The sequence below is a fragment of the Botryllus schlosseri genome, chromosome 16, assembly GCF_051294905.1.
Source record: "Botryllus schlosseri isolate E-star chromosome 16, Bs_hap1, whole genome shotgun sequence".
Classification (NCBI taxonomy): domain Eukaryota; kingdom Metazoa; phylum Chordata; class Ascidiacea; order Stolidobranchia; family Styelidae; genus Botryllus; species Botryllus schlosseri.
In genome coordinates, this window is record NC_137251.1 from 5,840,031 (window position 1) to 5,947,706 (window position 107,676).

A 107,676-nucleotide genomic window follows, 5' to 3' on the forward strand; every position below is an offset into this window, starting at 1 on the left:
GGCTGATAAACAATCTTATCGGTAGGACATGAACATAACTTAACGATGTGCAATTACGCTCCTTGTATTTTCGAACGCATCCTCCGCCAACTCTACCGCTAGCTCTGATCATGTGAGCGGAGAGTAGTATCTTCACAGTAATATGTGATACGACCAATATTATTGACAGAATTCATTCAAATAATATAACGACCAGATGCATATAGAAACCAGATTCATATATCAAGCACCCCCCCCCCAGAAGTTGCATCGATTACCCTATAGTGTGGGCTCAAAATCATTGTTTATTTGGACGGGAGGGGGCTGAATCCATGTGCTTTCGGTCCCGGTTACACAACACACAGCCACATACCCCTGAACCGGATCGTGACCACCTCTGGTCTATGAGCAAAGCTTTCCTAGTGTGACGTCAGAACTCATTTTGAAAGCCACTAGTGGGCGCTAAAGAGTGCCCGGAATTTGGGTTGCTGAAATATGGTAACCCTACCATATATGGCTCGCGAGCCATAGGTTCCCGACCATTGATCTAGAGCAGGGGTGGGCAAACTACGGCCCGCAACACCGTTCTGTGCGGCCCGCAAGAGTCTAAAGAAACTTATTAAAAATATTGATAAAATGCGTACTAAAAATCGAATTATTGCAGGAACTTGATGAAACTTTTTCTTCGTATATTTCTCCATGACAATTCTAAGGCAGTGGTCCTCAAACGGGGGGCTTTAGGGCGTGAAAGCATCTGAAGGGGGCGCGAAGCTGAGCTCAACTAAATTTTTTTTGCGCTTCGCGCGATTCACCTCAAATTCATACCTACTATCCGTTAGGTTTGCTAGCATCCTGGTTCCGTTTTGTGGTATGGCGATAAGGAGTGCGCGAAATCTTTCCCCATCATAGGGGGGGGGCGTGTCTTAAAAAGTTTAAGAACCCCTGTTCTAAGGTAAAAACTTCCTACATTATTCTTTATGTTTAATTTCTGGCGCGATATCCCGATCTCGAGGCCCACGAAGCTTGAAAGGTTTCATCTGCTGAACATCGCAGTAATCCTATACGAAATTGACTTAATTCGGATCACGAGCGTGATTTCAGATTGGCCACTCCAGTTTTAATTATTTTAGTGATGTGCTTATAAAAAACGATTCGCGCGTGTCTTAGATAGAATCGTTCTCTGTAGAATATGCGTAGAATCTGGGCAGTGGTTCTCTAACTGGGGGTCGCGCCCCTTGGAGGCGTTATAGCATCTGACGGGGGGGGGGGGGAGCTGCGGTCAACTTGAATTTTTTTTTGTTTACGCGCGATTAACCTCAAAGTCATGGTTATTGCTCTGTGTATAGTCCGAATATCATACTTCTGAATTATCTCATCAACAGTCATAACCCTCCAAGTCATCAAACTGTCCGTTGGGATTGCTAGCATTCTGGTTGCATTTTGCGACATGATGAAACGGGGCGCGAAATTTTTCACGATCTCCGGGCGTGTCTGAAAAAGTTTGAGAACCACTGAATTAGGGTATTTATATTTTATCTACACATAGTAAAATCGTGTTTGAAGCTAACATGGTTATGATGTTGTCATTATTGCGTGTCCTGGAACTGAACCAAAAGTGGAATTAGTAAATCTATGAACAGGTCGCTGCTCACAGATTTAAATTTCAATCCTGTTCTAAGAATCGGGACAACCGACTTTCATCTCTATAGTTTTGACAAATTGGTTATTGAGGTCGACCAGCCTATAAAATCTCGCCACTATTTCTGACGCGTGTACGATATCATCAAAGCAATATTCGGTTTGTTTTAAGTAAGCATATATATTATCTCCATGTCCTCACTATTTAATCAAATACCGATACTGCGTTTTCGTTTATAATCCCAAATTTATATAATGCGGCCCGCGAATGGATTCAGATGTTGAATGCGGCCCGCGAGCTCAAAAGTTTGCCCACCCCTGATCTAGAGTGACGCCCATACTTCAAATTATGCAAATATCATTATTAACATCATTTATTAGAATGCATCAAATGGTCGTGCATAGATTAGATATAGTGTGGGTATTTATCACCTGTTACATCACCTAAACATTGAAAATGAGAATGAAAATGTCAAGGATGTATGTATAAGCATGACGATAATCGTCAGCCGTACGATTTTTTATTTCAAATAACATCATTGCGTTGTACGTGACAGATATTTGTAGGCTAATAATACTTAAAATAAAATGCTATCCTGATTCCAATTAAGCATATCGGGCGAAAACCCAAATCTTTATCCTAAGGCGTTCGTTAAAAATTCCTGCATAATCCCGCAGGATTCTTGTGCTGTCTGCCAATGTTCCCCCTGAGCTGCGCGTGTGCGCGGGCACGCGTTGCTGACAAAGTCTACGAGAACGGAAAAATGTGTGCCGCGCACAAAAAAATTCGGGATAATCGGGAGTCGAGTCAAATTGATGAATTTTTTTTTATTCAACACCACACATTACCGGAAAAAATGTGGGTAAATCGGGAGTCCAGCCGTGGTAACCCTATGTTACGCACTCTTGAAAGAAACAGCGCTGTCTGCTGTAATCCCTCTGACTAGACTTACCATATTTTGGAAATCTAAAAAGAGGACACTTTTTTCACACTTTGTGATCGGTTGACTAAAAAAAAGGTCATCTTTTCCGCTCAGAGCTCAAAATACCGCTTTTCTTCCCGCATTGCATAGGTGGATGACTAAAAAAAGGTCATATTTCCGCCCAGAGCTAAAATAACCGTTTTTCACTCCGAAATACCCGCCGGAGCGTCAGTTCTGTGCTAATTTACGGCATATCACTCGCAATTTGGTCTAAGTCTGACCTAAATTCTCAAAAAAGAGGACAAAATCTCAAAAAAGAGGACAAAAGGGCGTCCTCCGAGGACACTTTCAAAAAAGTCAAAAAAGAGGACAAATCCTCTTAACCGATTGGCGCCGGCTGCAATTTTCAAAAAATTTTACTTCAATTTTCAAAATCGAAAAACTGTTCCTTAATGGGATTCGAACACCTTAAACAAGGCGTCGTTGGATTCAGAATTTCAACGCGGATCCGATTGCGCCACTCAAATCATTTCGAGCACTGTGTCTGGCCACTGGAATCAAGAGCAAGCCGAGAATTCGTTGATGAGAAACGTATTAGATTTACTGTACTGTTTATAAACCTTGACTTGGATATCTGGTGACATAGGCTTCTTGTGAATCATATCGGCGAGGAAATCATGATCATGGAGATGGCTCAGTCGATCTAATACGCCCCAATATCGCCATAATCCAATAGATACAGTTCTGGCGGTTTGCACAATAAACACGCGCCAGACCGCAGAGTGAATGAGTCATCGGCGAGTGAGCGAGTGACGCGCGTGTATTTATTAGGTCTCAGCGTAGCCTTCCAGGGCATTTACAAAGCTTATAGTGCACGTAAATGGGTCACTTTAGTATTGATAAACGGAGATTGTCAAGACCTAACCATAAGGACAAACCACAAACGCATATCTTACTACTACGTAAGGTTTATGACGTTAGTTGGTAGCACTTCATACAAACATGATACACACGTTTGCGGGGAATACACAGCGTGTAGAATTGGTCTTGTTGCGATATATACATCACTATTAGCTGTTAGTCTGATGTAGATATAATCTTATGGGCATGTACTATCCACAGAAACAATCTAAGAATGTGTACTACCGATAAAATTCAGGATATAACACATTTGTTACGGATATTCGTCCCTGCGTTTGACACTAGTGTGGTAGTCTGCAGGAATTCTCTTCACGATTTTTAGAAGTGGCCTTGGGGTGACATAGGCATAACTAATGTTGTTTATTTTAGCCTTGAAGGTGGAGATTGGCTAGTTCTATTGAAAGAGACAATCCGTAAATGCCTTTCATTACTACAACGAAAGATATATATCGTTACACGACAGCTCTTTGTATATCCAGATGAACACTTTTGCGTAGGTATATGCGCTGAGTAATATTGTATTTAGCCCGAATTATACTTGACTATAAGACATTATTTAGAATCGTATAGGCAACAACTATTCACAGACACAATCTATGAAGGTATATCACTATTAGAACTCGATACATATCCCGTTATGTGACCAGTATTCATCCATCTGCTTGAAGCTGGTACGGTAGGCTGCGAGAATTCTCTTCCCGGTTTTCAAATGCAACCTTGAGCGATGCAGACATAACTAGTATCGTTGTTTTAGCAAGAAAATCAGAAGCTGACAAGCACTATTCATAGAAACAAACTACAACAACTGGCTATGACGAATAAAACCAAATATACGACAGGATATATGACGGGTATCGGGAACGCACGTTTCCGCGAAATGATGCGGTCGGCGGATATCTTTGTCACGCGCCAATCACATAGATTTTGAACACCTTATATGTAACTAATATCAGATACGAAGATATGTGTGAACTTGTATGTACACTAGCTTTTCACAGAAAGAAACAACTATGCTCTAAGACGGCTAGAACAAAACATACAGTACGTTATGTGAGAGTGGTCAATGACGCGCGCGTTGCCGAAAGAGTGTATTTTGCAACATATTTATCTACGGTATTTGATATCCGATTTCGACGTCTTAGATATAATATATATCAAATATTATGGTATCAATGAACTTGCACAAACAATATCTATCCGTAGAAATAAACAGCAACGACCTAGCACGATTAGAACGGGATATATAGTTGTTCTGATACAGTACGCTTCCCTCTAACGGCAATGGGTAAAAATACCCACGCCGGCGCCAAACGGTTAAAAGAGGACGTATGGTAACCCTACCTCTGACCCCTGTATAGCACAATTGCAATACAGTCCATCCTCAAGATTACCGGACTACGACTGACCTATCGATCTCACTTCCCATGACATGCCGCCCTATTTCTTGTCGCTTTCTTTTTCTATACTATCTTCTTTACTTTCATTCAGTGTGCATGCCGCCTCTTTACATCGCCTAGGCCAAGGTGGGTGTCCGATTCCATAGACAACTCCTAGTCGCTTCGACATCTTCCTTTCTCTTCATTGTATCGCATTTTTTGTGGTGTATTGAACTGATAAAATTGCTAATAAACCAATGATGATGATGATGATGATGATGGGACGTCTCTGGTCTGCAAGATTTTATATTTGTAGCGAACCGTGACAGTTCCGCCTCGCTGCTGATTGTTTTTGTTGGCGATTGCTTCACCTGTCTGCTGCTTGGTTTGATTCGGAGTCCTAAGCGAGTACCTTGCATCGAATGCCAAATGAAATCGTACGTATAAAAGTACGACAAAGTGCAGAGTGTGGAACGGGTTTAGAGCGGCAAGAAAATGTCTACATCTAATGACTTTTATGACACTGATAGCGACGATGAGCTTCCGCATGGTTGGGAGGAAAGAGCAACCGAAGACGGATGGGTGTACTATGCTAGGTAATGATTTAGTGTCCAAATCTCTAGCATGTTAGCGTATGAAATATCGATCAGCTATCATAAAACAACATACGGTATCGTATGAAAGTATACGGTATCACTAACTCTGAAGCCTATTCTGAAAATTACCGCGTCATTCGCTGATTCGCTTACACTCGCAGATCAGATGCAGAGAGACTGGTCATCCTATGAATGCCGACCGGCCCTGTACTTGATAGCAGTGTTGTAAAATTTGAAGGATGGTTGCCTACTCAACTCCAGTAGCTTAGTTGATTGGAGTCCTCATCTAGTCTAATCATTATTCTTGATATCATTACCCACTACTATGTTGTTTGAGAATCAAAACAACCTTCTTAATCTTCTGTGCAGTGTGCATGTGCACTGCACGTAAAGCTATCCAAGTATCCATAATTGTAATATTTCTGATTATCCTCACCATGGACGGCTATGACTGTTGCGCATCCATGGATTTGCAGCACTAGAGCGGTACAGCAGTTACTTTATTAGTATATAAGTTATGATAAATACTGTTGCCAGGAATAGTGTTGTTTTATAGAATTGGTTGCAGGTGCAAGTGAATGTCTATTTTTTCTGTGGCAGTAATGTACGAGTGGTTTGAAAGATTGCGCCCACTTCTTTAGGCTACTGACTTTGTCACAAGTACCCCGTCACTCACCATCCTCATGCTGCACCACTAGCATGCATTACAACTCTAGTGAACTGATCTTATAATACATGCTTAGTTTCCTGTTCTTGTTGCTTCTGTAAGAGATTTGGATGACTCATCATACTCCTTCTTTCTACCTGTTCAGTCATATTCTGAAGAGAACACAGTGGGAGAATCCGAAAACTGGAAAACGCCGAAGAGTAGCAGGAGGTAGAGTATCCAGAACATTAACGATGCATGCTTGTCTGTCGGTTTAAAAGGATAGCTTTGGTTGAGATATTTCAAACTACAGATTTCATCAATTTTAGTTTGCTTTTAGAATTGCCTTACGGATGGGAACGTAAAGTTGATGAGGAGCAGCGGATATTCTATGTTGAGTAAGTTCTATATGTAATCTTGGCATTGATAAAAATATATTCTATCCACTTCATGATTGTGATGAATGGTGCCATCATAAATAAGGTACCTGTACGTAACATGGCATGTTGGTAGATACAACTTGGTGGTTTCCTTTTCTGTTGTCATGAGATGAAGATAACTTGTTATTGCTAAACTTTTTATCCGGGATATTTTATAATACGCATTCATGCTAAATTAGTATGCAGTCAATGTCATCAGATACAGTAGCTACCCAACCCATGTACAGTAAGTTGAAGACCGAAGCTCTGCATTGAAGTTCAATATAGTGTTGGTCACAGATGCAGTTTAATTTTTTGTGGGGCATGGGGAAGTCAAATTAATCACATATTATTTGTCGCTCAGATGAACACTCGATGGCACATATCGGAGCAAAGTCAAAAATATCATTTCTTGAACAGACCATGTAAACTGAAGTGCATAAGTATGGTTCGGCAATTCCATTCAAAATATCAAAAGTGTTCTAATATGTTACTGAACATTATACAACATACTCAATGAATCGAGTTTGGATGAAAAATAATGTAAATGCAAAGAATTATCATTTCCAGTCAGTCTATCCACCAATGCCATACCTGAGAGTTTGATTTCTTGACGTAAACATGTATTGCATAATATAAAATACATAAATATAATTATATACCGCATAACATGCAGTATAGGCTACCATAATACTGCATTTTGGGCTGCATCGATACTGTTTTTGCGATCGCCTTTACAAAACATCCATTTTTTCCCCAGTCATATCAACAAAAGAACCACCTACACTGATCCGCGACTAGCTTTTTCCTACGATGTTGGCGAAAAAGACAGATACAACTTCCGCCAAAGGTTTGATAGCAGCAGCACGACAGATCAAGTTCTGGAAGGACGAGACTTGTCCGGAAAAGTGGCCATTGTCACAGGGGGAAATTCTGGCCTTGGTGAGTTTGGAAACATAATATGTGTCGTATGTATATTGTACATCTACATATTATGATTTATTAAATGATGCTAATGAGTCATATCAAACGCGTGAGTGGTGATAGGATCAATGCTTGCAATAGGTTGTTGATGCCATAAACACTGGCTCATGGCCTTGATATTTCATATCAGATTACTCTTAAAGGGTAGGGTATTTAGACCAGTGGCATAAGATGTAAATAACGCGGCAAAACCGCGGCCCACACATAGGCTTCCTAGTAGTTGCAAATCCAATCATCTCATGAATCCACATGATTGTAACAGCCGCACCCCACACTTCACAATTGAAGGGGCCCAAGCCTTGAAGTAGCCACCAGCAATGTTTCCTCTAAGCTGCGCAAATGTGCAGTGATGACACGGTCCGAAGTGATTGACCTTTTTTTAGTTACGCACTGTTGTCCAAGGGACCACTCAGTGAGTTGATGAGTGCGCGCAGACTCGTCAAAAATCAGAGGGAACATTGGCCACAAGAGTATTTCACAAATATGCATAAAGTCGAATGTGTTTTTGTGTATATGTCACGTTATTGCGGTGAGGTATTGATGAAATGATAACTAGAAGGTAGTGTGATCTGGGGTAGGGGGCAAAGCCCCCATAAATTTGGTAGAATACTTTGTGGGGGGCCAGGACGAGTATTTAATTCGACACAGCTCAATATCGGACTACGCTACAGAATAAATATTAAAAAAATGCAAAGGAAAATTTGTATCTGCATATTTTTGTTTCTCTTAGTAGCCCAGTTGAGATCAGATCAACACTTATCACACTACAAGCTAAATTAGAAACCCATTTCGCTAGCCGCATATCATAAACAATTAACATCTTGCGGTTTACACAACTATTCCAGGTAGCGACGTTTGGCCCGTGGCTGCAGGTTGCGCACCTCTGATTTAAACCATCATTCACTGCAAATAATCATTGCAGGCCCTAACTGTATACACTTCACAGTAGAAGTCCACCGATGAAGCTCATCCAAGTGCATATCATAGGAGCTGTGCTTCAATAAGTTATGGATTTGGCGAGTCCGGAAATTTTTCAGTAACTAACCTCAGAGTCATCTTTCGTGAATATAGTGTACCCGAATCAGAATCAGTGGCATATCTGCTCGCGGATTGCTTTACTCTGATCAAGGGGTGACATTTCTCCTCTACAACTATTTACCTCTCAAGACTCAGCATGGAGCTGTTACGGTCATGATTATACTTCTAGCGAGAAGTTATGACAGGATGCAAGTTGGTCGTTTGTAGTTCTACTTGTAACCTGTACCTGAGAGACGAGCTGATTTAATATGTTCGAGTATGAATAGAGTTTGAATCCAAAATTAATTTCGTGTAATGTCCGAACCGAGTCCAAATCCAGTAATGACTGAAATTTGTTTGCAAGTCGCATGAAAATTGAAAATAAGAAATGCATTGTCAAATCCAGCTTTAGAATCGTGAATCCATTTCCGGTATAAATCTTCAATCCCGTTTTTTTTCATATCAAAATCCATGCTCATGCTCATATCTGCTTACCTTCCACCCTGGTAGCTATGTGTATTTAATTGACCACATCTGTCACTAAAGAGCTAAAATCGATGTTGTCAGCTGGTGTATCACTCCGAATTTGCCAAGGCAGTTTTAATCCTGTTCTAATGCATATATTGATTTTGAGTAGAGGGGGTCAGTGACCAAGTACTTCTACTTTTTCGGAACACTCAAGTACGTTTTGTCTACTTGTACTACTTACTCAAGTGATTGTGTTTTTTCACTTTGTGGTATTTATCCATCCACCCTTCGTGATGGAAATTGTCCAGAACTAGGTCACAGTAACTAAATGTATTTGAAAATTGCACCTATTTGTTGATGCATTTGTCATTTTGAGTTTTTGTCGCTACTATGCATTTTGCTATACCATATATAGCCAACTTACTTACTTACTGCTGAAAGTATATGAATCTGCGACCAATTCTGCTTTCGGAGAATACTTCTTGAGGACTTTTTATGCCTTCATTTTCAACTACCATTTGAAGTAGATTTGGTATGTTTTGAAAATAGCTCCTGTTTATACTTGAGTAGAAATTGACGGCGTCACTACTAGTACTGGCATTTACGCTGGCTTTTTAACCACGTCTGTAGGAGTCGTATGTTGGTAGACGAATTCATCGACGCCGAGTGGTATATATCTAACTATCTATGCAATATTTCAAGGACTGGAAACAGCTAGGTCTATGGCTCACCACGGCACAAGAGTCATCATTGCATGCCGGGATATGAAGAAAGGCAATGCAGCCGTAAAGTTTATCCGAAATAACCGGGCAAGTCATTCATTTTTATGCGCTTGTGCCTGAGTATGTCTGATTTTTATCAAAACCTCAGTATTCGTCAATATTATGGATGGTTTCATTGATCATAAATGTTAAATCCTCTGTATACTACCTTAGACAGTGTTCGTATTCTTCTGTGGAGTGTTTCTAAGGGCTGATTCTAGTTTATTACACTATTGGCTATTTCGACCTGCAAGGCATCAACAATGCAGTTTTGCGAATTTTCAAAATACCATATGGAACATGCGATTCTATAGGCACGGTTTGGTGGTGATAGTGTAGAAACCGTAGATTATGTCACGTTTCTGCAGGAAGATGCCAAAGTGGAGGTCCTACCGATTGATTTGGCGTCCCTACGAAGTATAGAGAAATTCGCCGAGGAGTTCCTGGCACTAGAATTGTAAGTGATATATTAGCTAACTTGCCGACTTCAATACATTTTTATCACCACAAGTTTCGTAGGTAACTGTGTTGCTATGGAAGAATATCGAAATAGTCATGCTCATCGAAAAGGGAACGTAGGGCTATGGAGATCACACAGAGAACAAAATTGTCGAAGGCGCGTTCAACGTCAAAATGCATTTATAAATGGCAGAAATTGTCTTGTAGCAGTTTCGAAAACAGAGATTGCTCTTGCTGTGTCGATAAAATGTCTGATCTTGTGCATAGACAACGTCCGGACAGTGACTTGATAGCCGCTTTTGGCCTGTGATGTAATGACAAAATATTTCTTTACCAAGCCAAGTTAGATTTCGGCTCTTCATGACTTCTGATCTTTTTCTGCGGACTAAATCTTTCTCCCAGCAACGATGTCAGCGTTATGTATCTCGAATCTTCCATCCAGTTCTTTTCCGACGGCGGCAATCTTTGCCCTCTACCCCGAAGCGGCGCGAGATCGCTTCTACCAGGCGGCCTGGAGTCATTTGTTTTTGGCGATGGGTAAGCCCCTCGCTGGGCGTACTGAGGTCGGTTGCGCAAAGGTGGCAGGTTATCTGCGTTCCTCGTGGATGCTGCTTTGTCGCGCTTTTTCTAGGAACATCAGATGTTGAAGTTACAGGAAGTGTGTAGGTAGATAGAAGGTTTATTTAGCACTGATATCGTATAAAATCTTAATAAAATACATGGACAATCGCATTAGTAGTCTCTCGGAGTTCAGTGCCTATAACCGACGCAACGAAGATGCCGTTTATGACGCCGGAGCTTGAGGAAAACAGCGACATTGAAGTCCCTGATGTCACTGATTACTATAGAAAGGAATGTGACACTGAAGGACTAATAAAACGTCTGCTATTAATTAAGGTTACCATATTTTGGAATTCTAAAAAGAGGATACTTTTTCAGACTTGCAAAACCGGAGGAGAATTCTCAAAAAACGGTAAATTTTTCCCACTTTGTGGTCGGTTGACTAAAAACTAAAAGGTCAACTTTTCCCCCAGCTCCCGAAATACCCGCCGGATCTTCACTCCGGTGCTGATTTACGGCATATCAGTCCAATTTTGAAGTAAATATGACCTAAATTCTCAAAAAAGAGGACAAAAGGGCGTCCTCCGAGGACACTTTCAAAAAAGAGGACAAATCCTTTTAAAAGAGGACGTATGGTTACCCTACTATTAGGACGATTGGCATTTGGCAAATTTCCAAGCGTCACTGGTATGGTATGATCAGGGGTTTCTGTCCATCACTCTGTGATACACCATCGAGCTGTGTGTTAAATATATTTACCTTAGATAGTCTTGTAATGAAGATATTGGAAGACCCGCTGTCACTGTCGCTACTCTCGGATTTCGACGCCTTCCGAAACGTTACTTGCGGGAGAATTTGGATCTTTCGCGATGGCCCAGGTCTGTCGTTTGATGAAAATAACGAGAAGTGAGATCTTCGCATGGTCTACCGGACTTTAAAATGCCGATAAGACCCAAGCCATCATGCTGTGTGGTAGTTACAGAGATATTACGAAATGACGCCCTTCAAGCACGAGTGTAAGCTGTCAGCAATACAGGGTTTATATGTCAGACTGTGTGAATGACATTATTTGTATCAAGCTTCAATGGCGCCAACGCATGCCTACCTTGAAGGCTGAATGCCTTTGAGTGTGTTGATGGCAGCTTGATAGGGATAGTCGGCGCTGTGATAGAGCTGACCAAATTTGAATGTTAAATCCGGCATCTTGTCAGGGTCGAACTGAAACCGATCGATTGATGAACTGAATGGGATGGACGGGGAGGTGGATTGTATTCGTTGTTCACCTTTTTTGTGACTCTTTCGTCTAGCCTTGTCCATTCCGATTGCTTGGATTCAAGCTGCTGGATGAAGGTTTCCTTCTTTCTCTTGATATTCCTCTCGATAAGTTTATGTCTGTTATGCAGGATATGTAGCTTCTTCTCCAGTAGTCTTTGATGGCTCACATTGTCGTATAATATCACCTGTACGGGAATTGGTACACAACTGATTTCTTGGTCAGGGATCAGGGATCATTTTTTATGTCAATGGGCCACCGCCACACCCGTAATGGAATATAATGTCCAGTCTACTCTTGCAAAATGTTTCTTTATCATGACTGTAGTGTTCTTTGGTGAAGGTAGGATATACATGACTAGCATCTGTGTTCAACTATTGTAATGGATATCCTTATAAGCAAGTTATGGGAAGCAATGCTTTCCAGCACAGGTGGTCAAAGTAGTCCAGAAAGCTACACAAGTAGAAGTAGAAGTAGCGACGAAAAAAATTTACTCGAGTACGAGTTGAAGTACTTCTTCCATAAGCCACCTGAACAACTTGAAGTAGAAGTATAATTGACTGATTTCAAATCTACCCAAGTAAGTAGTTTTGAAAAAAGTCTCAATTCGTTCGCACGGACTGTTAAAAGTAGGGTTCTGGTTTAAATCAGGCTGATTTTAATCAGTGTGATTTAAATCAGGTTTTTTTTCGTTGATTTTTGATTTTAATTTTACAATTTTGATTTTATTGATTTTTTTGTTTTTTTTTTTCAAATTTTCGGACGAGATGCGTGAATGTGGGTATTATTATCGGACAATCATGTTCATTTTATATAAACCGGAGATAAAATCTCGTCACCGGCAGCGGTATAGTTCAGCTATTTGACAGACAGATGGGAAAAGAACAAAGAGCGATAGTCAAACAATATGTTAGCGTTTTGCTATTGAATACTGGTTAGTTGTCTGGAACATGCTGCTGCTATTTCCGAGGCACTGCTGGGATACAGCAAGCGAAGCGCAATCGGGAGTCTCTATCGAATTTGAAAAAATCCCTTATCTCTGATCCAGTTTTCTGGCAGAAACCACTCCATCGATCAAGATGAATACAACTATTATTGATGGTCCCGATTTGACGCAACATGTTTCCTCGCTAACTAAGAGATTTATCGACTACTCGGGACCTATCATTTGGAATGCATTACCACCACATATCCGTGAATTGCCTTATAATAGATTCAAAAAAGCCCTACTTGATTACCTCTTGTCGTTACACTAACACTGTTGCCCTACCTCGCCCAGACATTGCTTCATTGATCATTTGCTACCATCGTTTCATTTTTCTTCTATTTTCCTTTCTTAACTAAACATTTTTTACAGCCAGACTGTTCAGAGTCAAGTGTACCTGTTTGAGGCTGGTGTGATCAGACTAGATGACCTTCACGGTCTTATCGATCATTCCTATCTAATGCCGAATACTGTGCAGTGTGCACGCATATTTTCTGTACCGCCATCACTGCCGTTTGTTGTGTATTTCGGTTGGATGAAAATAAAGACTCTCTCTCTCTCTCTCTCTCTCTCTCTCGCGCGCTACTAGAACCGATCAGTAATGATTCGCGCGACCCATCATTATCACATAGGTTTTCAGCTATCATTACCACATGGGTTGAACGTTTTCAGATATCTGGATGATAATTCACTGCCCCACATTATTAAAGTGTAAGCGTTATTCTTCATCTACATTCTACATGATTGATATTGTTGTCATTCATCCCATTTTCCTTTGTTGGCGTTGCTGTTATTATGAGTAAAAAAACCAAAAAATCAAAAAAATCATGATTTGGATTATTTAATTGATTAAAATCGATTTTAATCAAGGGCAAAATGATTTAAACCAGAACCCTAGTTAAAAGCTGCAAATTGAGCTATGCGGAAGGTGCAAGGAAAGGAAAGGACGTAGTTTGTTTTGTCCTTGATGTTTTGCGGCATGTACACCGACTCATGATACACATACACACGATCTGCGCATATGCATACCATGAGTGCATGATGTTCATATGCCGCTGGACAAGGAAGTGCAGATATAGCCTTTCCGGCTTTCTAAGTCATGCTCCATGCTAACCCAGTAATGCATGAGCGTCAAGCAGGGAAGCCATGGATACCAGTGTTACTAATCAGGTCTTTGGTCTGACCCGGCCGGGAATCGAACCCACGACCTACCGATCAAGAAGCCGGACGCTTAACCATTACGCTATCTTGCAGATAGCTTGATTTGCAGCGATGCATCCCAGGAGGTATCAATTTTGGACAGAATGATCATTCTTTCGCATCATGGGTTGCAAATTATAGTATTGATATGAAAATGCGATACTCACCATTTGTTTACTACAAGACCACGTTTTAGAGAATATCATGGCATGGCGCCCGACTCCATATTATAAGGCCCCAAGTTTAGGTGAAGAGCAATACGGAGAAGTTCTATCGGATACGGTTTCAACACTTTGCGCGATTAGTATACGTTTATAACAAATATTGTGAATCGTAAAAGTTATATTGTGTGAGCTTTATTTTCATTACCACGCTTGTTTTCGTGGTTCAACATGTATGTTCTGCAGACAAACGAACTGGAAGTAATTAGAATTTAAAGTATGATACTCGGAATTGAACCTGAAATACGAATACCACTTGTAAAAAGCGGAAAATATATTTCATACCTTTTGTACATAAAGATTAAAAGGTGATCTGCTAAAACAGGTGTAACGTTCAAAAAAACCAGATTTTCCAGATTAGCAGGACACGTCATGGGCTGCTAGATTACGAAATGATAGGTAATTGCTAAATTGCGAAGCCGTAGTTTCAAACGTTATGCTGGGCCATATTTACTGTGCTGAAATATTTGATATGGACGACAATTCGGGGTGAGCGGAACCAAGCAATCCGGTACCTAAAATATATTCACAGATACTTTCGTGAAAACATAATGTCACTCCATGACTACTGTGCGCGAAGCGCAAGAAAATTTCTGGGCTTTACTTGACTTCATGAATATTAAAAGTAGGCCTATTAGGTACTTCGTGAAAACAGCCCCGAAATTCCTCAGGCTACCTTTCGCATTGGGGAAGTAGATCATACAATATTACGAAGTAGAACGTACAATATTACGAAGTAGAAGTAGAAAAAACCAGATCTACTTGAGTAAGTAACAGAAGTAGAGGAAAACTACTTGAGTACTTCGTTGCTGACCACCGCTGGTTTCCAGCACAGATAAAAGACATGCGACCAAGACAATGAAATGGTAATATTTCCCCGGGAGCGGTTTGATTCCTGAACTCCTTGACCACAGATCCAGCTACCGTGGCGGAAGCTAATTTCTGTCACTTGAGCAATATGAAGATATCTTTGTTACTCAGACCAAGTGAAACAACGGTATGAGGCGCAAACTGAGATTGCGAAAATGTTCTAAGGTGTTGAGATGGGCATTATGATATCGAACAGTGAAGATTTGAAGTCAAATTCAATCCAAAACCCATTAGTCGGAAGCAAGTTGTACTTGATTACCGCACACAATTCACCCCATCGCCGTTATGGGGTCTGATCTGATTACACACCTGTGTTAAATATGTCTTTGGTTTGGCTCGTTTTGTTCGTAGGACCTCTTCCATTTTCGAATTCTTCCTATCGATGTCTAGCGCTTCCTCCAGCGTCTCCGGGTGGATTGAGGAATGCATGCCCTCGTAATCTGTAATGCAGGGGGTATGATGCAGTCTGTACGGAATGAACATAACCGTTGGGTGCGCTGCCGCATCGACGCTAACGAGCTGGCAGGAGGCCTGCAATGAATGTCTGAAGAGCGCTCGTGGTCAGTCACAACTAAAATAGAAAATACGTAATCCGGTGCGAACATATAAATCATTGGTCATACGGCAACTTTTGCTGAGCGATCTTTTCAATGCCTACACAACAACATGACAAAACTAATGCTAGATTCCCCACGTCTCTCCCGATTTTGAATATATGTTTCCAATTTTCGCACAGGCATAAAATGCGCTTTGGTAGCCAGAAAAATGTTGTTATCGAATCACTAGTGTGGTTCGTGACCCTAAAAACGGCCAAAGTCCATACTTGTCGCACCTCGTACAGCAGTGGGCTGAAGGGCCTACAAATTCTCACGACAGGGGATGTTCGATGATTACATCTATCAATTGATATATAATCTTTGGAGATGAACAAACCGTTTCGATGTAGGGTGAGATCTGGCGCATTTTGTATTTACGCCCATATTTGGAAAGGTTAGCTTGCTTGCGTGTGTACGATTACGCCGGCTTCATTTGGAGAATAGGTCGGTCCTCCGACAAAAACCGCGGAGTTACGCATCCGGTTAGCAGAACGTGATACACCGGCGTAAAGAGGCGAGATAGGTAGAATGTAGCATTAAGGTATGTAGTCGAATGCGCCGTTCTTTGTTAACTCTCTGATTCGATTTACGCATCAGCTGAGGGATAGGAGATTGACGTTGTCGAATTACCTCACCATACAGCACCATGCACATTAGGGGTATTCAAAAATGACTTTTTTTCTCAAATTGTACTGGCTACTTGATAAAAATATTAGGTTACCTAATGTAAGCCTACACACCAAATTTGGTTTAATTCCAGCGAGTAGCCGCATTGCTACAGGAGAAGAAAGTTTCAATTTATTATATAAAAATTATGTGAAAAAATTTCAAAATTTTCTGTTCACCCCATGAATGTGTTAGGTTGTCTATAGAAACGATGTTCGCCAAATTTGGTTCAATTCTAACCAGTGGAAGCGGAGTTATTGCCGTCGAAAAATTTGGATTATGAGTAGAATAGTATATACGGTGAACAACTCTTCAATGAATTATTATAAGTGTGCCGCATGGGACGAACAGAATATTTTGAATTTTTTATTTTATTTTTATATAATAAATAGAAACTTTCTTCTCCTGTAGCAATGCGGCTACTTGCTGGAATTGAACAGAATTTGGTGTGTAGGCTTGAATTAAGAAACCTAACAATCTTATTAAGTAGCCAGTACAATTTGAAAAAAAGTCATTTTTGAACACTCCCATTTGCACATAAGCGACGTTGGCTAGCTACGTAACAAAGATCATTACCGACAAAGAGACCATTGCGAAAATACTATATTTTAGATTTTATCTTAACATCGGGTTTACTCTGAACTAATTAAGCCTGGTCACTAATAATAGCCTACATGGCAATGCTTCATTATGTACAGAAAATTGCGAATCTAGTATTAGATCTCCGCTAGGCTGGATTTTATGCTACACCGTGATAGTGTGTTCTGATAATTGAAAACATAAATCCTTACAATTGGCAGATCTTTAGCGAAGATTACGACCATAGGCTATGGTCAATCGGGATGAAGTGGTGGTGGTGGGGATTAACGGCGCGTCTCGGGTGCTTGGTTTCATTGCGGATCGTACCATTATACAATGATGTTTCCGATACGGGGTTACCTGAAGCCGGGACCTCGCGCTTCCTGATATCTTGCTTCATTGCTCAAAACTAGGGGTTTAAAATTTGAGTTATCCATGTGCTAGCTTCCAGTTGTACTTGAATTAATCCTCCGATATTTTACTTCGATCATATTGATATCCTGTTCAATGTTATTACCTCTTGTGATAATACATTATTAATATTATGCGAAGGAAAAACCTTCCGGTTACTGCTACAGGCAGGCCCGACGTGTGGCCGACGTGTGGTGTCACCCAATGTTCCCTCTTAGCTGCGCAATTGCGCAGTGCTGACAGGTCTCTGCGCACAGAAAATCGAAGCTGCGCACAAAAACTCCGAAGTGATGACCTTTTTTTAGTCGTTATTCACTGTTGTCCGAGCGATGGCGTAGTGAGTTGGTGAGTGCGCGCACACTCGTGAAGAATTAGAGGGAGGATTTTGTCGCCCGAAATTTTGGCGCAGGTTGTGAGTTGACATGAACTTGAGCTTGTCAATGTTTCGCAACATTCTCGTTACTTGTGATGTAATCACCACAACGTCAGACGTCAACGTCAATTATAATATCATCGTCACAATGTCACACTCAGTTTAGTATCCGATGGTGATACTATACCAGTGCCTTGCTTCAGATGTATATCAAATCGATAAAGCAGAAGAATGATGCTTGGGATATATGTCGTGGATTCTCCAACGCTATTGTATATACTATTTTTAATCTCCGTTGTCAACTTCGTGGGCATGGTTGCATTTAAAACAAAATCAATTTAAAACAAACATGTTTCAAACATGACCCTTGTTTAAAACCTGTTTTTTATTTTTTGTTTGGTCGTGAGGTCACGAGTTTTAATTGACATTGGCAATTGAAAATATAGGGTAAATAACACTCCTTGGACGAAAAAGTCATCCGACCACTGCCATAAGCAGACCAAAATATATTTACCAGGACAGTCATGAAGCATTTTTACGTTCGGCGGTCATCAGCATCAGAACACCCATTCCGTACCAATGATCTATACAGACGTGCTATAACTGTTGAACCTACGACGATTAAGCGTTCCAACCGTCCCACGTCGTATACGTCGACCATATTGGGTGCAAATTGCCCGTAGGGTTGCGCTACGTGTTTTTTCGAAACTATTTATACAATTGTGCATAATTACACGTTTGAAAAAGAAACACAATTTGTTTTCAAAAAGGCATTTAAAAGACACCATTTGTTTTTAAATGCAACCCTAATCGTGGAAAATGATACCTGTGAACACCTCGATATTATTTCAAAGTCCCGGAATAACTCATCCTATAATCTGTAACTCGCTGGAATTTTCTTCGCTGCAACTATACCGCCTGATAGATCGTGTATTTTGTATGATATACTGTACAACTGTGTTTCGAAAACCTGTAAGGAAGATTTTGGGACCAGGATATCGACATAGTAGGCCGGTATATAATTCACTTTATATAGATTTCTTACGAAAGATCTGACCCTTATTTGTAGCATTTTTTTTAAAATTAGCCATGCCGTCACGAATCTTCAATTGTGGCGACAAAGTGGACTGACATTGACAATTGAAAGTTAGGGTAAATATGGCCCCTTGGTCGAAAAAGGCTTTCGATCCCTTTCTTAAATGAACCAAAAATTATCTTCGACCAGGTCTACATTGTAATGAAACATTTTTAGGGTCGCTGGTCATCGTCGTCAGCACGTCGATTCCGTACCAATGGTCTATTAACTACATGCTATAACTGTTGAACCGACGACTATTTCGAGGGTTCCAACCATTCCATATCGTGTACGTCGGCTATATCAGATGCAAATTGTCCTTATTGGCTCATGCTACATGTTTTCTCGAAAGCATTTACACAACTATGGCATCATTATACAACTTTTGAAAAAACACGATTTTTTGTAAACGGCAATCAAATAAAACACTGCTTAAAAACATTTGGTAATTGTTTTTAATGCAACCTTATTATTAATTGTCTAATGAAATTGACAGGATGTCACAGATATTCACTTATACATCTTTCTATTTTGGCTTCTGATCGTACATTGACGCATTTTCAACTAAATAATTCTACCGGATTCACGAATGTTTAATAACATTACCGCTGGAAATTGACCAATTATCCCTTTCAGCTGTTGTACTTTAATGCTCATGTAAATAATGCAGCTAACACATCGTAGATTTTAGACGGCTTACAAACGCTCAGGTGTGATTGGACCTGGGCACCGGTTTTGCCTCTTGTAGGTGTAGCATTGCTGCTTAACGCTGCCAAGCCAACAACATTTCGATTTAGAATTACCTTACCTGTTGTCGGCGTCATATCGGTAGAAACGCTGTTCAGTTCTTGCCTTCTCCGAGTCTTTCTGTTGTATGCCGACACCTTGTTCATTTTAGCCCATATTTTCTCGATGTCGGCTTCCGTTATCACGTCCGGATCGAATACGCTTCTTTCGCTCTGCGAAGTGTACTGTTTTGTAAATTTTTCCTCTTTTGTGTCCACGTCATTCTTTTCACTCTGACAAGTTCCAGGGGACATTGTTTAATGTAAACTAAGCAATCTGTAGATCTGTGATGGATCGTATCGCGAGGAATCGTGCTTGTGGTAAATACAAAAGATCCGGTAATGTGTCATAATAATGTTTAACGTCGAGCCTTTGTATGTTCTGGACAAGCACCGGGCAGGTGACAGAATGTATCTTTCCCGGCAGGCTTTTTGAAGGCTGCTTTCAGAGTATGTTTTTGGAGCAAATTATACATTGAATCCATACGTCAACGAGAACCCCCTCTTTGACCAATAAGTCAATTTAGTGTCAAGGCTTAATACGACAAACTTTGCCATGGGTGATGTATTGTCTGAGATTTACGAAATGACGGTCGTGGGATGGAGTTGTCTTGTGTCGGAGAATGCAGAATCTGAACATGCCGGTGTCTGAAAAACCGTTAAGTATGCTGAGTGCGCACGCAGCACCCTACACGCTGTCTCAAATTCCCGATGTATGCAACAAACAGCTGAGTCATTTTCTGAATATATGTATTACAGATGATCTCGCGGTAAATTAGAATATAGACATAGACACTTTAAATGACTGTGGCACTAGTGGTCTTACTGCGTCGAACATGAATCAAAGCGTACCATTTCGTCGCGAAAGAAATTCCATGACTTTAACAACACAAATGAATCAAAGTTGCATCCGCCTCCCTTGAAACTATTGAATTTTGCGCAGATGCCATTAATAAAACTATTGCAGAAAATGTGAATGTGACACCACTCATCGTGTCCAGTTTCTAATTTACGTCATTGCCGTATTTTGTGAGGTCAATTGTTGACGTAACACTGGGGAATATCTGTTTTTGTGGATTCGTTGCGATTCTTGGCTTCGATTGAAGGGAAGAAGGCGCCCTGTAACTCGTTGCACGAGTTGTCCGTGATAAGCAAAAATTTCTACTAATATTTTTCACTTCAGTCACTTCTCTCAGTTTCTATGGATTTCAAGGTTGGCGCTTGGCCCGCATTACTAGTATATTAATTTGGGTTCGTTTTGTTAGGCGAACCCAACTCATGAATATTCCAATTATGTTTGAATGTTTGCTTAGTCGGCCGTAATGCAGTGGGTAAAGTATTGACTGAAATACGCGTACACGTAATCGGAGTTTGGAGCGTATATGAACTTACGAAATCATGTGCTGCACAATTTAAAATAGGCTAAAACATTCTGTACTAAAATGACATCGAAACAGAGATCTTGTGTAGTACAAACGGCTTTGAAAATAGCTAAAGTTAAGAGTTGAAGGGTTCCAGCTCCGCTTGGCTATAGGCTACGCTAAATCATTGATCTCATCGGGGTAAACTCTTGTAACATTTTCTGTACTTGATTATGATCACTATAATAATACATTTCTACCGTGTCCTGTTGTAGCTTGACAGACTCGTTTATTTTAAAAACGGCTTCATCATTGTCACTTGTAATAAAAGTTGACCTAACTGGTATAATTTTTTATTGTAATTCGTATGTATTTGCAAACATTTTTTCTATACAACTCTGTCCCGTTAAAATTCTCCACCCTGTCCTGCAAGCTGGAAACCGAACACCTGGTACCCGCCTCCTGGCAATTGAAACCTGTTTGCTGTATCCCCTCCCCTACATATCCATTTCTTTGTGTAATTCCTGCCGGGATGGAATATCCAGTATCTTTTGTTTCGTGATTTAATTCCGAGGTATCTTTTATTCAGAAATATTCCATTGTATCCGCCTCTGTTGTGTTGTATGTCTTGTTTAACTATTGTAAGTTGATTGTGCGATGTTGTCAGGTGAAATTAAGTCATGAATATCGGAAATATTGGCGAACATTGGGGCCTATCGATTTTGACAACAATTCAAACTTTTGTTCCTATAATAACTGCGGTTTCGATAACCTAGGACTACCTGACGAAATGATTGCGTGCTCTATTCTGCTACTGCTGTCATTTCCCGTGTTCATCACATTCGACTTATACAACAACATTATTGATACTTGCAATCCCCTGACATGACAGCGATGTATCTGACACTGAGTATTGGAGCAACAAGCAGTTTTATACATTGCAAGACACACTATTATTGATGGTATAGACATATATTTTATTGTCATAGAACGTCTTTATTGTCGATAAGCTAAACACAAATATGAAGGGGGCAACGAAAATACGGCAACTCACTATTATCGTAAAGGATTGATGTGATCTACGATTTCAAAAGAAATTCGTTATGGAAATTAATTTATCACGGGAACACAGCAACGGAGGTAATCCTCCCGTGGTCGGGTTGAAGGGCGATAAATGATTGGTGTAATTAATCTTGAGCGTACACACACACACAATACTTAAGTCTGTAGTGGGTGATTTAATTAGGATACATTTAATTGTGTCCGGTGAATGTGAGAGGTAGGTATATGTATCTTGATTAGCGCGGACTAGTCTTATGTATGGGCCTTATACTAAATCATGGATTTTTGTCAAGGCCGTTCGTGTGGGCGTATTTTCAATGTTATAAACAGGAAAATAGATTTCTTTGCCGCGTTAGTGGCCAGATACAAGGTTTGCAACCTCATCCAAATTTAAAATATCGCTGTTGAAATCTTGAAAGATGATTCAACTTTCCTCATTTTCCAGGCCTTTGCATTACCTCATCCTCAATGCCGGCGTGTTTGGTTTGCCGTGGAAGTTAACCGAAGACAACATCGAGAGCACGTTTGCGGTGAATCATGTCGGGCACTTCTACCTCACCAAGTTGCTCACGAAGAAATTAATTAACAGCGCTCCGGCCAGAGTCGTTGTGGTATCTGCGGAGTCGCACAGGTCAGCGTTCCCCGTTTGATGCAGCGGTTCACAACTAATCACTGAAATATTTCCAAAGAAACCATCGTGTTTGTGCGTCCCTGAATTTCCAATACTCATTCCGACCGGTAATTTTGCCAAGTTATGCGTTTGCGACAATACCGGGAGGGACGAATGATGCTATACCAAATCCCAATCATTTTTTTCACTTCGTGACTTGAATCTGACAGATTTATCTATATTCAACTTGTAGCGCGGTACACTCACACTCGCGTGCGAAGAAGATTTTTGTGAAACAGGCGTTTGGTATGGGTATTGCGATTTGCTGAACAATTGCTGTTGCAAACGCGTGGGTATCATTTCGCGGATGCAGCTGTTTCTCGGCGGTCGTGTTTCATGTGATTGTAAGACGGCGTGGCTATGATTACCTGCAATATCTCTTATTACAGTCGCGACTGCTCCGTAAAGGGACACGGTTCGAAACCCCCAAATTTGTACTCTGGCGTTTCCGTGGACCTTTCGCTTATTAATTTTCGATATTGGTAGAACTCTGTCGCGTGACATAATCAGAAAGCTGCTGCCATTGACCGATGAACGGCTCTGCCTCTCACATTTTCAAATGAAAACCCAGTCTTAGTCCGGAATAGGCTATCTGCAGGCATTCGGTCACGAGATTTATGCGCATGACAACGACCGACTGGTTGACAAGTTACACTCTTCTACGTCTGCTTATGGCAAAGTTACATTTATAATCTTTGTGAATATCACAATTTTGTGGCGAAAGTCTATGATAGGTGTAGAGGTGTACCTGCTCCATAAGTGGCTGCTACTCTTGGCTAAATCAAACAGGAGTATGTTGAGGAACTTGACCATTACACCAAGATACGAAATTCGTCTAGGACGGGTCCTGGCTCGCACCAAAAGCGTAGAGATGGAGAGTGATTTGCTAACCAGTCGATCGTTGCTATGCGCCACCGATCTCCTGCATGAAGTCATGCAAATAGTCTAATGATGGTGTTGCGAAGGTGTCCATAACCGGTATAGCTCCAATAATGCGTCGGTAATTGTCTTGTAAGTCAAAATCGCAATTGTTAGTCCCCCGGTCAATACCGAGAATGCTATTACCGAGAATGCTATTACGGAGAAGGACAATACCGAGAATGGACATTACCGAGAATGGAAATTACCGAGAATGGACACCACCGAGAATGGACATTACCAAGAATGCAATATATGCAATGCAGGCATGTTATGCATATGAATTATGAACAGGTCGTGTGTGTGCATCACGGCGTTGCCACATTCGGTATCCATTCTCAGGTATATATTTCTCGACAACGTCCGTTACATTATGCTAGATTCTTGGCATTGGCCATTCTCGGTAATGTCCATTCTCGGTAATGTCAGTTCTCGGTAATGTCCATTCTCGGTAATGTCCATTCTCGGTAATGTCCGTTCTCAGTAATGTCCATTCTCGGTAATAGCATTCTTGGTAATAGTATGGAACCATCCAATTCGGTAGGAATCCTTCTAATCCAATAATTGGAAGTCCAGATAGGTATATACCGGTAGTTATATATATCGTTATACCTGACTGAAATACGCTGCAAAAGTGCGCAATTAACTGGCTCTACCAAAGTCTCTTTTCACAAGTGATTTCGATTTCGTCCCTTTACAAAAATATATGTGCTTATGGATGCTTATGGATTGGTGTCGGCGGATCCAATACAATTTCTCACTTTGCATTTCGGAAGAAAGTTGTTTATTTCAAATTTACACCCGAGACCCGAGGAATATGTCGATATAGGACATTAGCATACTTCTGAGTGTGAAACGAAGTAATAGAGATCTCTATTGCGTTTTAGATTTGTCGACATCGACGATTGTATCCGCTTGGAACACTTGTCGCCCAACAGACAAAACTTCTGGCCGCAGATACAACACAATAGAACGAAACTGTGTAACATATTATTCAGGTATAACTGACCTTTAACAATTTCATTTTGACGAAGGTACAGTTAGTTTCAAACCGAACAGTTCCGTGGAGCAAGTCGATATAATTATATTGGGCGTTGATAAATAGTATTCTTCAGCATCATGCTGGGCAATAGCACCCTGAGGGGGTTACTGCCAATCCCCGGGTGGTAAATTCTACCGTGGAGTATTTTTCGTGAGCACGGGATACAAATCGAGTCAACATCTGTTTTCCGTTGAGCCAAATGCACCCATGCGTGCGATGCCATAAGCCTTTTTTATGTTGGTGGTTTGTTTTGCTCTACACCACCTTATGGGGCAGTAAAACTCACTGTTTTCGCGAGTATAGTGCCTCTATATTTTTGGATTTTGGAGACTCGATACTCGATTCGAGTTAATCCTTTTAAATAAATTCTACTATTACAGTCAGAGGTGATCACTGATCAGTTTGGAAATACTTCTACTGAGTTGCCTTCTTGCAGTACTACTCCATTGGTTACGTTTTCTACTTCAACACCTTTCAAGACAAAACTACTTATATTTACAGTTTGGATTTTGAAAAGTAGTAAGTCATTTCAGGACAAGTTAATAAGTTAATATAATTTTTGAAACATTTTACTTGAGTACTTTTTTGACCTTTCATGTTCTACTCCTACTTGAAATAGTTTTGACAGGTTTTGACTCTACTAATTAAGTAAGAATGTACGGCATAACTTCTACGTGAGTAGAAACGCTAACCACTTTGATCACCTGGGAACATAGTTAGAGCGTTAGGCCCTTATCGTTGTTCAATCACTTCCTATGTTTACTTAAGTTCACGGATTTTCCCTTTGATTCTCACCTGAATTGTCCTGCTTGTCTCCGTGAATACCTTTCAGTCTTCACATTGCAGACCGGACGCGTGTCGTCATTGCCACTGCTATATGTATCATGTATTCCAGCAACGAATTGAACCGGAGACTGCGTCTGAAAGGCGTGACTTGCAACGCGCTACATCCTGGAAACATGATATACACATCGCTCCCCAACTCGTGGTGGCTGTACAAGATCCTATTCTTTCTCGTAAGACCATTCACCAAAAGCCTGGTAGGAATCGTTTTTTTCTGTGCAATTGAAGGGTCGCGTTGGTCAGGGACGTACAACAGGAAGGAAAGGAATCTGAAATTATATTGTCCCATAGAAGGAAGTATGCGGATTCCTAAAACCAGTTTATCTTGAATCCAAATACAATTGATATCAGCTACAGGCTTCAATGCGTGTGCGCAATGCGCATCTTTCAATCAATATGAAGCAGCTTTAAGGGGGTTCCTTTTCGGATTTGTCTGTTCGAATTCGAAACCGTGTATGAAACACTGGGGTGGTCAAAACACCTGATTATTGACGAGGACAGTATCATAATATCCGACATGTACTGTGCAAATACAACTCTCTTCCACGCTCTGTCAATTTTCACTTATCATGAAATCTAAATCACAGTTATAATATGTGGAGGGAAGGATCAGTGATGCCCGCTAACATATTAAATCGCTCTAGTTTCGAAGACTGGGGATTCGTATTAAAAATCCAGGTCTGCAAACACACGGGCATAAAATTCAATGAACAAGTTCACCATGCAAGTGACGTCATGTCGGAATCCAAGAAGCATATATTCGCTTAAATTTAGCGTTGAAATGTCAGATGCTGACTCGCAAAACTGACCAATTCCGATCAAAATCTCCAATTTTGACTTCTACAATTTTGAAACCTCGAAAGGTAACGTAGATTTTTACATCGTGGAATTAGAACACGGGAAGTGGATTGATTGTGTAATGGGCATTACTTTACTATAAATCACCCTTCAAGATCATTACACGAAAACAGAATTGTTAGCCTTTTGCAAACGTCGTCAAAGACTTTCAAAGAAGACCTGGCATCATGACGACACGACTCGATAAGTTTTAGTCCGTCATCAATGCTTCGCGGATTGTCAAACTGCACAAATATACGCCCACCCACAGTGGCGACAAAAATATTCGTGTCAGAGTATTCTGATCCGCCGATCTAAGTTGAGAAGCGGCGCAGTCGCCAGTTTTGATAGATTCCTGATTATTCACGGCCCAGGAACTAGTATTGCATGCAGCTGGGTGTTTGAGTGTTCGGCGATGAACCATAACACTGGTCAACACACATTTTGGTGCCAAGAAAGTTTCAACTGTTTATGGTATTTTTAGGTCGCTGAATCCAAAAATGACATTGGTTTTTCTTAATTGGCTAGATTATTTTTTTAAATATTCCATATTTTTGGTTCGAAAAGTGCTAACAATACGCAATTGTGACATAGGTAAAATGCTCTTTGTATACTACGAATCTTTGAATGCTAGGGTTTTAGGTCATTTTTATGTCCCTGAATCCGAAAATGACATTAGTTATTTTCCGAATATTCCACATTTTTGTTAGGAAAAGTGCTCAAAATACTCAAATTTCGGCATAGGTAAATTTCACTTTATATACTACAACTTCGATGAGTTCACATCTGTCTCTTCAATTGTGTGCATACAGTATTGTTCTATTTCTGAAGCGATATCGTTAATGCAGAGAGCCTTCTATACGCGAGTCCTGTTTCATGTCTTTGCAGTAAAAAAGTTCATTTTGTTGGCTAAAATACGGAAGTAATTCTTTCTTTCTTGTACTGTAAAATGTAATTCAAGCTCTAATTCGAGGGCAGTTTTTGTCTTTGGGTCGGGTACTTCCTCAGCGTGAGATACAGATTGCCGATAACATTCCAAATCTGCGTAATTCCAAATATTCTACTGACTAAGTAAAATAAATAATAAATGAAAAAATAAAACAATATCTTTGTCTCAAAAAGTAAAGCCAATTCAGAGAAACGGATGTCATTTTCGGACTCAGCAGCCCAAACATACCCAGAAACCATTAAAATATCTTTGGCACTAAAAAAAGTTTTTTTTTTGTTTGCCTGTGATAATAATCAGTGGTTCTATTATTTTATCATTTCGTGACATACAATGCACAATGAGACACGCACATTATATTGAACAGATAGCAAGATGTCGAAACGACCATGTTCGGATTCTCAATCCAACATCCACCTCGACCATCAGCCCGATGTTCGATATATTGATCTTTCGGTTCAGATTCTATTCCTTGCCCTTTTCATTCGATTCATTCTGCACCGGGCATTTCTCTGGGCTCTTTTTTTTTTGTAAAATCGCCGCAACCACAGCGACATGGGGGAGGGGGAGCCCAGATAAACCTCCGGCACTTCGAAGCGCGTAAATACCGAGACTGCGACCGAGGTCTCACGCCCCGATGGCGGTGGATTAACCAACTACAACCGACTCGTATACAAAACCAATCGAGTTAGTCGACGGTAAAATAACTATACTGGTTTTTGCGTTGTTCTAGTTCTAGTTCTGGTTGCGGATTTGGAAAAGTGGGTACTTCTAGTTGTGTCTTTAGAAAACTAGTGACCGCACAACAGGAGAACACGTGCCGTCGTTTGGCGCTGATCGTAATACCTGTGTTCTCTTGCGTATTGTTCTTGCAACCATTGCATGCTCAGAGTCATCATTACTAACAGTGGCATTGCCAGGGCTGGGTTGGTTTGGGAGTCAAAACCCCTCCTATTTCGACCTCGAAACCATGTGCTCATGAAATGTCCTTTCCATCTCCGATATTTCTTATATTATTTGCAATTCAGTATCATTCATCTTATCAGTGTTGAGTTGCTTCGGGCTTGAATTTAGTTAGTTTTGGTTTAGTTAGTTCTAGTTGTACTAGTGGGTTTTGAAAAATTGGTAGCTCCAGTGCTAGTTGCGGAGTTTGTACAAGTCTGACTACGCCACCTCCCCCTCGTCCAAACCGCACTGCCATATTTGTAAGGAAAGAGTATTTCGATTGGGATTGGCCAATGGTCATGTAAAGCCGATGTTCCGATGTAACCCGAGCCTTGGAGTGTTTTCCTGGGTATCTGCTCCCAAAGTCGATCTCGACCGATTAGCTTGCTGTGAAAACGAAATCGCGCGCGTGCGTAGTTGCGTCGATGCATTACATCGAAAGCAGCAGTCGCTTCAACGCGATAACATCTGCTAACGACCGGCTTGTTCGAGACGGTGAATGCGACTGAAAGATCAAAAGTGTAGTCGCTTTTACAACCGGCGGACAAGTATCGAGACGCGGTAGACAAAATACACTACAATGGCCCGCGACACAATTGCGGCGTGTGTACGTCGAAAACAATTCGCGATCAGTCTTTGTTTGTGTGCTTTCGCCACGCAAACACGGCTGTGACAATGGCGCATGAGCGAGATTGATTAGTACACTTCGTCATGTCTGACCCCGCCGACGTATATTGTTTTGGCGCGGTATGCTTTATACGGGTTCCGTTTGATTTTCAGCGCCTAAAGATGTCTACCGTTTATTTTTTAGAACGAACTGCATGGGTCGTGAACTAGTATTTAATTAAACAATACAATTCTAATCACAGCTATTGGCACCCCCCAATTAATATTATAATAATATTATTTTACCACATCAGCACAATGCTGTCTTTATCGTGAATGGTGCCTGTACTGGTAATTTCCTTTGCGTTGTAGAAGTATTCCATTAAAATAATTATTATCAATGATCAACAGTGTAATGAAATTGTTATCTCATATTACTGAAAACGTAGTTTTTCCATCAGTGTGTTACTAATAGATGTGTGGGCCCTATTCGGATTTGACAGGGAAAATTCAAGGTATAACTTATCCAAGAAAGCTGTAATTGTACTTGTAGAGGTTCCCAACCTATATGGGTCGTTTGTCTATCCTCTTGGGGTCGCGGAGACGAAAATTAAATACCAATGATTATTATTACGAGAATGCCACTTAACCGGATGCTATCGGCGGCTAATTTCTGAATCTTTTAGTTCAGCGTGTTTCAAAATAGAACCCGGCAGACAAACAAGGTATCTGATCAGTTACAGCCTCCTACTATATCGAAAGAATGGTGTCGTGCAATCACCCTGAATATTGAAGGGTCGTGTGCATAGAAGCCAATAGGACGGGAATTTCTTCTGTCAGGAAAACTACGAATAAGCCGGTAGTGGAAATAGTATACACGGTCCAAGGGTCCATGCACGATCGGCACGACCGAACAACTTATATGACATCGATCGTATTCTGTGTTTCGCGTGACGCAGGATTTCATGTAACACTACTTGACTACATCAATTGGACGGAGATGGAAACCGTTCAAAGATACATATTCAGTATACACGTGGCTATAGTGTTCATTGGCGTTGACGATTTCATAATTGCTATTACTGCTCACACAGTCGCCACTCACATCATTTTTTATAACCAGCACCCCAAATTCGGAAGTCGGTCACGGAACAAGTTCAAGTCAAAAATTGGGATCGCGGCTACAAAGGTTAAGAACCCATGTTATAAACGAATCCTATGTGCATTTTTGACACCAACAACATTTGTAAATCACGTTTCCCGCATACGAATTCTCTTGGACTCGGTTTTGCGATTTTCTTTGTTGTTGTACGTTATCGGCAATGACCGTCCAGTTATTATGTTTTCATAAATGTATTCGGCCACCGTCGTTCTTCAGGATTGGAGTGCTGTATTTCTCTGGGCTCAAGGCTCAATAAGCTTTGATGAATGATGCTCAGTGCTCACGGATCATTTGCTGGTATACTGATTTCCATTGATACGGTAACTATCCGCTAGGCGGGGGTATTGATCAACCGCAAAATTGTGCACATTCTCAAAAGTGCTCGCTACTTGCGATGTCAACATTCTAAACGTGCTACTGCATTGCCGGGTACGTTGAGACGCAGCTGCTAATGTGCAGTTACTTGAGGTGGTACCCGGTATCCGACGAAACATATCTAAAGCTTAATGTGAGTGTGTGTGAAATGTGAATGCACTCGCGATAGCTTTACAACACACGTTCAACATGCTTCCGTAATTCTAAACGTCACGACGTTGTCAGTCGTACTGTTTGAAAACTATCTCGAGCTTTTGGCAGAAATATGTCTTAGATTTCGCTGATAAGTTTATTTAATGTCACTTGACGTAGTGTATTTCGTTTACGTTCAAGTAATACACGGGGTGCTCCGATACATAAAATACTTCCCATACGCGGCGTGTTGGAAGACCAACTGCTCCGTACCACCGATATCCGATATTATTGGGTATAGTCTCGGGCGTTCCCTGGAGGTCAACACACGCACTATACTGACACAATGATTTGTGATGATACGCGCGTCTTGGCCGTAATTGGTTACAGCAGGGCTGGCCAACCTTTTCAGCCAACGGGCCACATTCGATCGACGAATGATTGCGCGGGCCACTAGCCGCGCGAAGCGCGAAAATTTTGTGAAGTTCATAGGTCAATAATATTGTCATTTGACTATATTGCGGGCCTGTTGTATATCGCTGGGCTAATTTTGCGATGACTGGGCTATTCGGCGTTTGGACATACCGATATCCAAAGATGCGACCAACATGCGTCAATCATTTCGTGCCTAGGTTTCATAGTCGACGGTCTTACTGCTAGCGCAAACGCAATGTCGCATATGTTGAACGACACTTTGTCTCGTAATCGCGAATATAGTTAGACTCAATCTGATACATTAGGTGTTCTTCCATTTTCACAAAAGGGCAACAATATTAAAAACAAGAAATCGAGTGACAAAATGTTGCGCCTAGCTTGTAGAGAATTTTTACCTTCCACAAATCTACCGAAAATTATTCTGCTTTATTGTAGTGTACGAAGATTTACCAATATGCGAAAGGCTGATGGATCTGTCAATGCGTCGGAACTGATATTTTAGTCATCACATCTCAAGTGTTGCGGCCAGACTAATCAAATTTTTGGTTGGCCTTGCAAGTTCACCATCTGTGCAATCCATTTTGGATGATATTAGAAATTTCGGAAATGACCTCGCGGGCCACTCAAAACCTTCTCGCGGGCCACATGTGGCCCGCGGGCCACGGGTTGGCCGGCCCTGGGTTACAGGCAATTACGCCCGATTAGTAGTCGAATGGTGACTGTTGAGGTGGTAAGTCGTGTGCAGTGGCGTGCCTAGGGGAGGCCGGGGCTCGATACCGAATCCCGTCCCGTCCCAATTCTATCTCGAATAGATGTAAGCTCATTCGTAATTAAGCAATTGTCGTCACGCTGTTGCGTTTCGACCGAGCAAGACGATGGCACTGCCCAAGGTGAAGCCTCGTGTTTCTGAACTGGTGTCTGTAAGGGACCAACAGAAGTCACACTTTTGCAATTGATATTCATTAAATTTTTTCCTTTAGTGTGGATATTACATTTTATGGATTTTGTTCTGTTAACACTCTGTTGTTGCACAGTTCATTTGTGCACCCGTAATCTACAGTAATGTCTTCGGTGCGTATTTGGGTAGATTTGTGTGTTTATGACTCAGGAACAATTTGAGATTCCGCCGGGGCTTGCAGATTAGCGTATATGTCCCCCAGTAATGGTTAACTTACGACCCACTACTCTTATCTCATCCTGATTTCATTCTGTGTACCCCGCACGAAAGAAAGAAGTTCAAACACTTTTCCATAGGGACTTAGAGGAGTCCTAATTGATTAATGCGCATCTTTCCACGGCAGAACGGGAGTTTTCATAATCATGACGTGTTGACTTCGATTTATCGTTACAGCGAGAATATAACCACAAGCGACTTTTGACGAGCCATCGACAAGTTTCAATTCGCGCGGATTAACAGACGCAGCTTTCGCGATCGCTATCGGTGTTTGTTTGTTGGTATTTTGTACGTTTAACGACTATAGATGCGGAGATATCCGCCGATAACCTACCGCATAATTTCGCAAAGTATCCGAAACTGCGCTCTGCAGGAAAGTATGCGGCGAAAGGTTACCTCGTGAAGTTGATGTTTGATCTCGATGCGGGATAGTGCTTGATGGATTCAAGAATCGAGACGTTCTATTTTTGCGTTTCGAAAATATGCATTGCGGCGGGAGATAACGCGTCCATACGGGTGTAATGCTGAGCTGCAATTTCTGATGGAAAACCGCAAGATCGCGGCGGGTTGTGACGAAACGATGCTGAAATGAACTGATTGTCTATTGTCTGAGTCTGGGTTGAAGTTGTTTTTTCCATTCAATTTCCTTCGAACTGTTATCTGTGTGTTTGAGTGTCTGTTGGACTTGAATTCAGTCACGCTGTTGTCAACAAAATGTCCAGTTTGACAATTGTCATGGCAGCTAGACCAACGAGACTTATGCCTTTTAAATTGCGACTTTTACTTATGCGTAAGAGGCTCTGTGTAACCTCTGTATATATATCCCTGCGCAATTGCTGATTGCTCATAATTCACGAGATATCATATAATCATAATTCATTTGTGAAGTAATTCATGCCGATAATAACATCTTGCACAGCACACGTTTTATGATCCATTCAGTCGTTAACCCGTGTTAAATTAAAACCGGACGCGATTGCGTTTGACGTGATTCAGCCTGCATCCCGCATTTTGTCTCTTGCTCTTGAATTTTTAACGTACTTTGAGTGTTTTACCATGAAAGTACACGTTTTTCGATTCTTCTTGCTATTCCCAACTGCGATGCGTGACACACTGATACAGGTACGTTGATTCCGTCACGTCTCCATCAACGTTGCGCTTACGGCCGACGTCACTGGGTGGTTTGTGCCTTGGGGCTGTGACGTTTGCAGCGGTTATATTTGCTTTAGATTGCAGATACGTAAACGTCGCGAGGAAATCACCTTTCGTAAGTCTGCCGATATGACTTTCTCTTGTAATTTTGTCGTTTGCGGCACTGATTACCCGTTATTCCGGCATATCAAGTGTTCATGGACTTTTTATATATCGAATATCAACACGGAACATATCATAAATATATTATTTGCCCCCAAAATTTTTCAAGGCCAATGGCTACAGTCGATTTATTATAGATATGAGCACCGCCCTATCCAACGCAAACTTACTTTGAATGAATCCCGTTCGACTTCGTGAACACGCATCAGTTTTACATATTAATGAACTTACACCATATAAACTCGTTCTATCGGCATGGCAAGTCATTTAATTACAAATATTAGCTGTGCCCTTTTGGATTCATTCGGATCTGTCGGCAATAATTAATTATTCAATCTCCGTAGTAGCTGCAGACACAAGGTATATGTTACTGCAACTATAATAACTCCAACAGACGGTTAAGGTATGCAAACCTTGTACTTCAACTCTGCAATATCCCTTGAATCAGTGGATACTGAATACCCATTATGCCGCGCTTAAATGAAGCAATGTATGTTCCGCTATTGTGACATCTCGGAAATATTCTTCTTAAATCCATATTTAATTATTGACTATTTAATTCTGGCTTCACCATACCAGCCGCATCAGAACCGAGAGTCTATAATAAACGGTTGGGGTGATAATTAGTGTGCTTGCGTGGTATTAATTATGGCAAACGTGAAGGGAAATGCGATTTAGTCATGATTCAGTAATGCACCCAGGCGCGTAGCCAGAGGGGGGGTTTCGGGGGTCGGTACCCCCTCCTTTAGAAGCGTGAAACCCCCTTCTTAAACGCGAAACCCCTTTCTTTTGAAATGATCGTTCTGACGCTAATGGTCGGTTGCAATTCAATAAGTCGTAAGTCGTATTATCATTGTTGAGTGCGGCCAATTAGCGAAAGGCGTGTAGCAAATTAGCGTCCGTGCGCGATGCACTGCACAATGTAACGCGACACGATCATCCGCTGAGATGATTGCGAAATTAGGTCATTCATTGCCGCGTGCTCGGCAATAGTTGCTAGCCTGATTTGTCGCGTCTCCAACAAGCCTAGTTCCGCTGGCTTGAATAATCTCATCTGCTGTAAGCCCGGTGTGCACGATATCATCGCTGACCTACACAACCGCATCTGCAAGCGGCCTAGTATACGAGAGATATCGCTAGCCTAACTACCGCGTCTCGGGCCTACCATGCTTTGGCTCATATTTCCCGATGGCTCGGATAAAATGGTCGTTAGGTATCTGCTGATTAGCGATTGTGATGAAAGAGTGACATCTCGAAACTGAATTACATCGAATGTGCGCAAACATATGCGACGCGTGCTGCGTACGTACATGCGTAATTGATTTCCGTTAATACTTGAACATAACCATCAAGAGCTGTGTGTCAAGGCTAAAAAGAGGTAAGGTTTGAACCACCTGAAATCGGCGTCATTAGAGCCCGTATTCCATAAAAACTCGTACATTTTGAATTGCGCAAATCGTCGCAGAGTCTATGTAAGACGTAAGACGCATTGCTAAGCGCGTGTATTTAGTTGTTCGACGCATTGATAAGCGCACGATATCATTGGTTGGCCTACACAATCGCATCTGCAATAGGCCTAATACGAAAGATATATCAATAGATCATCGCTAGCCTAACTCCATCGCTAGCCTAACTATCGCGTCTCGGGCCTAGCATGGTTTGGCTCCTATCTCTCGATGGCTTGGAGACCATGCCGCTGATTGTATGCTGATTAGCGATTGTGATTAAAGAGTGACATCGCGAAACTGAAAGACGTCGAATGTCCGTAAACATGTGCGACGCGTGCGTAATATATCTCCGCTAATACTTAAACATAACCATCAGAATATGTGTATCGACTTGAGTTATAAAATAGGACAGGTTTGAAGCACCTGAAATCGGCGTCATTATGGCACATGTTCCCAAAATTCTCGGACATTTCGACTTGCGCAAATAGTCGACAAGGCTGCGTTGATGAGCGCGCGTATTTAATTGTTCGACGCTTTGATAAGTGCAGGTATTTAATTGTTGACGACAGATCAGGGAGTCGCTAATTAACAGTACTTCCGGACTCGTCGACAAGCTTATCAAACGCGTATAATCGCGAACACGAGGAGATTGTATAATGTATAATCGTCATTTACGCATGTACTTAACCCTAATGAATTGACGCTATATTAAGTAAATTCGCAAAACATCGAAACCCCGCCCTTCTATTTTAAAACCCCTTCCTTATTTTTCGGCTGACTACGCGCCTGAATGCACCATAAATTACTTGTTTGCATTATTATTTTGTGATATAGGAATGCCAATTCCTTCCTCTTTCCACCCTCGAATATATTTTAGAAAAATGAAAGAAAGCTTCATTCCTCTAGTTCCCAGTCTTTTCAATTTGTAGTGTGCTGCAGTTATTTCACATTTGAATGGGTAACTCTGGGCTGAATAGATGTCTCACCGGATCCAGAAATTTGTCTTGCTACTCCCGATTACCATGTATATTGTGGTGAAGCATAGACGTAAGCGTGAACTGCAGTGAACGTCAAGGAGAGTGCAATAAATGAATGGCCTGGCAACAATAGCGTTGGTGCGAATTGTGTGAAATGACAAGTTGCGATTCAAGTCCAATATTTCCACATTTGTAGGAAATCCGACGGATTGCCAATCTCCAATATTATATCCGTTTCCTATAGAGTGATTTCGCCTCTCTCAATTACGGAGTAAGGCCGGGAACGGCTGTTTTTCTATCTTGGCCTTATTGTTTCGTGCATCTTTAACAAAAACCGTTGCTTGGAACAAGCTCTGGGTCGTAGTGCTGTCGAACGAATTGATACGTGCCAGTTTTCATTAGCATCGCGTCAGCACCTAGCTTCACTGTTTACTTGGCCATTTTTTCCGCACGAAAGTTCAAGACCGCTTCCACTGCGTCTTGCTTCAAGTTCTAATGTTGGTGCCATTAAATGATACTACCAACTTCCCATTTTCAATGGCCTCTTCTTTTCGACCTGAATCACCGCTCACATTAACGTCGGCTACCCGTTGTTGGCCAAATCTCCGTTACTCGGTAATATCTAACGCTGGTTATTGAATAAAGCATCATTTACTGGGTTGATCCTCCGGACTCAGTAGTTATTCAGGCTGCCACATTCCCTCATGGTACATCGCAAAACTCCAACAACTGCTTGTAACGGATTAGGTTTTGCCACTACGCGATCTCACCATTACAAAGTACAAAATATAGGTCTTGCATTGGTATAGTTCACAGGTTTTATCCTGGACCATGAATTTCCGACATACTCAGGATACCACTGAATAATCTATTGCTATATTGCTGATTGGGTCGACAACAAGGGGGTGCTTCGCAATATTCCCATTACATGTTCAAGCGATTCTGATTTTAATTTTATATCACACTTTTCAAAGTTCAATTACTATATTCAGTTTTACAATATTTTGATTCGTGGTTTCCTCACGACCAAGGAGATAGTTTGAAGTTTCGCGTATTTAAACTCCAATGCAGCTTCTATCACAAAGGGGGAAACGGAATTTAACCGAGGCAGATCGGTATGCTTGTCGATACCTCTTTACTTGTAATTTTGCACTATAGGATATTATGGACTATGTTTACCACATGCGCACTGTGCAGTGCTGGTCTTGCAGGCAGTCATCAGTAAATGGATTAAAATGATCGACTGATTGCCTGTCTGAAATGGGTGAACTCACGGACTTGACCGTGTGTTTGTAGATACGTTGAATGTCGCATGTGTGGCTATAAATTTATGTCAAATCATGATGACATCAAACTTGATTATCCATGATCAATGTTTCTGATTCGTTACGGTTGAATCGGTAAGCGATATACGGCTGCTGTCGTGATGCAATGAAGGTTCCGGAAATAGTGCAATTATCTGCTGTGTTTGCATGTAGTCATTTGCATATTTTTAGATAAATCTACGTTATCGGTAGAAATCGTAGATAAATTTCGGAATTACACACAAGCCGGCTGTCATATACGTCGCATTAGATAATAATCTGGGATACGTGTAAGCTTCCCTAGATTATCATAAGAATCCATGCAGTTGACACGACGATTAAGTCAAATTTGGTAAATAAAACACCAAGATACTCATCTCGGATGCCCTTCGTCGCTCGGTGATTAGGAATTTACTTTCAAGTCGTCTAATATCTTTAATTTTTACCGGGAAATGTTTGATGTATCTCTGTATTGGTTATGGATCAAATCCGGACTTGCAAACGTACACTGTTAGCTTATTTTGGTGAGGTAACGATACATCGAAATGACTCAGAGTGACGTTTAGTAATCTGTTTCGTAAAGTGTTTACGATAGCGGTAACATTATCACGCGAAGGGAATCAATTACTTATTATGGACATAGATTGCCTTGATTAAATGCAGTATAAACTTGGTCATTACGAGTTTTTTTTATTAATATCCATATGCGCGATTGACATTTTGCATGTCAATATAGAGACCCTGTTTTACGCACCTGTAAAGTCGAGAAGAATTGTTTTTGAATTATCATTTCGACCTAAACCAGGGGCGGCCAACCCGTGTCCCACGAGAATGTTGAGTGGCCCGCGAGGTAATTCTCGAAATTAGTTAAATTATCAAAAAATAAATAACCCATGCAATTTTTGTGAAGTTGCAAGGCCAACCAAAAATGTGATTAACCTGACCGCGAAGTTTGGGATGTTGATGACTAAAATATTAGTTCCGACGCATTCGCGTAACTATAGGGGCCAGCCACATTTTCGTAGATCTTCTTATATGGCCGTGAAGTAGAATTTCGTAGAATATTTATTTGACTTGAAATTCTTCTTAGCACTTCACGCGATTTATTGTCACTCGATTTCTGGCTTTTAGTATTGGTACCCATCATGGAAATTAAGAATTACAAATAGGCCTACGCCCAATTTCCAGGATTGCGTCTAATATTTTCGACATTATAAGAGAACGGTCGTATAACATACGACTTCGCGTCTGCACTCGCAGAAAGACTGTCGGTAATGAAACCCTTGCACAAAATGATAGACGCATGTTCGCCGGAATCTTCGATATTGGTATGTCTAAGCGCCAAATAATCCTGTCCTTGCCAAATGAGCCCAGCGGTATACAGAGGTGATCCGCAATATATGCAAGTAACTATATTTTTGACCGAATTCATTCATTACCTTGGAAACATTTTCGCGCAGCTAGATCATGATTGCATACTGAGTTTTCGTGATCGCTACCGATTTTGATGCGTAATATGATAAGTCTTGTTCGCTCCTATCAAACGACTAAAAAAGTTCATGAAGATTCAAATGGCCCGCGCAATGATTCGTAAATCCCATGAGGCCCTTTGGCCGAAAAGGTTGGCCACCCCAGACCTAGAATATAGGTCACATCGAATCAACGGAATATCGGGGCTCCATTAGTATGTTATGAGCTGTAATGTAACCTAAGCTCGTGAACTGTGGATTACTCCCCACATAACCTATTGTTTTGCTGGCTTCATCAGTGTACCTATAGTTCTAGTTCACCATAAATATTGGGTTGATTTGTATTAGGACTTGATTTTTGGAGAATTTGGAAGCGTTTCAGATTTGGCGACAGCAAATATAGATTTAAACGTGGAATTCCGACTGGCTTTGAGTTTTCGCGGCAATTTTAAACGAATGCGAATCGGTACCGGATATGCACTTTGATTTGTAGCTCAGCTATAGTTATGTAATTTGGACTTCAATGTTCCCTCATTCTGGTTCACCCTTTTTGGACGTAACATGATCACGTGACCTAAGAATTCTTGCCCGTTCCGCGACCAATCATTTCACAAACATGATTGCGAAGTAAAGATGGTGTAGCAGCATAGCATAGTGCATATTTTCATGGAAATCGTACTCTCGGGGATATCTTATCTCATGAATTGTAATCTTCAGTCGGTTGGATTTAGATTACGACATTTCGCTATTTTTAGCCTGTAAGTGGAAGTTGTGGTGAAATGATAAAACGGCTGAAGCATTATGACTGAAAATAGCCACCACGACGCGACCGGGTGTCCGTTCCAACGTACACCCACTGATGCCTTCTACTATTTCAAAGTTATTTCCGTTTAATTAACGGCTGTCAGTGTCAAATTGTGACAATGTTAGATAAAAGCCGTACACACGTTACGCATGGGCAATGGGCATTCGGCAACCTGTCAACTGTATTGGTTCCATAGCAAATACAAGAATATATCTTCAATCTTCATGAAGATGTGGTACTATCGCATTACATTGTGCGCGCGATGCTGCGCAGTTTGCGTCATTATTTGGCTTTGTTTGTTGTCCGAACTATGCTATATTTCACAAAATTAGCGTTTCATTTTGATGTATGCTAAATTCTTTCATTTCCGTAGAGCGGAGTGATATTCGACTGTTAAGGCAGAAACTATTTCTTTGACATGCCTAGTTAACTATGCCGCACAACGCACATACGCTAATGCGAAGTTGTAAGCCATGTTAACCTGCCTCTTGTAGGCATATGTGGCACTGATATGTCAATCCCTTCGAATGTTATCGAATTTTCAGTTTTATCTTATATCATCGTAAATCTGGTTATTTTTCAAGTGGCATTATGGCGTGATACCTTTAGGTTTGTGATTGCATATGCGGACTGTGTTGTTTATGAGATTATTGTTTGTTGGTTACGTACGGAAATGATACCGTGATCACGTGTGACGAAGTCAGCAGAATCAACAGATCTACCATTTGACGCCACTTCCCTTGCAGCCGGCGTGTAATTCTCTTTACAGCACGAGCACCGCACTATGCAAGCGTTGTGTACTACGATATATATCCAGAGTCCGCAAGGACAGCACTTTTTCCTGCCAATTCTGCAGTTAAGCTCCCTCGCATGCGAAACTGCTTACCGGTACCGGAAACGCGCACTATCTTTGACTCGCCTGCGAAGTTTGGACAGAATCGAAACGCCACGTACCTAATGCGAACGTAGGAGCCCCACCCTACCACCGTCCTGATCCTAGCGATGAAACGAGTGTTAATATGCTGATGGGAAACCATGAACTGAACATCCTATTACAATATTTTAATCCGAAATTCTGTTGGGTCGGTATTAAAATACAAAGAGCGATTTCCAAGTATGTCATAAAGTAGGCATTCTAGGTAAAGTGTTGACAAGAATCTGTTCACAACTGTTTACTTCAAAGGCAATTGAGTAAAGACAATGACTTGAGTATGTACTCCAAGTAGCCAAAATATACTTGAGTACTCCGACAAAGTAGAAGTACCGAGTTACTGACCACCACTGAATATCACGCTTCGTCATTCATTCTCATTGTTATCGCCATTGCGTATCAATCCAGCACCCACATCGGATTATGGCTAGTAGTAAACGATGAACATATTACATAATGAGACACTGGTAATATATGCAGAAAGAGAACACAAAAATAGACAAGCAAGTGAAATGAAAAGTCATGTGCCAGCCAGTACGAGGTGTATAGGCGGAATCCATACGTCAACTCGTCATCCGATAATATCAAAAGCCGGTTGGTAAACTCTCAGTAGAAACTGTTTGAATTTTGGCCTTGAAATTGGGACCGAGCATACTCTCGCGATCTCACCTGTATGTCTATGTTCTGTGCTGACCTGACACCAATAAGCCGACTAATATCGTGAATTAAGTTTGCGCATACCCACTATAGTATGTTCCAGCAAAATGTTTTACTTCATCCAAGTTCAGATTCTTGGCATGAAATTACCTCACCCAATCGATATCGCTGTGAAATCTGTCAATGCGATTGTGAGATTTGTGTGATTATTACATACGCTAGCTAGCGTAAGCGAGCAACGCGCCACCACCAGGCTCGTACAATCCGCCGCATCGAGGCGACAGCGAGCCGTAGTCATACAATTAGAAATCTTGAGGTTTCAGTCAGTCACCATATTGGCGTACTTCGCCACTGGCGGCATATAATATTTATTCGCAAGCGTATTTACATGTACTAACTCCATGACCTTTTTGATTCTCTTCGCTTGTGCTGAACACCGAGTTAGCGAAATGGTTGACCGAGGACCTTTTCCGCGCGCTATCAATCATAGACTGTAGAGCTCATGATATCTTTATGTCATAAGGTTGCATATCGTGATATATGTTGGTTGTTGACGAGAGCAATGAGAACAGTCGAGGGGACTGAATGTGCAATCCCCTCCCCCAAATAAACACACACTAGTGCGGAGCGGGTCGAAAAATTATCTGGCCCGACTCCGATCAGACTACTAGGTCGTATTCTTGTACGGACCCAGATCCGATCCGAAAAATTCCGATTATAATCTGCTACGAGTAGACCTGCCTATTTCTATTATACTACAAAAACAGTAGATCATACGGTATGTGTTCAGGTTATATATTGAATACTGCAACAAAGGAAATATGGCAATAAAACTCGCACACTAGTATTGGGAGGTACTGGTGTGTGGTTGGTAGTTACAACAGCCCTGACAGCGAATCTGACCATATCAAAAACATCCGAATCGGGCTTCGATCCGGCTCCGGCCAAAAGTGAAAAAAAATCCGGCCGGATATCCAGCCCGGCTCAGGTTCATGCCCCGCTCTAATACACTCACATACATACATACAAACAAACATCTCGTCGGACTGGAAAAAATCGAGGATATTGGTCGAGTCGAATTATCAAGCTTTGAGTGCCGTCGAGTATCCAAGTATCACGAGTTACGGTGCCATGACAGAACTAATGACTTTAAGGTTTAAATATTTGTCATATTTGTGGCCACAAGGAGGGGGTTACCAGTTACGCGTCACCCAAAATAATTTCGTATTTATGAACCATGATTATTTCGTAACGCGTTGCGGCCATCGTGAGGGCCGTTCATTACTTGTCAGAAATTAGCCGTTCCATGAACATTCGTAGCCTTGTGTAGCATGTTTTTCGGCGAAGAGATGCCGCTAATCGAGGTTTCGAGACTCTAAAGGCGGAAACAACGCATTGAAACTATATTTTTGTGAACTATTTCATGTTGTGACGTCAAGATTGTGGCGAAACAATGGATTAATGACGTCTATAATGGTTATGGCATTTGCTCGCTGAAAGCGAACTTTTCGAGTGTAATGGTTTTGGGGTTATGCAGGCGCAAGATGCAATGCCACGTTGCCATCCTGACACGCACGACAAATTGTGCATAACGTGAAGCCATTGTCCTGTCCGCGGTATTTGCTGGTCTTATTCTGAAATCCCCGATATAAGCGATATTGCTTATTGATTCTTCACTATAATTAAACCAGGGTCAATGCGGTTTTGCTGTAACAGACGAATATTATGGTGAGCACTGAGTCACGCCGTCTTATTTTTCACCGGCGTTGATAGACCTCATCTAAGGAAATCATTGAAATAGTCCAATTGCGATCTGTTGAGCTCGCTGTCCCTGCAAGAGACGCCGCACTGAAATACCGATACCCGGGCGTTCGCAAATCGCCGGCAAAACATCACGTGGGCTATTGTCGGAGCTATTTGCTTTGTCAATAGATCAGCTCATCCCGTATGAGGCCGGCGCGCGAAATTGACCGTATAAGGCGCGGGTATTACGAAATGCGCTCGGCGCTGTGTGGTGAACAGTCTGACTCGTAGTGTAAGGCTCTTTCTCGTTGAGCAATACGTCACTCAAGCCGAAATGTATTCTATATTGAGCTGAGTCCGTCATGTGATCATGACTGCATTCCGATTGCTCCGCTTTGAATGCTGCGGTACTCCCGGATGGAATTCCCACGGCAGGATTATGCAACTTGGGACGGAACCCACTTGTATTGAGCGTGCGCGCATCAATTTCTACAACATGTTGACACTATGGCGATTAAACTTATGGTACAAGCCGTATATGTGCTAAACCGCCTGTGATATTTTGGGTGAAATTTTACCTACTTTAGAATGCGCTTGCAGAGCGATTGCAATCTACAACATCTTTTATTGTTACGCTTCTTTCGTCTTTAGCTTTCCCATTTTTCTATTCATATTTATTGATTTCATGTAGTAGTTAGATCCTGCTCCAAAGGTTTGACATTCAAGAAGGATTTTTCAGTATCGGGCTGGAGTGGACTGGACATGGTTAGTCATCGGATCAAATCGGTGTCCAACTGCAAGCTATTTTTCTCCGGGTTGCAATCAAATACATCCGACCAACATATCTATAAATGTATGTGTAGGGCGATTTGCGTATTCGTTATATACAATCTAGACGGCAATACGCATATATAAACCAGAGGTTTGAAGATATCCAGCGTTATCGCCGATGAATCATGCGTCGCAACAGGGCTTGGCATAAATCGTACAAGTTAAAACACGAGCTTTATCTGGCGTCCACTGTTCCAAATCTCTTTGGTCTTTATGGTGGTGATGATGTAACCGGTTTCGTATTGGAGTGAATAGCGCCGGCAGCGCGAGTTTTGGCTCAACCCAATATGACATAATAGTTTGTTCTGTTGATGTCTTTGCGTACAGCAACAATGAAGCGTTGCAGCCCAATCGCAGACAAATGTGCGAGGCAGCGTTTTTTAATGGCACGAATAATAAGCCTATACGGAGTTACTGGTGGTCAAATGCATTGATGTTCCGAAAGCAAAGCGACAAAATAATACCGGTCGATATGTCTGTCACGAGGATGGGTAGTTGTTACATGTTACATCTTGACAAGATTTTCAGTTCGGATGATCTGCGCCGATGACGGAATGTCTCTTCCTTGCATTATAACCAATTGCGGGGCTTATTGAAATCTCTTTTGTAGACGGGATTGTAATTATCTATCCAGCGTAAACCGGAAAGGCGTTGATTAGTTGGTTGTGTCCGGTTGAACTTTTGTGTGTTTAGCGTGCCGCACGATTATCCCATGCCACCAGTAGCGAGTGCGCGGAATATCCCGGTGTTTTTGCGGTTTGTATTGTGCTTTTTCGGAGCAGTGATTACTAAGTCAATGTTCCGTTGCGTTTAATTGCCTCATTTTGATGGTGTTGGGAGATATTGTAGTTGACAATCTGTGTGCGTTTGGTCAACAGGCGCGATTCACGAAACCGTTGTATTGATCAAAACAATAGTATATGCTTCCTGTAATTTGAAGCATTTGACAACAGAATGACTTGTATCGGCGATTGTTGAGCTTTTGGGCCTGTGAACTTGGGATTTATAGCAGCACAGTGCTTGAACTCACACATAGGAATTCTTGACTGTTACGACTTGCGGGTAACTTTTCCGTTGTGGAATTTGGATCAAGCGCGACCTCATGAACTAGCTAGATCCTATCTAATATCAGTTGTACTCAAAATATTCGCAATTGCTACTCAAGGAGGAGGAGAAGTAATGCATAAACGTATGCAAAATTACAAGTAGTAGTGATTTTCAAGACATTCCAAAACTAGTCGAATATAAGTAGAACATGGAAAGGAATCAATTCAATCGGAATTACTTTGGAAAGTTTCAAACTTACAAGACCCACATACGAGACGAATGCAAAATGACTAACGATGAGTAATAACTTAAGAGATTTATTTTGACCTAAAAAAACTTAATTTTGACCAAATCTTGATCTCACGTATGCAAATTAGCAGTTTTCGCACATACTGTTAAAATTCTACTACTTATCTTCATTTCTGGTTGGAACTGTCTGTCCTTACTAAGTAGTTTGGCCTGAAAAAACGTTTTTGACTTGAAAACTGACAAATTTTTGCATGAAAAAACTTGTATTTTAACGAAATCTGGCCCTATGAAGAATTCCAGCAGTTACGTGATGTATTTTGGCAGAAATAATTAAAATTTGTTGTAGTACAACGAAAGATACTTTCCTACATTCTCGGGTAGTGTCTGTCCTTACTAGGTAGCTTGCCAAAAATGGACAAATAATGTTCAACAGCAGCAGTTGTTGGCTGACAACACTGAAGTTGTTCGTACACTGCTGGTGACGACACACCGTGTTGCTTCATTCTGACAATGTTGTCTACATCACAATTTTTCATCATGCGCTTCTTGATGATATCAGAACCATGCAATGCCCAAGCAGTCTTGCTTCAGTTAGGATATTGCGGTACGTTGACCATAACACCAAGTCAACGTATTTGTTTCGTTTGACGGTTTATGATTCACAATGAGCAGGCAATGGGCCGTCTGCGATGGCAGGCCTATAAAGCAGACTACAAGCTGTAAAATATCAAATGATATGTGCGCCGACAGTGCTCAATTTACGATAGGGGTCAAAAAATTTTTGACTTTGTTTACAATTTTGACAATATGTTGACTTATTTTGACATGCAAAAAATCGCCCTAGTAATAGCACTGCAACATATAAATCTAATTACCCTGATACACGGGCTATTTCGCCCGGTTGTTGTGACAACTTCCATCACGCTACTTTTTACTTCACGTTATCCAAAGTGAAAAATATTTCATATCATTTTCATAACCAAGCATAACTAGCCCGACGCAACAGTCGTTGATTCATACACTTGCGCATACTTTTCGCGACCTGTACCGTCAGTTGTTCGCGGGGAATTCGCGACCAAAATATCATGGAAATTTTGATATTGATGCGAATATCAAAAGCGAGAGAGATTGCGAGAGAGAGAGCGCTTTTGCATCAATGACAGAAGAGACATCATGAGTAATTCACGCTATGACACGACACGGTTTAAAAGTTGAATCGCGTGCTGAAAACCAACACATCAACGTCAGATGATGCAGATATGTTTTGTTCGAAATCTTGTCACAATCGCCGGAAACCTGTGTCCGCGGTCAGTCCCAGCCTATCCCCCGTGTTGTGGAAGCAACTGATAACCTCGCAGCCCCGTCAGTGTTTTATATTGAAGCAAGCACCTTGAACTTTGAAGCAATCACCTGCGACCTTGACACGGGAATAGTTGAAAGCCACAATCGGCAACATCGGCTCGCGATATGAACTCTTGCACTGGACGCACGGAGCCTGTTATTTCTGGGCAACCGCGCCCGGCGGTTCACGACAAAAGGTTACATTTTTGCCTCATTCTAATCGGCGTTGATACACCAAACACTCCCGTGCTTTTCATGCGTGTTTGGGACGCGTATGCGGTGGTCCAGACCACCGCGGTTTAATTGTGCGTTCCGACTTTCGCGATTGCGAATCTGCGATCTTCTCGATAAGATTGAAACAATGCGTTCCGCGATTGCGTTTGATTGTGCGCTTATATTGTCCCGCGTGTTTTACTCGACAACTCCATTTGTGTCGGTGTCAAAGTCTTTTGTTGGAAAGTTCATGAATTATTTTGCCTAAATACAACGAAAGCAAATTCGTCACCTTTGCGACTCGCCTGCTGTCTTCGCCAGTGCCAAAAGTGCAGTACTGTTTACGAGACATCTGTTGTATTATTCTTGGAACGGCTCTTGTGCGGTGAAAGGCGATTTTTCGCTAGCAGTAAGTAGCACGTGCTGTTTGAACCGTTTCCACAAGGCAATATACACGGCTGCGACGCGCAGTCACGTTGAATATGCTTTCTGCTGTTGCAAATGCGAAATTCTTATCGACGGAAAAGAATGTGACCTTTGCGTTGAACAATGCGGGACTTAACTCGGGTTATCGTTGCTTTTACCGCCGCGCGGTGTTGACCAGAGCCGTTTCCGCGAAAGTGCCCGCGCAAAACATCGAATTTCCATTTACGCGTCGTAAATATTGACTCGAGGTGCGCTTGTGGTTTCATAGCCTCTAGATTCCAGATTGCTGTAAGCATAAGTAATTATAATCGGGAGTTGAAATCCAATGCAGGAATGGTCTGTTCTAAAGACCCGTTGAACGCATCTACCTTTCATTACAATGGAATTGCAGGGGTTCAAAATATAAGCGGACATCGTGTTAAGATGTCTGCTTGTAAATTGCTGGTATGTCTCTTGTGTCGCGCTTACCTGGAATCGGCCTATTTTTGGAAACGTGACGTCATATCGTAAACATTGAAAATGGCTGGTGTTCGTGGTGATTTCGCGAGGCTCGCAAACTTCATGCTCTAGTTTTCGCTCAAAGTGGTGGAAGTTTAAAAAATTTATTGCTTTACGCGTCTAAATGGCTTTTCACAACAACAGTGACTGATTTTTCAACTTCAATGTATTCACGTCTTCAATTTTTGCTTGTGAGTAACACGTCTGTGCAAGCTTGGACTATATTATCACGGGCTGTATTTTGCTTTAATGTAATCGTTTAATTCACCAATTACCCCGATAACGACATAAAGACAATCTCGATTCGGGTCCTATTCCAGTTTCCAAAATAGATACCGATTCTTGTCGACAACCATGAACATATTTTCCTGATGCTCCACCAAAAACTCTTTCGAATGTGATATTTGTTAATGGGATCGTATTTACTGCCTTATCACAGGAACAGCTCAATATATAAGTGGGCTAGTATTAAACACACTTCACCATTCAGTTTTCAGAATTTAACTTTTAGGGTATGTTGCCCGTCTCTGTTCTACGCAGTATACAGTGGCGTATTTTATGGTGGCAAAGTTTACAAAGAAGCAAAAATGTGCAAATAGATCGATCAAATTATCATCACATAAGGAGATGGTCTCTTTAGACTTGGGCGAGCAAGGCAGCAAGATGACATAGCTCGAGTGCCGGTCATGTGTTACCTAGCAGCATAGCTTTACGCGTGGATTATGGTTGCGTTTGGGGTGTAAGTAGCGTTGCGACCCCGGGAAATCCCGATCCCGGGATTTGAAGCAATCCCGATCCCGGGATTTATCGCAATGAAAGCCAAATGCAACTTGTGTCAAGACGTTTTGAAAGCTTCAGGGTCTAGCACAGCTGTTCCCAACGTGGGCGAAATCTCCCCACAGTGGGCGATTTTGAGAAACAAGGGGGCAATTAGAGGGCGAAAATGTTCAGTGAGATATATATAATCATCACGGCCAGAAAATGCACGTGAAGAATGAAGATGGCTTATTCTGCATACGACTAAAATGGTCAACTTAACGGCGGAAACCGGTTTTTCGAGCACCTACTCGGAAAAAATACATTTTTATCTACTCAATTCTTTGGCGATCAAAGTTAGGTGAATAAATTTCCCGTTTATATGTCCTTTTCTTCAGATCCGTAAATATGGGGCGATAGGGGATGGAGGGTGAAAATTTGTGTCGAGCTTGATAAGGGGACGATTAGTCGAAAAGGGTTAGGAACCACTGGTATAGCACAAATGGACTGGTAACGCATTTGAGGTCCGTACACATGATAGTAATTAAATCACCCATAACTCAATCGGGCACGTCAAAGAAAGATCAGTCAAAAATGAAGACGAGGAAGATCGATTCCTTTTATAAATCGCATAATCCTCGGTCCGGTGAACTTCCTAGTCAGCTAACTGCTGGGGACGGGCTAGGATTTAAACAAATTTTTCCAAAGTGAGGGAATTTGTCGGGCCTTCAAGGCTGACGGCTATAACTTGCCAAGATGTCACAAACGGGTTCGGGACTTCGTGATCGAGCACAGCAAAAAAATCCGCAAGTGTGTGGAAGAAGAGCTTATGGTAATGTGACGGAATGATGGACGTTTTTCGATCACGTTGGACAAATCAACTCCTACACGAAACAGGCGGTATATGAATTTAAACGGGTGTCTTTCGATCGCTGGATTTCATTCGTATTCACGGGAGCATGTTTTTACGTCAATATTATGAGGAATATATGTCGTTTGTGTAGCTTGTATGTCCATTTTGATACTTTGCTAATCCCGGGATTGAGGAGCGAAAATCCCGGAAAATCCCGATCCCGGGATTTGAAATTTGATCCCGAAGTCTCAACCCTAGGTGTAAGCACCGCACAAAATCTTTCGAAAACACCCGACGTCTAGTCGTCTACGCGCCTCAATGACACTGGTATTACCATACTAATGAATATGTCCGAACAAAACACAGGCTCAAACAACTGAAGTAGCATCGAATCGTCACACAAATGAAATTCTGGCCGCGATAGTTTGCTGGTCCCCGATTTGGCCGTCGCGCAACGTTAGTGGTGACATTTTTTCGCTTCGAGAACTTGCGCTATTGCCCGTGTAACAAGGCCATCGACAATATCCGGGGCTTTCTTATCCTAGCTCCAGTACTGAAATAAATTGCCAAGGATGATGGTCCTGCCGCAAATGCAGCCATGTAAATGTGTCGATGGCGGGTGAGCATTTGTATTCCACAATGGAACGATTCCTCTCGAAGTAAAATTCATCTCACATAAGCGGCATATGAAATTATAATATTGATCAGACACTAATTTAGTTTGTATTGAATCAAAAGGCGCCAACTGTACATCCTTATCTTGAAACGAACATCGTTCTGGTTTGAAATCGGTAAAATTTGACACTCCTTCGCTTCTGATTTAATCCAACAATTACTATAGAATTTAGAATGTTTGTATTTACCATATTTGGTATTGACGTAGTACGCAGTGACGGAAGATTTTCTTCAGTACTCCCTCTGTTCGGCTGGTGTTATCAATATGATGTGTTTGTTCTGCGCGAAGCTTCTCCGATGATGTCATATGCCCGTATAATTCGTCTTGTTATCTGTTTCACTCGAGGTCCTGATAACATTTCATAACAAATGATTTGGTTAACGATGGGTTGTTCTAGGGATAAGATATTTGTTACTTTGTGGCATTTGTAATTTATGCGAGACCTTCATTTTTGGTTGCGTAAATTGACGACCAGTGCTGCAACTACTTGTGCGAACATAAATCGCTACATCGGTATTTCGACATTACCTTATTTAAGGAATCGTCTTCTCCATTCATAGTTCGTTACTGGTCCAATGGGCATGTTTTTTTCGCGTGCTCATATGTACGCAATTGTACCCGAAAACAGTTTATTCGCTGTAAGATTCTTTTGTCGTAGTTTGGTCGTTATTACGATGTTGAGTGCATGGACTGTTGACTGTTGGATTTGCAGTGTCTGCATGATAACTACTTACAGAACGGAACGCTTTTGTAAGGTTTTCGTAAACTGAACATCTGCTTAGTGGATGTTTTGGGGCGTTCCTACAGTATTTGCAGGTCACTGCATTATCATATTCGGCTCAAATATCACGCAGTCGCGTTCATTAATAAGCAATTCCTTGCCACAATTCCTCGTAATACAATCGCGAGTGGACTAATCACCCTAATCACATTCCGATTATTCTGTATATACTCGTGTCGAAACCTGACCAGTAGTCCGTAGTCGAAATCTGATACCATCACGTTTGTAGCACCTTAAATGCGCTGACCGATGCGTACTGGGTGCAAAGATGACACGGGAAGTTGCAACTGGTGAAATATTAGCTATGTTCTGGACGCTATCACAAGTCAGATCTTTATGTGGCTTGGAGTGTGCGGACCAGCTGTTGACGATACTCAGTCTCCAGTGGACGGCAATCAATTATCCTTATTTTTCGCAGTTACGAAGCTATTTTGTCGACTTAAGTTGCTCTACCCGTACACCCGATTGTCGGTATGTCTTCCATTGTCTGATTCGGGGCCTACCATTTCGAGTAATCGTAATCTGACTCGTAAATCCTATCCCTTGCTTTTTCAATCACAACCTATACTGCATGGGCTCAGCAGGTGAATTGGCCTGTACGGGTGGAACGTGGATAATGGCGTATAGAACAGAGATGGGTGAGCTGCCGCCCGTGACAGAAATACTGTAGGGCCGCAAAAGCCTCACGCAACAATGTAAAAACGTCGATTTATTGGCGTGAAAAATTCTAATTGTTACAATGTCAATCCAGTGTGACGCCACAATTAAAGATTCGATGGCGTCATGGCTAAAAAACAGCAAAAAACAACAACAATAAACACATGTCTTAAAAAAGGGGCATGTTTTAAACATGCTTGTTTTAAATGGATTCTTGGTTTAACTGCATCCCTCGATGAAGCGTATTTTGCCACCATTATACTACGATGGAGCGTTTTTAATCATTAAAGGAGGAGACCCCCTTTTCGGCATAAGTACAGATTTTCCCTGCTCATAGCGTCCGAAAGAATATTCTCATACCTTTCTATTTCCCGCTCTACATCAGACTATTACATCAGACTCCATTTTTGCTTCTATTACACAAGTATTGCATCAGTGACAACGTTACGAAGACTTACTTTTTCCAACCTCCAACATCGAAATACTGATTATAGAGGATGCTCGATTATATAGGATAAATCAATGGTTTCAGCATGTGTTAGTGAGAGTTACTCATTATTTTCATCGCATGTCCATCTATTTTCCATGCAGATTTGAAAACGTTTGAGTATAGAGTTTATCTGGTTTCAACCGCAGCTGTGTGCGGAGTATAGTGTGTTTACTGGTATCTGGAGGAAGCTGAGGCGGAGATGTGTGTCTCCATTAGATTCAATTATAGATTTGAGTTTAATTTTCGATTTCACTTTCATATAGTAGCCGTTACGTTGGCGGGTTCACAAGAGTCGCAAGTTCAGTATCCGTCTGCATAAAATAGATATCACTCAGCACAAGGGACTTTTGTTGCCTCGGCAAGGCTACGACGAGAGACACGAGATTGCCCGAACCAAAGAGAAGATACTCAGAGTCAGCGATCCTGCAACAATTGCCATCAGCACATAAGAGAAACCAGGACGAATTTTGACAAGGTGTCGTGATCGTATCTCGACACGTCCGCATTGTTTCTGCCATTGTTTTAGGGACGTTTCTCAGATTTGAAACTGTTTGAAATACAAAAGGGTTCGAAAAATGCTCTGCGTTATCAGATGATTTGTTACAACCTTCTTCTTTCTACCGTTTTCTCCTTACACAGATAGGGTTGTGTCTTGTTTTGAACTCCGATTGTGCCTGAATCATATCAATGTGTTGCTCGTTCTAACCTCTTGGGTGTTGAGAACAATCAAACCTATGTAGATGAATGCAATTCTATCGGCAGTTAAATATTATTGTAGTTCAGAATAATTTCTAGGGCTGGGCCCCAAAGTGGGTCCAAACACCCGAGCTATACTTTAGGGGTTCGCGCTAAAATTCGCTGGAGAACTCTTGGTTTCTCACAAAGTGGAAACAGGTACGATTCCTCCGAGATAACATTGACTAAAGTATAATCATCTCGCAGAATTGAATAAGGTTGCTCATCGCATGGCCAAATAAAAAATCTCTCACGCCCTGAAACCTAGCAAACTGAAGATAATGAAGAAACAAATAACGATGGCTATTTCTTGCATTTGATTATCAAACATTTTTATAGCAAATCATTCTAATTCTATCGCGTAACGTCCAATTAATGCAGTTAGGACTAGGTCGCAAATGGCGTCCAAGAACACCCATAATACATTTTAGGGGTCTTCGGTAAAATAGTTTGATAATGCCTGCTCCGGAGGAACAAAATGTAACAGTAACTTCGTAGCACTCCGTGCCGTGCTAGTCACGTGCCCATTTATTTTTGAATATACGCGGATAATAATCCGCCCTGCGCCTTCCTTATTAGGAATTGCATCTCGGCGGCATTGGTAGTGACGCGAATTTTTTAAAAATCACTGCCGCGATAGCATCTATAATCGTGATGAGACTAGTTGCACTTGGTGGTTCGCGTCCGTACTTGCATTCGCCGGGAGCAGAAAAGCAGTGTTGCTCTCCTACGTCACAGCGCGCTGGTTTAAGTTGCCACAACACGGGATACATGGGCAGAACAATGCCATCGTAAACACACAACACTTTATCGCCTTAAATCTAAGCACGTTAATGTCAGAATAACACGATGCGGGTCGCGCGATTTAGTCGCTGCTTTCCTCCGCCGTCTAGTTTCGAAATGCGTTTATCACCGTTGCATAACAGGCTTTTTGTAAATTAGGCAGCGCGCCGGGGTAGACTGGTACCATGTGATACCGTCTATTTCGCGATATTTACGGGTTTTAAGCGATTTATATCCCCCGCACGCATGGCTGCTCACTTCGCAGTCGTGTTGAGGGCGCTACTCTAATAGGAAAAGCGAAACTCTCGGCGGTTTGCCAACGAAACCAGGGCCTGAAAAATTGTTGCGACTGTTCCCGTGTCCCTGGTGCTAAAACCTAATACTGGGCCCGTATCGGAGTTTTTGCATTGTGAAAAAAGCTACTAATGCTTCTTTTTTGTTTCGCTGTCACGGGGAACTGTTTTGTATGTTGCAAGTTTCGCCTCGTGTTTTGGGATCGCGCCGCTCGACATGGAAAATACTGGTTTCCGCCTGATATCCGTGTAATGCACCTTCAGTTGGAGATTCGCAGCGGACATTGCGCTTTTGCAACTATGTCTATAATAAAACCTGTACAAATGTCAGCGTGCCATTATATTACAACAAAAATAGATGCATGCCCAATAGTTTCCGTTATGCTTAGTACTCGAGGCGTAATTTACTGGTGCCTTTTGACTAACGCGTGAGTAACTCGTGCATCCAGTATATTTTCGATAAGGTGTTATTCAATGAATACTTCGATTGTTGGTCCACAATCGGTTGGTAACGACAAATCGCGATCCACGATAAGTCAGGTTTGTTCTGTACTGTAATTAGAGTTTATATATAAATTCTTATGTAAAAATCGCTGTAAATAGGCGCCCGCATTCTAAAATAACGCATTGAATAACACTGAACATTTTTTTAGATTTTGTTGGTTATTCTTTGTGCCTTGTGCGGCTTTCCTAAATATCGTGCGTCACAATGATACAGGTAATAATTAATTATCGAGATCACGAAACCGCTACCGTTCTCCATGATATATTTATCTGAATAGGCAATGAAAAAGTCAGACATTTGGACATGATGATATTTGAATCTCTTGAATTTTAAACTTACGCGGAACTTTACCTTGGAATACAGTACGGGTCCATACATGTACGCTCAACTACCCTGGGCCCGCCACCAACGCAATGCCTCCCATCTTCAATCAAGAAGGGATAGATGTAGAGCCAGAAGACAGCGAATTCATTATTTCACCAAGGAATGCAGCAGTCATTCATATATTTTTAATGGAATTTTGTAGTCTAAGGTAGCAACGGTTTTCGGCCACAGACGGATAAAGCCCCACCTGACAACCTGGCACCGGCCAACTCCAACTATTTTATATACCCAATATTTTTTTTGCGTAGAATAAATAAAAATGTAGCTTCGAAATGGCCATGTCTATGCCCAAGTGCAGTTACGCGAAAGCCAAACATCGAAATACAATCCAAATGCGATCAGGATCTTCAAATGTTATGCTTTTACATTAAAATACCGCGACCTTCCGATTCTGTAACTCGTGTGTGGTGTTTTCTTTGTGATGTAAGTTTCATGCAAATGATGAAAAGTGTCGAGCATTGAAAGACCGAGGTGTGTAGAAGTATTTTTGTACAAACCGATCTTCGACGAACTTGTAACGTCTCGCGGTCGATTGCACGGATTGCATTTTCAAGTTTTAATTTTTTCATGCTTTTTGATGGTTACCCTTACCCATCAGTTTGTAGATTTAATCTTCAGCAATTCCGGGAGAAAAAGTGATATTGTTATTAATGTGTTTTAATCGCAAGTCACGTTAGTATAGTATTGAACAATGTCATTAATATTGACCTAGGATTTGGTCGGTTTGCGGCAGTGATGTCGGTGACTGCATGGTTGCTTGCAACAATATTTCAGAGGTTTCCATGTATAATACCTAGATCAAAGGTGGTCCATTTAGTCATTGATGACGCCCAAGTATATGGAGAAGTAATGATATTTATTTATACCTAATTACAAATGGTAGTAACGATTGTCAAGATAATCCATAAATTATTTAAATCGCAAAAAGTGATATCAGAAAATTACCCCAGATGGTTGATGTCAACCGGTAGTTTGGGTATGGGTATGTCATGCTTTTGGTAGTGAATTGTGTGTTCCAACTTTCAACATTGCAGTGTACATCTTCTCGACTAGCGGAGAATGACCAGTGACCACCATTGCAGAAGAAGTTGAAGTAGTCTTACTGCATAGCTATTTCAGTAAGTAGGTAGTAGATAAAACTGCCTGTGCTATTTACTTCGCAGTACTTCGTTACTGGCCACTTTTGAATTTGTGAATATGTCAATGTGAGTCTGCAACGAAAAGTTTGCGCAACCCCGATGTAGGATATACTTGCTTGGAAGGTTCATGCGTGTAAGCTGGTAAACGAGCTGTTGATAACCACTGGTTAAAATATGCTATACGCCAGTGCTGAATCGGCGGACACCCGGGCATCTTATATTGTATTTTATTTGAAAATATTGCTACCCGACCGTGACATCGTTAGTGACTGCAAAATCACTGCGCGCAACTTCCGATCGTCAAGATAAGCTGGTTCCGAATTCGCATGGAGATTTCAATTATTGTATCTACAAAAGATTATGTGTTATATCTATAAATCCTTGTTTTTCTAATCAGGCGTGGTACCTAAATCGGTTTTTCGAAAACTAATGGACAGCGATCATTGTTGTTAAGACAAGTATATGACCGAGTTCACGTGTACTCTTTTGTTAAATGCTCTGTTCTTATCGACAACGAAATCACAAGAACCGATGAGGAAGCGCCCGCTAATACATGAATTATACGGGAATCCTTTCCGCTTTGGGTTACCCGCCGATGGATTTAACAACCCTTTGCGCTAATATTGTTTATTTTGAAATATTTAATTCTCTGACAACCTCCATCATAAGAAGTGTATGTTTTGGGAAATTCAATGATGCCGGTGTAAGCTCATTGGTAGAAGTGTATTCTTTGCTGTTTCTAGAATATGGTCTGAATACACAATGCATTACCACTTCTACCGATAAACTGCTAATTCGGAAATACACAACAATAGTGTGATTTCCGTTTGGTTTCCATGGCGGTCGCTTGTCAGAATTGAATAACTGTGTAGTTTTAAGGGTAATGCCGTGCCCCAGTGACTGATACACTATATTTAACACTGCAGTGCTGCACTATATTGAACAGTTCATTCTACAATCAATTTGAAACTGTTTATGCTATTTTCAGTCAGTAGGGCCCATGTCATTCCTATAATTAACATTCCTATATAGTTATCTCACAGTGTCGGTAGATCATGCGGTTTGTACTCATGTAGCCATAAGGCCAAAATTGACGCCGCCTTGCACTTGAAGTTCCAAATATAATTGGAGACAGATATAGATTTTTATATAGCCTATTGTTCGCTGATTCGGGCAGTGGTTTGCAATCTGTAATTTATCAATATAAATATACTCATTCGAATGCTGCAAACTCCATCATCATGTCTTCTTCCTAACGTACTGCTATACATAATTTCCGTTATACTCAACTCGCAACATGCACATAATCTCAGTATCATTGCCGTCAGTGCCACATCTCTGCTCTGTGGAATGGAGCATTGACGTATCATTTTAAGTGCATTTGTTTTTATGGACATAACTACACTTACCCGATATTCGTTGCTGACCAATGGTACTTCTATTCTCACTGTAAATTAATAGCTCCCATCCCAATATGTCAGACTAGAATGGAACACTTACAGTTCTATGTTCAAGTATATATAGTTTCCATAAACGACTAAAGGTATCGCGTAAGCCATAAACTAGCATGGCTCAGCAAAACTGCCGCAATTGTACGGAGAGGGGGTTAATGAAGTCACTTAAAATTTGGGACTATGCTTCGCAGAATTAGTCTTGGCGAACAACCTATAAAACACATTGAAGTCAACTATTAAGTGAGCTGTATTGTCAATAAACGTGGAATTGTTGCTTAGTCTAGTTAAAAATTATCTCTACTTGTTCAAAACTGGATATGAAAGACAATATTCAGGTAAAAGACGGGAGTAAAAGTGTATCAAACAGTCTTACTTAGAATTGGTAGAAGTAATTGGTTACTGGTCGCCTAATCTCTGTTCGACTATTCACCGAGCACCTAAACTCTCCACTGGATAGAGCACCAATGCACCTCTAGAATGCCAAAAAATGTATTTGAACATTAACTGATTAGTCCAGATTTTTGACTAGCATACATAACAAACTGCGCAGTACTCGCGTATACAAGCACTCGAGCTGCCGACTTTGGATTATTTCGTCAGGTAGTTATATCCCACATGTTGAATATATGTAGTTTTTTTGGCAAAAACCCTCCGAAGTGTAGGTTGATTCCATACAATTCCACGTGTTTCTTCGATTTTACACTGTCCAGCTGGTGGCAGCGTTATATAGATACACATAGTACATATCTATATATAAGTTCAGTGGTGCCAGAGAACAGTACGTCTGGCCAACACAGGTGAGTCATACTTGTCACTAAGTTGTCTCTGTTTATGTTTTGCCTGAATGACCATTGACTAATGACCATGGCATTTGGAGTAATGTGAACTGAACATCTGAGAAACATTATTGGTAGTATTAAATATTATTGTACGTACATGTATACATATATAATAAGTCATGTATCCTCGTAGGAATAGTGGGAATGACGTAGGCAAAATATCGCAATATTTATTCTATTTTACCTAAACATAGAATTCATTTGTTTTCGACCCCCAGGGTGTAGTGACTGTGTGTGATTATTCCTGATGTATCTTATATTTTGAGATATCATAATTCATAACGTTGGACCGCAAAGCGCAAGGTGTGGTATCATGATTAGACTTATTGCGATCACTGTTACGGATATGGCACTTGGCATTCAATGCAACAAGCGACTTCATCTTTCTGTGCTAGCAGAAAAGTATGTGAAAATGAGATTCATGGGAGCTTTCGCATTATTACAAGTAAAGATCGATGGATACAAATAGGACGAAATAGACCAGTGGTTCTCAACCTTTTTCACCTCGCGGACCGGTAAAATTTCAAAAAATGTCTGGCGGACCGGTAAACTTTCAAAATTGAAATGAAGTCAAAGTGTAAAGTATGCAACCGTTTTTTGGAATCATATGATTTTAGAGAGTGACATTTGGAGGGTTTTTATCGTAATCATTATCTTCATGATGGCATCCATGTGATTTTGTGGTAGTCAGTCTGCTGGGTCGAGGTAAAATTGCCTTGTCCAGATAAACGTGCTACCGCCCAAAGTCGTTTACAGTCTTTCGCGCAGAAGGGCGTGGATTTAACCGAATATACGCCAACTCGAATAATATTCTTCTCTTCGACAATATCGAGAGAAGAAGCATTTCGGAGTCGAACCAGGCACCTTGCTCATTGCCCGCTGCCACCGGACGCATAGGCTACTATGGTGGGGTTACCATACGTCCTCTTCTAAGAGGATTTGTCCTGTTTTTTGACTTTTTTGAAAGTGTCCTCGGAGGACGCCCTTTTGTCCTCTTTTTTGAGATTTTGTCCTCTTATTTGAAAATTTCGGTCACATTTAGAGCAAAATGCGAGTGATATGCCGTAAATTAGCACAGAAGTGACGCTCCGGCGGGTATTTCGGATTGAAAAACGGTGATCTGAGCTCTGAGCGAAAAGTTGGCCTTTTTTTTTAGTCAACCGATCACAAAGTGGGAAAAATTCACCGATTTTTGAGAATTATTATCCGGTTTTGCAAGTCTCAAATTTCTGAAAAAGTGTCCTCTTTTTAGATTTCCAAAATATGGTAAGCCTATATACTATGGCAACTACGAATACATTGCGTGCCGCAATATAACACCTGCCCAGTTACGGTCCTGCACAAAATGAATGAATCGAAAACGAATGATCGCGCCAACTGCGGTGTTTAGCGATGATTCAGGTCGTATCTGTTCTGTACTTGTCGCTCGCATGTCGTCATATGTCACATCTTTAACTTTAAGTCAAATCGAGCATGTTTCCAGCCCTAATGTTACCTCGCGTAGTTCTGAATCAGTTTAAAATTTAATGTTTAATATATTTTATCGATGGAAAAGCCTTCAACTTTTCATCTGGAATTTAAGTTATAAAATTGTAAGATACCTCTCGGACCGGCAGGAAAGTCGTCGCGGACCGGCACCGGTCCGCGGACCAGCGGTTGAGAACCACTGAAATAGACCACGAAGATGTCGTTACTTTCCTAGCGGCGAGCTTTTTCGGCTTCGTATGCTTTTCCCGGGATTCTTTATTGTGCGCGGTGTTCATGTGCTGGATTCTGCACTTCCCGCCAGACCGTTATAAATTGTGAAAAACAGCTACATTTTGTAGGGATAGACTGGTCTAATCCCGTAAGTCCCTTGCCATATTTTCACAAACGGTGTGACACGGTCACATACATGCAGTCTTTGCGGAAAGCCTTAAGTTGAAATTGGTGCGGAGCGGCTCTCTGGTCTGACTCCGAGTCCGGATTTTAGAAATGACCGTGATCCGGTCCGAAAAAATCCGATAATAATCATCCACTCACAGGAGGGTATTGAATATTGATTGAAACAATGCAAACAGGACAGTAAAAACCCAAAGATCAAACCCAACCCTTATCTGAATTTATTATGCCAACTTGGTCTTATCATGTGGTTTATTTCCATGAACGTTTCTCTTTAATAATTGATTCGAGGGTGGAAGAGGGTAAGGATGTCACGCTATTAGTAAAAAGTACTGATCCGGCTCCGCTCCGACTCCGGCCATATCAGAAAAAATACTGACCCGGCTCCGGCCAAAATGAGAAAATCCGGCCGAATATCCAATCCGTCTCCGGTCCATGCTCCGCCCTAAGTTGCATCGTAAATATAAGTGAGATGATAAACCTCGTAAGAAAAAGGGACAAACATATATTCGATATTCGTGGTGTTATTCTATTAGTACGAATCGCATCCAATAAAGGAATTGACCGTTGACAATTGCACATTTCTTGGCCTTGGCACATGTCTTTCATGATATTATACAATGTTGTGTTCCAACCTTTGGCAATCTGTGGACTACCTTGAGATGGGAATTCACGTCTTGTTCCCCAGGTGCTATTGGGGCTAATAAAATAGACAACAAAACTTAGTTATGCCAGTGTGAGTGTATGTTCCACTTGCGCCTGGCAAGTGCGTTTTGAATGTCTCACCATAGATAATTCTGATATCTACAAGGTGTTAACTTGCACCGCAAACCGCTAGTGTCCGTAACTGACGATGTCATTTAAACGACTATACACTTGTACAGAGTAATGCAAGAGTTTCACTTTCCCTCACAACACCAAAAGACCTACTGATAACTATAAAGATGACGCAAAAACACCCTCTCAGCTAAATCGCATAAACTTTAGCGTAGAGCTATCATTTGATACCATAATGATAGGTCCGTCCGATTTTACTACTTGACTTACGCCGTCAAATACGGTCGGTAGTTTTTGCGATTGGTTTATATTTACTACGATTCTATATTTAGAAACCAGTGACTTGATCACCAATCCCGACGGTTTATTGCGGCTTAACGCGGTGCTTAGACTGCGTAGTTTTTATCGGGTTACCGAAACCTATCAATTTTCACATATATCTTTAGAAATTATATTTATGAAATGAAGGTGTACGAATTTCTCCTCTGCTATAGTTTGAAACTTTGTTTCTGACCCGACGGGAATTTGCTCGCGTTGATTATCCCCGAAGGTAATTTTATTTCCAAAGTTCCCCAAGTGGTTGTCGTGTCGAGATAGGTGCGATACTGAAATAATGTTAGTATGGTTTACATTGATGTCTCGGCGGGATGCGTTTATGCGCTAATTTTTCCAATTGCTTTTCGGTGGTAAACTCCTATGAAACCGTGATCGAGATGAAGTTATCGCTGTCCCAATAGGATTCAATTTTAGTTTCTTTCGGTCACGACAAACGCTCGATTTGTGCTCGTTCTGGTAATGGCCATTAAATCAGACATTGACTGTGGTGGTACAGAAGGCTTATTGACCTGAACTCTCAATAATCTTCTAGGTGTAGGGGATCTTTCGTTTGTCTTCAAAACTGTTTTACCTCAGTGAGCACGTCCTACCTATTTGAGTATAGTTATCGGAACTGATGTAAGCTGTGATAACTGAATAAGTCGATGATGCATCTTTCTATAGATATGTCTATTCCATAAGCATCGTTTCAAGGCGAGATCTGCCCGAGGTGAAGACAATGTCATTGCTATCCTGATTATAGGAGGGTGAAATCGAATCAAAAATTTTATATTATGAAATATTAATCTATGTCACTGAATTGAAGTTCCAGTAGTATTTCGAAATAAAGGTATCTTGAATGAAAGTGGGGAGCAGTATTCACGCTCATTATTGTAGCGACATCAATTTGACTTTTAAGGGATCTTTGAGAGCGTGACCGTGTTGCCCAAATCATTTAAGATGATTACTGGAAGTTTACAACCAAAACTGCTTTGCCCAATAAGAAGGTACAAAGGCCCCTGAATGTGATTACTCCCGTATATGCGCTCAAATCAATTGATTCTATATTCGAACTGTTGACACGATAATTCCAGTCTCCCTGATTCCGGTGTGCTTGTTTCATTATCCGGAGAATTAACGGAGACCGCAGAGAATTATGCTAAAACAAATATGAGAACAATTTAGTGATTACCGTGTGTGTATCATGTGCATGTGCATAATCCTTTTTCATAACTACGAACGGAGAACTATACCTCAACTAAATGGAATATGAATGCACTGTTTGATCACGAGAATATGCCGACTCTTATATCGCGAAACGCATCGTACTTATCCGTGTCTGGTGGAACCGTTGATTGCTTGAGACACGCCTTATTTCGTTTTACGGATATAATCCTAATTGTCCGCACACGCAGATCAACAAGTTCCTAATATGGTGCTTCGCCGGTTATCGTACACACACAGTTGCGAGCAGTTGTTTGTTTGGTCGATGTGGCTCGGAACCTAAACACTCGATGCGGATCCGTGTTGTACCGTTCCTATCTGAAGTACAATTGTTTGTTTATGTTTCCGACTGCGTCGAGGCTATTTTTGTGACGATGTTGTTTCACGATTTTTCTGTGTTGAAAAGTTAAAATCGAGCATATGTGGTGTTTCGCGCTATTTTTGTCTCTGTGGTCAAAGTTAATACAGTGGACAGTGCGGATTAATCATTTTCGTAACTGGAAATGGTCTGTCTTAGCTCCTACCGTGAATAACATCTCAAACTATAACGGCTCTTCCATCTTGCATTGTTCAGAACCTGATTTTCATTTTCCCATATTATAAGGTTCTGCACAGTACACATTCGCTTCAACTTTAATTTTTTGCATCTGCAATCGAAACCGGAATGTGTGTGTGTGTGTGTGTGTGTGTGTACGATTACAGCCTTTGATATCGCACTACAAATGCTCATAAATTCTTTCCGGACCGCAGCCGTTATCTCCAACTATGAAGTTTCAAAAGTAAACCACCGGGAGTTCAAAATCCATCCGCACATTTGAATATAGTTGTTGCACGATGAAATGCATCACGTGGCGCCACATTAATACACCCCATTGACTAAGGTGAGACACGAGTCATATCTGCTGGGTGCGTGGCTCAAACCCTTGTTATTGTGATGTAACATCAAAGGAGACTGTGACATCGGGCACTCGGTCGAGGTGGACATCAACTGGTTGGTCGTTCGGCATCCCCCTATCTGTTCATTACATCGCATTGTGTGTCTTGTATATCGCATTGTACATTGTGTGTGTGTCTTGGGCAGATGAAAATATAATCTGACGATTGATTGATTGATCCATGGTTGCACCAGCATATATGTATTAAGTATTAGGTATGTATGTATACTAGTATACTATTAACCGGTCGAAAGAGAGAAAAAAATCGTAATGGTATCAAAGAACGATACATGTACATTGTACAAATGCAATTATAGATATGGAACAGAAGAAAACATTACTACCAGCCGAATATTACTATACTAAACCCTGAAAAGCTTACACAGATTTACCTCCAATAGTTTATTTGTTTTCATGTGAAAGAGTCTTCGAATTAAATGAATTATGCTGCAATAAACGTATGGCCTTGTAAACAATATTCAAGTTTTGTACCGCCAGTCAACTATTCAGGTTTTCATTACTGTAAATTCCCATTATTATACGCCGCATGTTTAGATTGCTCGGTTGTGGTGTTCGCCACGTGTAAGGAGTGATTCACGGCATTCAGAAATTTGAATGCAAAGTTTGCAGCTTTCACCTAGGCTAGATTGATATCACCGGCCTTTCTCAATACCGCACCATACTGCAACGCTGATTACCCATAATACATTACCTGTCACCTTAATGACAGTAATTTGACTTAGCCATCGAAATCATTAGAATCGCATGATCATATGTGATGTCAATTGTCTTTGGTGCTATATCGCCAGTAGAACATTGTGTATACAACAACTGCCATTTGGTATCAATAATATTGAGGTGAATATCACGTTGCCCTCCACATGATATGCGTGAGCTAAAATCCGACGGGCGTCGATTTGATTTTTGTTACGCGTTATTTGTCACTTGATATTTTAAAGAGCTTGATTTGTCAAGGGCTAACAAATATTGTTATGACAAAACTATTCTGTCATCTGTAGACATCACAGCTTTAATCGTTTGATTGCGCCAATTACTGCATTATACGATAATCGTGACAGATTACACTTCGAATGCAATCGATTATGACCCATAAAACCACAATTACTATACTTCTGAGTCACTTTGACCAGATATTTGTCAAGTTCATCGAGTAATAAATATACGAGTTCGAATTAGTTTTGCCGAATTGAAAGCATTCTAATCCAAGATGGGGTGGGCCCAAACCTGACAATATTGACTGACAATATCTTAGCTCGAAAACTACTAAAAAATTTTAAATCGTTGAATGGTCGTGTGGACATTGGTCCCTACACTGAAGACTGAAATATTTTCCAATGACCCGACCCCGAAATGCGGACTTACACCTCTGATTGGAAGCATACCCGGCCAGTTGTTGATTGTCAGAAAAATCATTTGGAATGTTTGTGATTATGGAACCGATTATTTGACGATTTTTGCGTAATCGCAAATCAGTGTTCAAATAATATCTCCGCCCCTGTATATATGTAGCGCAAGCGTGTACTCACCAGCTACATACGAAGTTTACCGTGTCGTCACGACGCAGATAAAATCTACAAGATACCATCCGCGTTTATTATTCGCGGCTTGGTGTTCCCGGGCACATGCTTTTGATGTATTTTAAATTGTCGTGATCGCGCGGTCTGGGCTGAAAAACAGAATTATCTGAGAAACAAAACCAAATTGATTTGCTGACTGGATTTAACATGCTCCGCACAATAGATTGTTTATTGTTTCTATTTTTGAGTGAGATTGTGTCAACAAAAGAAATCCTCAATCCGCGGAACGAGGCGAGAAGTTTTTCGCGCTCGGGTGTCGATTGACAACGGCGATTGTGACGGAATCGTGTTTTTCTTCGAAATAGCTCTCTTTCTCTCAGATATTTTTTCCGCGTCCATTTTTTTCGCTCCTCGAATCTCGCCGCTGTCACCGCCACGAAAAGTATCGGCACTTGTCAGCCAGTAATCTCCTCCAGTATATCCGCTGGCTTATTGTCTCAATTACCTGGATTATGGTATTTGTTCTCGGCATCGTTTACGAACCTGGTGCCTTAATCGGTTCAGAGCGCAAGTCTCCATATATTTTCGTGATAGAGTCGTCCTGAACTAGCGGAAGTTGAGCGTCTGGGCGGAAATACGACATTCGGACATAGGCATTCCCTTTTTACCTTGTTTAGGAGGCCCTTCTTTCTTAAAAGATCTTGTCTGTTCTGTCGGTTCGCGCAAAAGAAGGAACGCGTCTCAAATCTGACACATCACATACATTTATGGGAGTATTTTCAGAACATGGCATTGAAAATATCCACGGATCCATCCATTTTGTGGTGTTATACCTTGTTACGTTTCCGTGTACTTTTCCACCATAAAGAAGAGAAAACCGCGGTGCGGGCGCGCTGATGTTATTTGTCGACTTACTTATAAAATTCCTTTCTTACGCAATAAATGTCTTCTTTTTGTCAGTCATATCGCTTATCGTTCTTACAACCTGAGTGCAACGGGATGTGTAGTAATCGCATTTGCGTTAGCTATAAGCACATCCACTACTATCTTACAGAGAGCTTCCGATAAAGAGAAATGAAATATACGCAAATATAAGTGTTAATTGGTCACGTCATCAACCCGAATACGTGATGCCGTTTGAAGTCCTATTGTCTTTGCTGAACAATTTGGCGATGCACTGAATGGTATCTGATGATATTAAGACCGGATATTATAATAAGATTTATATAATAAATACATTTTATGGCTACCATATATGACGTTTTCTATCACTCAAACGACTTTATACTCAATTTGAGTCATGAATAGCCATTAGAAGGATAAGTAGTTGGATATGCAGACTCGCCGCGCAGTCGTCTTCGCGCAAGCCAATTTCCACTTACCAAAATGCCTTCGATAATTCGATTCTAAAATTTTCGTAATCGCCCGTGCATACTTCAGTGAAATCGTTTCCCGGCACAATTTCCAATCTGAATGTACAACACCTGTCAATCATCGGCGCGGAGCGATATGATTCCCACATCAAAGATGTTTAGTAATCTTCACCACTCATGACAAGTCAGTCTGACTATCTTGTTACTGAATTATTTGCCTTACTCACCTATGACTTCTACTCCCCATTGTTTTGCTCTTCAGCCTCTGGGTGCTACTGTGATATACTTAAGCTCCGTGTTATGTTCGGCGTGACGCGATGGGGACGCAGCCAGATTTCGCACCTGATGTAAGCCAGTAATGCATCAATATTCTTTATGTATGACGTGGTAATTTATGGTGGGTTACGGGCTATTAACATTGTGAGTCGTTGACATACGCCATATTTTCATACCCCAGAAGAATCCACATTTTTTCGTCCCTCGACGAATCAGTTGCGATTTCAAAATTTACCAATATGATTGGTGTCATCACGAGTTAGTGGTATCAAAAGATGTTGATTTGCCGAAAAGGAACACAGCCACTCTCACGTTTGCATTCCCATGCGTTGCCCATTAACATTTAGTCACTGCATAAGTTTTAAAGCTGTAGCAACACTATAGTAAGCTATGTATCGGTACGACATGTATATGAGCTGAAACATTGACAAATGTCGTAACAAACTTCTAGGTGATCAGCATACAAAATTAACGTGCACTACGGGATACATGCGCGGACATGATTGAAGTAAACATTGAGAGGATTATCGGTTGCAATTTGCTGTATATCGGACGTGAAAGTATCGTCCGAAGTGATTGAAGTAGGATCGAGTTCTAAGGTGATCGCAGTTTGATTGGAAATAGTTAAAATGTCATTTCAAAGATTTTAAAGTCATGTTCTGACGATATTCAAGCACACTGCGATCAAACTAAGCCCATCGATCCTACTTAAATGATTTCGGAAAATAGATTCTTGTCCGATGTCCGGCCCAACCAATTTCTTATCATTCGGCAGATATACAGTTATTTCACACCAATAGAAGTAAACTTGCATGATGCCAGCGACTATTTATCTCGTATGGGTCCTTGATATGGTGATCATTCCGTAAAATATGATACAGCTGATGTAATGTTGTCATATCCCTGTAAATCTTGCGAATCCATGCAATTCTTGCTCCTAATTTCTCTGAATATGCAGGTCTCATCCACAACATCAGCGCGAACGCGTGAGAATGGTCGTAGCGTATACTCAATTTTGGCTTCCTAATAGAGAAATTACGTATTTGGCAGCGGTTCAACGTCAATCAATCATCCTATTTTATCAATCTGTCACATTCTATAGTTGTTTTCGAGGGGTGTCGTATACCGACGGGATCTTGGATTTTCCACCTCAGACCCTATCCCATTGGCAAAATATGACAAAGAATCCATTGTTGTTACGTAAAGCAAATTTGCTACCTATGCAAATTGGTTTGATGTAAAACAACCCTTGGTACACCTTCAATCCAATTGTCGTATGTAGTTTTCCAAAGCTTATCCTATGCGTTGTGTATGATATATTTCATGTATTATATCGTTGATGCATCATCTCAGTACATAGTTCACCCATCTTAGTACCTTCTGTGTTTTCCTCGTCGAAAACGACCCATATGTCTGGTCTGTGATTGTTTGTTCCCGGATGACTTGAACACGTAAGGGAGTTGTTGCTCGTTTTGGCCGATTTGTTTTCACCGAACCAATGTTGACACCGGGCTACCATACGGTCCCTCGCACAATAATTTGCAGGGATGATTGGTGTTATCATATCGCGAGTACTAAATCCTCCGTATGAAATACATTGCTTGTGAAAATAGTCTCAGCAGTAGTCGAGGGTCTGCTTTTCGATTTATTATGACCGGTTTTCGAGCTTTGTCTCGTAACGCGAACTGATATGCCGCACTGTATCTGTCACCTTGAGTGATTGATGTTCTTATCGTCATATGCTTAGATTGCGTATATACATTATGTCATGATCATTGGACGTTCAGTAACCTACTCATTAGACTGATTTTTATGGACATCCCAGCAACAAATCTTGAAACTTGAATCTAAAAATGCCCCAAAAGAACTGTTGGGGAGCAGTTCACTTTCTTCATTATAATGACATGAATAAACCGTGTTTTTAAAAATACGGTGTAGGAGAAATAGATGGCTTGTTTGAAGTATATAGACGGAGGTTGCATTGCAAGCCGTCCATATTACTAGTCTTGTCATATTGCTTCGGAATAATATTGTTGATCCAATCAATGATAGTGGGTACTTCTCCTCTCGTGCAAAAAGAGAAAATATCCCAATAAATGTAGGTAACTTCGTTAGCTTGTTAGTTTTACTGGGAATCACGGTCACTTAATGATCATGTGAGATTCTCATATTCTAAGTGTTAAGTGTTGTAGTCACTAATCGTGAATTACTTGATTTTATTCCCGAAAGAAGGAATGATGAAACTAACTGTTATTGCTTTGTTACCATACTATATCTTCTGTACATCTGCTTATTGGATTAATATTCTACCCCTTCCGCAGTTTCCTTACTAAACGCGTTTGGAATGTGAAATAAAAATAATATTGGCGACCTAGTTTTTTGGCGGGTTTCTGATTGGTATGATTTTGAATTCTATCTGGGTACCTTTGTTACGAGTCATGCGATAGATATTACGACCGTTTCCCTAATTAATGTAGGAAGGTATGTTTTTCGGTTGTCTTGTCATGGGCATTGCGCATTAATGTGATTGGAATTTGTTCACGATGTCTTCAAGGAGTTGAAATGATTGAACTGCTAAAATATTGTATATTTATCATCGATTGTCGCGGCGATGTGAGCGGATGAAAGATTGACGCAAAGTAACCCAAACAACCGGATCCTAACCAGATATTCCATGTCAGATGCGGTCTTAATTGTGGTAACTATATGCAGATTTTATAACGTTTTCTAAAGCACTACTTTGTTTTTCGCACTTCGCTATCTCAATGTTCACTCCTTTAGCCATTGCCTCAAAATATTTTTATATTGACGGACAGTCCATTTAAAATTTTAGAATGTAATGTTGTAGGCTTTGCGTTACCTGGTAAACGCTGGATGAGCCCATCATTTCGACAAGATGTTTTGTTGCCGAAATAAGGTCTGTATATGTTCTCAGCCCTCCTACGATGCAAATGTACAAACGAATTGTTCACCAATGTAAAAGGGTGTGGTTTCACGTTACCATGGATTACCACAAAGCAAACTTGAAATAATATATCTACATATAAAGATACGATTCGCCCGTTGACACTGGAAAGTGATCCACTGACGTAAAACCTATATTACTTTCGATTACAGTTCATTAGAATGAAAAATGTTGCTTATTTATTTTGTATTAGAAGCCGTGCTAGTGAGTGGTACATTCTATTCGAATGAAGTACTTTCTGAAATTGGCCTCTGACCTTATTTTTACGCGTTGATTGGATTTATGAGTCATCCGACCTAGATTCGAGTGGATATAATTTGCGAATCTTGCGGAAAATGGCGGAAGACAGCGACATGAATTTGAACCCTCTCCAACAAATCATTTTTAAAGCGGTAATTATTCGTTGTTTATAGTATAGGAAGATGCGGAACGGAGTTCACGTATATCTCGTCGACAATATCCGTAGCTTGCCCATTACATAATTACTAATATCGTCGGCTCGCTTGTGGTATCCCAGTCGTCGAGGTCCTTGAATTCACGTGATTTTACAATCTCCAAAAATGGGCTGGCTGGTGTTGATTGCACAATGCACATAATCGCGCCATACTGTTGAAACGTTTCAGAAGCCCAAACGCGATACCAGGCGCTCGGCCACGCGCAAGGGAGGAAATATTCTCGCTTGATATCTCAGCGGAGACCGCGCGAATTCTCGCAGTAATTACTGCCACCAATCGTCGACATTTGACATGACAATTGCGTTATCCAACGCAAGAGTGCTTGTAAAGATATCCCGTGGCCGCGTACTCACGGCCTGGTATTTTTCAATGATTTGAATATCGGCTCCGAACTGTCTGTGATGTTGATAACTGCGCTAATATCAGGGAGGCGATTGTAACTCACTCGCTATCGGCGGAATTATCCGGGTTGGACCGCATTCAATAGTTTTTGCTCCAGCTGTCGCATAAGAATCTGCATCCAGATATAATAGTGTCGCGGCCTAGGTAGTATCGGGGCCTATGATACTGTAAGAAAGGCCACATGAAATTCCATCACGAATTCTTCACCGACATTGGTGTGCGTGCATAATACGCACACCAAGAATTATTTAACCACTGCATAACGGTGTCCTACCCCATACTATAAGCAGGTCGAACCGACAGCTGAACAGATTTTCACTACAATAAAAAGATCGTCCCTGTAGCTTCAGCTAACTACGGAATCATTCTATAACATTTCCAACGCGGCGACTAGCTCAAAAACTTCACCTCAAACGTGAGAGGTCTGGTAAAGAGTAGTTCAATCACGTTACTGTAGCTTGCCTAATACTATAAGATGGTAAAAACGGCAGCTCAAAACATCGCAGCCTACCTTCAACTCGAACACTCGCTTGCATAACGCCAATACCCCTGGTATAAGAAGCGAAAGCAAAACAATCGCCGATTGTCACGTCAAGAGGAATCGTCGAATCAAAAGGATCGCCTCTACAGTGTCAGGCGTAATAGCGAATTTCTGTTTGTGAGCGTCGGCCTGTTAGCTCTTGCAAGTGTAATATGCCATTTATAGGGCCGTGAATATCGTAGGCCCCGGTAGTATTTATCTTCATATCGATCGACGTTAACACTTGTATATTGTATCGTATAGGGTGGATATTCTTCTCCACCATCTCGATATACATGAATGGCAACTTGTGTCTTCAATCTGAGGGGGATTTGTCATATCGCAGTCAAATTTGGGATTGGCTGTTCAACTGCGGCACTTTTCGTTGATAATGAACTCTTACTTTTAAGAAGTAGGAAAGTACTGTTCCATTCGCGCTGTTCTTATAATCTACTTATTTTCCCAAGGATTGTTAGTACAAATTGTGAATTCTCGTGGCTTTTACCATTATTCCTTCGATAGATTTTGGAAGGAATCTATTGCGTGACCATTCTGTTTTACGAATCTTTCCCCGAAATCACATAAGCATTTGCATACATCAAAGGATTGGTATTCTGGAAGAGACTCTGTCCTTTTTTGAGTAATTAGTCTCAACATTGTTTTTCAACGATTTTATCAGCTCTCACACGTAGGCGCTCGGAGGATTAGTGCTGCGGCGAGATACATTACCGTACGCTTTCGCTGTAAATGCCTGCATAAAAGAGTAACCAAGCAGTCATAATAAAGCGATTCAAATGATGTGCGACGACGCTTATCTTCTAACTGATCGTGACCTTTTGACCGTCGCTGTTGTGCTACAATATAAGGAAAGCAAACTTCGCGTCATAATACACCTCGATGGAAACTGCGCTTTATTATTAGATCTAGCAAGCAAACTTACAAACAACTTTGCTGCTATAATTGTGGAATTTGTTGTTGAGCAACTTCTGTTGCAAATAGAAACACAAATAAAACTTACAACCATCCATTTAGAGAAGCAGCCTTACATCCAGTTTACAAAATCATTGCCAAGCGGGCGTTACCTGCATCAATACAGCCCCCAAATCTCAAGACCAAGAAGCCGTGTGATTGAGATAGCGATCGCTATCATTAATGTCACGCTATAGATCAGTATCTGCAGTTAACTGATCTGTAGTCACGCGAAGGGCAATTGGGCCAGTAGCATTGACCTACGCCCTTCGTGGTTTTTGCGTCGCACGACACTTTTGACATGTGTCTACTGGGTGAGATTGGCACTTGGCGAGATAACGTCACGTCCGCCGGCTTGATGACGCAAATGCGTGCGAGATTATCTTGAGGTCACAATGTGACTGGGGCTGATCAAAAGAAGTAATTCGATTGTGGTGTATCAAGAAGCATAATGCAGTTTGGATTGTTGGTATGAATGTTACTTACTTACGCTGTGAAGTCTATTCCTTGTTCATCGCGCGAAGCATTATTCGATACTAAATGCTCAGGAGCGATGCTACTGTTCAAACATTATGCCACAGTATCATTGACGTAACTCCGTTTGCAATTTGAAAATTGACAACTCAAATTCTACTCGCAACAAGCGACAAGATATACCTGCAGGAAAATGACACTGCATTAAAGTATTTCGTGATATCGTGCGCATTTTGGTGAAGGTCTCGTTACTCCTGTTAGAACTGCCAATGTGTGTCTCAATTTTGAAGAAAATTCGTAAAGTGACAAGCGCTTCGGCACCGGTATCGTCGTTGTTGTCGAGAGCTGCAAATTCTTCAGATACCGCGAAAAGCTACACTTGAAGGGGTCTCGCCGCTCGGATTTTCGCCTGGAAATCGTACGGTCTGCACGCTAAATATCTCGGCCGAGACTTGCTCGACATAACAGGAAGCCCGCTAGGCTGATGATACTGGAATGGGGGAATATCCGCCAAATGAGTTTCGGTAATGGCTCTGCGGAAGAACCGCGCTCTGCCTTCCCGGATTTACTAACAACACCACTGTTACACTCAAGTCAACAAATTAGCAGTTACAATACTGTAGTTGATCGTTACGTTTACAGTTGGGCATGCTACTCCCGTATTCTTTGATTGTCTTCGATTCTACGATCTGATGTTATGTATGCATTCTTCGGATGCCTGCAGACCGATGTTGTCTTTCAACAACAACGAAATGTGATACGGAATTTGATTTTATCAAACAACCCATACGGTCGCCAAACGATATAACGATATCCCCAAATTAAAATGTTGGAACCCGAGAACCATTCGTATCCAATGTGCGAGGGTGCATATTTCGTCGAAAAGTATACTTTGAGTTATGACTTATGGGCCTATTGCCGGTATCTAAACGTATCTATCAAGTATATCTCTCGACGTACGCTGTAGTTGTCCGTTTAGTTTTGAACAGACTTCTCAAAATTGGATTGCGTATATTTTTTATTCACATATCAATCGTGTCCGAGAGCTGATTTTCAAAATAATATCTTTACTTCGCCGCTTGCTGTGTCTGAAGTATCCGATACTCTTACTTAATGGTATAGCTCTGCTGATATGACCCAGAAATCGCTAACCAAGTCTTACAGGCTACCATACCATGCGAACCTGAATTGTCCATACCTACGAAAATGTGCGTCTTTTATATTAATTCGTAATTCCCAAAACATGGGATGATGTCATACTTCCCCCGTATATGTATATTTGGAAAAATTATCTATTGGTAGGTCGTATGTTTGAGCTCCGTCCGAAACAGACCGAAAAAACTTATGATATGTGAAGGTGGTATCCAATCCACGGCTTCCCTGCTAGGCGGTCAATGAGGCGAGGGAATGTGGTGATGCTGACACGATAACATCGCAGTTCCTTCACATCTCTCAGGTCCGAGCACCACGGTGGTGCAGTTCCTTTACTTCACACTATTATAATCCATCTAATACTATCGCTGGTTAGGATGTATGAAAGGAGATACATTCCGAGGAACAGCCGAACATTGTTCATAACAAATACACGTCATTATTACAAAGTGGTATTGCTGTCTCGAGATCTATAGGCGCCGTGCCTTATCTAACGCCTACTTCTGAATTGACTTTCTGAATTGACGAATTTAGAACTGAAGAAACCACACCGCAGAGTCTATGGATTTCCACGTGAAGAAATTGTTTGTGAGCAATACAATATATGGTGTGAGAGTTACCTAATGGAAAACATGTTTTCCGTCGCTATTTAATCCCATGTCTCGGTTTCTTTGTTCCGCGACGCACCAATTTAAACAATCTTCTGACAAAACTCCTGCATACAGACACGCGAACAATTGATGTTATTTCCCGATCGGCCGCATCATGATTCTCGCGCGAAGCTGATCCACGTGCTTCGCGTACGCTGCTTTGAAACGTCATGGACCGGCATCCTGTATAGCAGGGTTTCCCCAATTGCACGTTGCCGATATCAATTTATCACAAAGTATATAGGCTACTACACATTACACTTTGAAACTATTGAACGCTCCGTATGTATAATTTACATACTCTCTGATCAGTACTAATAATATGTAATGCCCCGAATTTTGTTCTGTTGAAAATGATTATTGCAGTTTGATTGACAGATAACCGGTGACATTTTGTTAACTGGATCGTCGCATATTCAATGCAGTGAAGTAGCTTGTGATAATACTGGTAACAACCATAAAATATGGTATGGGGATATAAAATTGTGCACTGGGTATATCGTAAAATTTAAACAAACAACGTTAGGTTTTTTTGCTCTTCGCTCAATCATTGCAAGAAACAGATTGCGATGTGGGCCATCCTGGTAGAATGCGATTGATGAGCCTGCCTCTACTGATGAATGAAATATATTGACCAAATTATTATTATTTCCCAATTCATTTTATCCGTCTGAAGTTGAATTTATTTTTATTCCGCCCTGTGTTTTTATATTATTCGAAAACCACCTTAAAATAACTGGGAGAATGAAAGAGCTCGCTAGCAAAAAAAGTGTGGGCAACGCTAATGGGACCGACATATCGTAAATCCTGAGTCATGTTTGCGTTGGGCAGTGCTGATCGCATTGACTGACGTCAGTGGATTTGAGTCACCCCCGTTCACACATTTTCAGAGGATGGTTTGCGATCATGGGAAAGATACTGCGATTTCACGAGATACAATGGTAATTTCACCATATTTGCGTATACAGCTCCATCATATAATCTGGAACTAAGCGTATTACGCAGATATGTTTTTACAACAACTACAAACATTTTAAAGACCGTGTTTCCGCGACCAGTGCAATATATATACCACGTACCACTATACACACCAGTGAGGTTGTGCAAAGTTTCTTTGCCGCACGCCTGATCTACGACGTACTCAGCCCGGCCCCTCTGAAGGCATTTACCCCATGGCGCGGATTGTGTAGCGATAAAACTTTTAATTTACCATTCGTGTAATTCTTTGCATTTTCCTTCACGATGTTCTAAATGCCACCGTAATCGCGTCGAGAGATGTAAATCAGATTGTATCATATGTTATGTATGTCACATTGTCACATGCATGTTTTGAGATTGGAAATTTTATCTGTGTCGCGTTCGGTTGCTGTATCTTATATACCGTACTTGGTTTGATGCCCGGCTTGACGCAATCTCTTTTTATTGGTCGCTGCGAAGGAGCGAAGAATTTCTTGTTTCTATTTTCAAGGCGACCTTGAATAAATTTAACCATCTTAACTCAACCCTAATATAATCTCGATACAGGCCCACCGTTTCTTTCGTATTTCTGATTTCCTGTGTGAAACAGAGATCGGTTTTTCGACGGCTGTTGCATTAGGGATGATCCCTTATCTAATTCGCAGCGCCTTCTAACCATAGGGCGTCTTAAATTTCCTTCGGTTACCGCTTTACCTGGTATTCTTCCATTAAGCGACGGGAAAATGCAGCTCGTTAAATAACTGCCACCCGAACCTGACATTCCATGCTTTCAACCACCTTGTGGCTCTGTTTTCGAAACGATCGTGTTTTCCGTCTCGTTTAGATATAGCCTAACCCAGACGCTAACTGACCCGTTACCACCTGCAGAATAATCTTTCGAAAAGATTAGATTGCCGGATTGTTATTGCTCAAAAAACAACAACTGAAACCATGCTATCTCTCTTACTAGTTAGGCCGATTGTTTATTGCGGCAAAGTTCGACACAAGGGCCGTGCGAGGGGTACATATTAGCTTTTCAGTTGATGAGCTATATTCCATCCCGGCATGACCGCAAAGATAATATAGTGGAACATGTTATCCATCGTGCGCACAGCCAGGTATTTCTGAGAATGGAATGCATACATACTGATTAAGACGGTGGACTCTCCTTACGGCTACGACTCTGAAATTTATTGCAATAATGTCATCACCAAAGGTGGCCACTAACGTAGCATTCTACTTTTCTCGGATAGGTTTTGCCTTGTACTACTTGTTCAAGTGATAATGTATTTAAACTACTTTTACACTTTGAATGTTGCTAAGTAGAAAGTGCTTTTGAGATATGTATCCATCACGTGTTTAATTGAAGTTGTTCTAAAGACTGGGTGAAAGAGCCTCTATAACCCGGAAACTGAATACATTCTGGAAAATTGCTCCAATTTGCAGTGGCACTAGCCATTTTGCATTAGTCGCGAAGATGTATCCCGCTAATTCGAAATTAGCCGCCATCGATGGGCCACTAAAAGTATGCGATGTCTGGACCAAAATTACTTTTAAAGACTACTAGCTTGAATACTTTTCAAGTCTTCATTTTCGTCTTCCTCTTTTGACATGACCTGGAAATTGCTACTTCTACTTGCACGTGAGCCGAAAATTACAATGTTATTTCTGCTCCTACTCAAGTACCAGATGTGACTACTTTTGCCATCTCTGATTATGACACGCATCTCCATTTCTGCCACACATGATATGCTTTTCAAAGACTAAGGCCAAAGACGACACCGACACGACTGCCCAAGGTAGGGGGAACGCAGTTTATTATTCCCCCTGCCTCATTGCGCAACAAAAAGACAACATGCCTGCAAGACAACTTATCATCCTTATTTGCAAACGATGTTCGTAGTTTTGGCAGGAATGTATCCATTGAAATATGCCCAAATGGAGTGTACCCACGGAATCCGCTAAGCTGTTTCGCAATGCTTATTATGTCATCAACCGTCATTTAATACGCCGCGATCCGTGTGATGATCCGCGTTTGGATATATCCGTGGAATTGATTCGCCACCATTTTCGTTTATCGTACGCGGAATCCATGGCGCTTTGGCAGATTACTCGCGGTTATTTACATGTTTCGTCCGTGTGGAGCGTATCATGTTTTCACTGCTCCTTCGGTTTTCTGCAGATAAACCGAACTCGCGCTTTCTGTGTTGACCTTTCGGCTATATGTGAAGCTTTGTTACCGCCTGCCGGAGGCCCGAGCGTGTCACCCTCAATGCGCGCAATAGAGGGTGACCGACCCATTATGGGGTATGTTGTTTACTACGATTGGTACCATTTGAAATACGATGGACCCTTTTTAGTATCAATACAATGACAAATGAGGAATTCCGGAATACCTACTTCGGTTTTAGCAACAATTTCTTCGTGAACGCTACCTTTCGGTGTCATCATGTCTTTTTCTTTATTAATACGTAATTTAGACTAAGCTAGGAGTCTTCTCAATCATACGATTTCACAATATTCAAGTTTTAGTATGAACTCTTTATCAGGGAGCTTATAACCGCATAATGTGGTGAGATGATAGGTAATCAGTATTTGAATTATATCCCCGCCTCAATGCGACATCACAAACACCGACGACGTCATAATAATTTGATATCAAAAATTTGACAAGCCAATCAACGATCGGCATTTCGGGTTGTTATGGGGTTTAGATGAGTGTTGGAAACACGGCGCCAATGCAAGTTCACGGATATAATATATCCGTTCAATACATAATTTGTTGTCAAAACATAATAACCAAAGATTGCATGCTCTCTGGGGCCAGGAAGTATATAGCACTGTTGTAACGCGCCTGATATTACTTGGCAATCGCGGTATCTGTAATAAGAATTTTCCATGCCACACCAGAAATGTTTTGACATGTAGTGGATTGCGGGCTATCTTGTATTGAGAACAAACAGCGTTTTCCCGTATTACGTCGGTTAGGCAATCGTATTTTCCGAATTCAAATATAGCACAACACCAATTACGAAATAAATCTTTGTGTTACTACTTTCAGGTCCGTGGGTTTCGTACAGGTTTTTTTTAGTTCTTGCCTGTGCGAATGGATTGGGAGCAAATTCAACATAACCGTAGTGAGTTACCCGCAGTCTATCTTCCCAGAAGAAATCGACATTTGTATTATGTTGACCGAGAATCTCAATATTGAATATACCTGACATGAAATATCAAAAACTTCAGCCTAACTATAATGCGGATCCATGATCCGCTGGACCATAACTACAAGATAAGATACGAATGGCAAACAAGATGATCTGTGTGGGCGACAGTGGGTTACCATACGTCCTCTTTTTTGACTTTTTTGAGAGTGTCCTCGTAGGACGTCCAAATATCCTCTTTTATGAGATTTTGTCCTCTTTTTTGAGAATTTTGGTTAAATATAGGGCGAAATCCGACCGAGATACAGTTAATCAGCACTGAAGTAGCGCTACGGCGGCTCTTTTGGGAGCTGAGCGGGAAAGTTGACCTTTTTTCAGTCAACCGACCATGAAGTGCAAAAAAGTCACCATTTTTTTCAGGATTTTCCTCCGGTATTGCAAGTCTGAAATTTTGATAAAGTGTCCTCTTTTCAGATTGCCGAAATAGGGTGACCCTATATGACGTTGTCTAATTATGGCGTCATACGATGAAACAGAATTGGAGTGAGGTCCACCGTAGAAGCCCTGACTGCATGCCATGGGTTACCCCAGATGAGTGAATACTCTTTCTCTTTCCAGCACCAAACTGTGCTTGGATGGAAGTAAACGTACACATATGGTCAGTGGTCACGCCTTTTTCACACCCGCCACTGCGATATTCAATGCAAATACCCCCATCGTCTGGCGCCGGCCACGGCCTTGTTTTGCGTTCCGAGATGGTTTAATTTAGTCCTGATATCGTCGCGTATAAGCGATAAGGGAAATGTAAAGCATCTGCGAGACAAGGCGTTCAAATTGACCGCAATGTTATTAGCTAATCTGTCGCGCACGGATAAATCAAGTAAAGTTAAGTAACGAATTCCTTTGCGCAAGTCACAAACACCCCTCCCATGAAATCGGCGCGACACCGCGCGCAGACCAATATCCACAGTTACGATTGCGAATTCGCTTGTTTCACAATTTGTCGGGACGCATTGCGGCTTAATCGCTATGATGCAATGTCATTCTATCTTTACATGGGGATATTTGTTGTGTTAGTATATGTCAGCAGAATATGCGATTGTAGCCTGACTCCAAACCACCCCGACCTCATCGCAGATGTGCGAAATCGTTCCACGGCGAACGGATATATCTGGATCCGTATACGTGACTTTAGATGTGGAAATGAGTTACTATGATCTTTTTTTCTGCCAGGAAATCTGTCAGACTTAGTCGAATGTCGAACCTGAAAATTTACGCATGCTTAAGAATAAAAATTGACAGATTTTCCTCCGGCAGTAGCAGAAGGAAGCACTTGAAGGACCGCGTTGAACATTGAACATCATAAAAACCACTCTTTACTTCAGTATGAAGTTCAGTGCGATTTACAACGCATATTTTCGAATATTAGCCGCAATGTTTGTCAATTACGCACAAGAGACCTGACGAATTCAAGGATGTAAAACGTAAGATGTTATTTCGAAAGCGCCTATTCAGAAGATCATTAACAATAACAAAGCATGTACAATATGTGTATAGTTCTTTTACAAGTCAAGTACGTAACGTGTATCTCTTGGTCCTAATGCGGTCGTTCATGAAATATGGGTTTTTATCCTTGCGACGAGATGGCGTAATGGTAGGGCTTCCGGCTTCTTGATCGGAAGGTTGTGGATTGATTCCACATTAGGATGATGATAGCATGGAGAGGGTGCTACACTGAGAAAGCCTTACGAGGCTATTCTGTACCTTCCTTGTCCAGCGCCATATGCACATCGTGCACTCAATGGTATATGCATATTCACAGATCGTGTGTATGTATAGTATGCGTCGGTGTATATGCCGCAAAAACATCAACGAAAAAAATATACAACGTCCTATTGCTATTCCGGACATAGTTAAGGCTCATTGCCGGTGCCACCTGCCTTGTTTCTGATCAGGGTCGCAATTTAATGGCAAATTTCAAACGATTGTAATCACCCGCGGACGCTTAGGTCTCTGTCACCATAATAATACCGTAGTCAAAATACATACTTACGACTTTGGACATTTTTACACTATACCGTTTTATGGCTTACGATTAAGTGACTTTGGCATGCCGCGATACGCCTCCCAATGGGCCTTGAGTTTTCTCTGCGAAAGCACGCATGCTAAAAAGGAAACGTTTGACCATTCTATTCACTTCAAATCATCTCGTAATTATACAGTGGACACTGGACAGCCAATTGCTATTAATAAATTGATTGGCGCATTTCTATGGAGTGCATTGTGCAAGTTATTCGAATATCAGCCCCGTGGGTTGACAAAGTTGTCTTTGCTGCAAACCGCCAAGTCGGTTTCACATCCTGTCTCCGCTATCAGATGTCCTATCTCCTCCCGTGTTTGTGGAGACGTGCGGTTAAACCCGACAAAATAACTGCGCCTTTTCATTCTGCACCCTGCCGCGTAATAATCAAATTAAAACTACATTTCGTGTACTGATCGATATCACAGTATCGAATTTATATCAGTCTACTTTCGGTCACGCCCTTTACCATCTCCGCAACGGTTGAGGATTGGATATCGGTTGATTTATTGCGGTCGTCGGTTGGTATAATTTCAAAGTTTGTGTCGAGAATTTACTGTGATGATGACGAGCATATAATGGGATTGTCGATTTAGCTGGGTATCTACGAAATTGCGCTAAAAAATAAGGTATTCGGTCTCGAAAAGGCAATTTCTATACACTTTTACGAGTCAAATTACACTAACCATACCGTCCCATGCATGTGCCAAGATGTGTGGTTTGATCCCGGAATGACCTATAGTCCGAAGTTTACATATTTGCGTCATGACATGTTTGATTATGGAATATTGTAGGACTGCGAAAATGTCAATGTACCCCCAGCATACGAATAATTCTCGGTGTGTCCATATTGTGGCGAAAGGATACTAATGCTCAAACAGGCTACCTTCAACTCATTGAAATCACACTTCAATATTCCTTATACTATTATGGAGTGACGATGGTATTGGTATAGCCGTCTTCACCGCGTGCATCTTCTATTTGGTTTACTGTTATATAAAATGGTTTTAAGATTTCACCGGTATTGATCATTTTCGCCTTATTTCATTGATCTGTGTCTGTGGTCAACATAATTGTATGAGATCCCGAGGAGCAACGATACGGGAAGACGAACCATCGGCGAAACCTACCCAAAACAATAAATGGGTTCCCGTCCATCGGGAAACAATACGTGGCGACCCACCCCCTTAAATTTATAAATTATGACAACACCGGCTAATGTGCCGTTTAGCTTCACGGCCGAGTGAGTGATCCATCGAATTATCTCATCTGACACCTTCTGTGCACGATGCGCGGGCTTAGCGCTTCACGATGTTTTCCATGCGACAGCGATTGCACAATGCACATTGAACTAGGTCTAAAAATGTATTTACTAGCGATGGGAATTTATTTGAAGTACCCGGTTTTCAATTACAGCAATGTAACCACGTCACGGTATCAATATGATGCCATAGACTTTCAAAAATGTAAATTTTTGTCGTACTGTATACGTACTCGCGGTCACTTGTGCATATGGAGGCACGCTGACTTTTCAACATTATTCAAGCAGCATCTAACCAGAGCTGTATCCGGAATTGTATCCTTATATCTCTCCTTCCATTCCCTTTGATCTTCGTGCCAAAACATACGATATAGTTCCAACTCAAACCCACCTCCTTCTTGAGTTATTAAAACACCAATGCATTCGGGCGAAATGTAGTTCCCCGAACTAGATTTATTGATTGTTGCAATCGTAATTGTTTAGCGTTGGGTTCATGTACCGAGGCACGTATCGGCAAGTCCTATATAGCGCTTGGTCCAGGAAAATCCTTATTAATTGGATAACTTGTTGTAATTCCGACATTATCCGCAGTCAAAGTAACATTGTAAACACGTTTTACATACTACCGCATTGCTGTGGACATCACAAACAGTCAGAGATTAACAGCGAATCACGGTTCCGCGAAGTAGAATAGTGTCCGTATAATCACGATATGCCTAAAATGGTCAGATCCACATCGAAACCGAGGCGGCAACATTCATTTGCTGTACGCTTTTGTTATTGATATCGTATCAAGATGCTGCTCGATAGCGCTGCGGTGCCTTTCTCGTTTGCCGGACAGATACTGTGTATACATATGTGCACTGGCATAGGCGTTGTATTGCCACGCGAAACACCAGTCAAAACATCAACATTCGGTATTACATCGAAGTATAAACCGAATGCTTGGAAAAGCGGGAGTCCGCATTCAATCCCGTCACGATGTCTTCTGGAAATATATTGGAAGCTACTTACGCGCATAAGAACTGAAAATTAAATACAGCGCAAAATATGTAAATTTCTGTCATGTAACCCGATGGCGGTTGACGATCAGTGGAAGCTTCGGGCAAATTATTGTTCTTTGTTGGTTATTTCGATGGATGTTTGTTCAGTTGCGTTTTGCCCACTAGTTCTTCATAGCTTTTGCGTGCATCGGGTTCGTATTGCATTAGTCTGTCCTGACTGCACCCTATGCTCAAAGGCTGGGAAGATCTGGAATTAGTTGGACCTTACGATGAACTGTTTATAACTTTACTTGTACACTGTACACATATTGTATAGGGTTGCATTTAAAACAAATGGTGTTTGAACCACGTTGTTACAAACATGTTTGAAACCGCGTTTTAAAAAATGCCTTACAAACAAAACGATAATTTTTTTGAAGTTGTATAATTATGCCATTATGGCATAAATACTTCCGACAAAACATGTATAGTATGAACACACGGACAATTTGTACCCGACATTGTGAACGCGTACATAATGGAATGGTTAGAACCCTCGAAATCGCCCTCGGTTCAACCGTTATACCACGAAGATATAGATCATTGGTACGGAATGGGTGTTCTGATGATATGACCGCCGATCGTAAAATGCTGCATAACGATGTAGTCTTGGTTAAAGATTTTTGTTTCAGTTTATGACGGGGGTCTAAAGCCTTTTTCATTAAATGAGCGATATTTACCCTGTGTTTTAATTGCCAATGTCAATCCACTGTGACGTCATAGCTGAAGATTCGTGACGTCATTACTAACAAAAACTAACTAAAAAACAATAAAATACATGTTTTAAACAAGGGCATATTTTTTAAATATGTTTGATTTAAATTTACTTCTGTTTTAAATGCAAACCTACGTGTGCATTGCTCGTGAATATGGGCAAATTAGAGTTGGGACTATATGCCGCTCCATCCGTGTTGCAATGAAAGCTGTCGTGACTAGGCTCGAATCGTCTCAAGCAGATTGACAGTGGAAATTTGAGTCTCATTAGTTCATTGTTGAAGCTTTGCAATATGACTGACTTTGATTCATAAGGAAAAATTGAAACTTGTCCATTTTTTCGTCTCAGAAGTGGCATAGAATTCGCAGTATTATATTTATATGTCACTCACTTCCCTAGACCTGTCCTAAACAGTGGTCGTTGTCATGCCATTGTAATATCTCCTTCATGATTTTTCGTTTCCACGCACACCGGTCACAATGTACTGTACACCTTATTCATTTGTTGGATTATCATATAGTAAATTAAATATATTATTCTAGAAAAGCTACGGTGACACACTATCAATTTTGTAAACGTAGCACCCGAATTAAACTCCTGCAATCATTTTCATTATTCGATCTGTGCAAGATAAATCAAGAATCTATAACAAGATTTGAAGTTACCGTAGCAGAAATACGGTAAATATCACTCATATCAGGTGTCAAATCTGTCTAACAGCGGTTATTATTTGTATATATGTGTTGTAGAGAACTTCGATTAATTCCCTGCTTCCGCTTTCCTTCGGGGTTACAAGCATTTTATATTGATAACGTTTATAGCGGTGTGATGCTCATCTTACAATTGGATTACACTCGTTAGTGGCGGATCCATCAATATCATGACTGTTTGCGTTCCAATCAAAATGCACGCAAATGTGTAATTTCGATGTCGTAAAATAGCCCTCACGTTTCAGTCCAAGTCTTCTACAAAATGGCGAGCAACGCCTATCTGACTCATTCAGCAATCATACGCAAAGTGCAATGAGTCTTCGTTTTCTCGCGTATGGCTATACGCCAAGTAATGCATCAAATATTTCAGTTACCGTACATGCGGTTTACTTCACTTTCATAGATCTCAGTGACCAGGTGCTAATTTTATCAAGAGTGACCACTAACTTCTTTGTTAAGGGAGAAAAACAAATTGCCTTACCTCAACCTTTTTCTTAATGCCATTGACGTCTTCATTTGGATTTGTTTGCTTTGATGTACATTGCTTTGAGAATTGGTTGCGAATTATTACTTTTGGCGCCGAAAATTCCACGTTTCGGCGGCTTCCTATCGTATAATGTCAATATTCGGTCGTTCTTTTTTTCTAAATTGATAGATATGCGCAAAGTAGGTCTCTATGATACCTCGTTCGCGGTCGTTTGACTCAGATTTCGCAGTTCCAGAAACGGCAGACTCAGCGTTGTAGAATCTTTGAAGGCTTCGGGATTTATCAATGTCACTTTTAAATGGTTGATATATACGGATCCGCCATCTTGTTATAGCAACCAACGTTCCGTTTCTAGATGGACTTGAGCGTGCTGACTGCTGACTCATGTCGCTCTAAATGTTGGTGGGTGGCTGTTCGGACGACCGTGCCCTCCATAGTTTACTGTAGCATAGTGATGCCCAAATTCTTTAGAGCGCTACCCAAATCTGGTTTTTATTAGCGTTTCGCGGCTCAAGCATCGAGCGAAATGCGTTTTCAAGGTTAAGATGCTACGTTATTACGGGCATGCGAGTGCAGTCAAATCAGTCGATGCATTCTACACAATTCTTTGGCACAGAATTTATTACACAATAAATTCATAAGCGCAGTGTGATTGATGTCACTGAAACTTCTCCTTCGTAGTAATTTTATTCAGGACTCTACTGTGTTGTGCGCTACGCGTACGTCATGGTTTTCGACATATTTTCAGTGACTGGCTTGCAGGAAATGTTCAAGTTCGCATATCCCAAATCGTTGAAATTGGCGCAAACCAACCAATGATATTATGAAAACACGCATTAGACAACAGTTTGCACCCCTATCACGCGACAGTTTGCTATAATTGATATCAGGACTTCTGTAAGATTATTCTTCTGCGACCTTATTTAGTTGGGCCTCATTTTACAAGAATCGAAATGATTATTATCTACTTGCGCACCGACCTTCGGACTGAGAGTTGTTTTTAGATCGTTTCAACCCAATCTTGATAAGACTTCTCCCAAGTTCCGGTCTCCTTAATTTGCTGGTCGAATGATTCCATTTCGGTCGGTAGGTGATAGGTAGCTGCATGAGCTTATCTTTTCCTATCAATACCGCACATTTGTCTTGGTGTCGGAAACACTTTCCAACTGTTTCCTAGCGCTCCCCTCCCTCAGTGATTTTAAATTTATTCGATGTTCAGGATCGTCTCGTGGTCGGGAAAGTACCCTTTGATATGATTCAAGGGCAGTCGACCATGAATTTGTTTTCGTCATCTCGCATTCGGCGCTATTTTGCGCCAGTGTGGAACTTGGCAAACAGACCACACCCACACTTCTTTACATTTTTGAAGTAAGATATCAAGTCAGATCTCAAGTAAGCTTCACAAACTCAGGTCGTGTTCAACGGAGTACACGCTGAGTTCAATTCCTTTTGAGCGAAGGTTTGGTATTCTATGGAGTTGGTGAATGGATGCTGTTGAATATTATCGATCTTTATAGCATTTGTGGATGCTGATGCAATGTGGGTTGCCGAATACTGTCTTTTTGCGTTAATATATTCTAGTTGAATTCGACACATCATGAAATTACAAAACAAAACGAGACATTACTGTAACAACCAATGGTACTATCTTTTTAGCTCGTACTATCCAGGTAACCAATGTAGGTATACTGCATTGCTCACTGCGCAAGTACGCAATGTGCATTCATACGAATGTCATCATTATGGTCGTTATATACATTTATCATTCACGTTTCTGAAATTCAATGAAAATTTTGCCGACTATTCGTCATATGACACAGCAAATATTTGGAAATATTGTAATATAACATCAGACGTAAGCACAAGCTATTTGATCCTATCAACATCAAGAACTGTTTTAAGATTAGCCGAATTACTGGTGATGGGTACCGGTACTGCGGTTTTGATAACTCCACCAGACACGGCGAGGCCTAATATGATGCAGGGTATACTTTGACAACAGCATCGCACATCATACGAACAGTCAAATATTGAATGTATTCCCGCATGCTCTGACAACGGCATACTTTTTTAACTACCATTATTCACGCTTTTCGACACCTTAACAATGTTTGGTCATATTGAAGTGACGAAATACGTGGATGGCAAACTTCGTTTAAGCACTGGGTAACGTTTTTAAACACGAATCACCCGCAAGTGTCACTTTCCGATGTATGGAAAAATCTTCATGTAAATATTAAAATTGCATGAAACTAAGGGAAACTTTATGCCGATTCCTTGCATTTTATACTTACAAATTACAACAAATTCTATTTTTGTTCTCAATAAGGTGATAATGGAGTGTCCGTCACTTGCATTTCGCCACTCACAAACAGTGTAGACCAGTGATTCCCAAGTGCGGCCCCAAAAAAATATTAAGAAATCGATTTATGACAAAAAATAAAATTTACATTTATAAAATATTCTTGCTTGGCTTGGCCTCTGTAGTTTTTAATTATATAATTGCAGGAAAGTTGTGAGTATAAACTGCTAACGTTACGTCACTGCTGTTTCAATGTAATGTGCACTAACTTTCCAGTTGAACGGGCAGTAGCTATAGATATAAATAGGTATTGATAACTTTCAAAACCGGAGGAAAATCCTGAAAAAATGGTAACTTTTTCCCACTTCGTGGTCGCTTGACTAAAAAAGAAAAAGAAGCTCAACTCCCGGAAAATACAGTTTTTCTTTCACATTAACAGGTGGTTGACTGAAAAAAGGGTCAACTTTCCGGTCCAGCTCCCGAAATAGTCGCCGTAGCGATCCCACAGTGCTGACTTAATGTATATCAGTCGAGTTTACCCATGTATGTAACCAAAATCCTCAAAAAAGAAGACAAAATCTCAAAAAAGAAAACATTTGGGCGTCCTCCGAGAACACTTTCAAAAAATCGAAAATGAGGACAAATCATCTTAAAAGAGGACGTATGGTAACCCAATGATAACTAGATGTGCAACACGTGACTCGCGGTTGAATACACCGAAATGCACACTGCTTAGCCGGCTAAAAGCAGCATAATCAGTATTCCTATAGTCAGCTCAGGGCCGTAGCTATCGCACCCCAAACCCACCAATTGAGGGGAGCCGAGCTCGAAGGGGGCACAAAATTATTTCGTGAGTTAGCATAAATTATAGAGTATCTTTTGAAAATTTATGCAACTTTTCAAAAAATTTTCGCGCCTTGCGCGATTTCAATTCGCCACAGATCTTGATTATTGGGTAGTGGGTACTCTTCCCCAAGAAAAAATACGCAAGATTTATAGAAATGGGCATATCACCGTTGGCCATGACCTCACCACAACGCACCAAGACGTATAAAGTTTTAGGCCATGTAACATGTGACTCCAAGAAGTGTGTCAGAGCGATCAGCAGCTGACCAAAAACTTCGAAATACCAAAAAATTCGTTATATATACCAAATACATATAGGTTTAATTGTCCATATAGGCGCCTGAATGACTGGCGTCGAATGTTTTTGTCTTGGCAATCTGAACCTCACAAGACAAATACCATCCCGCAGGAAAGAAAATTATATGCCAGTGAAGAAATACCAATCTGAAATCGTGTGATCTTTCAGTTTAGTAGGTTTGGGCAACTCTACATTTTTTGATATAGCAGACAGGAGGTCACGACATAACATCATGTAAAGAAGTCATACCTAGGGGTCCGCCCGCCCGAAAATGTTTAATTTTACGTGGTCTGCAGTTTCAAAGACACTTCTCACTCAGCTCCACCGGTAAATCTAATTACGTATGCAAAGAGGACAACCATGCAATTCCCGATCTTATTCACCGATTTTATCATGAATTATCGAAATATTCTCGCGTCGCATTGTCTCACTAAACAGTACAACTTTAATTTCGTGGCAAAAGCGAAAAACGTGATGCGGGGTCAGTTTATCACCATATGGGACTCTGGGATCCTGACGAAGTGCTGTTACGTTCTTGCCAACGGGTATACCCCCGGAGATGTTTAATTACTATTGAGGGGGCCTATAACTTTTAAAACACACCTCACTCAGATCTACCGGTCAATCAGTTTACGTGAAAAGAGACAGGATGAAAATTGATAGCAATACATGCAATTCCCGATCATATTGAACGATTCAGTCATGAAACTAAAGAAATTCCTCGCGCTTCGCGCGTTTAGGCCAGGAAATCTGATTCACTCAACGGACACCCAATTCAGCAGATAAGTAGGCTAGCGGTAAACAGTGTACAGTTTTGAAGTCTCGTCAGGGCAATAAAACTACTCCGAAATAGCCACGATGACTGTTTGGGTCCGTTTCATAGCCGTAGTATTCGTGCGGCCCCGACCGTACTCGGAAATTCTAAATTTGGCCCTCACACCGAAGAAGTTTGGGAACCACTGGTGTAGACAATTACATATCTATTTCTACCCAATGAGATATCTGTCATCATGACATAAGTGTCGGACCGTAGCCGCGGATTTCGGCGTAGGCCTACCCTGTCGCTTCGGTTAATCACGTCTGTTCACTGTTCAGTGTTCATTCGATGGCGCATTTAATATAGTGGTGGTATTAGTAGGGTTGTGCGAATATAGTTTCGGCTGATCACGCGATGCTTTCGCAGGGATAGTGAACTTGTCTTCATCGAAGTATATATAATCCTTTTTCGGATACGGTGTATAGTTGATCACGAAGGGGGAAATTGTATAAGCACCCATGGTGTTCTTGTGTAATGTAATGCAGTTTATTTTCTTTGATAAATGCTTCTCTGGGAATGACTCTTCACAAAGTTGCCTTGTCCGTAGACGCTCAGGAGAATTGATTTGTTATTATTGGCCCGTGACAACGATTGGTCTGTGATACAAATCGGTCTTTTCGGTGGCTTGTCTACGCCAAATGCTCCGATAGATGCTATCCCCGCTATGTCAAATCGTAACGGAACAAGATAGCGGTTAAAACAGTTTCGTTTCCTTCTCGATCTAAGTTGCGCTGTACGCTTCGTGATAACTAGGGAGACTAATCATATCAAAATAAATAAACACGGTCCCTGATAGCGGCATTTAGTTGAGCGCAGTTTCGGACTCCACTAATTTTATATGATAGCAATCAAAAACGTAGTCCGGATACGTTGGATATACTACGTACTAATCATTAGCCCCTAACTAGCATCCTGTGTGCATTTCACATGGTGTCGACTCCATATTCCGACACTTTTCTTGTGAGATGTTATGCTGTGTATGCTACTCCAAATGAAGTGCATCGTAACCAGTAACCACGTTTGAGGGATTCCATAATGAACGGGGTGCATGTTATGTTTTGGGTGTTTTATTGAATGCAATGGACGTCTGGCAAGCATGCTGCTGTCATAACAACCAGGCTTTCAATCAGGGTTGTAATGACTCGAGTCACGTTTTTCAGATGACTCGACTTGACTCGAGTCATTTTCTCAAAATACGGAAATGACTCGACTCGACTCGAGTCAATTTGTGTATTGACTCGACTTGGACTCGAGTCATTGCGCATGACTCGAACCAAGTCATATGACTCGAGACTGAGACAGCCAAGAACGACGTTTCATTGTAATTTCGAGGAATAGTAAAGTAATCACACTACTGAGATTTCGTCTATTGGTACTGGTACTTGAAAACGCGTCCAGAAACTGCTAAAAATGACGAAAATTAGTATATTATAAATGCGAACCATTCGATATCACCAAACAGAGTTATAAAAAGTGGATTTAACAAGCCTTCTACTGGAAACTGGGCAGTCAGCACAATGACTTGGACTCGACTCGAGTCATAATACCATGACTCGGACTCGACCCTCTATTTGGTGACTTGGACTCGGACTTGACTCGGCGGTGAATTGAATATGACTCGACTTGACTCGAGTCAAAACTATAAAACTGAGATTGAATTGTGACTCGGAGCCTTGTGACTTGGTTACAACCCTGCTTCCAATCTCTCTCTCTCTCTCTCTCTCTTTCTCTCTCTCTCTCTCTTTCTCTCTCTTTCTCTCTCTCTCCCTCTCTCTCTCTCTCTCTCTCTGTCTCTCTCTCACTTTTAATCGGTTTAGATAGCGTAGATATGCTGAAGTAGATACTAGATACTACCGATTTTAGGAGTCGGGGTCTTAACCTGCGGAAGTGTGCTTGGTTTTGGTTCACCGCTGCAGAACTGGGTTGGCGTTCCTACTTCTCATTGTTATTCTATATTTCGCCGGATGATATGAACGAACATAAAGATTTTCGGCCATGCCATTTCTTTTGCAAAAAAAGAAGATATATGTTGGAATTCGGTGTTCAGAGCACAGGATTTACCTTCCTGCCATTGGAAAACTGCTCGTAAAAACAAAACTCTTCATCATCACAGCTTGAAATGATCATCTCTCCAACCGCAGTATCTCATTTGCACCTAAATAGTGATGTATTGTTGTATAATGTCGCCCCGAAATAATAGTATCACATACAGTACGCGGCCTTCTCGGATTTCTGTTGTAAAAATTATCGTAAGATATACTTCAATACTCGAAATAGCCATCGAAACCACTCGCTCTGTTTTGTGTCTGCGTTCTTATCGAGTTACCTTCCCGCGATGGATAAGCGATTTGCATGTTAGCTCGGAGAACTGCCTTCAAAGGAAGCGGACTTTAACGACACGATTCTCTCTCTAATATCAACTTGTCTACTTGATAGTAGCTCGCTTTTGTCTGAAAAGAATTATGAGTCAGGGCATGATTATCGCGACAACTACGCCTGAAACTGTTTTGATTTTGGAAGCCGCCCCGCTGATATCCATCTTGACATCTGTCCACAGCGATTCTCCTCGCTTCTGTAGTTGTAGAATGCCGCGAACATGGGCAATGGGCCGTCCGCACTTTGCGATAATGAGATTCCGGCGGTGCATGTCGACAATTAGGAAGATGGCATTTGATATGGGTAGATGACTAGATGTGTGTTGGTTTCGCAAAGGATGGGATGGAATAAAATGCATTCCATCCGTTGTGTGACATTCGGCAAGCTCTGATTGATTTTAGGTATGGCGATTCACTCCATTTCGGAAAATAATGAAGGAAATATACGCCCAGTACAGTTGGCTGGTTAGGAGTGATGTCCTACCCACGTTACTTGGCCCTGGCATTATCCTGGTGAGGCTTTGTTGAGATTACCAACAAAATAAAAAAGCGTAATAAGCCTACCATACATTTGATATAGCGCGTTGGAGTGCCTATACATGTGATGGTTGCATAATGCATATGCATCTTGACCTCTTGTGGGCACGGACAGGTGACATCTTGATTTGGGTGGAAATGAGGGAACACATATATTGTGAGGCATTCTATGATGTAGTGACCTGACATAGGAATTCGTATTTATTATCGATGCTGAAGACTTCGCGCGAACCTTGCCCATTTGTTTTGGGGTTGAAAACAGGGGAAATGAGACGGATGCTTATTGCTAGTCTAGAAACGATCGAATGAAATCCCCTGATTAACATCCAGATCTGAGAATAGGAACGATCCCAAACAGAGTCCAAATAATGTTGGTGCGAGCTTACAAAGCTCGCAAGTCTCGAACAATTTACATCAAGGTGATCGTGTTTGAGATGAGACTAAAAAATGCTTCTTTTATGATCACTTGGCCAAATAAGTAACTTGCCACCAAATTTACATTTTGTCCGGTTTACCTTTTGCTAAGTTTTATCACCCGCTAGTTTAATGCGAAGGGGTGTTTCATGTGATATTTGTAATGCAAATCGCGGTTTCTAAAAAGATTCCGTTTTTTTAATTCTACACATTGCACCCAGTATCATATTTTCCAATTTGTTTCGTCAATAAGTAAATCATATTTTAATGTATGCCGAAACAGTGAAAGTTCAGAATGTTTAAAGTCTAAATTTAGTATTTTCGCACGTATAAGATTCTATGGCGATATGAATCGAGATAACATTTATCATCGTATTCAGAAATAGGTGATAATTTTAACTTTGTATTGTTCTAAGCCAGGCGGAAAATCCGATAAAAACGCATCATATAAAAAGTTCTCGAACTATCACCAATTTTGAAATCGTCACCGTTATCATCCGACTCTAACCAATCAAAAATAACGCACAGCAACCCATCGGTGCTGTCATTACTCGAGACCTTGCCGTATAGATGTCAAAGTTTATTGCGAAATTAAAGTGACCAATAGCAACCGCGTCTATTTGAGCTGGAAGTGGGCGGTGCTTTATTGGCACCAATCGTCTACAGGATCAGTTTGACCGGAGTGATCGGGTATGCGGGCATGCGCGCGGTTGGTAGAGATATTTCCATATCGATGGCCAGGCTCATTGAAGATCCAGACATTGCGTCCTTTATTGCACCTTCTTTGGTATTACCGAATCGTTGTAGCAGTCGAATACAGTGCGGTAAACGCGCCAAGTGGATTCAAGCACTCTCGGCCGCAGATTGGTACGTGCGCGCACAATCCGATACCAAAAATATAACATTCTAATGCCGCCTATTGTTACTATCTGAGTAATGCGACGTTGATGGATGGCCAGTCTCGCGATACACCTGAACTCGGATGAGTGGTTCGCCGCAAACTGCATTTCGCCGAACACTCGGCGATTGCCAGTCTTTAAGCGAAATCAATCAAGGATTGGAAAAGTTGTTATGAGTATTATTCAGATTGAATTTGATAATAGTCAATCCCTGTGGCATTCAACATCGCATAGTTTGTGACCATGGTTGTATCCTGGGAAGCGAAAATGATCCCTCCCCCTGATTTTACTTTGAAATTGTGACTCTGTCCGTTTTACTGCGTCACAATTCAGCCGTGACGTCGTTAATTTGTCAACGCGTGTTCGCCCACCCTTACATTTTCAATTGCTTCTCGCAAATTTTCATCCTGGCAATGACTAACTTTGTGACCTTCCATTATGGCTTCTTAACCAGGGGTCCGTGAACCCTTTTGGGGTACGAAGCAGAAAATCAGGGGGTACGAGATATATTGTGGATTTAGGCATACACGCTATCTAGACTTCAAAATTAATGGGCAAACCAACAAAAAGTTGGATATTTTGTTGACGGATTTATTCAACTCAACAATTTTCTTCGCGCTACGCGCGAATTCATGTTGATGGTCTTTTTGATTTGAGCGGTAAAAAGGTTAAAGAAACAGTGATTAGTCTGACTCGGAAGTAACAAAACTTAGAATCGATGATGAAAAATTATCATCATTGTCTATTATCGACCAAAAGTGTATAGTCAATTTCCCAAAAGGCTTCATCAAAATATATTGGAAGTGTAAATTATTTTCAACGGGTTACTACTTTTTCTGATGTTGACTAGCATTAATATTAATGATAAAGCTGACGTTAAAACGCAATCATAGGAAGACTAGAATCGGGTGCCTTGGCGCGAAAACAAAGTCAACTGGGACATGTGATAATCTTGTAAGCGGATGGATTAACTCGTAAATCGCGAATACTCGTGCGTTTCATCCAAATGTCTAATATCAACAAGACGATTCCCCGCCATATCCTCGAATAGGAGAAAAACATTCATAAGATCAAGTAAAAACGCGCCATGCCTACTTTTATAGCGTAACTGTAACATAATACCTAAACCAACATTGCCGCTATTCATGTACGCCAACGCCTTTTACTCGGCGCTATCAGTATCGTTATGTAATCGCGCTCTACCTCATTATCCTTGAATATTTACCGAAGAGATTATGAGGTTTACATATTGAAGTTATGTTTGCTGGAACATGATTTCTGTCAACAGTCTGGGGTGGCAAGTGTTGTATGTTCGTGTGACTCATTCGTTCGAATCGCTTGCACCACACCGTAGTCGTGTACATTGCGATTGCTGGTATCACAAATCTGAAGTGCATGTTTCCCGTGAATTATAAATATGTATTGTCGCCCATCGGAATGAGGCGAAAATACTGACCATGTCGTGTACGGGCAGAGGTATTATTTATCAATTAGAGTGTATATGTGCCGACCCCAGTCAAAATATATATTCTTGTTCGACGTGGATATTTTTGTGCAAACAATTGTAACGTAAGCCGCCATTTACTTGAAAACATCTGCGATAAACTAAACGATTCCAATCGCAGATTTCCAGAATGCAAATCCAAATCTGCTGTTTTTACATGCTCCACACATTACTCTCGAGGTATTCCGCCAATAACCCATCGCAGAATTCCAGAATGCAAATCCAAATCTGCTGTTTTTACATGCTCCACACATTACTCTCGAGGTATTCCGCCAATAACCCATCGCAGAATTACCACCTGTTCCCGCAATCAGGATGTTTATGTTTTCCTAACCTTTTCCGCGACCAATCGCTCTTGAGCCTCGCTCCAGTCCTCATAATCCTTGTTTTAATATTTACGAGTAAGACCTCTGCCGCCGTGACCTTTAACTCCCTGCCGTATCAGTGTCGCAGTAATTATCTCGCAAAGCACGCAATTAGCAAGATAAAATCGCCGGACGACGCCCACAACCTTCGCAATCGCGTTTGAATGATCAGAGGTCACGACCCGAGTAGCCAGTATCGTGCTTTCGGCGATAGCCATTTGAATTTGGCATTTACATCATCGCCTATTACAATGCATTTTATACATCCTTACAGAGGTGGCATTGAATCGGTCTATCACTCTTCTGGACGTTACGTCGTTCTTGTGATGTTGGATGGCTTTAAATTGTTGCGTCATTTCGAAGCGATGAGCCGTTTACTCATTCCGGCGCGGCGCGGTCTGTGACAAGTCATTCCGTTATTTAGTTGCTGTGTTTCCTGCGCTAATTTGTCGCTGCGGCTTTGTTTGCCTTCTGCTTCTGAATATTCAGCTGTGGATTTATAATTTATATGTAAACATCACGTGACTGTTTGATGGATGGATGACTGCGACAGTTGAATCTGCCTTTGCGTTAGACTCAGTTGTAATTGCAATTATTCATTACTGTCCATTTCATGACTAGCGGCAGCCCATATGCCTGCAAACTCATGTTACTATCTATGTCAAGAAGACATTTCATACATTTTCGTGCGGAATTCGCTCCTGTCACTACAGATGGACTTCGTTGTTACGTGCTGGATTTCCACACCAGCGAGTAAACTTGTACCAGCGTCAGCCTGTCATTATCGTTACGCAACTGGGTACATGCAAAACGGAAGGGAACTATCTCCGGCGAGGATGTGCCGCGGATAAGAAAATACATGATGATCCAGAGATTCCCCGTTTAGTAGAATTTACTCCTCCGCCTGCCTTCTAAAATCTGCTCTTCGCAATTGGATAAAGTCCTGCATAACTGCAGCTCGGTTGTTGTGTTAACGCTGTGCGCCTTTTTCGTGACTATCTCCCTCTCTCTCTCTCTCTCTCTCCCCTGCACTGAAAGCTCTAATTTTGCATTAACCTGGAGCCTGTATGATCCGCCTAGTAGTAACGGGGATATAACAATTTCACTTTCACGGATTTAAAAATATGGTTCATTTGGTAAATTCACCGCCATCGGCTCGAGATCCCCCCAGTTCGAGCCTGGGCAGTGGCAGGCTTCGAAGTGTCAAAGTATATCTCGGTTCCCCTCCTCTGGGTCGCTCTTCTGACGGCGTCCAAACAAAAAAAGTCCATACAAAGTCCATGCAGGGCCTACTATATTACTATATAGTAGGCCATGGTTCATGTGAAGAACAAATGAAAAAAATACAACGAAATTAATCAAGTTAAATAAGACGGCCGGAAGATCCAAGATCAAACAATTTTACATCGGGCATTAGGCAGAGCGGTATGTTAGATTGAGAGACCGCTCTCGGTCGTTCGATATCGAGCTGTGTCTTGTGTATCGCATTGCACATTGCGTCTCTCTAGCGGATAAAGAAAATAATAGAAGCGCTGATTGATTGATAAACTGACCCCAGGTTTGACCAATCAACAACCCGCAGATGTCGTGTCGTCCGTGGAGTCGCCACACGCCCGGCGTCATTCTCTTGATTAATTATTCACGTCGTTTAACTTGACTCGATGTACGCGCGAGCGCGGTGGGTGGCGGTGTCGCCGTCGCTAAGAGTGATGATGACACTTACCGACGGAATCCTTCTGTTTCGTCGCGAATCGGTTTTCAAGTGTTTGCATCTCATCAACGTCCAATTGTAACGACTTCACGGTCGGGATCAGTCGGGCGGTTAAGTGCATTGCCACACCGGGACTTACGGATGAACTCGTCCGCATGTTTTTGTTGTCATGTGCAACAAATAGTTACAGAAATATATATTGATAGCGGTCGATCATATTTTGAACCATTTCAAAATGCGGGCTCAGGTGATGCAGACGGATCTATAAACCTCGATGAGATTACGGAATCGGTTCCGTAAAGTTGCTCCGAGCATCATCATCATGGTTTCAACGACCGGAAATAATAATTTCAAACTCTAGTAAACATAGTCGATGGGACCAGCGCGTTTTAAAGTATATTTTTCATGTATGAGCAATATTTCCATTAACAGATGTGAGCGTTCTTGGTTTTCCAGTTTATAGTAATATAATTTCCCAGCAAAGACATTGCATTGCGTTCATGATTAGTGACATCAATGAAAAATAAGACGAAATATAGGTGTTGATTTAAGAACTAACATTGTAGGTAAATCTCGTAAAGACATATCTATTGCATAGAAACACTAAGCCCTTTTCATTGTAATATGAATGAATGAATCGTCAGCTACTGTCAATGACCTGTATGATAACTCCCTGCAACCTGGGTGACTCACTTTGAAAAATGCAGTCACAAACTCACAATGGACAGTATGGCATTGGGTGCATTCACAGTTTCGTAATTTCGCTGGATAACGTGTGACTTCAAACGGAAACATGACAGCGGCGTGATTTTGTGACAGGTTTCGGCTTCTCCGCACCGACTATCTATATCATCTGACCTTTACAAATCTTGCGCAGTCCTTTCTTTACTCGTTGCGGTCGTAGTTATGAGTAACGGAATGCGGCTCTTATGATAGGTGCGGGGATTTTCAGCTATTGGCAATGAGTGGCCTTGATTGTATTTCTAGTGTGCTGCCACTTGTTGCAAAGCGATCCACGGTGACGACTTCTTTGCCGCTAGAAGCGCTATGGTAAAGATGCGATCAAGCAGTCAGCACTGCTACATAACCACGCGTTTGTCTCGCATGTCATTCATCAGCAATATGACTGTGTATCGGTTTTGCCGGACAATATATATACAATATATAGTAATAGTCGCAATGGCTTCCTTTTGTTCTGACTGAAATCTGGCCGAATCCGTGACTTCTGACCTTGGATGCTCTTCTCTTACTTTCGCTCGTATTTTCGCTCAAGTGCTCGAGCACATATTTTGATTTCTCTAGAAATACCACTAAAGTACCGTTTGCATATAGTTCTCACAGAACGAGGGGGTGGAATATTTGAAATTTTCCAATGAATAATCCTTGGATCATCACTTACAAGTGACTCTTTTTATTTTGCGCAATAGCGCTTTATTCGGTCGAATTCTAGTCTTCTGGCGCTTTCAAGCAACATTTATATCCTTCATTAAAGCCATGTCGCAGAAATGGGCGCATGGGAGTTTCTGCGAGTGTTTGAGCGCATCACATGCACCACGTGGTGCCCGTTATCACTTATGAAATAGTCTCGCAACCACAATATAGGGAACGGGCCGCGATTGCACCATCCTGCAGTCTAGTTGCATCTAGCGTTATCGGACTCTTGGAACTGAGAAGTTAGTTCAATCGCAAGTTCTCGTAGCGCATCCGCATACTCTGTACGTTGTACCGTAGCCAAATTTGTTCGTTGACTGGACTGGTTTTGGTTTTTGCAATAGCCAACAGTGCGCTATATGCATGGGTGCAACAGTGCTCGAACAACTTGGGACCGCTACTACATCATTGCAGTTGACTCTCTATGACTGTAATTTGACAATGCAGGCTAACTGTTGTCGGGTAACTTCCGAAATGATGTCCAGTCCATACGCCTAAAACTGACAGCTGACTGCGCAATGTCGCAGTGACCATTTACTAATCATACTAATTGAAACCGATACAGAACAGGAGCATAGTGCATGCTTCATTTTGCCACATGAATCATATATTTCAACATCACTTCCCGTCCCCGCGTAGACTACACGCACAAATTGCATAGAGAAGTCTCAAAGGTGGGAATTCACGCCCTCGAAAGCCGCCGCTCTACCAATCATTTTAGTTTCGTAGACCTGCGCTGTCGTACCACGCGTGGGAAATATATTCCCGCAAACATTTTCCCGATAAATCACATGGTTTATTTGAAACATGGCTATGAAATCGTCTGTGAGCGCACGGAGCAAATACAGCAACATCCGGCAGGCTCTGGTCTGCTGCACATCGCATTTATTACCGCCGCGATTGCGCGGGACATGACGCGCTGTCCTTATAGGACAGTCTTCGGATGATTTCCAGCGGCCGCCTTGATGGATTTACAGCCGATACTACAATCTTTCGATAAAAGCATCGTATTGTTGAAAAAAAAACATTTAATAGAGCGCGAACAATGCCACATTTGGAAGGTTACGGTACTCTAATGCACCGGATCGTGCTTTCCCACTCTTCCAATTGGTAGCAAGGAGGAGTCAAACACCAATTCCTACGGAGATACCTCCCGGGGATGTGGGGGCTTCTGCTTTTGTGTACCGCTCCTAGAAATCACGAAGAGGTGGTATAGGGGGGAAAACCCACTACACCTTAAGACCTCCATAAGGACTGGTGCATTCGACTCATTTTCACCTAGTAGAATGTGAGCGAAAGCACAATTCGTCTCAGGATAGTGCCGTTAACATGATTCACATACCCAAGCTATGATAGAACTCTGATAAATGCAACTATTTTCCGTCCATGGATTAACGGTATGCTTCGAACTACATAGGATAGTGTGGAAACCATTTCACGTTCAATCACGTTATATGGAGGAAACTGTACGACATCATTTGGATTTACAGTGTAACTCGGGGTGTAGTGGAAAAAAGTGATGATTTCACAAAGTAGGCCACGAAGCCAGGAACCTTCCCGAGTATATGTGCACTGGCTTGTTGACGCGCGAGTACAAAGTCGTCGATACAGATCCATGCACGGCCGGGAGTGTGTTGTCGAGCGAATGCACTCGGCTGCGTTGACATCGAGCGGATTGCGTTCCGGCGCGACTTGATGGCGTTCATGACGAATCTCATGAACTCCCGCTCCGCGCTGCGAGTCTCGGACGACGCTCGGCCACGTGACCTATAGTGGCCTTGTGACATAATAGGAATTCCTGCGTATTCACAAGTCGCGTAGATTACGGGATTGTGTCGGTATCCGCGATTCGCGAGACGCCCGTTCTAGGCTTCACCTGGTTTAAGTTATAGTGGGTTTAGTTCTATTGTGGTTCAATCCGTCTTCTACAGTCTTAACGAAGATTGTGTATGTTAAGAGTGTAGAAGTGAAAATACTGTTATAAGACCGTCCGGTGAACTGCACTTTTTGTTCCAGACTTTGCCCCGTGTACGTACATGCCACTATATTTACACTATGTGTAAAACTGTGGTTTGAGAATGGCTTTTGGTGTGATTTCAGAGCCACAAAACTGTATGAATTGATTCCAAAAGCCATCGTGAATATGTATTCTGTCAATGGAATCGCCTCACACTTAGATGTAATGGCATTCTGAATGGAAACAAATTGTATTCAAACCAACATTTTTTTTTACACATTATGGTTCGAGTTACGCCGCTTATCTTATTGAAATCCGAGCCCGTAACCGAGGCTTTCAAGGCATTTTTCTGAATAGACAATACTGGTATGGAACGATTATTCCTGCTGTATATTGCAAGCCTTTGTGAAGTTACGCTAACTTTCTATTGTGTACTGTAAAAGTGACCCTTCTCGATGTCTTGTAAATTTGTACTTCGTTATGTCATGCTGTTCCAGCTATTTCCGGTACTATCTAATTTCTTGCATTGTCCAATGCCTGTGAGTGCGACTCATGCCGCATATCCATTGAGCCACTGAAACCATTAATGCTCTCCAAAATGAACTTTCGCATTCGGTATACGCCATGTATTGAACTTTGAATGGGAATGTGACAGTTAATGCCCAGCATTTTAACCCCTTCCATGTCAAGTACAATTGTACATCTTCAACCTTCTTCTATACATTCCGTTATTCCTCAATGCAAATTGTCTGTATAAATAGTATGTATATTGGCTAGGCGTATGTTCTATAAGTGCATTTAAACGCGTTTTCATAAAAACTATCAGCCTCTAATTCGAAGCGGACATTCCAGATTGCGTGGGGAACAAGCCTAGTTTCCGACCGTTGCGTATATGATATTATAGGTGGGCGTGTCGCAATCGGAAATTGTGAAACGTTGATACCGTTTCCGAGTTGCCACGCGATTGGTCCGAAACGCGCCACATCCAGGGCACAAGTTCATTTTCTTCTACGTGACGGTATTTCCAGTGTGAACTTGAGCCTTCCATACGTGCGTGCGGAAGTAATACACCGCACACCATTTTAAGCTTTCTACCAATTTATGCGCGACCGCAAATCCGATAACCAACACGGCAACAGTGCTGGACATCATCTACCATACAAACGATAACACGAAAATAGTGTCAGGCGAGTCGCCTGCACTGTAAACCATAAACAAAATTAAACATGAATGATTTCGAATTTTCGCCATTGCGTGTGCTGCTGTAAATCAGGTTTATGGGACTCTTTGGCTTAGCATACGACTTTCACATCCAAACCAGTTGGTTAAAATATATAGGATACACTCACTCTCATGAGGCTATATCGTAGCTGTGGAATCGGAGTAGCTCATGTCCATTTTCATCTGTCGAGAGGCTCAAGTTTTTGTTAAGTTTTGATTTCTTCCGGCCATACATTCGTCATGGCTATGTTTGAAACAGCGTACATTATGGCTGAAAGAAAATGAAAATTTTACAAAAACTTGATTTTCTCGAGATGTGAAATTAAGTAAACAGAACCCGCGTGTCCAATTAATACTTGCTGTATTTGGATCATTCACAACAACTGGTATGGGTGAGAATGTCGATTTGCACCCCATGTAACAGTGGAGATGTGGAAAATCAGCCACTATTTTCTACCTGCGTCGTGTACAAAGTGTGATACAGCTCCTTTGTTACCGCGGGCAGGCCCGTGAGGGTGTCTTACCGTGTATTTCCGTTACGTATTCCGCGCGATTGTCAGGAATTAGCCTCTTGGAAATGAGAGGCCAGCCGAGTTCTGCGTCGCACCGGCTGATTGCCGGCGAGGTTATTTACTTGCTGTTCTTGCGAAAGTCCTAGATTTTAGAAAGGAAATAACAATCCCATTGAAGTCGCGGTTTGGAATTTGGTCGCAGATGACAGCGTAGCCGGATGTCCGCCGTACGCGCCACGCCATTGTGTGCATCCAGTCTTAGGCTTCGGCGAGAACGCTCTGGGATGCGTGATGTTTATTTTGATGGACTTTGAAATCGTATCTTTTGTTTATTAATTCGCCCTCGCGAGTGATATTGTTTTTCGCGGCGTACGATGAGTGATTCATGTCGGCAATTTGCGACTGAGATTTGCCCGTATCTCCCGTTGGATGAGCCTGTGAAGCGGCTTGCAATTGGCGCTTGTGATTAATGCTTCGTGACGAATCGCGTTGGCATTACACGAAATCATTGGCAATTCAGGAACAATCTGTCAGCGTTTGATAATGAGCGATCGGCGATTATTGTGACATAACGCGCTAAATTTATGCGCGACTTTGTCAAGTGCGTATTTTTAGGCTGTCTCATCAGTAACCCGCGACTGTATCAGTTGATTGTTGTAAAAGCAGTCCCAATCACAGAATATATATAGGTTCTGGTAGTAAATTGTCCCTTGCAATTTTATTTATTAGTACCAGCATTGTATAAGCCTCGTTTACAGTGCATAAAATGCCCTCTTTAAAACTTCTCACGTGGTTGATATGTGTGACGCAACCGTATAGAGGACATTGCGATTAAAATATACGTTTATTGTCACCCTGCTTATAATCATTGGTGTTGTTTATTTGTGGTATTCATGGTGTTTTTCGACTACAATGGTCATTTACACGGGCCCTATATTCTTTTTCATGATTCCGTATCTACTGACTAGGCTTTCTAAGACACCGCTAACGCTTACATGCCGAATAGGAGCCAGGATCAACCTCCAACGCCTGGGAAGGAATTCTGGAATCGATATAACCCTCAGCGTTACAGAATCATAATGTGGCGAGATAACGTAGTGGTTTAATCAACAGCTGCAACACCAATGAGTTATGGGTACGAGTCCGAGTCCGACCGAGGTCGATTCCAGAATTCCTACCTAAGTGTTGCAGGTTATATCAAGGCTCCTCCTCGCCTTCTCATCCGTGTAAGCGGTGTCTTATAAAACCTAGAAGTGTGCCTTGCTACAAGTCGGCAGCTACAGAATAACATCGATGAAAGTTGGTCTGGTGTAAATGACTATAGTAGTCGACAACAACAACAACAACAGAATAATAATAATCAGTATGTGTTGTGGTGACTAATTACGCTGGTAAATATAGATATTGACCTTAGTTATGAATTTATGCCCGGGTGTTTTTGTACATTGTACAATGTACATGGTGGGCGTGTAGTGTGGTTGACTTTTTGGGTGACCTTTCAGAATAGATGCTACAGCTACACATATTTCGGGCTTTACAATCCAAAATCCCCTCTTCAGCCGGTGCATTATTATTCCACACGACTGCGGATAGCGAGAAATCACGAAACGATGCGGCAAACCCAATCTAGGTTACGTTTGCCAAGTTGGATTGTTCGCAGTCCGCTCCGTCTCAATATAGAAAATTCCCTTTTCCCTTCATTGTGACAAGACTTCCGCTCGGGAAAAATTATCTCCGATTCAATCAAAGCAGAATATCAACTCGCGATGTGAGCAATTTGGAAGAAGCGCGGAGCGGCGGCGTTTGTCTAATGCGGTTTGACGCCTTGCCACCTGCCACTCCCTTCGTTGATATCGCGATTGTAAGCCGACCTATCCTCGAAACTTCTTCAGTCGTCTGCTGTTTGCGATGCGGCCTTAAAAACAGCAATACAAATCTACTATATGTCGTGGCATTCCGAAGTTGTTATTGCTGTTGTATCTCGATAATCAATCGAATTTCTGCGACAAGTGTTTGTCGCAAATTCTCCATTTCCCAGGCTGTCGCGGTTGGCGATTGTTCCGATGCGACGGGACCTTGTAGGCGTAAATATTACACGGAAGTCTCAAAAGTCTAAATTATGTTAGCATTGGTTTCTGATCATTACCAATCTTATAGATTATCAATAGAAAAAATAACAAATAGTATCCGACTTTGCATAACCGAAATCGATACGTTGAGAAGAAATCTACGTGAGATAAGGACTTTACCGACACTTCATTTCTCATATCATATCGCTAATGATGTAGTAGTGATACCGGCTTGGACAATGCATTACAATGTTTTTATGGATCTCGACACGCCTACTATGTGTGTCCGAATAAGTGCAGTGTAGCCAGAAATGGGAGCGTGGCATATTTTCCAACACTTCAATTGAGTTTCAAATTGACGTAACAGTGACACAACGAACCTGCTAACAAATATACTATTACATATCTTACACGTCAATTAATTACACGCAACGGACATACACAAAGTTGCATGGTGGGTATTTGCAGTATATAAAATTCAAATAAGTTAGTTTTCATTGTTGAGGCATACCCATGCCCAAGTGGAGTGATGCTATAGTTGACCGGTTCTTTTGTCCGATAAAATCCATCCTTGTTATTTGTCAACTACGATTACTGCATGACGGATGAAATGTATACTTGTTCTGAAAAGTACATAGGCGTCGAAAGCATGCTACTCATTTTGTACTATTAGTTTTTGGTGGTAGTATCACATCACAAAATTGCATTCCTTCATCTCATTCCACTATCAACATTGATCAATTGCGGCTTATATTTGTACAATCTACCGCGCGACCGATACTTGATCTATTCCGGCAGAATTTTCTTAACCTTCTATCACCATAAGCAAACTAGTAAACCGTTCTGTATTGGATATTTTCGTCTGTTTATCTCTGCACGCATTGGACTTGCAGCTTTCTCACTGCCGGAGAAGCATCGTAATTTCCCGTCGCTTGGGCGTCTAAGTTGACACGACTCAGAGCGCGTGACTCATTTATCGGATTCCGCGAAAGCGGGTCGTGCTCGAATGTGTCAAGTTTAAATCCTACTCGGAATCGCGGCGCGTGCCGAGTCGCATGTGTTGGATTCGGGATAAGGAAGACTGTATTTGTTTACCGGAGTAGGCCTACGGAGTGCATATTATCACCAGCGTTGTAACAAGTTTGCATACATGAGTTTTTATGCTGGACGTCCGTGTGTTGCGAGCTAAGCGAACTAAGGGGTCGCTGATGCTAACTCGGGATATCGAAATTTGTCTCTACGTTAATTGTGACATCTTTTCCCCGCTACTCTCTAATTGTCTGTCGATCATCCACTTTCTTGAAACTTACGATATTTTACCTCGACGGCATTGTGTCCGTGGTTTGGTACATTGCAACGCCAATTTTCCGTGCGAATTGGTATTTTTGTTTGCAATTTCACGCTCGCAACGGATCTGTGTATTCCGCATCCACCAGTATGATTGTCATGTACCAATACCGAGTTGTTTACACTAAAACCAAGCATTCGACGTAATTTCAAAATTCCGCGCCGTGACGACAGGCCGTCTTTTCCGCGAAATCTCGGTTGTACGCTGCGCGTGAGCCGTTACAAGACTGACCCTGTGTATATGCGATGATGCTGAGATAATCCAAATAACGGTCGCGTAACATAAGAAGCCGCTGTGATTGCGATCAATTACTGATGGTTTGTGACAGTTTACCGAATATCGGCGATTCTATCGGCGGGTATGACTGAACCGCATATTAAATGTAATTGCCGGGATTTTCAGGAGTCAAGCCATCGCTCTGCACGAAAGCAAATGCATTCGAAGGGGCCTTTTTTCGTCAGATTTGCGTTTGCTGTGTGATACAAACGTACTGAATATAACTAGTGATGAAAGTTTTGTTTTTATAACCAGATTTCTCTGACCAATATTACTCGTCGTGTGCTTCACCGTATTTTATAACTCGCTGTTAGCAGTCTATTTCAATATTTATGTATTAATCAACTGTTGGTTGTTTTCTGTGTCAAACTACAAATATATTTCTATCGCACATCGATACATTGTAGGACTGATAAAGAAACCGTAAAATTGAATACTTGACGGGAGCCTATGTTGCTGTTCTTTGATATTCACGGTGTTTCTACAATCTACATCTTGGTCATTTCACACCGGGCCGACAAGGTGATTTATGATTTTTTCTTTTCCGTCTCATATTACGGACAACTACCGTTGTAGGATCGCATTGAGATGGGAGGGGTTATACGTAATACGTACTTCACAAGTCAGGCGTGGTATATCCACATCCATATGGGTCTCCGATACATGTACTCAGAGTGATGTATGCAACACGCAGCATTTGTTTTTTACTTGTTGAAATGTCACCACGACAATAAATAGCGTAGGAACGCTATTTGTCAACTATGTGGTGGCGTGAATCATGGAAATGGCCGCTAATTCGCTGATTATTGCCGGGATTTGTTCGGCTTTGGACACGTTCCGATCGAAGTTTATGTTTTGTTGTCATGTTTTGCAATAGAATTGAAATCAGTTCATTCTTTGTTATTTTGAAGATACGCCGTAAGAAAAGGCTTCTTTTCTTACGTCGAATCCGTGTTTCAAACCCGCGTTTTCATTTTAATCAACAAAATATGTGAGAAATAACTATAAGCTGAAGCATGGTAGACTTATTCAATATTATTTTATTCCAGAGGCAGGGGGCGTCTACCACCGTCTTCGTGGCCACGGCCCGCGAGCTGGAAGGCGTCGGCGGGCTGTATTTCAACAACTGCTTCACTTGCCAGACCAGCGAAACCGCGCAGAGCAGAAATCTTGCGTCGCGATTATGGAAAATTACCGAAGACTTGCTGTCAAATCGCTTGACAGCGTCGGTTTACGATTGACGGCAGGCTTATTTTAAGTGTAGAGCGTCCCGTTTCGTTACACACGTACAACGCTAATTCGCTTGGATATAGGCAAAGGGCATCTGTGTTTATCTGTCGTGTTTGCTGATTAGTTGTGGTATCTTGTTCATACTGAGTGTATTCTCACTTCGGCAAATCGCACTTGTTTGTCATTAGCCGGCTCTTCTAATTTTGTATGCGCGGTATTCTAAGTCCGTTGTCGTTTGCAGACTTAAAATAAACGGGACACAATACGAATCTACGGAAAATACACTCTCGCAGTGTTCGTAGATAGACCGCCAGTGAGAAAAGGTTTAGTGTATGGGACGTGTATTTTGACAGCTGCTTATGCTATATTTGTGGCGGCATGCGTTGTTTATGCGATACACACATTACACACGGTTACAATCCATTGTGTAGGCTCGCGACGAATCGAGCAAACGAGAAGCGGATGACGCGAATCCGTGTATAAGCCCGATATTTAGCGATTAAATCGCGTTTCTGGTGCTTGACAATCATTGCACGAGTCGCAATGCTCGCTAAATTTATATCAGAACCTCTATTGGATCTACAGATTCGTTTAGCCAGATGGAGTACATTCAGGGGCCGTCCCTAACAAACTACTACTTTTTCCGAGTACTTAAGTAGCTTTTGCGTACTTGCAACTTACTCAAGGGGTTCTATTTTTAGACCTCTTTCAGCTCGTCTAAACAGTTTTAGTCAAAACTACTTACTCTTACCAATCTGGATTTTGTAAAGTATAAAGTGGTTTGGGGATATCCCTGCATTGCTTTTGTGTGAAACTGTCACAGTAGCTGGGCGAAAGAGTCCGGTATCGCGGTAGCTCAATAAACTATCGAAGATTGCACCGATTCTTGGTACCGTCAGTAATTTTGCGCGAGTCGCGAAGATGCGCCCTGCAATTTCGAAAGTGACAATCTCCGAATAACTGCTAAAAAAAACTAGAAGTAGTTTTGAATTTTCTTTGTAATGGAATAGAAATATATGGCATTACTTCTACTTGAATTATCTCATGAGTGCACGTCGGTATGAGGTGTAGGTGGTGGTAACTTGTAAGGCAGTGGTTCCCAACCTGCGGTACGCGTACCACTAGTGGTACGCGAAGGTCTTCAGGTGGTACACGAGTAGATTCCTTTTTTTTTAACCGAAGGGAATTATTAGTTAAGGTGGGGTTGAACACAAAGATTGTTCTCCAATAAACTTCAGGCTTAGCGTGCCCTCCTCGTACTCAACTCTAGCTTCTCACGCTATTCCCCAGCTGCTAATTTTACCTTCTACGCGGGAGTGCGAGCAGGGATTTTCATCTCTGATAACCATCAAGTCG

The 107,676-nt window shown here is 41.5% G+C and overlaps 2 protein-coding genes and 1 long non-coding RNA gene across 4 annotated transcripts; 2 read left to right on the forward strand and 1 right to left on the reverse strand.

Moving 5' to 3' along the window:
- Positions 1-5,182: 5,182 nt before the first annotated feature.
- On the forward strand, positions 5,183-106,589 carry LOC145459015 (WW domain-containing oxidoreductase-like). 2 transcript variants are annotated; one of them, XM_080337542.1, is made up of 10 exons: positions 5,183-5,433; positions 6,246-6,310; positions 6,420-6,477; positions 7,259-7,440; positions 9,670-9,780; positions 10,101-10,185; positions 22,651-22,836; positions 24,681-24,791; positions 25,731-25,875; positions 32,468-34,296. In XM_080337542.1, the coding sequence occupies exons 1-10, from the start codon at positions 5,333-5,335 to the stop codon at positions 32,528-32,530; spliced, it is 1,107 nt and encodes a 368-aa protein (XP_080193668.1). In that variant the 5' UTR covers positions 5,183-5,332; the 3' UTR covers positions 32,531-34,296. The 2 variants fall into 2 exon arrangements, with proteins under 2 accessions (XP_080193668.1, XP_080193667.1); XM_080337541.1 differs by lacking the exon at positions 32,468-34,296 and adding an exon at positions 106,140-106,589 and having other exon boundaries at positions 5,184-5,433.
- Positions 10,240-21,969, reverse strand: LOC145459016 (uncharacterized). Its single transcript, XM_080337543.1, has 6 exons — positions 19,806-21,969; positions 15,607-15,737; positions 12,032-12,208; positions 11,854-11,966; positions 11,508-11,628; positions 10,240-10,814 (listed from the first exon to the last, which is right to left on the reverse strand). Exons 1-6 carry the CDS (start codon positions 20,035-20,037, stop codon positions 10,518-10,520), a joined length of 1,071 nt encoding a protein of 356 aa, XP_080193669.1. The 5' UTR covers positions 20,038-21,969; the 3' UTR covers positions 10,240-10,517.
- Positions 45,142-58,105, forward strand: LOC145459017 (uncharacterized). The gene is made up of 2 exons (XR_013921256.1): positions 45,142-48,280; positions 49,411-58,105. It is a non-coding gene; the product is annotated as an uncharacterized LOC145459017 (long non-coding RNA).
- Positions 106,590-107,676: the final 1,087 nt, after the last annotated feature.

Coding starts and splice junctions, on each gene's coding strand:
- LOC145459015 (XM_080337541.1), top strand. CDS start 5,333: ATGTCTACATCTAATGACTTTTATGACACTGATAGCGACGATGAGCTT. Junction 5,434..6,245: donor GGATGGGTGTACTATGCTAG/GTAATGATTTAG, acceptor CTACCTGTTCAG/TCATATTCTGAAGAGAACAC. Junction 6,478..7,258: donor CAGCGGATATTCTATGTTGA/GTAAGTTCTATA, acceptor TTTTTTCCCCAG/TCATATCAACAAAAGAACCA.
- LOC145459016 (XM_080337543.1), bottom strand. CDS start 20,037: ATGTCCCCTGGAACTTGTCAGAGTGAAAAGAATGACGTGGACACAAAA. Junction 15,738..19,805: donor CGATATGACGCCGACAACAG/GTAAGGTAATTC, acceptor CCTGCATTACAG/ATTACGAGGGCATGCATTCC. Junction 10,815..11,507: donor TCATTACAAGACTATCTAAG/GTAAATATATTT, acceptor TGATGTTCCTAG/AAAAAGCGCGACAAAGCAGC.